Genomic DNA, 139,946 nt, shown 5'->3' on the forward strand with positions numbered 1-139,946 from the left:
AATGGAGCCACCTGCAGAGAGGGAAGAACCAAACTGCTCAGGGAGACAGATAGTGCTGTCACCAGATTTTTGTCCAAAACACGACTTTCTGGTCAGAAAGAGAAAAATGCCAAAAAAAAAAAAAGATGAGTTAAAATGTAGGCGGGTGCCTTGGAGGATTTTTCATGAACAGTGTGATTACAACCATGCTGACAGCTTCCTGGCATGGAGAGCTCCTGAAACTGATAACACATTCCCTTACAGGGCATGAGAAATGCTGCTACGCACGCAGGAGTTTCTGGCCACTAACTATCATGGCAAGCAAGTGTCTGAGTGTCCTTCAGTAGCAGGAGGAGCCAGGGATAAATGTGCTGGGGAGGGAGCTGAACACATGCCATGCCTTGGCAAGGTAAACTCTGCGGTGCTTCTCACACACGAGCAGCGCTGCAGGACTTCCACTGCGGCAGCAACAACTCAGAAGTTAGGAAGAGATGGACTGAAGTTGTATTTTATGCAAGATCCTCTCCTGCCCACCCTCCTTGTAAATAAGTAAGAAATCCCAAGCTTTAATGGCCTCATCACGCAGGCGTGGGGTTTGTACGCAATGTCCCTCATCCGGGGCTTGCCTGCAGCTCACCCGGCAGGCCACAGACTTTTAGCACTGCTGAAATCCTCTCCTGTGATCTCAGATGTGAATACCCAAGAAAAGAGGCACACTCGAGATGTATGAGCACCAGGGGAAGTCCCCCGGCCTTCTGCAGCAGGCTCCACACCAGGGACTGGTCCCCACGGGGTGCTCGTGTGCCTAAATCCCAGCCCATCTTTCTTTTTCCTGGTTCACGACCCCTGTCCTCACAAGGGTACAGCATTTTAAGGGCAAAGACACAGCAAATCTCAATGGGCAAGGTGCGAGCTGTCCTTGCTCAAGGCTCGGCACGTGGCCCCGTTCGGGTGGCCCTGTGTTTTCCAGGCAGGAGGACTCAGAGGGCACAAGCCCGGCACTAAGGCCCCCTCCCAGATTTGAAGCTCTGCTGCGAAGAGACCTGATGAAGAATGAGAGTGTCGCAAAGAAACGGTTGCCAGAATTCAGCATATTTTTGACAAGCTATGTTCTCAGGAGCAGATTAACCATTTTGGCTGAAACTCCCCAGAAAAATTTAGCTTGAGGCAGACAGCAGCATGGAAAATTTCATCTCAAACAATTAAAGTTTGGCAGAGCCGTGAGCAACTGAAAACACGGTTTTGTAATGTAATGTGTAGAATGGGATAAGCTTAGTAACCAGCCCTGCACCCAGTGCCCCATTTACTCATTTATTTCTGTAATTATTTGCTTAATCACAGAACACTTTTAATACTGTAAGCATAATTAATGCATTATTAAGAGCCATGCAGGCCATAAACCTCCTCATGTCATAAGCAGGATAATTTGCACTTGCACACATTTTTTCATCCAAAGATCTTAAAGCATTTTCCTGAAGTAGACATCATTAACCCCAGGTTACAGATGGTGAAACCGAGACCCGGCGGATGCAAAGCCAATTGCCTCTTTCATTGCTAATGTCCTCGTCTGGCAGATCGCTCAGACGGGCGCTGTGCACCCGCAGACACAGGCGGCAGCTCGCGCTGCCCTGGGCAGGATTTGGCCCATGAGGAGCTGAGCGGGTGCGGGGACAGAGGCCAGAGCCCTCTGTGGGTATGCACCTGTCGCACTGGCTTTGTGGCTATCCGTACTGTCGGGGAGGAACTGCTGTTATTTATTGCCCTGAGCAAAGCTCAGGAAGGAGAGGTAACAGGAGAGCACCGGCAGTCCCGGGGGAGGAGCGGAGATGTGTCCGGATGATGCCGTGTCCGGATGCTGTGCGGCTCGGTGGGCTCCGCATACCCACGGTGCTGGGACCCGGGAAGGCAGAGGTGGGCAGTGCTGGGAGGAGACCCACCCAATCCCTGCTGACAGCTGAGCACAGAGCCTCGGGAGCCCCCACAAAACCCCAGACCATATCCCCAGCATCCCAGTGCTTCTGCGCTACGGGGGGGGGGGGGGCGATGGATAACCCCCCTCAGAGCCAGGGCTAGGGGCGCATGGGGTCAGCGTTCACCTCTGCTTTGGGTGCCTTGCTGATGGACATCAGGGGATGAAATCAATTCTTTCCGTGTATGGAAGTGCTAGTTCGAAGAGCAAATATCACTGCCGGTGCATATTGCGATTCATTTCCTGAAGGAGCCCAGGCCGGAGTGATGAGTGGAGCAGCAGCCGTGGCCGCCCTGGTGCTGGAGCCCAGCTGAGTGCCGCAGGCAGGGGCTCATGCATGCCCTGCCCTCAGCACATCGCATCGACCCTGCAGCCCTGCAGCTGGCAGGAGCAGGGGCTGAGCACGACGCTGTGCCGACTCCTGGCTGGAGAAAGCCAAGACCTCCTGGGGGCTTGCTGGGGACACAGGAGAGACAAACCGAGAACCTTCAGGCACGCTCACTGCATCCTCGGCGATACGCAGTGAGCTCACGGAGGCTCAGCTCCCCGGTGCGCTCTGTTTCAGGATGGTTTTGCACAGCAGGCCAGGTGGGAGCAGCGCTCGCCCTGCGCCGTGGGCACCCTGCGGTCCCGAGCAGCACGGCCCCAGCCCAGCCGGTGCTGGCTCCTCCGCACCGCGCTGCCGGCTGTCACGGCTCTGGTTGTCTCCCTCAATCTGTCTGGTTTTGATCAGGCTTTCCATCCCAGAGCTGAGAGACTTTCCCCGATGACAGTTTCGTCAAAACGATTACATTTCGACACAAATCCTTGGTTTTGACAGCTCAACATTTTCTGACAAAAACCAAAACAAAACAACGCTCTCTTGGAAATTTCTCAACCAGCTGCAGCGTAATGCTGATGAGATTGTACATATTTGGGTGAGAAAAGGAATAGGAAACAACCGTAAGCTTTCCTAGTTTGGTTCCCGAGGATTGTATTTCAAAGCATGTGACAGACCTGACAAACCCGGGGCCCTTGCAAACAAGTCAAGCTGGGTGAAATACAGCTGCCGTCCATCACGTTAACATTGCACCAGAACCGCTTTGGACAGGAGGCAATGAAAATTGCAGTCGCAAGAATTTAGGGAGGGAAATAATCGGTTCTTTTCACTGGAGCTTGTCTCGGAGGCTTGCCGCGGGAGGAGTGACGGGGCTCCGGTTACCCGGCGCGGCGAGGAGGTGCTGACCAAAACAGCATGTTTCCATCAGCTCTCCCATCACCAGTGCCAACGCTCACTTTAATGGTAATTGCCTAAGAAGTGTCAGCTATTTGAACCCCTCTTTGCTTTTAATGTTTTTCCTGCCTAACAGCAACCTGCTTGCCCGAAATTTGAAGGTCCTCCAAGGCCAAGCTGTGTCAGCTCCGTGTTTCCGACCATCAGGTCCCTCTTCTTGATGGCTCCTCAGCTCCTCTCCTGGTGCCTTCCCTGCAGAAAGAGAGGGGACTGAAACACCCCAAACCTGGCAACGTTTAGGGATGGAGGTGGGCACGTTGTGCACAGCAGAAAACTGAGTCTCCACAACTTTCTCCTTTCCCTGTAAAAGGACTCTGCTCGGAGAACCTGCACTGATTGCTTTTGTGGGCGCTCAAGGCCAGTGCATTAAATAACTGGATTTTACTTACCCCAAGGAGAGATGTGGGACAACCTCATAGCAAATCCCCACCCTGGGAGATGGTTCCAGCGGGGTGCAGGGATCTGCAAGGACTCTGCCTGTCATGAAAACTGTGATGGTGGAGCAAGGTGCTAGCACTTTGCAATTCCCGTTTCCAGCAAAAGAAAAGGAAAAGTGGGCTGTCAACAAGGATTCCCAGCCTGGATTTGCCATCTTTTCTATGGGAGCGAGCCATCCTGGGCTGGGGTAACACCAAAAGCCCCACGCTGCTCTCGGACAGGATGGGGACACCCGGCTTCTTGGTGCTGGGGAACTGGAGCAGGAGGGGGAGGTTGATGTTAATTGGGAGCGATGTCTCAGAGATAGGAGAGTGTGAAAAATGAGGCCTCAAGCATGGCTGTGCCAGCTATTAGAGAGGCTGCTGAGGTGTGGAGAAGGAGGTGATTTAAAAAAAAAAAATCTTCTTGGACTCATTGGGTAATCCCAATTTACAAAACAGCTGAGTTTTAAAATGCTGAAATAATCTGCTCATTAGCTCTCACTGCAAACCAGCGCCTCTGGGTATTTCAAGTGGAAGGTGAGTTGGGTGGTGAGGAGATAATTGCTGCTCACACGCGGACCCCTCAGCGAGTGGCAGACTCCACCTCTGGTGAATTCCTTGGGGTGCACCCGACAGGGGGCCATGCTGTGCCGTGCCGTGCCGTGCCATGCAGGGCTGCAGTGTGCCTGGGAGGTAATAAGGAGAAGGGACACAAGCCATCAGAGTCTCTCCTCATAGGAGAGTTAGCATAGCAGTGCTGCAACCTGGCCTTTCTGAGCCTGCCAGCGGAATAAAACTCTTGAGCAGGTTTTCAACCCGAGGTCCAGGGCATGTCAGGCTCCAGGCCTCTTGTCTCATCCCACTGGAGGCTCCCCCAGCCCTGGGCCGGGGCCGTCGGTGCTTTTCCCCCTCTCCGCGAGGCCCCAGGAGGAAAGCCAGCAGGCTGCTGAGCTGCGGGTGGGTCTGCTGGCAGAAGCTTGTCAAAACTAAAGCGCTTTAATGAAATACTTCAGTTCTGATGAACTAGCATTTTCTGTTCAAGCGCGTCCCACCTGGTGCTGGCTGGAGAAGCCCAGAGCCGGGAGCCAGCGCCAGCTCCCCAAGCCCATCCCGTGAGCAGTGTGGGACTGGGAAGCTGCAGGGCCCGCAGCCCCTCCGGGCACACAGGATGCCGGCAGCGGACAGGAATGTGTGACCGACGGATTTCCAGCCGTCCAGGAGCTGAGCTTCTGACAAAAGCTCCTGTCGGCTCCCAAATCGTTTGATTTCTCAAGCCCTTTACACTGTGATATTCTAATAATGTTTCCAGCGGAGAATTTCATCCACACAAAAGCTACCTCCGGGCCCAGTTGCCCCTTGCTGCTTTCAAGTAATTCCCGTGCTGAAGGATTTTTGCTTTTTTTTTCCTGAGCCACATTCAGAGCAGGGTTTGTCCCGTGGTGCTGTGGCACCAGCGGGTCGCGGCAGCGTTTGCTGGGCCAGGGGCAGGGACGTGGCTGCCAGCATAGCACGAATCTGACCATCGAGGCTGGGACACAGCTCCTCTCCTCCCTCCCCGAGCCCCCTGCAAGGCAGCGAGGAACAAAGAGGGAAAACAAAGGAAGGCTTCTTTAAAAAAGCTGTTTCCATTTTCAATAGCATTGTTCAGTGGGTATGAAGCTGAGATATTTCCCCCGGGGTTTGCCCCAGCCCACAAACCGGCGTATAAGCTTTTACCATAAGTGGGTAAGGCTGCAGAGCCCCACGCCGTACCCGGGTCCCTGGCACGTGAAATCGGGAGGACTTTGCTGAGGTGCGGGTTGTCCCTTGTTGGGGACAGTCCCACAGTGTTTCCCATCACAGATTGTCTTCTGCACTGGCCTGGCCTGGTTCTGGCACCTCCTGTCCACCTCTGGTGTTGGCAGCCCCTGCCCCGTGAGGAGGAGAGGAAAGCCCCACCATGTTACCCCTGAGCACATCCCTCCTCCGTGCCTCCATCCCTCATTAGCTCAGCGCCCCTGCAAGACCCAGCACCGTCAGGAGCAGTGCTGCCTTTTGCTCCTTTTCATCTGCTCCGTGACATTCATGCTTCGGCATAAAGGGCAGGGAGGGATTTCCATTTTTAAGGACACCGATGGGACTCTGGGGACTCGCCATTAAAAAGAAGGTGAGGAGCGAGGGGAGAAGAAAAAAGCCTAACCCAGCCAGCTCCTCTCTTTCTTGTCCCTTTGTCCCCACATCAGGAGTCCCTAATTGCTCTGAGCCCTGCAGGCTCCCTCCTGTGCCGATGGCCCCGTGTGGCCCCGTGGGACTTGGGGACACTGCCCAAACGCTGCTGCTGCTGCTTGCGTGCCTGTGTGCGAGCGTGCTCCGTCCCCACGCGGCTGCGAGCCTTTCATCTCCCTCCGGTCCCAACAGGGACATTCATTTCTGCAAAGATGTGACAGAAGAGGTGGAATAAATAATTGCCAAGATCTGAAAAACGTTTTTGTGGTGGGAAATGCATTCAGGGGAATGGTGAAAAAAATAAATAGGAGGGAAAGGTTTTGAACTGATGAAGAAAACAGGGTCTCGTCAGAGCGTCCCAGAGAGACCCCATTTCCCATTAATGGAGAAAGCAAATTGGAGGCTAATTGCTGGATTTGTAGAGAGTTTTTTTATGTTGTATGAAACGGGATCTGTGTTATGATTCATGCGCTCGGTGGAGTACGCGAGCGACCCGGGGAGACAAGCTGCTTTAGCCATCAGGCGCTGCCGGGCTGCTAACGCCGAGGGTTTCTGGGGCGGCTCACGGCCACGGCACCAGCAGCGTGCCAGGGCCTGGTGGGAAAGGCACCAGCACCCCTCCTGCCACTATTCCTTACGTGGATAAAAAACATGCCCACCCAGCCCCTGGTGGCCCTGCGGCTCCTCTTGGCACCCCCAGCCCCTTCCCGGCTCCTTGGGCACTGGGTTCTGCCCCAGCGCCTCCTTGCTGCCCTGCAGACAGGAGCTTCCAGGAGGGCAGCGTGCTCCTGAATGCATTTGGACACCTGTGGCCCAAGGCTGACCAAATCCCCTCACCACCCTGCCCACCAGCCCCGCTCCTTGGAACCGGGGCTAATCGTGTGCTGGCTTCTCGCAGGAGGGGGATTGGAGGCGTAGGTAACGCCCCATCCCTGCAGCTGGTCTGCGGCAGCAGCCAGGGCAGGGTTACATGGTAACGGGAAAATATTTCATGCATAAAAAATAATATTTTGGCAAGATCGTTCATGTGCACTTGTTGGTGCTTTTCACCACGCGGATGCCGTAGCACTTTGGACTGAGATGCTTTTTGTTCTTTGTGCAGGGCCCAGTGCGACGAATGCACGGCCCGATGTGGGTGCTGCTGCAAAGCAAGAAATAAATACTGAAAGCTGAATAAATACCCTGTTCTCTGCGGCACCCACCAACAGAACTGTTTCTGTTCTTAAAATAATTGTATATATGTTAAATGCCGACTAATTAATGTGCACATATTTAGAGGAGGATTAACGGCAATGTAATCAATGCAGATCTATTATGGCTAATTATGTATGTGTATCTATTACATACCTCCTAATCTTCTCTAAATATGGTTTTTATAATCACTTCGTTAGCAGGTATCTAAAGTAATGCAAAGAATTTGCAATACAAGTTAGATCCTGGCTCCATTCCAGCGCAGGTAATTACACCCCAGCCTCACTCAGTCCCCCCGGGAATATATTTATTTTTAACCTTGCATCCAAAACCTCTAATAGCATCACTGGTAACCGTGTGCTGCACTGCACCCCAAAGGGCACTCCAGCATCGCAGCTGAGGACGGTACGAGTGATCTCTCCGGAGCAAACCTCAGAAAACGCTGTGTATGTTTAGTCCATCAAAAATTGAGATTAGGTTGTTATTGGTCCCCACAGTGTATCAGTAACAGCTTTCTAGTCCGGGGAAAAAGACGCCGTTAAATAATGTGAAGGATCTGAGCGGCTCTCTGGATTGAACCCATCAATCTCTCCATCCGGGCTCGCACACCGCACTCATCGCCGCCCTCCACAGCCGCTGCTTTCCCCTGGGGACCGAGGCTGGGACCCCGGTTAGGTTACAGCTTGTGCTGGGTCAGACCCGCCCCGACCCCGCAGCAGGGCATGCAGAGGGGAGGGCTTCGATGCCCCCGGGCCCCCGGGTCACGGGTGGCACTGGTGGGGCTGGGGACACCGGCAGGAGCACAGGAGCCGGTGGCTGCCTGGGAGCAGCTCCGTCCCACCCAGCTGCGGTGCCACTACTGGGATCTGCCAGCATCAGCCTCCCCAGCCTTTATTTTTATTTTTATTTTTTTTTCTGAGAGAGGAAATGGCCTTGGGAAGAACATGCTGGGGTGAGATCTGTCGTGTATGGTCAATGGTAAACGTCAAGGCTGTCCACAGGGCGCAGGAAGGAAAAGCCAACACGCACGTTTCACCACAAGCCCAATTACACCGGGGTTAAGTTTGGCACTTCAGTAGTCAAAACATCTTTCAAACGTCTCCTCAGGCTGGAACCCCCCTTCCATAGCCACAGAAAAAGGGCAACGTAACCCAATCTGCTGCTCCAGATTATTCAGTGTTCAAGCATGTAATTGAGATTAATCACTGCTTCCCGCGATGCCCAGAAACACCTTTCATGTCTGGAGCACTCTTCCCGGTTCTGAGGGACCTGAACTTTGGTGCCTGCGGGGTGATGGAAGTGGAGGGGAGAGGGCAAAGCGGGACCCTCTGCAGGGCAGGCGCACACACCACCAGAGCAAGCACTTGCCAAGGTTCCCATCCTGGCTCTTAAACGATGAGGGACCGCTCGTGCAGCAGCTTTGAGGAAGCAGCTTCCCTGTCCCCACCCCCTCACATTGCCTCTCCTTGTCCCAGAGATCCACATGGTGACAGAGATGGGGATTCCTCCCGAGCACAAGGCAGGGAGCTGAGGAAAGCGGGGCCATGGTGGTGCCCTCCATCCCTCCACCTGCCTCCGCTGCCTGCCTGGAGCACAGATGCCGTGGCTGTGCTCGTTCACAGCTCCACGGTGACCATTAGGAATGGGTGAAATGGCCTCTCGGTGCCCAGCCTTCCCCTCTGGGAGCTACTTTGCTGGCTAACTGGAAAATCCATCTCGTGAGCCTTGCAGGCGCTGTGGTAGCAGCAAGAGGCAGGGAGGAAGGGTGCTGCTCCCCTGGGCAGGGTGGGCTCGGCGCTGAGAAGTCCCAGCCGTGCAGGGAGTGTCCCCGCAGGGATAGGGGGCTGGTCCCAGGGGACAGGACTGGGGAAAGCAGCACGGCCACGGAGCTCGGGGTGCAACGAGGCTGGGGGTGCCTTGTGCTGCCGGCACAGGCGTGCGTGCAAGCTGCGCTTCTCCACTTTAACCTACAGATCCTAAAATATTGTGTTCCAGCTGACAACTAATAAAAGCTGTCGTGTCCTGTATCACAGCAAACATCTGCCAGCAGTATGGCTCCCAGGGGGATAAAAGCTCCAACAGGAGTTCAAGGTCCTTTAGGGGGCTGGCTGAGCAAGGGGTGTGTAAGCCAGGGCTTCTTCACCTCCAGGCAGAGGGGCTCGGGAGCAGATCGTGGCCGACCCTCTGTATGGGATGGAGATGGGTCAGACCCCGGAGAGATTGCCCAAAGGTCAGCAGCATCCCAGCCGTGGGAGATGTGGGACACCCGCTGCCTGAGTAACTCGAGAAGGAGTTAGCTAAGCTGCTGTAAGACAGAGATTTAACGGCGTTCCTTCCCCGGCTTTAGGTAGGCCACTCGGTGTTTATTGGTTCTGCTCTCAGGATGGGTTAAGCTTGCACATCGCTGGAGCTTGCACGGAGCTGCTGAGCCCCTTCTTGGCATTGGCAGCGCTTGGGCTTTTGTGTGCTTTAAAGCTGAGCATATGGGATTTTACGCGGGGAAACCTCACGGCAGGACCATAACGGATGCGAGCGAGGGAGGCAAGCCTCTGTTCAGACACGTCCCCTCGCAGTTTATAAAAGAACCGTGCTGAGGCAAATCCCTGCCCATCCCTCTGCCCCGGCTGACATTACACAGCCTTGGGGAGCACGCGGGCTGGCTGTGGGACTGGAGCATGGGGAAATGTCCAGCTGGAGCACTGGGAGAGCTCCCTGCTGCAGCTGCACATCAGCCCTCCCCAGGGCTCACAGTGGTGGTGGCACGATGGCTTTGGGGTGGGCACAGCCAGCACAGACCCCCCTGGCACGGCTGGGTGGTGGATGCCAGCGAGGGGCGGCGTGGTGCTGGGCAGTCAGGAGAACCCAGCCGGCAGCAGCGTGTGGCAGCACAGAAATTGTGCAAGAAGGAAATGAGTAAAGAGCCTACAGGACTCACTGATGGCTTCCACCGCCTGCCTCCTTACGAGGTCTTCACTGTGCTGGTTTGGACACATCCCATATCCCACAGACCCTCATTATCCTACTTGTGTTCACCGCAGTTCTCCATAAATATTTTATGAGCATCCTCTTTGCAAGCCTTTCGTTTGGATTTGCCCAGTGAAACCGTCTGCACTGAAAGGAGAAGAGAAGAGGGGAAGCGAATAACAAGAATGATCACGGAGAGGAGCGGGGGGAGTGGGCGGGTGGAGGAGAAAGGAAACCCCCATCGCTCCTCCGTAACAAGGCTGTCTCGTCTGCGCTGGCATCTGGCGATGGGAGCGCAGCTGCGGCCCTTAACCAGGGCTCCCGTGCCAGGGGCTTGCTTCCAGGAGTGCTCGGGTGCCCCCCTTCTCCTGCAGGGGGCACAGACCCCGTCACCCCACACCATCCCGGCCGGGGGAGCAGGATGGCGAGGGGAGGAGGCACAGCGCCTGCACCCAGCGCCGCTGGAAGGGAGCCCCCTTTCCGCACGCCTGCCCTTCTGCTCCACCAGCATCAGCCAGGGCTGTCAGAAAAGCAAGAATTCCGTTCAGAGAAAAATTTTTAAAAAATGACGTTTGGAAATTGGTTTTCATCATCGTTCCAAAGCGAAAGCAGGCTGCTGGTGACCACAAGGCGGGGGGGGAGCCGCTGACCCGCTCCCCCCTGCACAGCCGCCAGCCCCGCGGCCGGTCCCGCATCTCCAGCAGATGCAGGAGCTCAGGCTGATTGCGAGCAGTTCCTGGGCTCTCTCCAGAGAGCTTCTGTTATGGGCCCCATAAATCTTCCCAGCTGTCCAATCTCTCACATCCCCGGCCCGCTGCAGGCTGCCTGGCCGGACGGGGCGAGCCGGGGCTGCCAGCTTGGGGCACAGGGCAGGATCCGACCGCCGGGCCCTGCATCCACAGCCCCAAGCCCAAGGGCAGCCCTAAGATGCTTTTTGAGGCCTGTGTTTAAAAGCGAGGAGCTGGACTTCCACCCCTTGCTCTGCAAGATGCTCAGCAGCTCACAGAGCTGGCTGCGGGGGGATTTTGCAGCTGAGGTACATTCCTAAACAAATAAATAAAGCAGTTAAATAATTTCCTGCCCAATTGGCAAGAGGATGAAATAAGTGACCTGATCAGCCTCCTCTGTCTGTGATTCCTGCCTAGCTCTGATGTTATTTGCCCCAGCCTTGTAGCACAGTAAGCCCAGAGCGTGTGGTGGGGTTACCCCCGCTTACACCAGAGCGATCACAAGAAGCATCAGGCCGACCTAATCTCAGTTTCCTCAGCTCATTTTAATCCTATTAGACTTTGGACTTCACCTGGAGCAGCTGAGGCCATAAAGCATTTCCGAGCATCCTTCTCCCTGCGACGGCTGTCAGGAAAGAGGCCAGGCCGGAATTCTTGTAAAGGTGCCCACAGAGCTGCAGCAGGATCAGACTACCCCAGCAGCACTTGTCTCATGACCCGCCGCCGCCGGCTGCCAAACCACACGCTCGGAGTCCAGGCTGTGTAAGCCCGGAGAGAACCACCCCGAGATTTATTGCTGCTCCCACCGATGAAAGATGGCCAACACCCTCCGAAGGCTGGGCCGGGTCCCGTCGCCTGGTGGATCTCAGCAAGCGAGAGCAGGACTAGATTTCTGCCCCCCTAGGAAGGAATGAGGCACTTCACAACCCAAATCTGGCTGAGCTGAAATCTCCAGCCCTTGGTGCCCAGGCTGGGGCGCAGGGAGGAGCCCACGTCCACAGCAGAGGGACAGGGCCTGCTCTGAGCCTGGCCTCAGCGGGACAGATCCTGCCTGACGTCCCCAGCAGCTGGGGACAGCACACAGACCTGCTGCCCTGTGGTCAGGCAAATAAACGTGTGCCCTCCGCAGCTTCAGGCATTTTCAGGATCGTGTAACTTGGTGTAGAAGTTGACTTTCCCCATCCCAAAGGCCGGTGCTTGGGACAAGCCCCCCTTCCCCATGATGCTGCCGTGTTTCGTGGTTTCTTGGCTGAGGTTTGTAAGGGGGCTTTCTCTGCTAAGTACCAGCAATGATTTTGTGGTCTCTTTTTGCAGAACCCTCCAACTGGGGGAAGAACGACTGAGTATATGTGCAGAAGCAGCTTCAAAAATAAAGCAGACCTGAGCTGCTTGCCTTATGATCCGTGGGCCAGTGGCAGCCTGGCCAGAGCACAGATCCACACAAAAAATGCATACAATAAAGGGAGCAACGCGCAGGAAAATAAAACGGGCGCACTTCAAAGATAGAAATTTGTATTGCCTATAAATGAAAACAACCGTGAAGACATAGCACAAAGCTAGTGTGGGATTCTCTTCAAAGCAGGATAGGAAGGCCTTCAGCTTGAGGAGGGCTCAGAGGTACCGGGGACATTTTCTGCCACCTCCCTGCCCAGGCAGGGTTTGTCCGAGCCGCCTGAAGGCGAGGGCACGTTGCCTTGTCCGAGCTGAGGAGGCAGACAGGCAGAAATGGGCTCCCCGAGGGAACGGCAGGAAGCTGCTGAGGCTTCAGGCACCGAGCAGGGCCATGCCCCTTCCCCTGTGCCATCACCCCCCCAGCAGTGGGGCCTGCACCTTTTACCGTACAGTGTTTGCATATTAAAATCGTTTCTCAGTGCCATAGGAAGATGGTCTCATCTCTTCCTGCAGATGACAGCTTCTCACTCCTCTGCCTCTCTCTGTTGGATTATTTCCCTGAAATTTATCATCTGTTTTCCTTCCCTCAGTCCCATCTTTCTAATTACACATTCCTCTACCTTTCTAAATCATTCCCCTCCCTTCTTTTTGCTGACTCCCTTTAAGCTAGCTGAAGGTCAATGGCATTACACTTCTTGCTCTCCTGCCTCCACCACCCCAGCGTGCATCGGCCGTGTCCTTCCCCAGGGTGTGCCCCGCACTCCCGACACCGACTTCTCCTGGCTCCATGTCCCTTCATGGTCCTCCTGGCTGACAGGCATGGACCAAAAAGCCCCGAGATGAACAACTTGCCCATGCAGAGCTGAGGTTCCTCGGCAGTCACACCGGGGTGTTGCCCACAAACAGTCCCAGCAGGTGAGCACAGCTGCCGAACTGTCCAGATGGCCTTCCTCCCCCTGCTCCTCCTCCTCCTCTCCATGCAGCTCTCCCTGGGCTCTCTGCTCTCTGTACCTGGCCTCTCTCCCTTGCCCTGCACACACTCGTCAGCCAAACCCTTCTGCAGCTCCTGCTTTCTGCCGCGTGAGATCTGCCCGGCGTGCAAACCCCAGCAGGTCCGCCTGCCCGCGCAGCACAGCCCCTGCTCCATGCGGGAAGGATGCGTGCCATGGGACGCACTGCCTGGGTCGCAGCCCCTCGGAAATTTGTCAAGTTAATCCAATTCAGACATCTCGAACTTCTACATCCTCTCCCCACCGCTGCCCTTTCCCTCTTTCGGAGCCTCGTGCCGTGACTCCCCCAGACGGCTGCCTTATCTGCGTGCCGTTTGGTATTCGCTGCGCATCCACAGTCTGTTTGTTGCTGCATGAGACAGGAAAATAAAGTCAGCTCTGGCCTCGGGGGCCCCCGTGCTCTGACAGGAGAGGTGTACGGCAGAGAGAGGGCTCGGGAACAGCGATCGCTGGGGACTTTTTAACCACGGTTTGCATTGCCAGCTCATATCCCATGGATATCATGGGTGGAACAGGAGTGAGAGCAACTGGCGTGGGCCAGGGGCGTGGGGCAGGGCAGCTGCATGGGCAGGGGGGGCAGCCAGCACCCCACGATGCTTTGGCACACAGTGCACTCCAGGGAGTGCCCCCCCGTCTGGTCCTGCTGCTCGGGCTGCTTGTGAGTTTGTGTCTCTCCTGAAGATGAATTTCAGAGGAGGGACCATCCATCATACCTTATACATATATTTATTTTGGTTTGGTCTTTAAGCTTCTTTTGCTTTTGATGATGTGCTTTCTGCTGGGGAAAGATCAGAGGGGGCGAGATGCAGGGCCAGTCTGAGGGACCCATCCTGATGTTGCGTCAGGGCAGGCCACGAGGTATGGGGGGAAAGGGGGAGAGAAGGAAAATCCCCCAAGCGAGACGGGACAGTCAGCACTCAGAAAACCCTCTTCTTGCACAAAATAGGGGACAGGAATGCGACAACCCAATCCTCCTGGGAGCAAAGAGCTGAGGAGCCAGGCAGAGAGCACTGGGGACGCTGTGGGGCTGGGACCAGGAGAGGAGAGGGGGAGAGGGGGCACAGGGGGGAATCCTGGTGCTGCAGGGATGTGGTGGTTTGCCCAAGGCTGTTTGTGCCACGGAGGGGTGAGCGGACCTGCTGCTAGGCACCTCCATCCTGCTTGGTGCTTCCTTCAAGAGGCAGTGGCTTAGGGCAGCTGTTAGCATTAGCCTTAATAGGAGAAATTTAAGGACTAGCAATGGCTGCAAACTGGAAAGAAAATTCCATGAAAACAGGACAAGCCGCAAAGACAAAACAAGCAAGTCACATTTTCTTCTCTCTGAGAAGTTCACATTTTTTTCAACCCACAAAAATAAAGCAAACAAGTTTTGAGGCTTTTGTTTGTTCGAGTTTTGTTATGGCTTTTGTGTGCGTGTGAATGCGTCTGCCTATGTGCATGCGTGGAATCTCTCTCTCCTACTTTTTTCCCAAGGGAAGGCAAAGTAGGGAAATAAAACCTAAAGTGGTTTTTTATCGTTGCTGTTCAGAAACGAAACAATTTCAGCTATGCAAGGATCCTTACAGAAAAAGGTAATTATGATCATAGGGGCTTTTCACCACACAGACATTTCAATGAATATTTTCCAGTCCACTAATTCTAGGAACTTTAATATTTATTTATTTATTGATTGATTTATTTATTTATTTTAGATCTATGCAGCCAAAGAGCATCCCCGGAGCGGCGTTTGACGGCACCCGCTGCCTCCTGCCCCGGTGGCTGCGGTCCTGGCGGTGCCGCAGCCCCGTGGCCCCGCTGCGCTGGGGCTGACACCGGGACAAGCCGCAGCCAGAGAGGACGCATCAAAGCCTCTGAGCGAAGTGGCATCGTGTGGCTTTGTGATCCGACTGCCGGAGGAGAGAAAAAGAAAGCAAGCGTGGCCAAAAAGTGTAAATAAACAATGACATATGGTTCCCGGGACCCAGGCAGGGAAACCTCTAATCAGCTTCCATTTAACAAATTGTCTAAGTAACACTATGAGCTCATGCCTCAGAGACGTGGTAACCGGCTGCCACGGCCGGCCCGGCCCCAGAAGGCGGCTGAGGCACTAATGAAGGCACGGAGAGCCACGGGCGCCTTCGCAGCTGCTGGTGGCATCTCTCGCCAGGGCACTGGCAGGCACCCTGCCAGGGAGCACAGCCCCGCGGTGCCCAGGCACGGGTCCGTACAGCCCCCCCCCGGCACCTGCCTTCCTCCTGGTGCTCGGCCCTGCATTGCTGGGTGCCTGGAGCCAGCCCTGTGGCAGAGGGGCCGAGCCCCTCCATGCCCCTCCATGCCATCCCTCTCCCCACGCTTCTTACGCGTCCTGCTTACACCTGGGGCAGGACCGCAGACGGCCACATGATGGGGAGAGATAAGGCTCCTCTCATGTTACCCGGAGCTGCCTTTCTGCCACTCGATAGCATTAATTATGACTTATTCTAATAGAAAAGAAACCCTTCAGAAGTTTTCCCCTGCTCTGCCCCTATCCCCATGTCCATCACAAACACCCCTGCGCCCCCCAGGGTTCCCCTTCCCTAAGCCCACAGGACTTCCCAGTTTTCAGCAATATGAGATACAGGAGTGTCTTTGAAAAGGCTGCACGCTGGCAACTTTCCCACCAAAGTTTCAAATCTCACTGGATAATATTCTCCATATTCCTTTATGGAAACCAGAAATTCTGGCTTTTCTGTGTGCTTGACATGGCGCTGCACCCCGAGGCACAGCATCACTGCGCGTACAAGCAAGCCGGGCGAAGGCGGCCTCGGCAGCGGGCACAGCCAGCGGGCGAGGAAGCACCTGGTAACACCAGGCGAAACTTTCCTGACAAGCAGTTTGTTTGACAAAAAGTGCAGTTTCAGGTCAACCAAGATGATTCATTAAATGGCAAATAGTATTGTATCAACGAAAGAAAAAAAAAAATCACGGAGGTTGAAACGTCTTGTTGTAATGGTTTTGCAGGGAAACTTTTTGAATCTTTTTTGTTTTGCTCTAAAATGATGTTTTCAGACAAAATTTGCCTATGTTTAATTCAAACCCACTTAAGAAACTTCAAAAAAAAAAAAAAACAATGCTTGCGAAACCAAATGGACTGTTTGTTTTACGATTGAACAAAACATTTTCATTGACTTGAAACAGGTTTTGGAGGGGGATTTTTTATTTTGGTTTGTCTTTTCTTCTTTTTCTTTTTCTTTTCTTTTTTTTTTTTTTTCATTTTGCTGAGTGCAAGCTTGTTTTTGTCAATGTCTCCAAAGCTTCCTATTACCCCTGTGGAAAGATGGGCTGCTGAGGGCTGTTAAAGCCACATGCCTCAGCGCTGGGATGGTTATTAAAATCATACAGTCCTTAGAATGGCCATGTGCCTGCAACTAATAAGGCGAGTTCTCCAGCTCTCAGGAATTTCCAGCCTAAGCAGTAAGGGATTATCCGGAGAGGATGTGGAGCTCGGAAGGGGTCTTGTGGGCAGGAAGGGAGTGCTCCAGGGTGCTCCAGTTGTGGGATCGGCAACCTGGACTTCTGGGGAAATCCGTCACAAATGGATGTAAATGGGATTTTCACCCAGGATACCAGTAGGAAAATAGCACAAATGTGATCTAAGCTGGTGCCACTGGCTGCAACCCCAAGCATCTGCCCAAGGTTTTAGGGAGCAGAAAGGGGCTCCCACAGCCCTTCTGCTGCAGGACCAGTGGTGCTCCCTGACCTGCAGGATGTCCCGCGGTGGCTTGCCCTCTCTTTGTCCCTGCTTCGGCCACTTCCAGCCTGCCCTGGGACTGGGACGCCCAGCACTTGCTGAAGCCAAGCACAGGGAGAAGGAACAGCCTCTATGTCAGCGGGGAGCGGGTGTCCTGGCCTCCAGACCTTTCCTCCAAGAAGAGGGAAAGCCACATTTGTCCCTTAATGGAGCAGCTCGAGGCTGTGCTGCAGCTTTATGAACCAGCAATCCAAGTGAGACGGTGGAGGAGGACTGCCGCCCGGCTGAGCATGGCGCCCCGTCTTTCCTTCCCGTGTCACCTATAAACGGGGCACGCGTGCACAACGGGGGGAGATAGCTTGTCTCTCGCTGCGGGCAGGGGTGGGCAGGGGTTGTCCCGAGGGGAAAAGGGGGTGCTTTGGGGATCGCAGGAGAGGAACGGAGCTGAGCGCAGGGGCAGCAAGAGGGCAGCATGCCCTATAACATGAGCTCATCCCCAGGGCTGGCTCCAGCTGGGCTGGATGAGAGCTGTCCCAGCCCAGCAGCAGGGACCGGCTGGAGGGGAGGGAAAGGGAGCTGCACGGCACGGCAGGGACAGTGAATTTCCCTAAAGAGCCCCTAAAACCCTTCAAACCATCACTGCATCAGTCTGACTCATGCACAAGCATCTCTGGAGCAGCCAAAATGGGAGCTGGGGCTGGAAGCACCCTGCTCGAGGACCAAAAGGGGGGCACAGCCCTGGGGACGGAGGGATGCGGCCCCCCGATGGGGCGCGTGAAACAGGTGCGTGCAAAGCTAATGTCAACTCAGCTAAATGGAAATGTTCCCTCCCAGCCCTCTGAAGTGTAACTGCCAGGCTCCCCGCTGCTCTTAATCTATATCACATTGAGTAGCTAAATATATTCACAGTATAATACAGCAGGGCCTTACTAATCTGCCCTTCATCATTTGGACACACCAAAATGGCTCTCTCCACATCTCAGCACAGGTTTAATAGCGGAGCCATCACACTCAAGGTCTCCTATTACCAAGACTTCATCGTTTTGGCAAGGGTGACTAGAGCATGCTCACGAGGACATCACAGAGGATGCACATCAGTAATTGAAACAAAACTGCAGTTGTCAAAATGAATGAGCGAAGTATGTTTCCTGCTGTCCTAACCTTGCCCTTTTCGGATTGTGTTTGTTTGGCAAACAAATTGCATTTGTTAATTCACAAAACAATTCTCCCAGTCATTAGTGTGACTCAGGACCTAATCCCTGGGGTATTTTTGCTGCGGTGAACTCGAGTAAGGGAGATGGGGCTGAATCCCCATCCCCATCCCGACGGCCCTGGCTCCTTCCACGTGGGGTCGGGAAAGTTTGGGGAGCGGTGCCAAAGGCCCTCCCTCGGGCTGGGTCTTCAGAGCCGACGGTGGGACAGCACTGCTGTGAAACGCTCTCCTTCGTCGAGGCTGGGAGCCTGCCCTTCAATCTCTCGTCATCTAGCGCCGGCCTCGTGAGCAAGCCCTGGCAGCAGGTCCCGGGGGAGTGGTGCTTTGTGCTCTGTGACCTGTGGCCAGCCAGCCCCCTCTCCCACCTCCTGCCTCTGCATTAGCATTCCCCAAATCCTTTTAATGCAGGGAATCTGATAAGGGATCTGTCTGTATTGGATTTTTTTTTCCATTTGACACATAACCCAGCTGGCTGGGTGGCAGTTCAGGGAGGAATCAAACACTCGGTAACAAATGAGTAAATCAAGTTACCATTTTACATCTCTTTAAGTTGTTTCCCTCTAAGAGCTCCCCAGATTTTATCTCAGGTAGCTTTAATTTGAACAGGACAGAGCAGGCTTCTCAGTTCCTCAGGCTTACCAGGGGCAGGGCAGCCCCCAGCAGGTAGAAGCAAGCTTTGCTGGGGACAGCCGGCAGAGGGGAAGGGTATAAAAGATGATTTATTGTGTCCTGTGGGAAGGTCCGGTAAACAGCCAGCACTCTCGGAGTCCCAGGGACAGCGGGGGAGGCAGCTGGCAGCATTTCAGCCCAACTGCTGCTCGGGGGGAGCTGAGCCTCCCTAACCCCAAAAGTCTTAATAATAGGGATTTGTGCCGTGGAAGCAAAAGGTTGTTCATGCAGGCGAGAGCTGAGCCACTGCTGTTGTTAACCAAGCACCTGAGGGCACCCGGCCCTTCCTGGTGCCTTGTCTACGGCTGCTCCATGCCCGTCCTCACCGTGGGTCCTCCAAGGCCGGGCCAGCAGCTCTGCTTGCAGGCAATGCTTTGCCATTTTCTTCTCCTGAAGTCTTTTTGTGTAGAAATACACCAAGATTTCCCTAATCTAAGAGATAATAACCTGAGGAATTTCTAGTCAGGCTTCATTGGCCATGGCATTTCACTGCTCTTTCAAAAATCCCTGATGTCTTCCTATCCAAAAACACAGCAGAAACAGAAAACAAATCAATCCACATAACAACAGCATGATTGGCTTTTCTCTAGCTCCGGAGAGGGGAAGAGAGAAAGGGAGGAGAGGAGAGATGGAGCGATAGGGAGAGAAGGGAGAGAAAGTGCAGGGATGAGGAGGGGCAGCATTTATGGACTCGTTGGAAACCATCAATCACTGTTAGTGCAATAGGCTATTTAGAGCTGGTGAGTATTAAATTCCAGCAGAATTTGATGAATAACAGGAGGAAAAACATTCCCACTGTAGAAGAATAAAAACAAGAGTTCCCTCCTCGCCCGTGCCACAACCCTGAGCCAAACATTCCCAACCTGGGAGAAAGCGCCCTGGGAAAGGCTGGGCTGGGAGCGCGGTGGGGAGCGGAGGTGGGGGCCAGCAGCTCCTCGTGGGCCTCAAGGACCTCGTCTTCCCATCTCCATCTGGGGGAGAGGGATGAAGGGGCCCATGGGGGGACGACGACTCATTTTGCCTTAATATTCATCTGGCCTCTTGCTAATTATTAGTGATTGGAGCGAGGCTGCTCAGATAAGATAAGGCTCCACGTGGCTGTGAGCATGGGCTGGGGCTGCCTGGAGACCCCAACCCGGCAGGGACCCAAAAGCACAGACCTTCCTGCCGTGTGACGGAGATTGGCATTTGTTGCTTTCCCACTGTCGCTCACCAAAAGCAGTCAGCAACAGCATCTCTCCTTAATTAGACAGGCTGGTAATGAGAGCTGAGGGCCCCAGAGGCTCATCTGACATCACCAGGTATTGCTGTCAAGCAGACACAGAAAAATGCACCGAGATTCAGCAAGAACATCCCCAGAATTAAGGAATTTCTCCTTAAAATGCACGGACTGACGCTTTCTCCTTGGTGCCTCTCGATGACAGAGAGAGTGATGCAAGGAGGAAGGGAGGCATCTTAAACCAGGCTTATTCAGAAAACATCAGACAACTGCAATGGGGGTCATTTGGTTTTATGACAAAGAACTAATTTGGCATGAGCATAAATGTGAAAGGGGAAGGCTGGTACAGCCCAGGTGACCTTTTCCCGGAGCCGCGCGGGCTGTCACGATGACGGATGGGACACCTGAGCGCTGGCACGACGGGGCGTCACCAGAAGGTCGCCTCGGTTTGCTCAACAAGCAGGCGGCTGCCCGGCGGGGAGGTGCAGGGGAAGGACCGGGGCTGCCCTGCCTCTGGGTTGCTCCCTTCCCCAAGCAATGCATGGGAGGGAAAGCCCCAAACCAAGGGTCTGGAGGACTCGTCCATTGTCTGTCCCTTGTGCCTGTGCCCCCTCCTGTCTCCAGAGCTGGGTTTGTGGCTCTGGGAAAAAGGATGGCCAACGGCAAGCTTCTCCTGGAGGCCCCGTCCCGCCAGGGCCTTGGCTGAGCATGATGAGAGGCTGAAATGGGGTCCTGCGTCCCCCGGGGCGGGGAGGCAGCATGCGCCGCGTGTCCCTGCCATGTGGCAGCCGGCCCGAGGACCGCTCCGGTGGGAGAATGACTCACAGGGACTCCGCTGCGGGTGTGTTTCCTATTAGGGCCGTTAAAATCTCCACAATTAGGAATGTAACTCAACCAGAGTGTGAATCCCTAATAGGAAACATCCCCCCGATGCAGATGAGAGGGCCCTGAGGAAGATGCCAGCCCTCGGGACGGGCTCTCCGGCTTGTGTGCGAGAGCCGCCGGGATGGCTCCCACATGAGGCGGCATCAAAGGCAGCGGCTGCAGTCCCGGGGTCTCGTTGGCCACTTCTGCCAACTTTGATCAGGGCTTGTCTTCTGACTCCGAAACATTTTTTTCACACTTGTTTCCCAAGTGTGAAGAGCCTGAAGCCATGCTGGAAACTCTGAGACAATTTCGGATTCCTTTGCAACAAAGCCAAGGCCAGGACAATGGGACTTTGATGTTATTGACATATTGGTTCAGAGTTTCCTTGTTTCCATTTCCCAGCATTAGGACAGAGCATAGGGCTGCTTCTTTGCTCTGTTTAATTAGTTAATGTTTGTACAGTGCTTGGAGAATATAAAGTGCTCAGTAAGTGGAAAGCGTTATCCTTATTATTATGCCTTCCCATATCCACTGGCTGCATTCAGTGGAGCTGCAAAAGCTTTAGAAGGAAAAATAATAATAATAAAAAAAAAAGGTCAAGCTAGTTTATTTTATTTTATTTAAATTTAAAATAAAATTTCACTGCTGAGTAGAAGTAATGGACTGGCAGCCCCGGGGAGGAAAAGGCCCTGATCATTGCTGGTGCAGGGACAGCACAGACTCCACCGAGCCAAGCATCCCTCCTGCTGTCCCCCAGTGCCCATCGCCGTGTGTCCCAGCCTGACGCGGACAGACCCCTCCTCGGAGGCAGCAGGACCCTGCCAAGCCCCTGGCATCCCTTCTGGGTGGGTTCATGGGTGCCCATCACCCAGGACTCTCGTTTGCCATGAGGACATCCCTTGGCTATGGATGGGCCTGGACCACTTCCACGCACAGACCACCCCACCAGGCCCGGGGGACCTCAGTCGGCCACCTGGGAGCTGGGCTGGAGCCCGACCTCCAGCACCCACCACATCCACCCAGCCCATGGCACGGCACCCCTCCCGGGGCGGTCCGCAGCCCTGCAGGCTGGGCCAGCCTCCCGCCCTGCCTTTTTCCGTCTGCTCCTCGCTGCCTGGCCCTGAGGAGCTGCGGGAGCCCCGGCGGTGCTGTGGCAGGAGGGTGCTGGGCGCCCCACGGGCGGCCCCGTGCCTGGCAGGTCGGTGTGCGGGCACCGCACCGAGCGCTGCGCTGTCTGGGGCTCGTCTGGCTGCTGCTCCTCTCCTTCCCCTGAGTGAGATTCCCCCTCATTGCCATTCCTCTCCGTGCCGGCGATAAAACGCCTGATGAGCTGCACTAAAGGCCCAGACTCCAGCAGCCCACACCAACCCTCCCGCCCCAGTCTCTCCCCCGCCAAATATGTTTGTATTTTTAACATTTTAGGCAACAATCTTAAACCAAAACAGATGTGACAATGAATATTTATCTGCAGCATCTCAGTATGGGATTTTCTCTTAAACTCGATAAAATAAACTGCTCATGATACAGAACAACATTTCTCCTAATATACAATACACAAGGGGCAGGAGGGGAATTAGCAGATGAACTCAGCATTAAAGCCATTTAAAATCAAAAGAGCAGCAACATTTACATGCGAGGGGAACAGTTGGTTGCTTTCAGTGAGATCCTGGTGTGTCTTTTTTTAATTCCTTGAGGCATGCACAGCGCACAGAAAGGTTACTGAGTGCCGAGCAGGGCAGGGAAGAAGGGGATCTCCTGCAGGTGGGGAGGAGGAGAGCAGAGACCTGGGTGCCCAGGGGAGCAGGAGGAGAACAGCAAGGCTGAGGGGAGGGAGGCCATGCTGGAGCCACAGCCTTGTGGCTTCCCCTGGGCTCTGCCATTCCTCCCGTGTCCCCAACAGGGCAGCTTCACCCTCGTGCACCCACCTCGCTGGGCTTTGTCTCCATTCTCCGTTGCCGAAGCTGGGCTGTGCCTCGTGGGACGGATGCACGCAGCAAGCCTCGGGCTCCCTGTGTCTGGGACCTGCCTTCGCTCAGCCCTTCGGTGTCACCCCTCGGGCTGCAGGCTCTGCTCTGCCTCGGGGTTTACACCCCGGTTTTGGGTCTGGATGCTGTGGGTGATGGGGTGAGGGCTGGGCAGTGCGAGGTGCTGCTGGCGGCACCCGCAGCCCAGGAGCTGGGGCCATTCCCAGCCTTGGCACGTTCCGCGCAGAGCCAGGTGCCTTTCTTCAACCTGCTGCCTCTGACGCAAATCCCAAACAATATGCAGATTAAAAATAACAACAACAAGAAGGCACAGCTACCAAAACAAAGCACTGCGCTGCACACGTCGGCTCCCCTGAGGACGATGCAAGGGAGCGGGCAGCAAGTGGTGGGCGTTCGCCCGGCTCTTGGCACGCTGCAGGAGGGCAGGGGAAGCACCCAGGGGTTGGTCCCATCCCATCGCTGGGGCTGAGAGGCCAAGGAAGCTCCTCGTGTTCCTTTCCTGCTCTGCCACTCTGCAAAGGGAGCGATTCTGGGTGACCAGGGAGAGCTGTGCAGTGCTGGTTGCTCTTTGCAAGCTGCCAAAGAGCCCCAGTGGAGATCTGCAAGCAGGGTCTGCATGGAGTGCATGGTCTGCTATAGGAAGCATCGCCTGGCTCCTCCGCTGTGCTTTGGTACAGATGCAGGACAGCGAAGGGTGCCGAGGAGTGCTGTGGTTTGGGACATTGTGTCTTCAGGGGCTGCGCTTTCTGGGCACAGCTTGGGCAGGACGCGGGAAAATGCCTGTGGTCCTCGGGGCCACCCAGCTGGGCTGGCAGAGAACACCAAGCTGCTCCAGCGCCTGGGGCACCCAGCCCTCCCCGAGCACCAGCATGGAGAAGAGCTCAGCCACCACCCCGAGCAGGGCCACGTCCCACCCGCGTCGAGGCTCTCAGGGAATGTGGTGAGCAGCTAGGAAGCACAGAGGCATGCCCTATCTGTCATCAGCGAGAGGCCGCCGGGAGGAGGAGCGGGACCAAGCCCAAGGTTTGTGCTCCGCGGGTCCCCAAGTGACCCCAGCAAGCGGCGGCAGCACCACGGGCTGAAACGCCTCGTTCCTCCTCGTTCTGGGACCGTCTGCCCTCCTCCTCCTCTCCCAGACAAGGACGTGTGCTTCTGGGAGGTATCTGCCATGCTCATGAGGGACTCCTTAAAAACAAGTCAAAAAGACAAGTCAAAAAGACAAGCTCTTTGGTCTGCGGAGACTGCAGATGGGAGCCAGAAAATCTGCCGAGCAAAAGAGGCCAGGAGAGAGGGGGATGGCCATCGCTGGGGCAGTTGCGCAGTGCCAGAAATAGGGGACGGACTGCTGGGGTCCTGCAGGGACAGGGTTTGCTTTGCTGGCAGAGCAAGCACAGCCCTAACTCCTGCAGGAGCAGCCGCCCATCGCCCTTGCCCTTGGGTAGGGCACAGGGAGCAGAGAGGTTTGCATGGCCCTGGGCTTCCCGCACAGCAGCGGGGCACAAAGCGGCACCCAGCGCCTTGCAGGATGCCCCTGCCCGACTCAGGACCCCGTGGTCCTGCTGCTCTGGGCTCCCTGCCCACCACACCAGCACCTGCCCCAGGCACCACTGCAGCTCCCCGTTGGCTTCAGGCCCGAAGTGCTGACGAGGCTCTCCAGGGTGTGAGGAGGAGGAGGAGGAGGAGGAGGAGGAGGAGGAGGATGCTGTGCTCAGCCTCGGCACAGCGCCCGAGCCACCCCAGGCAGCGCCGCGGGGAGCCCAGTGACGTTACCCGCCCCGAGCTGCCCAGCATCTCGAGATAAGTTCGCTTCATTCCCCAAACTACATAAAAGTTGCCTGATGTTATGCCGCAGCCGCATAGCATTCCTTTGTAAGGAAATAAAGTGTCAGTGCCACAGCTGTGAAATATATGCGGAGCTCGCCCTGATTCAGTAGCATGCACTGGGCAGAGAGAAGCAGCGGGTTCCTGTTTAGGTTTTCGGTTACTGTGTTTGTAAAATATTTATTTTTCTTGGTGTTTCTACCCTGGCCTTTTTAGAATCTAAATATTTGGACGATGGAGGGGCTGCGGCCGGATTCGGCGCTCTGGCCGGGGCGTTGCACTGCTGGCTGAGTCGCGGCGTGTGTCGGGCATGCTGATGGTCCTCCTGCAGCCGCCTCCCCGCCAGCGCTTCGCTTCTTGCCTAAAGATCAGACTATTGAAATGCAGTCTCCAGGGGTGGAGAGGGTGGTATGAGGCACTGAGAGGCCTTTTCAAAGAAAAGGGAAAAAAAAGCAAAGCAGCAGCATATAAATGAATAAATAATAGTAATAAAAAAAGATCATTGGGAAGCTAAGACATTCTTTACGGTGCATTAATGTGTTTTCTCAGCTGCTCTCCTGACTCTCCACCAGTTCTCTCGGTTCCTGTCCTCGGGACAGTTTCTATTGCAAGTGGTGGGTGGGTGCAGGAAGGTCTGTGCTCACTGCTCTGCCCGCGCCCCCTCTCCCCCTGTCCCCGGCAGCTCCCGTCACACCCCGCTTGCACTGTGGTGGCAGAGGGAGATCAGCTCTGGTGGCAGGCACAGACCCCCGCCTCCTTCTCCCCTTCTTGCCCACCTCGAGGAGGGCTTTGTGCACCACTCAGCTAGAAACGGGTCCTGCTGCTGCAGCTGTGGCGTGGGCATGGGACCAAGAGGGATGTGGTGAGGGACTTGCCTTCATGGACAGGCACCACAGCTGCACCCAAAGTCCTGGGGAAACGTGGTGCTGATGGTACCGCATGGCTCTCTGTGCTTCCTGCAAACCTCTGCATGTCCCCAGCCCCTCCGTGTCTCCATCTACCCACAAAACAGAGGTGCCAGGACCAGCTTTGCCCCTTGGGACAACCTGCCTTTTGCACCAGAAGAGGCCCTGGGGCGGGAAGTGCCCTCCTCGCTGGGATGTCCCCGCTGCTGTCTCCTTCAGGCTCCTCGCGCTGCTGCTTTGTTCCTCCCCGCATCGCCGCCAGCCTCGTGGGGAAGGCAGTGGGACATCAATCGTACCGGGAACCGCTTATCTGTCTGCCGACAGCACTGTCATCACGCTGTGATGAGTGACGTGGATGCTGTCCCACCTGCTCCCAGCACTGATCACTGGGTGCTGCTGCTGCTATAGAAACACCCCAGCTCTTACATCCACCTCCTGTTTTCTTTCTTTGTCGTTTTTCCTTTAAACCCTCAAAAAGCACTTCTGAATTCACTTACCTTTTTCAAACCAGGAGCCAGCGGGCTCTTCACCATAGTTATGCTATTGCCAAAGCACCGTGTCCTGCCGCTGTGACCAGGTGTGGTGACACATCCACACCTTACGGAGGGGAAGCTCCCGAGAAACGTGCCTTCTGGGGGCCGAAGCCCCTCCTGCTCATGGCAAAGGGAGCAGGATTTGTCTCCCAGTGCTTGCGGTGCTCCGCAAGCACATCAGCTGCTCCAGCAAAGCAAGACAAAACACTCCGGTGATTTTGGTTTGCTGGCTGCTCATCACCCATCTGCTTATTTTCTTGAGATTTTCTTCTGCTAACCCACTTTGACACCTGCAACTCTGCTGATGAATCGACTTAAAAACTGCGCTAACTTTGCAAATCTCTTTTATGCATGACCGTGGGGAGAGCAGATGCTTCTCACTTCACCGTGGCTGCCGGGTCCCACACCAGGAGGGCAGAGCCTTCTCGTTTCTCTTTGGCAAAGCAGAGATACAGACACACAAGAAAAATGCGTCCTCGGGTCTCAGGAGCCTGGCTTCTCCCAGCAGCATCATGATAGATGAACACTCAAGCTGCTCCAGCAGGGTGCCCTGCGAGGGAGGTGGCAAAGCTGGCAGGGGTCCCTCTGTCTCAGCCGCAGCCGGTTACGATCCCTTTGCCTCTCCGTTTCTCTGTAAGCCACAGCGGAGCCTGCAGGGTACAGATTATCCTGGCCCAGCCCTGTGTCCATGCCCAGCCCAAGGCACGGACCAGGACCTGTGGCATGTTGGCTGAGGCCATCCAACTCATGTCACAGGTGCCCTGCTTTGTGCTGCATCCAAGCGGCCGGACATGAAATGCTGATGCGAGGGCCCTCAAATGTTATTGCAAACACGAGCCTGGCAACTCACTTGCAGGTTCAGGGACATCTCAACCCACACCTGGATGCCATCAAAGAATTCGATTGCCACTTAAATGTCCAGGCAGGCTGGGATGATGCAGCTGAATCCCTGCACAATTTCAGCAAAGGCTCATCCCCAAGACCTGACTTTCCAACACCCTCCAGTTGCATGTCACGGACCTCCCAGGCCCACCGCCAGCTTTCTGAGCCAGCTGGGGAGGGAGAGCAGGATCCAGAGCCAGGGACTGGAGGATGGGTACTCGTGTTGGTGGTGGTCACAGAGCCAGGACATCAGCTTGGGGGCAGGATTGGGAATTTTTCCCCTTTCTGATCCCTTCCTTCCAGGGCCTAACTGTAAAAATTTTCAGAGTATGGGACCACGAAGCCTCCCCAGAGTGCTGGAGCGGTGCCTGCCCCGGGGCAGCAGATTTCACCCCAGCACTGCTGTTTGCAAGGACCAAGCTGCTGCCAGCAGTGAGCAAAGTGCCCACAAAAGCCCCCGCTGCTGCCCCAGCCAGCCCCTACCACCCAGTGCCCTTCACTGATGGGGGCTTTTTTTCTTTTTTTGCTTTGCTCTAAGTAGTCCTCTGTGCCCATTCTGCAAATCAAATCAGCTCAGTGTAAGAACCAAGGAAAGGTTTATTAATGGGATTTGAACTGAAATTCAACCCTGTCTCAGAAAAAAAAAAATTATACATGTTCCCTCAAATCAAGAAGTTCTAAACAAACCTGACTCAAGAGTCATTCAATACCGCCAGCTTCCCTTCCCGCTGCTGCCGGGCTCCCAGCGCCGTGCCCCCAGCACAGGCCCCTGCCCGGCGGTCAGAGCCCCGCACTCCTCCCTCACCCTCCGGAAAGGTGCGAACAGCCCCCGAGCAGCAGATGCCACGGCTGCTGACCCAAAAGCATCATCCCAGAGCCCAGCTCTGCCCCAGACGTCGGTCAGACACCAGACCACGTCATCTCCCAGTTCCCTCGCTCTGATTCCCTTTTCCCGTCCTGGCTGTGCCGCATTTCGGGGGCACACAGAGGAGGTCCTGGGGTGCCTGCTCTGGGGAACGAACACTTGCAGTGTTGCACAACCGAGCAGAACAAATTTTCCTGCTTTCAGATTTGTCAGGGCCGGGCTGTCTCGACTCTCGGTGTCTCTCCTGCCCTACAGTTCACGAGCACCCCTCGAGCCACCCTTCTCTGCTGTAATCTCCCTGCGTGCCGAGCAGGGACCCATCCCAAAGGCTCCTGAGCCTCACTGCGCTCTCCACGCAATTTTGGCGAAACCAAAATGCAGAAGTCCAGTTAGGAACCACGCTCAGAGCCAGCTGTTTACCCCCGCGGGGTGTCTCAGCCCCCTCCTCCCCGCACAGGGCTGCCTCCAGCCATCTCCCGGTGACTCAGTCGCTACGGTTTGGGAGCTGAGTGATGACACGCACCCAGCGCTCAGCCTGAATGCGCTTTCTGTAGCAAATCCCCGTTCTCAGGCCTCTGCTGCCACTGAGGCAGCACAGGAAAGCACCAAGTGGGACGGGTTTCTGGGAATGCTGGCTGTCTCCAGGTCTCTCTGCGGCTTCGCTTCTCCTTTCCTGCCTGTTGCCTCCTCTTCCTGCTGGTCCCAAGGAAATAGGGGAGGGAAGGGGGGGAAATCTCCTCAGTCCTGTAATTCTTTTACACCTTCAGCAAATGCATTTGTACTGGGGGTCTGGCTGGCAGAGGGCCCCCCTGGCTTTCCCTAGCACCCTCTGGGAGCACACCGGGCATTTCCCTGTGCCGCTCGGGTCACGTACAGCAGCTGGGTTTTGGCTCGGGCAGGAAGCCTTACGGATTTGGGGAGGGGGAGGTCGATTCTGCGTGTGCTTTAGCCTGAAAACAGGGTACTATAGTGCTGCCTCTAGGACGAGCCATTCGCCTTCCCTTCCCTCCCCTCCCCACCTTCTCTTCCCCACCCCGCCCCTCCCCACCCCACAGCCAGGTCTCCTTAGCCTCGATCTACCCCTAGCGGCCGCCGGCGGCCACGGAGCGGCTCCTGCGGGCTCGTCCGCCCCGGCTTCTCCTGGAGCTCTGTTGGAGATGTCAGGCTGCCTGAGCTCTGCGGTGGGAAGGCTGGTGGGAAAGCCTCCAACCGCCCGCTGAAACGTTTGCGTTTCTCCAGGCTCGGAGAGCCACCACGGAGCCCTGTAGCAGCACCGCCGAGCAGCCCCCGACGGCTCCCACCTTTCACAGCAATGCTGCTGCGAGGCTCTCAGAGATATCCGGCTGGAGGTGTGCACGACACCCTGCTGTCCATAGCAGGAGCTGGCAGACCTCCCCGTTCCTCACAACGTGAGCAATTCAAGCAGCTTCTTGCCTGGAGCCTCATCCCACCCCACCGCATCCCTGCGCTGGGACAAAGGGGGGACAGCAGAGGTGGCTGGAGACCGGGGCCCCGGAGAGGATCGGAGAGCAGGGAATAACCCTGTAACCCACAGCTAGCATCACCAAAAAGAAATTTCCTGCTTCAGCTGAGCTGCTCACTTTAGCCATAGCACTGGCTAAAGGAAATGGAAAGGAGAATTAAAAAAACTGCTTTGAATGATGGAAAATACCCCAGCAATGTTTGCTTTCAAGCCTTATTTTGCTATTCAGGAGCTTGAAAGACACCTAACTCCCAAACCCTTATAGAGCAAGCATAGATTTCACATCATAAAACATAAATAACCTGGTTTTGCTGCTCGGTCCAAGCCATTGAAATCTCCTGTTTTCTCTCTGCAGCGATTTGTTACGAACAGCCCATAACACACAACTTAATAAACCCTGGACTCCAGAAGAAAGGAGGTGAGGCTGTGGGTCCCAGGTGCTTGGCCAGCAGGAGATGAGGAGATGGGAAGCAACGGGGAGCAGCTGCAGCTCGAGTCCCCCTCTCCTCCTCATTACCACCTGCGCAGGGCAGCGAAGAGGCACGCGGACACTGATGGGCCATGCCTGGGCAGCCCAGCGCTCCCCCACACCCCACTGCTGCTCACTAAATAGCTGGGGAAATGCCCCAAAGCTCCCGCAGTTTCATGAATTTGTGGCTGGATGATTTTCGCAGGAGGAAGGAGGAAGCGCAGTGGCTGCTGTGCGATGTTCACCTGGTTTCTGGTGCTCCCGTTCCCTGCCAGGGCACAGGAGCGAAGTCAGGCGGCCAGGTAAGCACTCGTGTTCCTGGACCAGGTGTTGTGTGGGACCAGAATGAAGCACTGGTTGCAAGGAGCGATTTGCAGTGGCTGGGACCAGTATCCAACCGGCCTTCCTGCAATGACTGCTGCCCCAAAACAGCAGGGATTTCACCCATTGGGCTTCCACGGATTTGCACAACATCAGACTCCAGGTCTCTACCTGCACTCGGAGACTGTCACACACCTTGGTGGCAGCGTTTGGCTGCCCTGTCCCTTTGTACAGGCTCTAGTACACGGTTCTGGGCTGTGTAACACAGGGCAGTCAGGTTCTTGCATCAGTAATACCTGAGTGTTTGGGTCAAACGCAATGCGGAGATTAACAGAGAAAAAAAAAAAAAAGGAAGAAGAAGAAGAAAAGGAAAGAGAAAATCCACAGCAGCACGGATGCCTGTGCCCAGGAGCAGCCCAGGGAACAGTCCGTGCTGCTGAGCAAGGTGCATGAGAGTCACCGTGAAGTAGGACAGGCAGAAGCACTGTTACTATATTAGGAACTCAGCTAGAAGATTTTTCTCCATTTTTTGAGAGTCCACATTTCCCTCAGCATCACCGGAAAGCAGCAGGGGCCCTGCAGGGCTCGAGGCTGCCCGGGCCATGCCGCGGTTCCTGCTGGCACCTTGGGGCCCTGTCCCCAGCAGGTCGCGGTGCCGCAGGGCAGATGCCAGGGCTGTGTGTCGGTGCTCTGCGGCTGGCACTGCTGGTGTTGGTCTTTGGGACAGCCAGAGAAGTGGCAAACACAGCCCTTAGCAGGGCTGCAGGGAGCACTGGCAGGATGAAGATGCCAGAGGTGGTTTGGGGGGAAAGGAGGGAAGGGCAAAGTGAAGCAGCGCAGGCCCTCCCCTGATGCGTTTCAGTAGGAAACAGCCTTGTCTTTTTATTTCCCAGACCCTGTTTTCCATTTTAAATCTGCCCTGGCACTTTGGTTACATTTATTTTAATAAGCCAGGTTTGTTCATTAAAGCTCATTCCTCCCAGCCATCGCAACCTATCTGAAAGCAAAACAGCATCTGGTGGCGGGGGGGGTGGGGGGGAGGAAGCCCCGGTGCCCGCGTGCAGATGGGGCAGCAGGAGCACACCCAGCCACGGCCGGCTGGCAGGGAAATGTGAGCCCCGGGAGGGATGCGCAGCTCAGGGCTCCTCTCCACCACCTCTGCTGTCCTGCTGAGGGCCTCGGGATGGAGCAAAGCTCATCGCCACAGCCGGGGACCATCGCTGCGAGCCAGTGCCACTTGCAACTGGCAAAGGGCGCGGGGAAGCGGCGTGGGTGCGGGTGCCTCCAGCCTCCCTCGCTCCTCCCCGCTGCCCCCCGGCCCCGGGGGAGCAGAGCTGGCGAGCCAACGCGCGGTGCTGGGCCCTGCCAGGGGATTTCCAGCTCCTCCTGCCTGACGCCAGCACCAAGTCCCCCCGGCACTGTTGGGAGAGGCTCCCCAGATGCTGCCCGAGGGGGTCAGCAGCCGGCTCTGCCTGTGCCCAGCTCTCGCCCCTCCGTCCCCCCGGGGATGGAAACGCAGGGGGAGCAGATGGGGAGAGGAGAGGAGAAAGGGTACGGGAGGGTAAAGCACCACTCCCCGGTGATGGGCTAAATCTGGAAGAGAAAGCATCTTGGAGGAAGAAAGTAACAACCAGAAACAGTAGAAAAAGGATGAAATGTGACAGAAAACTTGGCCTGAGGGAAATAACGGCAGCTAAAAATAAGCATCCAAAGCCTGCGATGGGAGAGAGAAAGAGAAGTGTCAATCAGAAGAAATGGGGTTGCATTACAGCCCTCCACCCTGCGCTGCTGGGCCCTGGCTGGGGGGAGAGGGGGGGGCCTGGGTTTGGGGCTGTGGCAGGGGCAGGATCGGGGCGTCAAAGCTCGGCTGCTGCCGGGGGCAGGCGAGGAGGAGCTCAGGGAACCACCACCACACACAGCTCGGGGCATGGAGCATGCGGCCTTGGGGACAAGCTCTCCCCAGGACTGAGCACGGGTGCAGAAGGCTGGTGGCACGTTGCAGAGGGCACCGTCGTGCCCACCCTGGGCAGATGAGAGGAGCCCCATGGAAATGCCCGTGCACGCCTGTCTGGGTGAAATCAGCCCCTGGGCCTGTCGGGCTGTGCACAGGGACCAACACACCCGTCCTGCACCCCACTGCTGCCGCGTCTCACCCCACAGCCCCCAGAGGCTGCCTCAGCCCCTACAGCTCAGCAGGGGCAGGCGGCGCGAGTGCGGGGCTGACACCGCAGAGCTCCCTGCCCACGCGTGCCGGCGAGCCCGTCTCCGTGATTACATTTCTCTGTTTCCTTCCCAACTCGAGCACAGAAAGCCTCTTTGCCATTCATTTACCCTGGGACTTCATTGGTATTTAATAAACTCGATTAAGCAGCCGCCTTAATTTGCTTTTGTAATGAAAACATAATTGTTTCTGCAGTTACAATGCGGGGACTCTCCACTGCAAGTGGCGGGTGCTAGGGAGCAGAGTACGGCACAGAAGAGCCCAGAACTCGGGAAGTTATTTGTCCTTCCCCTCTGGCAACAAGCTTGCTCTCTCTCATACAGTGGGCATCCCACATAGGGTGTGTGCATCCCGTGCTCTGTGACCCCATGTAGGCATGCACGTGAAAACAGAGCACACCTCGGTGCGCCTCACGTGCACCAGTGTGCATCCATGCACACACACACAGCCCCGGCCACGGGCGGCTTGCGATGCTGTGCATGGACGCACACACAACCGTTGGCACTCGCTGGGTCAAAACAGAGCCGTGCACATCGGCGCCCAGGAGCACCTCACAGCAGCCCTGGTACAAACAGCTGGGGAAAGAAGCTGCTTTGCAAACAGAGGGTGCAATGGAGCCCCCAGACTGGGAAACAAACTCTCCTCCGTGCTGTTTGCATATTGTATGAGGTCTCTATAGAGACCAAAGAGAGAAAGGCTGCTCATTTTACAGTGTTTGGGTCGAGATACTCTCCGCTGTTGACGACAGAAATAGTTCAGCCCCCACAAAGACAGGAGAGCTGCCCTGCATGGCCGGGAGCAGGGCGGGGAGCCCCGCACCCACGGGTGCTTCCCAAGGGAGGGGACCCAGCCCTTGCACCCAGCCACAGCTCGCATCGTGCAGGGAGGAAAGGCAGGGGAGCAGAACAGACAGATGGCCCCGCTTTATACAAAAAGGCAGAGAGGGAAGATGTAACTTGGTAATCTCCCCAGAACAAACCATCTGTGAGATGTAAGGCCTGTGTTGCTGCTGGTACAGCAAGGCAGCCAAAATACTGAGGCAGCAAGGGATGTGTTGCGTGGTAAGAAACAGAACCGCGTTTCATTGCTTCCTCCTCCTCGTGTGTGACTTGGAGGTCACAGGTAGCAAAAGCAAAAAAATCTTTTTTTCTCTTCTACTTTTTTTTCCTCTCTCCCTCCCCCCCTTTTTTTTTTTTTGTTATGTTTATGTTTGCTAAAATATGTTTATATTTTCCCTACCCCTGTCTGGTGCTAAACAGGATATCTAGGAACTCTTGCGAGCCCAAGGTGGCTCCATCCCCAGATGTAAGGAACCCAAATAAATCAGTGTTGTGGACAAACGATTTAAAATATTAGAAAGCAGAAATCAGTCAGGAATCTCACGAGCCAGACAATGGTTCCCACAGGAGCTGCAGTGGTCACTTTGGGAGTTTCTGGCACCGAAGTGCAAAGTCCTGAAGAGAAGCCAGTGCCCAGCGCCCTCTCCTTCCCCTGCAGGATCAGCTGCCGGGGGGGTCCTGCCCTGTTCTGCCCCGTCCTGCCCCAGCCAAGGCTCCGCAGCACTCCCACGGTGCCCTGGCTGCTGCTGGAGCTGAGGTCTGGCACGAGGGAAGCTCTTGGGCTGTGACACCACCCCGAAGTGCATCCCGCCAGTGATGTCCCTGCAGCTGCTGGTGCTCAGCACGGTGCCCATGGCCCAGCACCAGCCGTCCCCCTGGTGCACGGGGAGGGCAAACCAGAGCACCCGTCCTCGTGCAGGGACCATCCTGCTTGGCTTCCCCAAAGCACCTTCCCCGCAGATGGTTCCCAATGCTGACAGACAAACGGGGGCATAAATCTGGGCAGGTCACGGCCCAGCCAAGCCCACCCCTGCGCAGGAATGCAAACCGGAGCGGCGGTGGAGGGGAGGACCTGCTGGTGGCATGCTGGCTGCCTCGCCGTGGGTAGTGCCCACTTGTTTGATGTCACCGCTGTTTCATTAATCAAGCTGTAAAGCGGACAGGCCCCGGCGCTCATTCGGCACGGTGAGGTGCCAGGTCCCTCCGTGCGGGTGTGCCAGGCTGCTGGCACCGAGGGGCTGTGTCCCTCGGGGGCTGGGGGGGGCGAGCAGCATGGTGCCCATGCAGATAATGCTGCACAGAGGCACTCGAGGCAGGGCTCTGCTTTGTGGGGTGGTGGGGTGGGCAGGAGGGAGACTGAAAGAAGGTAGGAAAATAAAAGAGACCACCCCTACAAATCACTGCTATTAAAGCAGCGTGAAAGGGCTGGGGTCTTCAGGCTCAAATAAGCTCCGGGTGGGAGTGCAGGAGGCACCACCGGCCCAGCCATTCAACTCTGCAAATATACATCAGGTCTTCCTGACACATCGTTATTAGCTTTCCTACGCTGAATTGCACAGGGATAAACTTGGGGCTGGGAGAAAAACCACAGAGATTATTGTCAGCCCCAGCACCGCCACGCGCTGTGTTTTTTCTCCTACCCCCCTGCCTTTTGCAAGCAGCAACACAAAGGAAATTCGTGGCATTTCTACAGCTAATGCTGCAGGAAGCATTGGTGGGCTTGAAAGAGGAGAAAGAATTAGAGGGCTCATCCAGACAGCGGGATGTGGGGGGCGAGGGAGAGCCGGCCGGGGGGAGCGGAGAGGGAGGCGTAAGATGAGGCTGGGAGCAGCTGATCTGAGTAAAATGATAGCTTGATGCATTGGTCGGGGGGAAAGAAAGGAACTTCAATAAAACAAATTGAATTTAAATCCTTCGGCAAAGCCGGTTCCCAGCGAGTGAGAGCGGGGAAGGGCAGGTTTGTGTTACACTTCGCAGCCTCGTGGCCTGGAGCCGCAGCCGGCTGGCCAGGCGCTGTGCGGGGCTCCCCCTGCCTCGACCCACCCTCACGGGCTCTGGATCCACACCCGTGCCCCTTTGTCTTCCCCACACCTCAGAGGAATTCTGAAAAGCTGTTGGGCACAGATGGTCCTTCCTGAGGCCCCTGCCCAAGCCCCACATGGGTCTTGCCCCCCTCTGCCTCACCGCCAGCCTCCAACAAACCTCCTGGACGAGACCCCAGCTCTATCCTGAGCAAAACTCTGTGCATCTCCCCAGTTTCAGTTCATCCCAAGTCCCTGCCCCTGGGGCTGTTTTGCAAGGCCCAGCCCTGCCAGAGCAACTCGCAGTGCCATGCCATGACCCTCCGGAGCAGCCTCCCACCAGCGGAGCTGTCTCAGGGGACCCGTCCTCCCCCCGGGCACCAGAGCCATCCGTGCCCCAGGCCGCTGCGTGGCGATCCATGGAGGTCAATGGATGACGAGGAGGAAGCACCAGGCTCGCTTTCACTTGCCATAAATAGGGTTTGATGTCAGGTCTCCGGAGAGGTGAAAGCCTCCTGCATTAACTCCACTGCTGCCAAGTTAACTACCCGTAACATTAAAGATCCAATCAGCAATAAACCCTAAAAATAGCCCAAAGCAATTGTCAGCAGTGTAAATAAAGATTGCTGAGCGCTGTGGAGCGGGGATAAATACGGAAGATTCATGGTTCATCTGTCTCCCATGGGCAGATGATCTGGCCCACGGGGGGTTATCCAGGAGCACTCGTGACATTGGAGAGGTGTCCGGAGACCTCGTGCGGTGCTGGGAGGGCACAAGTGGCATTCCTGCAGCAGCTCACAGCTTCTGGGAACAACCAGGCACTTGGAGCCAGTAGTGACTTATTAAAGCACGGCTCCATGCTAGTCTGGGCCCATGCAAAGACTAACTAATCTCTGGCAGGTCATCTCCCAGCTGCCTCCGAGCACTCTGAGCAGGGAACACTTCCCTGGGCAGCAGGGTGAGAGCATGCACTGTAGGTGGGCGGTGGGAAGGGTTAAAGGTCTCCGTTGAGAGTGGATTGCCCTGGGAAGAGGTTGCTTCCCACCCTGCATCCATTTGCTGTACTTTGCTATATAACGAGGCAAATCGACACTGTCACAGCACCTCCCAGCCCGGGCTGTGGAAAGGGCTCTGGGAAATGGCGCTGGTGGTGCTTGGGTCACTTCTCATCTCGGTGTCTCCACGATGCTGGAAGCACAAGAGACCCTGCGGTAACTCTCGTGCGTGAGGGTTGCTCTTCTTCCTGGACCCAGCAGGCCCCAGCCGTGCGGGGCAGCACCGCATTTTGGGGATGCTCAGTGAGGCAGGAGGATCCCCGGGACCCTCTGAAGGCAGTGTGCGTGCAGCACCCCTCTCCTCCCTCCCGCAGCGCTGCGCCGCTGGATTCTCGTGGCATGGGGAGAAATCTGGAAGCTATTGCGCTGGTGCGTTTCTCCAGCAGGAATGCCATGCCCAGTTCATTTCCTTTAAGGAAACACAACCCGAGGGGATAATTAGAGCTTCTTTGCGTACACAATCCCATACTGTTTATCCAACACAAATTAAAAAACGTGGTCCTCAGGAACACGGAGCTCGGGAGATAAAGAAGTGATCGGCTCCCAGACGGGTTTCATTACTGCCTGACGCACCGGGCCCCAAACTGCTTTGTATGTCAGTGCGGTGGCAGAAAAGCCAGGGCCTTCTGAGCACCCGGGGATGTGCTAGGTTTTAATGATGCACCCGGAGTGTTGTAGATAAATATGTGATGGAAAATCAGATGAAGCTTTGCACTGGCATGCCTCTCTCCCGAGCTCCTGTGCCTCTCAGGTCCCGTGTTCAGGCCTTGGCCACACGCAAGCCACCTGAAAGCCTTGTTGTGGATGGGAAAATGCTGAGGACTTGGCCGTGGTCCCAGAAATGCTGAGGGCCGAGCTGACGGCGTGCTTTGTGCTCACACCTCTGCTCTCCAGTGGGTAGGGGCACAGCAGATAGCGGGGATATGCAGCGCAAAACTTTTGCCCTGACTTGCAATCCGCTTTGAAACAAACTATTTTGGGGGGACAGAGGCTGCTTTGCCCTGCAGGGACACGGTGGCCATGTGAGACACCAAGGCACCTGGGGACAGGTGGCAGCTGCCGTGCCGTGACCAGGCGGTGGGGCAGGGGACATGGGCAGGGGACATGGGCAACCACAGGGCACAGCCCTCGGCCCGTCCCCAGCACACATGGCAGCGGTGGCATCCTGTTTTAATCACCCCTCCTCCCGCCCGAAGCCGGAGCTCATTACGGGCAATGCTGTTTGTTTGTTTTGTTAATCGACACCAAGAGGCCCCGTCTGGGCTCGCTCTGCTCAGCGCTGCTCTTCGGAGCCCGGCTCCGTCCCTGACAGCAAGTAATTCGAAGCGAATTTTCCAGTGTGGTTTCTGTGGCCTGGAAATGTATTTCGGGATCCTCTTTTGGAGACCTCGATCAAGCCCCCATGGCCCTCCTTGCTCTCCATCACTTCTCCCCCTGCCCTGCTCGTGACCAAGCTGCCCTCCTTGGGCCAGCACCTCCTGTGGGGACCCTGCCACCGGGGGAGGGTGGAGAGCACTCGGGGAACCCGCAGTGGCACCCCCTGGCTGGCACCCAGCCTCCCTGTCCGTCCCTGGCATGAGCACCCACGGGAGGTGCCAACCAGAGCCGTGCTGCTGCTCGCCTTCCTGCCAGCCCTGGCTCTGATGAGGCAAAACCCTGCTTCTTGGGAGCACAGAGCAAAACCCCCTGTCCCCTGTCCCGGTGGTCCACATCCCACCTGGGCAATAGGGCAACTGAACGATGGACGTTCCCCAGCCCCACAGCAGTTACCTTCCAGAGGTCTCCTGCAGGGATCGGTGGGCGAAGCCGTGTTGAGGATATCCTACCGGTGACTTTCCAGCCTTCTTTGCGCACTGTGGACCCATCGGACCTCTGTTGATGAGGTGGGGTGGACAAAGCAGAAAGCACTGTCCTGCAGCAGAAGCCCCCCGGAGGCAATGTGTGGGCTGGGACACGGGCAGGGGCTGTCCCGTGGGCAGTCGGCACGCTGGGGGCTGGGAGCGGACGTGACGAGAAGCCAAGGCAGAACTGAGCGAGCTGTGCCAGCATAGGGCAGCAGGGCTGTGCAGAGCAGCAGGGCTGCTCCCATCTCCAGCCCACCCCCATTACACCTCCTTCCTCATGCCCACAGAAATGTTTTTGTAGCCATGCAATGAAAAGACATGGCTGGGAAAGAGTGTTTTAAACAAAAGCCAGTGAATCCATCAGGTGAGAAGGATGGATGAGAATGGTAAGGATTTGGAGGATGAGAATGGTAAGAAAAGGCTTTTCTCTGCCTCCCCCCAGCTCCCTCCGCACACACTGCCCCAGAAGCATCTGTCCTGCTCCAGCTGGGTGAGACGGGAAAAGCAACGTGCCACACGGAGGAGGGCAAGGCTCTGCCAGGTCGATCAGTGCTTCCTCTCCGATTTTGACTGGGGGAATTGGAAGCACGGGCAGAGGCCACGGGCTCCAGCTCTGGCCGCTCACCCAGGCTTGTCGGCACCCTCCGGTGACCACGGCTGGCTGGCAGCAGGGACACCCCGCAGCCCCCAGCTGTGTGCCCTGCCCCTGGCAGGTGGAGAAATGTCCCCGCGGGTCTGGGAGGCTGCAGCTCACCCCCGCTCCCAGAGCCCGGCATGCATTTCAGCCTGGCCTAGGGCTCAGCACCGCCAGCGCTCAGCTCTCCCCTTCCCGGTCTCCCAGCTCAGAACATGTGTCTAGCAGATTTTTATTAACTGTGTAGCCTTCCCTTGCTCACTTTCCGTCTGTCTTTTTTTCTTTCTCTCTGCTTGCTTGACAGAATTTAGATTAGACAAAACATGAGATCATTTCTGCCTACAAAAAAAAATAAAAAGGGAACCAGGAGAGAAGTAGAAATTGCCTCTTCTCTGCACCCCCTTTCTACCCACCCCCGCCATCACACCCCCGGCCATCTCCCCCAGCAGGCAGCTTTTCGGCTTTCTGGACATGACAAACATTAAGAGCAGCGAGGCTGCTCAGCACCACCTCATCCCCAAACCATCCGGCGCCACGTGCCCGAGCCCTTGCTCAGCCCCCTGCTGCGGGATGGCCTGGCAGCGAGACACAAACTGGGACGCACTGGATGCAGCGGCACAAACCCTGTGGTGCTCATGGGGTGAAGGTGGCAGCCTGCCACCTGCCTGGAGGGTCCTCTGCCCCAGGGACCCCCGGACATCACTGGGGGGGTGTCCCCCTCCCTCTCCAATCTCGGTGCTCACTGGAGGAGCTTCTTCTGCCCTTCCCCACAAGCACGGGGAGGGGGCACCGCGGCGGCTTCGGGTTTCCTCCTCGCCACTGCTCCCCTCTCCGTGGAGGAATCTGCGGCTGGTTTTACGGACACCTGGAGGTGCTGGAAAAATGATCTAACGTCTCCGAGGGATTTGCAGAGATGGAGGGAGTTGTGAGAGAGGGGGAGGAAAGGCAGCTCTGCAGCCACGAGCCGGGCGGGCAGCTGGGAGGTGGGAGGATTTCCCCCTCTTCCCTGGTTTCCAGAGAAACTTGTCTTTTGGGTGGGTGGAAGCAGGGTCTGTGGCTCCAGTTTGCATCAAAGTCCAAATGCTGGGGAACACCCAGATCTCGGTGTGCTGCGTGCTTGGAAAGGCTGAGCCCAGCCCTGTGGGCCCTCTGTGCTGTCCCCCAGGGGTGCCCCCTGCCTCCAGACCCACTTACAGCCTGCAGCCCAGCTCACCTGGGGTGCGTACGCCCAGTGCTGGGCACAGGTGGGTGAGGAAGGCAGCCCGCCTGCCCTGCACACCCCGTGGCGAGGGACCCGGCTTTCTTTAGCCAAGCAAAACCCACCTTTAAAACCTCCCAGCAGCTGAGGCTGGTGCGCTGCCTGCCTCCTGCAGCTCCTGTCTGCCAGCCTCAGGAGGGGTTTGCAGCCAGGCTGTAACATTTTGTCTCAAATCCCTAACAAAGGCAAGACAACAGCCACGTTTTGCCCTCAGCAGCACCAGGAGCTCTTTGCGGCTGCAGAAGCAGACGGCACATGGACTCCTCTGGCCCCAAGTTCAAGTTCCTAGTGAAAGAGTCCGTCCTGTTTGTACCCAGAGAGCTTTACTGTCCTTTAAAGTGTTGGCCATGGTCTGGTCAGCACACATGCACGTGCTCGCACACGCACCACGTCCCCTCATCCTGCGGTGACGACGAGAAGTGTGTTTGCATCCCCGAGCACGGCAAAGGATGCATCTGTATCTCACAGACTCACTTTTGTTTCTCTTCCATTTCCTTTCCTCTCCCTGACCTTCCTCTTGGACGGGACACCTGTGTGACTAACTGGAACTTAACAAAGGCACTTGGATAAATAAACACGGGCCCATCTTGCTGGGCTGACATCAGGCCGTGACGTGGCGGTGCCTCCAAGCTCTGCGGGCTGCATACGAGTGCTGTGCGTGTGCCAGGAGAAGGAAAAGGCCGTGCAGGTTTACTAATTGAGATGTCCACAAATTTAGTGGCGCTGAAGTTTGCTGAGAAACGTCTGACTCACTGGCGGGTCCTATTTCCAGCACAGGTGACCTCAGAAAGAGGAAATCAAAGTTTGGCCCAGCCCTCACGAGCACTGCTGAGGAAGCGGGGAGGTTTGGTTGGGGTTAAATGTTATTTAATAACACCACAGTGACAGCCCCACTATTTCAGAAGTCAAGGCCAACCTGAAAACAATTTGAAAGAAATCTTAACTTGCACCTCATGAGGCCGAGCCAGAATGATGCTTTTCCCTCCCTTACCTCCCAGACCGTTTTGGGGAAACCCTGACCCCATTTCTCAGGTTTTCTTTCCCCATGATCATGATGAGGTTTTTAAATGACAGGCTTCATTTCAGGCCCCGGCTTTGTCCCCAGCTTTAAGAAGCAAAGCAAAGCCTGTGAACTATCCCAAGGCGTTATGTGATGACAGTTACTGTCCTTCAGAACTGCTTCTGTGCTTCTTGGCGGCTCCATACACGGCACAGGAGGTGGCACATCGGTTCTGTGAGCCCAGCCTGGGCAAGCAGAGGCTGCGCTAAGCCCCCAGTTCCTATCTAAAAGTTGCCACGTGTTTCTGGCCCACTTGCCATCCTGCAAGTGAGAAGCATCCTCACCCCGGGGATGAGCTGTGGGGCGGGTGGGATGTGCAGCTCAGGTCACACGTGGAAGCTCGGCTCCATGAGTTATGTCCCATCGTGATGTCAGAGCACGGAGCAGTGCCAGGAGCCTGGTACATCATCGCACCAATATAGCAGCATGCGCTGTTCACAACAAGAGCAGAACATCTTGAATCCTGAAGTTCCCGATACGTTCCAATTCTTTGCGAGCCCAGCAAAATGTCATCTGCTCCCTCGCGATACAGTGGGACATCACTGAACGAAAGCCAGCCCGAGCCCTGGTGAAAGCTGGTAGATCCTCCCCACAGCTGGTACTGGGAGGATGTCACAGCGTTGGTAGGTGTTTTGTCAAGAAGCGGCATGTGTTAACATGTGGGCTTGGTGGAAGAGGGAAGCAATCCCAGCAATTTTCACAGCGCTGCTCCAGCTGGAAGAGAAGCGCAGCACCCCACCCAAGGGTGCCCCTTCCAGTGCCGCTGTGGGCGGTGGCCGGGCGCAGAGCTGGCAGCGGCACGGTGCCACCGCGGTGCCGTGGCAGTGGGGAGGAGCTGCCACCAGCCCGGCTCTCCTGCAGCCAGGCACGTGCAGAGACAAGAGCACCCAGAGCTTTTACTGGGGACTTTACTTCCTCCTCCTCCCTGCTGCGCTCCCGTGCTGGAAGGAAGAGAAATCTCCCCTTGCCCAACAAACCCAGTCCCTCGTGGCGCCGTGGCCATCTCGCTAAAGTTGAGGCCCAGTTTTCCACACTTACACTTCCTGGAGGCCTTTCAGCTTGGCAGAGCCCTGGTGCCCGATCCCTCCTGCTGCTCTTTCTCCCATGTCCCATGTACGCTGCCTGGGTCCCATCCTGCCCCAGCCTCCCGGGGCGGGGAGCCCCCGCACAGCCGCGCGCCGCGACGGCACGCTCAGCGGCACACAAGTCTCCTATTATAGCTTATTAGAGGGCTATTATGGACTCACTCATTTAGAGAATTACTCATTTTTTAGGCCTTTCAGGAACTTTAATGAGTTGTTTTAAACACATGCAGCAGCAGCAGCAGATGTGGCCTTGGGATGAGCTCTTTCAAACCCTCCCTCCCCCAGCTATTGAGGCAGCAGCGAGCAAGCAGCCGCGACAGCTCCACGCTCGGGAGGGAGGGATGGAGAGGGGCTGGCGATGCCTTTGGGGGGCTCCTTGCCTGCAGAGCATCTCCAGCCCCTCACCTCTGCACCATGCTGCTCCTGCACTGGCTGCTCCTGGCTTTGCTGGATGGAGAAATCCCAGAGCAGGCAGAAGGGGTGAAAATAGGAGGCAAAACAAGCAGAGGACAGGAGTGTTTGGGCTGCTTGGGGCAGCTAAAGCCTTTCACCTCCCAGGGGTTCTGCCCTATGGGACCTTCTTTCAGGAAGGGAAACGTGTCCACTCCTGTGTTAGGACCAAGCACCCAACACCGCTGCAGAAAAGCCAGGATGGCTCAGCAACACCCAGCAGTTTGGCATGCCAGCTGGCTGATGATGGGTGCAGAAAGCTCACATGGCTTCCTATTCCCACCCCTCTCCCTTCCCAACCTCACCCCTTCCCAAAGCCACCACAAAGGATTAAGCTGCAATTTGCTGAGCTGGTGGATGATGCAAGGCACTGCCCCGTGAGAAAAGGAGCCTCCGACAGCATGCAGATACTCAGCTCCAGCCTTTGCCTCCTCCCAGAAATTGCCTTGGCTTTTTTGTTCCTTTTTTCTCTTTTGGATATTCAACAATGTATTCGGAAAACCTGGACCAAATTATAGCCCATTACCCAATCCAGCTCATTCCAAATCCCCTGCATTACTGCAATCAATAAAGGGAAGCCAGCTCATATCACAGCCGAGACCACGAGCCAAGCGCGCCGTTCCCAGCCCCGCGCAGGTTCCCCTGTGCGCTCTCGCTCCTCGTCCCTGCTCCAGGACGCGGCGGCTCTGCCAGCCCCAGCCTGCACAAAGCAGCTCGGGCTCTAATGGGGGGGAAGGAAGGAGGAAGCAAGGGGAAACCAAAGGCTGTGGGTGCAGGGGAAATCTTCAGGCCGCGCTGGAATGAAGGCTCTGTTTAGAGCTAGAATTCGTGTAACCTCCCCGGATTACAGGTTACGCATGCACAGCGACTGCACATGCAGGGGGTGACCCCCACGAGACGCGGGACGGGGCAGCAGGCACCGTGCTGCTGCTGGGGCGGCTGGGTTGGAGGGGACACAGCACAGCACCCCCTCCCCAGCCACCACCGGGTCTCCCAAACGTCTCTCATCACCGGGCCTGCAGACTTCAGCTGCTCGCAAAGACAGCCACATGCAACCGCTCACGGTGATGGCTGTGTGCTCTTTGTTTCTCCCTATTTTTGTAGCGTGCCGCTGGAGCTGAGGAAGCATTTAATCACTCCTACCAACCGCTGCGAGACGGGATCTGGGGAGACACAGCACGAGGATCAAACCGGAATGCACGAGTGCGGAGTGCTGGGAACGAAGGTGTCAGTTTAAATTGCACCGACAAGAAGTTGCTTCTGGTGCTCCCTTGCTGAACCTGCTTTGGTTCAGACGCAAGCCAGCAAGCGTGGAAGTGACTGGGTAATAGAATTAAGTGATTCCATCCACCCGAGGGGGTGGGAGCTTCACCTGCAGGAGCTCTCGTGCAGTGTGCTCACGGCAGCAGCAGCGGACAGAGGCAGGAGCTGAACAAGGCCCAGCAGCGAGCCCAGCTGCGGGCAGGAGGCTGGCCACGGGGCAGGGCAGAGGGGGCTCCCTGCACGCCAGCCGAGGGCATCGCCGCTTTCTGCAATCACAACGTCCCATGTCTTTGCACCGAGCTGCCGTGACCTGGCCAAACGTGCCCCTCCGTGCCTTTTCCTCAGTTTCTCCTGTTGCTTTTTTCTATACCCAGAGGAGGTTCTGCTCCTCCCGCCCTGGGAGCCCAGGGACAGGGCAGGGATTAGCAAAAGGGGCCGAGCAAGAAAGCAATCAGCAACGTCCCGAGAGCGTGGAGCCTCTAAAGGGGGCCCTGCACCCATCTGCCCCCAGGATCTTCCCCGCACAGGGCTCCACGTGCTGATGGAGAGACAAGGGTTGTGCAGGGAATCTCGTGTGAGGGAGAGCCCTGCTTCACCTCTCTTTGTGGCCCTCAGGTTAAGCAGCAGCCGCGGCACGGCTCTGGCCAGGCAGCTCCAAAACCCCCGGCCCCGTTAAGGAGCTGCGTGGCGGTGGTCGGAGGGGGCTGCGCTTCGCCTCTGCTCCCCCGGCAGCAGCGCGCTGCCACCGGCTCCTGCTCCCCCTCCCCAGGAGCACTCGCACCGAAAATGCACAGCGCTCTGGGACGTCTGCCAGGAAAACATAACAAAATGTAAACCAAAGCTTGCTCCCTAAAAGCGCAGCTTAGCCTGGTTTCTCTTACGTTTCTCCTTCTGCGCTGTCTTTCCCTCGATTTTTCTCCGTTCCCAGGGCTCAGGTATTGCTGCTGGAGCCCTGCTGCCTGCGGTGCTCTCCTGGCGCTGACGCCGCTCCCACTTCCCACCTCATGTCCGGCTGCAGGGTTATTTCTCCCCCATTTCCCTTCCCATTTCTTAGGGCTGGGGACTTGCACCAAGTAGGAACCGACCCAGCTTGGCTTGGCCCGGCCCAAACCTGTGAAATATCTCTGGTGGCTTTCAGAGCAAAGCAAACTGCTCCTTTGGCACTTGTAAACATCTCCTGGGCTCTCCGGGTTGCAGCACAGGGCCGGGGGGATCTGTCCCTCGTGCCCGCTGTGTCCTGAGGCCCAAGGGAGGGGACAGGGACTCCAGGCCTGGGGCACTTTAAAGCATGGCCCAAAACAGAGCCATTTGTCCCTGATGTCGGCCCAGCCCCGCGGCTCTCCCGGTGCCAAGCAACAGAGAAATGACTTCCAGGAGGGAGCGATCTCTGCGGCGGGGGCGAGGCAAGGCTGCCCCCGCTCTGCACCCCACATGTGCATTTTTCCAGAGCCCCCACTTAGGCGGGGGCTCCTTTCAAACGCCACAGCTTGTCAGAGCTCGTAAAGCGAGACAAAGGAGCGGCGGGGAGACGTAATGCAAGCTGAAGGGTGGCCGGGAGCAGCGGGGCTGGAAGGAGTTGGCGGTGAGGAGGGGGCACCGGCGGCCGGCGCGCTCTGCACCGCACAGCCCGCGCCGTGCCGGGGGTGTCTGGAGCTGAGCACAGCCCAACTGAGCTCAGGTTAAGTTACATACCTTGCTCCAGCAAGGCTCTGAAACGCTCAGCTGATTAGCAGCGTTTTCCATCGGCCCCTGGGAGCTGAGTTCAAGTTCCCAACAAGAGCGGAGACATAAGGCTGTGGGTGTTTTTCCTCCTTCCCCCCGTGCAGAGCTGGCAGCTCTCCTGCCTCTCTTATCTTTCACCAAACACAGCACAGAATGTTTTTTTTCCAGCATGCGAGTTGCAGCTGGAGGCCTGTGTGTAAATAATAAATGCATAAACAGCGAAGGAGCAAAGCGTGAGGCCATGGAAGAAACCTCCACGTAATTGGAAGGATGGTGTTCAGCGAGCGGGAGGGAGCGTGGCATTTTAAGTAGAATACAAATACATAAAGTAATACAAATAGCTAAAGTGGTCTCATCATTTGCTTATCCTGGGGAATGAAATTCTCCTCATGAGGTTCGCAGCCGAACTCAGAAGCAATTTGCCTTCAGTGCGGGGCACTGCAGGGCTGCTGGGCGTGCTGGGGAATCGCTCCGTGTTCCCTCGGCGCCCTGGTGCTGTCTGCTGCCAGGACACGGCCCCTGATTTGTGGCACTGCTCGGGTTCAGGGGGACTTCGTTCGCTGGCTCTCGCTTCCAGGGGATGAGGCATTCGGTGGTAGCAGGGAGTCTTGGTTTATACCAGTGACTGCACAGATATCTTCCTTTCTTAATGGAATAAACTAATAAAAGTTGACAATAGCATCTGTTCCCAGGGTTTGATCTGCATATAGATCAGGAATGCAGTGATTCCAGTAGGAGGAAACAAGATTTTGATGAAAGAAGATAAGACGGGGAAAAAAATGCCATCCGGAAAATAAAGGAAGGAAAGGTTGTAGCCGTGACAGCAATGGCAGATTTAAAAAAATTACATCCTTTAAATCATATTGATCTGGGAGAGCACCTGGGCTCTGTGCCCGCCGCACAGAACACAAAGCGTTTGCTCCTGCTGTTTGGCAGGGGGCTCCCCGTCCTGCCCCCGCCTGCGTTAGCCTGTGATCTCCCATTACCTCTGGTAGGGGAATGCCAGGCAGGGGGAGAGGCCGCTCTGTTTTGTGCTTTGTGTTTTTCCTCCTCCTGAGCAGCAAGTTCAAGGTGAGATGCAATATCGGACAGCCTGCCCGGTACTCGCCATGGGGGCTCACTCCAAAAAGCAGCTTGTTACAGCGCTGCTGCGCAGCAAGGAGCAGAGCGGGCCGGGCACGAGAGCTCTGCACCAGAAACCAAGGCAGGAACCAGCCTGTGGGTACTGGAAGACACAGAGCTGCTTTGTAGCTCAGATGGTCTCTTTGCACCGGGCAATTTCGTACAGACATTTCTGTACTTCTTGTTCAGTCCTAGAACGGTTTGGGTCCTGGAGAGGCGAGGTAGGCGTTTGCCCAGGCAGTCCTTCCCCTCTCCTTCCCTCCTCGCGCAGGGCCTGATCTCCCTCTGCTCCTCCGTGCCGGGGTTCCCGCAGGAAGCCTGGCAGGATCGGTGCTGCGGGTGGTGCCGATGCTCCTGCTGCAGTTTGTGCCCCCGTTATGGCTCCTGCAGCTCCCTGGGGTGGGCAGGGGGGGAAAGCCCCTGGTGGGCAGCAGGAGCGGGATGCCTGGAGGTGGCCAGGAAGGGAAGGAGCTGTGGGTCCATGGGTGAGCCAGCAGCCTGCCCTGCTCCGTGGCCACAGCCCTCTGACATCAGAAGCGTGCCCCCGACACCAACTGCATCATCGCGCAGAGGGAATGACCTCACAGGGAGGCAGCAGAAGAAACCCAGACACCAGGTGAGAGCTTCAGAAATATTGCGAGCATTTTCATGCAAATCTCCTTGGTGGTAAAGAATGAGGGGGGAGAGGAAAACATGGAAAAGTGATGTGTCGACAGAATTGTTTCTATGCAGAATATTTTTCAAAGACTTCAATAAGGGAGTATGCACAAAGAAAACACAGCTGCATCTTCATTCATGAAAGGAAGGAGGCTGGGCTTGTGGCTATCAATCTGTGCTGGGCGTGGGGTGAAACATCAGGGACAGATTGGGGCAGATAATATAAGTATTTTTCCGCAAATATTTGACTGTTCAGATTAGTTTGCTTTAGCTGCTTCTTCCCCCTTTTGTGTTCCCGCTCCACAAACATTAGCACTATCAACTTCTACTGGCAAGAGTGCTCTCAGTGGGAGACTTCAACAGCTGATTCATTGAGGGTTTGCAGGAAAGAGACTTTTGAAGGGAAAATTTGCATCGTGAGTGCTTTCCACGTTCAGCTAGCCGAGGAGCACAGACAACACCACAGGACTTTGGCGGCCAGTTGCAGCGTAGCTCCGAGAGTGGCGATGGAGCACAGGCTCGGGAAGCCCTGGCAGCCCCTGACCATGCAGAGGGGCAGGCACGGTAGTGGCAGTGCCGTGGCCCCCCCACGGCCCCTCCATGGGGGCCACTTTGGGGCTGGCCTGCCCAAACTAGTGGGGTGGTGCTGCCAAGAGGAGCACCGCGAGGTCTCGCAGTGCGGGGAGCTGGAGCTTGCCCGTGTCCTACAAGCAGACACCGCTGCAGCAGGGGCTTTAGAAACAGCCTGGCTTTGAGGAAGTGCTGACTAGAGATGAGACAAACATTTTCAGAGAAGCTTCCAGCAGTTCAGATGGCTATCTTGAACCCTTTTTGATCTTGAAATCACTCCAAAACCATGGCACAGAAGTTCTCCCATGACGTGTGCGCCCCATCGTGATTTTGCTGGAGTTGCAGACCCCAAGAATTGTTCCTGGCTTCCCAGCTCAGTGCTTTCATTTCTCATTCTGGGCAAAGCCTGGAGGAACAAAGAGGCCTGGGGGAAGAATATTAAATAGGATCTGCAGGCTTCTAAAAATGTCCTCGAGTGGAGGTTCATGACCCAAGCAATGGCTCAAGCTGTGGCCTGGGGAGGACGTTCAGACTCTGACTTTAACTTTCCATCCTTTTTGCTTTACTTTCAGCATCACATTGCTATTTGGGGAAAAAGCCTGTAATATTTTGCATCCAGCAGTTCTGGGATGCCTTCCTGGGCTTGCCTCACGTGCTGTTTGAGCACAGCAGGACACGGCACAGCCAGGCATGGCGCCAGCTCCGCGGCACCCCGCGAGGGGATGAGCAGCTCCCGTGGGGCAGGAGCAGGGCCGGTGCCATGGGGCCGATGCCCAACGCCTGGGCAGGAGGGAACGCACAAGGCGAGAGGGGTGTGCTGCTCCCGTTCATCCTCCCAAGTCTTTCTTGCGTCTTCTGTTTTTCTGCTCCTACTGTGCTTCCTTTGCCTTCCTTTATTCGCCCCAAACTTTTCTTCTTCGGAGCTATTTAAGACAGAGTTCCAAGGGGTCTGTACCATTTCTTTCAATTAACCTTCATATCAAAGAGATTGCTCTGTGTTCAGCAAGTGTTTTTTGGAGTAAATGCTAAAAAAAACCACTATCCCGATTTTTCTTTCTTTTTCTGTTATGCCTGGTGGCATCAACACATGCCTGTCACAGCTCTTTCATTCCTAGAGCAGCTCCATATCTAACACATATTCCTTTTCTTTTTTTTCTAATTTTAATTTTATTGTGCAGCCACTTATGTTTTTCTGCCTCCTTGTTCTGATTTCTTCAAAATGTTTTCTCTTTCTAAATTCCTACCCAATGGCAGCAGGAATCTGCCTGCGCTCAGGGGAAACTCTATTGAATTCTTGTCCGTTACTCGGAGAGCAATGTACTCTCTTTGAAGCCACAACAAAACTCCTGCTATAAACTGTGAAATATTCTCCTCTCCGAGTGCCCTCAGTGCCGAGCTCCTTAGCACCCCCGCAGCAGCACGGAGCCCACCCGCAGCCCCTCGCTGCTGGGGGATGCGGCAGCACACGAGGACGATGCCCAGGGAGCGGGGAAATGCCCCGCAGCAAGTCCCGGGACGCATCCGTCGCTGCGGGGAGCCCGCCGGCCATGCCGGAGCGTTATCCGAGCGGTGGCAGCTCCAGGCTCGTTAGGATACATAACATCGATCGTATTATTTATTTATTTGTAGTAAGGAAGCTGGCTCAGCCACTCGATGAGGAGCTGCTGAGCACTTTGGGGAGCCTGGCCGCAGCTCTGGGCACTGAATGACCCCCGCAGATCCCAACCACAGAAATCTGGCCCCGTGCACCCCAAAGTGTCCAGTCCAAGGGACCTCAGTTCCCATTTTGCTCCTGCAAAAGGTAGAAAGGGGTCCTGCCAAGGTAGAAAGGGGATAGAGGTCCTCCAAATCCTGTGGCATTGAACTCTGGCCAGCTCGCAGCCAGCAGCTCCTTGCTGCTGTCCCTCCACCTGGGACTGAAGCCAGCAGTTGAGGCAGAAAACGCACAATTTGGGCAATGAGATTGGAGCTGTTTCTTTCAGGTTAGGAGGTGAGTTCGGCACATCGCTGGACACAAACCCTCCTGACGAGGGAACACTGCATGGCTGTGCTTGGCAGCCCACAAGAGCTAAGGCCCCCGCTGTGACCGGGAGGAGCAGCCCGTCTCTGCTGCAGTCTTGGAAGTGCAGACAGGGAGAGCAGACGGAGGGGGTCACATCAGCACCCCCCAGCTTCAGGAGGTGGCCGAGGAGCCAGACTGACCCTTGCCGGCTCTCTGGGCAAGGCAGCCTCGCCTCGTGGCCGATGGAGATGACCCTGTCCTGGCTGAGCTCTCACGTACCTCACTGCACAGGGGCTTGGGCTGCAGACAGAGGCCGTTTTCATTTGTGGCGCTTCTTCACAGAGAGAGCCCTGCACGGGGCCAAGTAGCAATAATTACTTCTCTTCAAAGGCCTAGGTCTCTGGGCAATCTACCGTGGCAAAATTTTTGGTGTTTTTAATTAAAAGTTTCAGAAAGTTGGGCCTGTTAGGTCAAAGGAATTCTCTATTGCTCTGGCCCATCCTCTGCTTGGAAATTGTTTACCTGGGTATATTTTTCCCCTTTTTAATTAAAGCCGAGTTAAAACACAGGTTATTTGGAAGTGGAGATAATGACCATAAAACCCCATTTGCATTTTGTGTTCATTAGGGCTGAACTCTGTACCCTGTGCCGTGGGGCTGAGCCTGGCTCGCGGCAGCTCCGCACCAGCAGGGCAGGGGGACGGACGCGATGTCCCCACGGGGTCCTGTCCCCTCCTGGTGCCATGCCGGCTGCTCACACCAGGTCCTGGTGCAGAGGAGGAGGAGGTGCTCTCCCTGCCCCTGCACGGCATTTCTGTATGGGATATGGGCAGGGCCGAGGCAGAGCAAGCCGCACATCTTAAAAGCACAGAGCAGCACCATGTGCGTGGGGATGCAGGAACGTTTCCAGCTTTGTTCATCTGTTGGAGAGGCAGACTCCACGGCTCTGACATGGAGCATTTGTGCTCAGTCCCGGACTGCTCCCAAGAAACTGCTGCCACATTCATGAGAAAAAGAAAGAAAAATATAAAAAAGCTCCCTGCTAAGCTGCCCAGGCCCAAGCAGGTTTAAAAACAACAAGCTTTGAAACAAGGTTTGCCAGCACACACAGGACAGTGGCAGGAAGCCCCAGCCGGGTCCGTGCCCCACCACAGCCCCGTGGGAGCCACCGCGCTACGTGCCCGTGGTGCCACGGCGGCTGCGTGGGAACCGTGGCCGGGAGTGCGGGGTCCTGGCGGCTCTGCCCCCAGCTGCAGCCCCTGGCGAACCCACCCTGGAGTTCTGCTAACGATGTGGGATCGCAGGCAGCTTTGTGAAAGTAATTACTTTATTTGGGGTAAAAGGCGCATGTGAAAAAAAAAATAAAAAAATCCTACAGGCACAGAAAGCATTTCCGTTCGACTCGTGGAGCATCTCCCCGAATGCAGAACACATCGGCGGCTGCTTTTATTTGCAGTTCTGATCCCGGCGCTTGTGGGAATTAATGGCTGTAGGTTTTGAAATGCAATTATAGGCTTTGCAGTGGTAATTTTGTTTTTATTTCCCACTGCGTTTGCTGTTGCTCTGTGGAGAGGAGAGGCTTTAGTTAAAACTCATGTAGCACAAGCATACCTACAATTTGTTTGCTTTTTCTAGAAACTTTTTCCTTTCCCTTTGTGGGCTGCAGGTCCATGGGATGTTTTATTTCCGTCTCAACACAAATAAATGTCCGGGACCTCGATGGTTCGGCCTGGTAACAGGATACAGAAGCTTTCACCTCGAGGTCATTTCTTAAATCCGAATCAGGTCAGTAAAGACCGAAGGCTGCTGAACTCCATCAGAGGCCAGCCCCGGCACGGCATGGTTTGGGCGGCTCAGCACAGACGGGTGCTGCATGCCCACACAGAGCATTGCTGTGCCGGGCTGAGCAGGGCTGCTCGTGCCCTCTGGGGACTTTTGCTGCATGCCCCGAGCCCTGGGGCTGTGCCACGGGCGCTTGCATCCAGCAGCACCGGTGTGCGTGGCCAGGGGCTGTGCCTCCAGCTGGGAGGGAAAGGGGAAAGGCATCAGTTGCTCACAGTCACCTTTCTCCAGGAAGCTGATTGAATTGTTTGATTTCTGGAGAAAATTGATCAAAGCAACAACTGTCTGGAAATATTTTTTTTATTTGCAGATTTTTCACAAAGAGAAAAACATAAAGACTCAACACGAAAAATGCTAGAAAAAAAAAAGAACAGAGTATTGTGACAAAACAGAAGTGGAAAGCTGCCATTCCTGAATGGTCTGAAGACCTATTGAGATGGTTTGTTTTGAGAAATTGAAGAAACAGTTGTTTCAGGTCCAAGAAACAGTTTGGGAACTATTAGGTACAAACTTGGTGGTTGGTTAAGATTTCCACTTTTTCATCCCACTTAAGGATGGGAAATATCTTCAACATTTTCCTCAAAACATGGCCACAGTTAAGTAACCCTTGACTGCCCACACTGGCATCTGTGAAAGGAAGAGTCTTTAGTGACCACCATCAGCCGGTGTCTGCAGGGCACCTGGACCGAGCCCTGAGGTCCAGCAGTGACGGTCTTTGTGTAGCACCAGCGTGGCCCCAGCCCAAAAGAGCCATCAGAAATAACCAGTGGAATGGAGCAGACCAAAAGCTGAAAGCTGTTGGCTCGGAGGTTTTGCTCACACGTAGGCAGCAGGCTCAGCGTGGCCCGTCACTCAGGGGGGGATCACTTCCGCCCGGTATGTTTCTGTGCAATGGTTCTCACAGTCCCGCCAACCCAGAAAAAAACCATGCTGGAAACGTGCCCCAGGAAAGCCCTCTACTCACTAGTACCCTGCTATAAGGCAAGAAAACAGAAATCAGGATGGCCCGTGAGCCCTGCGGCCTCCCCGTCCCACGTTCCTCTCCCTAGGGACAGCGGTGGCCCCGTCCCCACAGCTGGTCACAACCCTGGTGCTGCGGGGTCGGGACCGTCCCCTCGTTACCGGAGCACGCTAACTGCTGGCAGCGCGCTGCGCGGCGCCCGCCGCCTGGCAGGTACTTTGTGCTGGATTAATCATGCATTACCCAAGCAGTAATTTGTGATGGTATTGAACATGTCACAGCCCTGGGAGGCACCGAGAGCTCAGCAACTTCATTATGTACCTCGCCAAGCGACACGTGCTGAATGAGCAAACGTCTCCACATCCGTGAGCATCGCCGCTCCCTTGCAGGGAGGAGGAGAGACAGGAGAGGGAGGGAGCACGACAGGGCTCCAACATGAGGGAAACAGCAACAACAACTAAACACCACGAAGGGAGGGGAACAGATGAAGAATGAGCCAGGAGTGGGAGGCAGGTGGGGTGGGCAGGGCTCTGCAGCTCCCTTGCTCGTTCAGTAGGTGCTCAAGGGCTGCGTGTTCCCAGACAAGCTCCTAGGCTGAAGTTCTCAGCACCGCGCTCATTAAGCGGACCCTGCGGTGCACTTCCCGTAATAGCTGAACAAAGTACAGCAGCACTACTCACTGCTGTTAGGAAAAGTCTCTCAAAAACGGGCTTTTGAGGAGCAGAGGGGGTGGATGCCCAGGCAGCCCGTGCCCTGCAGCCGAGCAGCTCTGTGGCTCTCAGCGTTGACGGGCAGCGTGCCGCCTCTGCAGCAATGCTAACTGCATCGCCTGAAGGACCACGTGCACCTCACACCTCTTGGTGCTGTTCCAGCAGTCAAGCTGAACGCAAGAGAAAGGAATTAAAGAATGAAAAGTGGGAGGCAGGGAGAGGGAGCGATGCAGGTTCTTGGCACTTAGTGTAGCGTGCACAGGGACAGCCAGCGCAGAGCCGTCTCCAGCCGTTTGCTCAGGGTGCATCGGCACGCTGCGAGGGGAACATCCTGATGTGGGTGTGATGCTGGAATTCCTCCTGGGTGAGGTTCAACCCGAGCACCACGCTCAGCCTGGCCGGCCGGTGGCTACCACCTTGTCAGACACGTCCACCTGCCACCCAGAGGGCTTTAAAAACAGCCGAGGCAGAGGCTTTGGGGCAGGTGAAGCCCTGTTCCCCTCCTCTGCATTGCTTACTGTGCTCCTCCCCGGCGCTGTCTCCCAGCATTTTCATGCCTGTCTGTCCCGGCGTCCTATCGCCCAGTGCAGGCAGCTCCCCGCTGCAGGCAGCCTGCAGTGCGGGCACCGCTACCTGGCCCTGCTCCCGCTGCCCCAGCCTTTACAGACATTATTCATATTTTTTTATTGTTTTCTTGTGCTGTCCTAGCAGTGGCAGCATGCAGTGGCTGTTCAATGGTCAATAATTCAAAAAAATAAATAAAATAAAAAAATATAGATCATTCATTGTCAAGACAACACCAATGAGACAATATTTAGTTTTTATGCATGAGACAAAATGATAATATTTAGTTTTTATATACCAGAAAACTAAAAATAAGCGGTTTTCATACAGGACCCTGTAGCACCCTCCTGCCAGCCCTCTCGCGCGCTCAGCCTGAGCTGCTGCATGTCTGTGAGCTCGGGGCAGCGGGTGCAGCCCCCACCGAGAGACAGAGCATGTGCATGGGAGCAGGAGGGACCCTGCAGCACGGCTAAGCATGAGTAAAAAAAATAGATATTTATGGAAAGTTGTGGCAGCACTTAGTGAGTTGCAGTATTTTACAATAGGTTATGAAATGTAACAAATATATGCACATACACACACACTCCAATGCTTAAACCCCTGGGGGAAGTGTGTGCCTTGGTGTGCCGGGGCTGCAGCCCTGGCTGGGGTGTCGCAGGCTACCCCGAGGCTCGAGGACCCGCAGGGGACACGCAGCAGAGCCACCGAAAGCTTCAGCAGGTAATGGCCTCCTCTGTTTTCCAGCTCACAACTAAATAGTCTTGTCTTGTTAGCACTGTCCTGGTAATGAAAAACCAATACTGTCCTTGTTTCGTGCATTGCTGCTCTCCAACCTCGGGCGCCGTGCCGTGCCTGCCACCTCTGCTGAGCATTTCTGCGCGCAGCCCGCGGGTAAGGGCAGCGCAGGCAGGGGCAGGGGCAGGGGCAGGGGGCTCCCGAGCCTGCCGGGGGGCTCGGCACCTCCCGGTGGGTCTGCGGGGACCTGCTCCTGGCTGGAGGGCAGAAATGACAAATGCACACTTCTCCAGCCGGTGTGCTGCCTTCAACTGGTGGGTTTTTAAGGTTCAAAGGCTGTTTCTTTTCTCCTCTGCTGCTTAAAATAACAGGGTCAATGTATACACACTCCTCATAATAATGATAATGGGGGCTGCTGGAGAAACGCAGCCTCCAGATGAACTCAAGACACAGACAATCAACTGGAACTCAGGGGTAATTTCGGTTTCTGATCAATCTAAAATCATTTTGACCCAAGGTATAATTTAAAATGTTCCTACCTCGGTTATTATAGCCCCAGGGCACTGTTGGTTGTTTTCGCTCACTCGCCTGCTTGTTCTCTCTCTCTCTGCTTATAAGATCCAAGGAACAGTTTAATGAAAAATGAGTGTGTGGCTGGAGGGGTCAATGGTTAGTCATTCTGGATCCTTTTAAAAAAATCGGGTAGGATTTAGTCGTGTTCTTTAAACAGGGGTTTTCACACTGGAGCAGACTTGCAGAAAGAGAAAAGTGTTTATTCACCAGGCAGCTCTCCTGGCCTTCTTCATCGCTTCTTGTGTCCCAGTTTTCTCTCTGTCACCCCACAGCATCGTGCCCTTGGCCCTGAGGAGGGATCTCCTGGAGGTGCCCACGGTCACTGGCCTGACACCGCCGGTGGCAGCGGAGGTGGCAGCTCCGAGCCACCCCCCTCCAAGCCCAGAGACCGCTGGATTTCCAGGGAATGCACCAAAAATAAAATCCGGCTGAGTGCGGATAAGAGCCAGCCAGGGTGGGACCCCCTCCCCCAGAGCTTCCAGGCATTCCCGCAGGGACAGCAGCCCCCTTTTGGGCCCGGGAGGGATGTTTTGAAGTTGTGGTTTCTCTGCGCCTTGTCCTCTTTCAGCAGCAACAGGGTGAAATCTTTTCTGAGAAATAATCAAACCCCTGGGGCTGTGCCAGAGGACCAGCTGCTCCTCCTGTCCCCCTCCTGCCCCCGCCGGCCCAGACTTTGCGGGGCTGCCTCCCTCCTGACGGAAGGCGCAGCTCGGTGGGAAACGCCAAGGCAAGGTAACGAGGATGTGGCTAACGAGGGAGCCAATAAAGTGAATCAGCACAAAGCGCGCCGGCGGGCTGGAGCTGGGGCGCAGCGGATGCTCGGTGGAGGCACGGAGGGTTTAAGGATGTCAGAGCGAGCGGTTGGCAGGATAATTATTGCAGGCAGAAAACAAAAGAGAGTGACAATTTTCCTGTGGATGGATTCAGCCCTCATGCTTCTTAATTCCCATTGAACAAAGAGCTATAATTGTTCTCAATAGCGAGGAGGGGAAGAACCTAATTTCCAATGTGAGTCAGAGAAGCTTTCAAGCAGAGGGTGGGTGGAAACTATTTATAAAGGACCATTAGGGAAAATCTGATTTCGACGCACAGTAAACAGAACACAGAAAAAAAAAAAAAACTATTTATATTTGAGTCTGGAAAGCATGTCCCCTGCCGCACAATGTAACGGCGTCCACGATGCAGCCCCTGAATGCTAACACTGAGGGTTCGCCCCTCGGCGCTGCTGAAGGTTGTGGTGTATTTCTGTCCTTCACAGAGCTGGCAGAACAATGCCTTCCTCCCAGGCATGCATTTCAAACAGCAAACAAACAAAACGTGAATTTGCTCTGTCCTTTCTGTGTTGCCTTCAGAGAGAAAAAAAAAAAAAAAAAACCAATTGGTTTTGTTTGGCCAAAATTTGCAGAAAGCAAACACCCAAGTGAAGTGCCAAAGTAACTGCAGGACTTGTGCTCCCAGTTCACTCCACATTTGTTTGCACAGATAAACCTGCATCCTTCTGCAGTCAGATTTCATGCAATACCCGCCATTCTCTATTCCCAGCATAGACACACACACACAAACCCCTCTAAAAATAGACTGAAGAAGAGTTAGAATCCAGCCATTGGCTCGTGAGGGCATAGGGTTGTAATTCAGAAGGCTTTCCTTGGAATTAACTGATTCCTGGGGGTCACAGACCTGGATCACGGTGTGCTGGGAGCCCTCTGCTCCTTCAGGGACACCTCCAGCTGACGGCCAGGTGCCACAGTGGCCGCCTAGCACCCTGGAGGCACTAGGGCAGGGTGGTGGGATGTGTGATATATAACTCCAGATATTCTCTCCTAGTGTAACATGTGTCTTCCAGCCAGCGGGAAGCACTTCAGACCCGGGATATTTCTCCATGAAGTCACCCTGCTGAGCCTGGCTAACCCTGCATGCACATTTCTGGGCTGGAAGGGAAAGACGTCACTGCGTAACGTGCTACCAGGAACCGGGATGTGGGCAGCAAAAGTCCTGCTGTCCCAGGTGAGTAAAGCAGCCTCCCTGCTCTCGGTGCCTCAGAGCAGGAATGGGCTTCGTGGGCACAAACCAAGGCTGAGCAAAGTCGGGAAGGGCTTGGCCAGGATAGCAGGGACACAAAATGAGCCGAATGATAATCTACTGATTAGTCCTGGCTAAGCACAATCTGCTAGATATCAACTTAACAGCTATCTGGCACGTTTCCTCTGCTGCTTTCAGAGCACTTAACCAACAGCTTTAGTGGATTTATTCCTGTTTTATGGGTCGGCCGATGGAAACCAGCGAGCAGAAGTGACCACAGCTCTCCTGCGAGCCTGTCTCCGTGCCAGCAGCCCTTTCTGCCCGCCGCCCTGTCCTCGGTTCTGCCTCTCCCCGTGCTGGTGCTGATGACTGGATGACACGGGCCCCGTCTGCGGAGCAAACCGCAGCTGATGGGATGTCTGCCTCCCCGCCGGCTGGTGCTCCCCCGGCCCGGGCCATGAAAGAGAGAGCTGTTCCCCGCGCGATGTACTTTGTGTGCGTGCAGACCTGATTTATATCTCTTCCAACAAGCTGTTCGTTGCTATCATGAGCCAACAGGACCCATAGGGTGTTACAAGACATATTACATGCAGCCAAGAGCTTTAATCCCCCTGGGGGAGTGATTACAAACAACTACACACGTCCCAGAGTTGCTTAATCACTGTTAAGAAATTTCTTTATAATCTGAGTAAATTACTTTAATTACTTGCAACTACCAATTAGCGTTTGAATGCTTCCACTGAGAAGTTTGCAGGCATTAATCTGCTCCCTTGGAATGTTAAATCACCGGCTGGAAGATGGCTTTCGTCTCGGCAGCAGGCAGCAGGCTGCCGGCCGGAGCGGAGCAGCCAGCCCCTACCCGGCAGGCCCCTCTGCGTTATTTATTTAGTGGCTGGGAAGGGGAGCGCAGCCCTGCCCGAGCCGCAGCAGCTGCAGGAATTTGCCAGGTCGCCTGTGCTGGGAGCAGGAGGCGCCGCGTGGCCCGCGCTGCCCGCGGGGCTATGCTGGGCAGCACGGAGCTCGCTGCCCGCACGCAGCCCTGGCTCTGACTTAGAGCAACCCTCAGACCTGGAGAAGTCAGCATCTCGGTCTGAGCTTGCTTGTCTGACCGCTTTCTCAACTTCACTGCTATGGAACAGATTCAAACCACTTTTTTTCTTTGATATTTAGTCCCGGGGTGGCCGCGCTCGTCCTCTTTCTCCCTGCTCATTGCTAGGAGCGTGCTGGTGTGAGGAGCGCGGGCAGGAAACCAAAACGCCCTCCGTGGCACTCCGGAGGCACGGCTGAGGAGCAGCTGCCGCGGCAGCGGGGGGCAGGCGGCCTGGCATCGGCTGAGCGCCGGACCAAGGCTCCCAGGGTCAGGATGCTCCCCGAGCTGCGGGGAGGAGAGGTCGAGGCAAGGGGAGGCTGCAGCCCTGAGGCAGCTGGGGAAGGGCGTCGAGAAGCAAGACGTCACGTTGGGAAAGGCTCCTGCACGGTCAGAGGGCTGAGCGGCAGGAGGGAGGATGGCACAGACTCTGTTTGCCTTCACCTTCTCGTGGGCTGTGCTCTCCTCTGGAAGATGTCGATGAGATCAGGTTCTCCTCACAATGTGAAGCCCACTGAGTCAAACATGTCAGCTCTACAGAGCATCGGAGACCTTGATAACTGCATAAAGGCAGTTTCTGTAATTTATGTTAAGAAAGAAAGAAAGAAAGAAAGAAAGAAAGAAAGAAAGAAAGAAAGAAAGAAAGAAAGAAAGAAAGAAAGAAAGAAAGAAAGAAAGAAAGAAAGAAAGAAAGAAAGAAAAAGAAAGAAAGAAAGAAAGAAAGAAAGAAAGAAAGAAAGAAAGAAAGAAAGAAAGAAAGAAGGAAAGAAAGAAAGAAAGAAAGGAAAGAAAGAAAGAAAGAAAGAAAGAAAGAAAGAAAGAAAGAAAGAAAGAAAGAAAGAAAGAAAGAAAGAAAGAAAGAAAGAAAGAAAGAAAGAAAGAAAGAAAGAAAGAAAGAAAGAAAGAAAGAAAGAAAGAAAGAAAGAAAGAAAGAAAGAAAGAAAAAGATCACAATGTCTGTGACACTGGTACGCACCAGCCCTGCTACCAAGGTGAAGTTTTGGCTTCCCCCATTTGAAATGGCACACCCGACACTGACAGGAAATATTTAAGTCCACTGGAGCTGACAAAGACTGATTTCCTGCAGTCCTGAGTTCTGTCATCATTTTTTTGGGATTGGCCAATAGCTTCCCAAATTGCTGGGGAAAGGAACAGGGTGGGAGGCCATAGATGATATCAAGGCAGACAGCGTGATTGCCTAAGCCCTCTTTTCATGGGAACCCAGACTAAAAGTGGAGTTCAGTGCCTAGGGAAGGGGACTAGGAGTCAAAACTGTTTTTTTCTGCTTCCATTTAGCATGACTCATGGTATGTTTTGAGGACAGCTTTCTCGTTTGTGCATTTCAGTTTCCCCATATATACACTAGCCATGTCATCTCCCCATTTTATGAACCACTTTAAGTGCTGGTTCTGGAAGTGGCACCACCAAAGCTACGGGCTTTGTCCACTTGTGTGGCCCATGCCAAGCGCTCCCGTTCTGCAGAGACCAGCTTCTCTTTCAGAAGATGCTTTTCCTCCCCCCGCCCCCACGCAGAGACATGCATACACATACGTCCCAAATGTATGCATTTCGTAGGTGATAAATAAGCGCTGCCAGCCCTGAGTAGGGAGGGCTGTTTTGCTTGTTTGGATTTAAATAAGACTTTGCAGGAGTGATCCATCTGCAAGAGCTTCATGCAAATTCCTTTCTGAGACAGTCCCCAGGCTGAATCACCGATCCCCTGGGCATTTACTGCAGGGGCTCCATCCTGCCCCTGGGACCGGCCGCACTGCCTGGCCAGCCCCGCTCCGGCCGGGTCCTGTGGGCGCTGCTGACACCCCTGCAATCCTTCCCGTGGCTTCCCCCTCCTGCCCTGTCGGAGGCGTGTGGAAAACGTCTTGTGGTTGACCAGACGGGGATTTTCGTACACAGCTCGTAAGGTCAGGAGGGTTCTTCCCATGCCCTGAAGGACACGAGCTCTTGCAGGAGGTTTTCCGTTCAACTCCAAACCCTACTCGTCCATCATCTGTGTCCGCGGGCACCTTGCTCAGCTCCCCGAAGGCATTTCTCACCCAAGTGCCGAGTCTGCGCCCTGGGCACTGCTGAGGACCTCCGGATGCACCACGCCGTGTCACCGGCAAGTCAGCGAGCACAGGGCTCTGCATGCTCAGGTACCTTGGGCTGGGTGCTCGCATGTGCCTTTGCAGGGTAGCAGTGGCAGTCCGTGACCAGGAGCACAGCTGCGTGCTGTGTTGTGAAACACCGCCAGGCATTACAGGAAAGTTCAGGTCGCCAGACGGATCCATGTCACTGCAACCAGGGAAGCTCATGGTCAAACTGGAGGAGGCAGCGCCTGATCTTACAGCACACAGCAATGGCAAACTAGCTTCAGTGCTTGGAGCCTTCTTTGTTGCGTCTCTAAGAATGAATATTTTGGATTTTTTGATGATTTTTTTTCCTTTTTCTTGGAGAGAGACAACTATTTGTTTTTTGACATTGAGGAGGGAGCAGCAGTGGCTAGCAGCACGTCAGCCTGACAAGCAGTGTGATCCTCGCTGGAGGATCTGCATGCCAGGCCCCTCAGTTCCTCTTTATGACTCTCAAACCCGTATCACTCAGAGAATGATATTCTTACTTCTTCAAATACACCCCTCAGGGCAGATGTCACCTTCGTATCAGCGTGTGAAGCTGGGGGTGCAGGCACGGAGGCTCACCCACGGCACGCTGCTGTCTCTGACACACCTACACACACACGGAGCTAAATTTACCCCTCGCATATTCCTGAGAAAGACTGAAAGGTCTCAGATGCTATCAAATATAATTCCCTTGCGTGCCCAGGCAGCACACGCACACGTGCACACTTACGCATAACACAGACTTGTGCACTTCTAGACGAACATTTGTGTCGGGGGGGCAGGTCCAAGCCCCCTGCCTGCCCCTGGAAAACTTTCTGCCAGGGGAAAGCATGAATTAGAGGATCTGGGAAGAGCAGGAGCGTGGCCAAGTCCAGGGCCAGGTCTGGAGCTGGCGCCGAGAAGCCCTCTGTGGCCGTCCTCCCTGCGAGCCGGGGCTGCTCAGGCAGGAGCTGGGCTGGGCTGCCCGGTGGCTCGGACTTCAGAGCCCTCGCCCAGGCTGTGTTTATCCGTTGTGATACTTTCACATGAGAAACAAATAAAGGCTGATGATATCTCCTGCAAGAAAAAACCAAGGTTACTCCCCTGACCTGATTAATGCAAATAAACTGAATGGAGTCCTGTCGCCCGGGGCTTGCAAATTTAATATCTGTTAAACTGATTCATTTCATGCTGTTTTAGCCTCTCGCCCTGTGACTGCAATTACCTCTGATGGTCTCTCCAGGCTCCCGGTGCCTGCTCCCCCCAAGCCTCACGTGAAGCACTTTGGGTTGGGTTGGGTTGGGTTGGGTTGCTGTTTGGATTTTTTTCTACTTGTGGTTTAATTTCCTTTGAGTTTATTAATTATGGCTGGGGGCGGGGGGCAGGCAAGTTTAGATAATGCTTCCTCTTTGCACAGAGTGGTACTTCAGCCCTGCGATTCCCCAGTTGTTGGCAGCCCCAGGATGGGCTGGAGGTAGTGGGGCCAGCTGGGGCGGTGGGAGAAGGATGGGGATGGGGATGGGGATGGGGATGGGGACGGGGACGGGGATGGGGATGGGGATGGGGATGGGGATGGGGATGGGGATGGGGATGGGGATGGGGATGGGGATGGGGATGGGGATGGGGATGGGGATGGGGATGGGGATGGGGATGGGGATGGGGACCCCTTCCTTCCCTGTCCTGCCTGGGAGCTCATCTCCTCTGCATCACTCTCATGGGTTTGCCCTGCATTTCCTGGCTGGCTTCACCTACACAAAGCAACTGCTCGGCAGGAGGCTCAGCAAACGTCTCAAACCATTTGGTCAGAACAGGGGCCTGGGTGCGTGGTGCTGCTCTCATGTGAGATGCTCTGAACCCAGGACCCGGTGCTACCAGCAGTACCCCGCACAAGGCGAGGATCACGCTTTATTCCAACCCCAACCCCAACAAGTAGGATCTGCTTTCATATCTTAGTTGAGCAGCAAAAGCCTGGTGAGAGTAGCAGGTTGGTTTGTTCGGTGGAGGCAGGATTTCTTCCCCCAGCAGCTCTTCAGGAGCTCTAAACCCGCGGGTGAATCCCCAGCCTGGCAGCACTTCTGGCAGTGCAGGGGAGCGGAGGACCGGGGCCGCGTGCGGGTGCATGAGGGTTAAAAGTGGAAGGGAGCAAGCGTGAAAGCGAGCGCGGTGTGAGCATGAAAGATAAATGAGGCTGAGGACGTCAGTCGGGTTTCACTTCACTTTTCATCTAACTCACCAGTGAGGGAGCACTCAGTGAGATTAAAAGGGAGCCCCCTCAGGCGGGCGGGGGGCCGGGTGCGTTCACAGCCCGCCGGCAGCGCACCGCCGCGGGGTGTCACCTCGGCAAGGACTGCGCCGCACGAGGTGCTCCGAGGACCAAAGGCACTGCAGGGCTGGGCCTGCCCAAGCTCTCAATGCCCTGTGTGCCCATTCCCATGGGACAGGGCGGCAGGAGGCCCTGCCTGGCCCCCCAGCCCGGCGTGGAGCCCCACGGCTCTGGGCACAGCCGGCTGCCGCAGCCCCGGTGTGGGCACAGAAAGGTGATTTCGGTGCTCGGCATCCCTGGAGTTTTTCTGAGACGTGTCGCTCCCCGGGAGATGAAAGATGGCCAGATAGCTCCACTTCTCTCTTTCCACCCCTAGGAAGCATTTAGGCTGTGAAAGTACAGATAAAAGCTGAAATACCAAGTGCGCTCTCTCAGGGCTGGCAAGCCGGAATGCGAAGCAAATGAACTGATTTACCTCCTTAAACAAGTAAGAACAACTTCATTGCCAAGCCACTGCCATAGCAGCCTCGTTGGGGATGCTGGTGCTGAGCAGCACCACATTTCCCCAGGCCTCCTGCTGTCTCTTTGCTGCCTGCTGCAGGGCCGGGCAGGCTGCTCCCTGTGCCCCGTGTCCCCAGCACCTCGCGCCCAGTGGAGCTGAGCCGGGCACCGCTGCAGGAGGGCATCCACAGCCCCCTGCGTGTGCCCAACCTGTGCCGAGGGTAAGCAGGGCTCCCACCCGCCCCGCTGCCAGCCTGCCTTTCAGCGGTGCAAAACGCATTTTAAAGAGAAGAAAAGCGCACCCGTGAATGGCCCTTTATAATTCATGAGCGGGGCTCCCAACGACAGCTTGCACCCTCTCTGTTTGCTTACATCTTACTTTAAGTCTAGAGCTGTCAAGGGAAGTGAGAAGAGAAGGATGCTGACTTCCCGAGCGTGCACACGCACACACACGTGCATGCTCACACACCCCGTCGCACACCCTTCGGTTTATTTTGCAGTCCTTGTTTAGTTTCAGACACTGGAGCTGCCAATCTCGCTGTGTTTTTAGTGCCTCTGTGCTGAGTCTGTCATGATGCCTTAATGGCTGTATCACCTTGTGAGGCTCTCAGACATCCTTAGCTCCTTTCATCAGCTGTGGGAAACCTGCCAGCCTCTGACAGGTTCTTCCAAACAAATCACAGAGCGATTTCAAGCGGGAGATGTGACCGGCGATCTGGCGAGCGGCCAGGCGCTGGGGCACGCACATCCAGCGGCGCTGGGCACTGAGCACCCCCAGGACACGCAGCAGCCTCCTGCGGCCTCTCCCCGGGGCCGGGCTGCATTTGCCAGGGGCCGTGGTCCCGGAGCCCCAGCTCCATGGTCCCAGAGCCCTGTCTGCTGTGGGCTCGGGAGCTGTGGTGAGCCCGCTGGAGTGCTTCTGGAAACAGCGACGGACACGGTATTTCATCATTTTGGGGCCCAGACTGTCTCTCCTGCACCAACAAGGGAACTATTTGTGTGGTTCAAAGACTTATTCATTCTGTTGTGCTTTTTTTTTTTTTTTTTTTTTTTCCAAACCACCCACTTCAAGTTTTGGGTGAAGGTTCAATTTCATTTTTCTTATTCCCAGCTCATTTGCCCATCCCTAAAACAAACATATTAGAGCAAGCACAGGGGGAGAGGGTATATTAATCAAACCAGAGGGTAGGTGAACTTAATGCAAACAGAGAATGACAATGCACGGAGTATTTGCATAATCCAGTGAGAAAGCTTTCTTCCTGAAAATGCCAAAGCTACTGGCATAGAGAAGTATGGGTCTGAACAGGAACTCTGGTCCTGAGCAATTGCAGACTTTGGGGGTAATAAATCAGGGATCTGGGTAAAAAATGTAGTGGTTCCAGCATGCTTTCCAAAGTTTGCATTTTGTTTGCTTTGATAGAGGGCCCTATCCTGCCTGCTTTGAAGTTAATGGCCAAGCTCCCTTTGATTGCAGCAGAAACAAGCCCGGGCCTGAAGAACAGGTGCTCGAGTCGGAGTCGCAGCGGAGACCAGGCTCATCAGCAATCAGCGCTGGTTTTATGCAAATGCTGCCAAATGAGGAGAATTGTCTTGCCAGCTGATACAACCAGAACAAAGCCCCAAGCACCAGCAGAGGGTAACGTATGCAATTTCAGGGCTAAGAAGTCCAGGGAGAGATTTAATAGCAGTTGGCATTTTACAAAGGAAATAGCTATTCCTGCACAGGGATGATTAGAGGTATATATTAAAGCGCGGTTTTTTAGGAGCGCGCTGGCTGGCACTCCCCACTTCTGGGTGACCTTGGTCAAGTTGTTTCACCTTGCTCCTGCTTGGTTTTCTGCTGAGCTCCTTCCTCAGCGGGATAATTCTCCCTGCTTCACAGATGGGAAGTGGCTGCATTTGTTGATATTTGTGGGCAGTTTGACTTTCCCTAAGACAATATATTAGAGGAAGGGGAGGAAAATAGAGGTCCAAAGGGGATCCTGGCCTGGCAGGGGATGCAGGACATGTAAGGCTGTGTCCACCTGTGCCAGTTGCTGCTAGGGTGAGGAGGATGCAGAAAATGTCAAGGAGGAAGCAGCAGGAGTCACGCACAATTGGTGCTGAAGGATTTGGGTCTGTTTAGTCTGGGGAGGTCTGAGACAACGGTCTTTAAATACATAAAATGAGTCTGAAGAAGAGAGGGAGTAGATTGTCCTATCCGTCAGGGACCTGTAAATAATGGACTTGGGTGACAGCAAGGGAAAGTCAGGTTAGACACTGGAAAAAGCCTTGTAACGGGGGTGCTAGCACAGCCCAGGGAGGACAGGTCTGCACCCGGGGATGAGCCAGGAGGAGGGAATCAGACGGCATTAAACCAGGCTGGGCCTGCGGCTCCGCAGCCACCGGGGCTGTGTCCCGGGGACGGCGCAGGGCAGCGGAGGAGCTCCGCTGGCGTGCGATGGATGGATGGAGCCAAACCCGAGCCCGGCTCCCAGCACTGCCCCCGTTTTCTGCGTGCAGACCGAAGGCAGGGCTCACGCGGGAGCCGCGGCACATGCCTGAGCACAGGGCTGGAGGCAGCTGCCCGTCCGGCCCACAGTAAGGCACAAGTGGGTAATACCATATGTTTCCTTCCCCTGTAATTTTATGGCTGAAGGTATTTGATCAGACCGGTTGTTCACTAACCATCTGTCCCCTGCACAAATACAGCTGATTCTTGTTATAACTCTCTGATGGCGAATGCCCTTCTCCGGCGCGGCAGGAGCGCGCTCAGGTTAACTGCGTCCCAGCCATTTCGGAAAATGCTTCTCGTTTTAAGAGCCGGGGCTGTCACGCGTGCACATGAATGGCAGCCGATGTCTGTGCTGATTACAGTGGGAGGATATTTAAAGCCCATTCTGCAAATCAGTGCCTTGGATACTAATATAAGTAACTTAAAAAAAAAAAAAAAAAAAAAACAGAAAGAAAGGAAAGCGAGGAGATAAAAACCCCGTCATTTACATTTCTAAGGAATATGAAATTGTGCTTTTGAAAAAAAGCAATTTGTAAACTTTAGATAGCAGCAAATTCCTTGTTTTTTGGATACAATACCAGCTTTGCATATGCACTGAAAGAAAGAGGGAGAGAAAATAACCCTGAAGCATCCTGCCCACTGCATTAGCTTTTAAAATAAAACCCATTTATATATAAATGTTGGCTTTTTTCCCAGTCTCTGTAGAAAAGCTTTTCTATATTAAATGCTACAATGAATTAAATTAACCATAATGATTTCTTTGTGAATGGAAACCCTTTTTCCTGTGTGACATGTTTTTGATCATTTTTTTTTCCCGGTTACAACAAGCCGTACTCCTATCAAGCCGAGGATTTTGTTTGTTCTGCTATTTGCACAATGCAATACAATTATTATTTGCACTTTTTGTTCTTAAGAAAAATAAATCACAGCTCCTCGGCAGGCCGTCTCCGCGCAGAGCCCTTTGCCAGAGCCACTCTGGCCGGTCGGTGGCGGGGCCGGGACAGGTCCCTCAGCCCCAGGATTCAGAAGCTGAGAAGGAGCCGCCTGAGGGAGGGGGAGATCACCGCCTTCTTGTTCCCCCTCTGCACCCCAACAGCAGAAACCGTTCACCTGCAGCTCCCGGCCGCTTCTTCCCCCCTGTTCTCCTTGCAGGCCCTCGGCACAGCTCCAGCTTCTATTTCTGCTGTGACGCTGTGCTGCCCTGCGGCACGGGGCTGTGCTCCCCCCGTCCCTCACCACCCCTGCTCGTGGGGCACCCCACGGCCGTGTGCCCGTGCTGGGCAGGCAGGGGGGGCCGGCACGTCGCTGGGACGGGAAATTAGGTCACGGTTCTGGTTGGAGTGTGCTGGACGGCGTCCCATTTATTCAGGACTTCTCCTAACAAGTGACTGGCTTGTATGTTCCCCCCACCTCATTTGGCTGTCTTTTTTTATTAGTATTTTTAATCATTTCTCCTTTCACCCACCTCTTTTTCCTCGAAAAACGAGGGGCGGGGGGCAGGCCCAGGGAAAGCTGGAGAAGTCTCCCTGTGCTCGGCCAAGGCTGATACGGGAAAGCTTGGCCATCCCACGGGCTGCTCTGTTGCAATCATCTGAGCAGGGCAAAGGGCTTCAAAAGTCAGTTCAGAGCAGCAAAAGAAAGGAAAGTCCCCTTCCGTGTCCATCTGCCCATTCATCCCAGTCAAAGCCATCTCGTGCCCCCTCTGGCAGATCCGTGGAGTTAGCACGAAGCCAGCCAGTGATCTGCAGTTTCCCTTGCTGGATCTTAGCTGCGGTGTCCAGAGCCCCAAACCCCAACCAGCAAAGCCTGGAAGATGTTAGGATCATGGCCCATCTGGGGGCTGCTGGGCTCCACCACCCCGTGCCTGGGGGGAGCAGCAGGCAGCACGGGCACGGCGTCTCCCCGCTCTAACCAGGTGCTCCTGCAAAACTGCCCCCTTTTGCAGCCTGTGCACGGTCTGCATCCAGCTCGGGTCAGAAACAATTTCAGCTCAGCAAGGATCACTGGAAGGATTCGTTTTCCCTGACACCCAGCCCTGATTTACTTGTGCTGGATTTGGTCCCACCACCCCGCCCCAAGCCCCTTGAGCAACCCCTCTCCTCTCCCGCTGTGTCCTCGGATGTTCTCGGGCAGCGACAGAGCCCCGTCCCCTGAGCCGCCCTCCACCCAGCCACAGGGGCTGGCCTGACAAATAAAGCAAAAATCAGCCAAAGCTGGAGGCATTTCCAATTGTTTGCTTTGTGATCTGGCACCCAGTGTGGAAGTGTCTCTTACTTGGGAAGGGCAGAAGGAATTGGGTGCAGAGGTGCTGCCGTCCCCCCGCGTGCTGCTTGTGCGCCGCTGCTCCGCTGAAACACCGAGCTCGAACAAATGATATGTCACTGCAAAATCCGGGTTTCCTAGGTAATATTTTATCTCTCATCTGAGTGATCAGCATAATGAATGTTTTTGTTCTTGCATAAATGGCACCTGAAAGAAACCCCATTTAGCAGAGAATTACCAAATTCAGAGAAAATGCCTGACACTGAGAATCCCCTCAGGACTTTCCCTGCGGATGGGATTGGCCAACGTTCCTGGAAGGACAGACTTTCCAGCTCGTGCTGGAGTAATAAGGTAATTGTGGAATGAGTAAGAAACGGTTGCATCAGTTCCCTGGGGAAGCTGTGCATAGATGGGAATATTTTCGGTCTGGGGTCAGCGTTTCTGCTGCCATTCACAAAATCAGCGTGAACGTGCAGAGGTGGGTACGGATCCTCCCTCAGAGGGGGGAAGAGGAGGGAAATAGGCTCTCCTGGATTTCAAATACATTTAAGGGAGGGATAGATCTGACATGAGCTGCAGGTCCTTAAAATTATTTCTCACCTCACTGCCAGAAGCGAAAACCCAGGCAGGGGCTTGCTGGCCGTGGTTCCCAGGGCAGGGCAGACCGTCCTAGTGCTGTGCCTGCGGGGGACCCGGGCAGGGCTCACCGCACCTCTGCCCCCCTGCCCACCTGGTGGAGCCGTGTGGGGAGCGAGCATACGTGCACCAGCCACTGGGTGGTTACAGCGAGGGTGGTCACCCTTCCGTGGACAAAAGCAGGCCAAATTTGCCGTGAGAAATAAATAAAAAGTAAATACATAAAAATAAATAATTAAATAAAGCTCTCTCGCACTCACTGGAGCTTGGGAAATGCTTTGCAGGGAGACAGGCAGGCAGGGGAAATATCTTGCCATGGCAAACAGGGTTGCATCACCAGGCTGGAGGGGGAAGGCAGACCGTGCCCACGTGTCCTGGGGCTGGCCCTGGGCCTGGGGCAGCTTGGAGGACCAAACACGCCCTGCTTCACACACACTTGTCACTCCGGCCACCACCGACCTGGACTTTCCGTGAACCCAGCCGCAGCGTGCAATGTTACAGGAGATTTCTGCAGCTCCCCCAAACCTGCTCGTGCCCTGAGCTAAGGCAGAAGTAGGTCCCTGCCTAAATTCAGCAGCAGGGCTGCGAAAAAAACAGTGAGATTATGGCTATTTGCTATGAGACTGCGGCACTGCACTGTCCTCAGAGCTTTAATTTAGATGATTTAGGGTCCTTTTATTTAGGTTTAGCCCATTTACAATTGTAAAGAGGCTGTGAACCAAGTCGCTGGTCTTTGAACGTATCGACAGAGCTGATCAATTGCCTACTTCGAGGGGCATGATGTGGTTAGGCAGGAAAAAAACATCTTTTTTCCATCCTAATTAGGTGCTCCATTCGGCTCTGCAGGCACACGTGTTTCCAGCGGCAGGGGTGACATTTCCAGCTCACCAGGGCGACGCCGAGGGAAGCAGAGCACACTGAGAGCTGGGGGGCGGGCACGGGACCTGAACACAGCCCCATTGCTGTCGCATCCCACACGGGTAAATGCAGCACCCCGTTAAGCTGGGTGCTCACACCAGCAAACCCCAGCCCGCGTTTCACCTGGCTGCAGCTGCACGAAGCAGCACGAGGCCGGGCAGTGCTGCCAACAAGGGGGCTCCGCGCCCCGCACAGCCCCAGCCATGCCTGCCCTGCTGCGGGGGGCAGCTGGGGATGGGGACGGGGAGATGAAAGCACAGGGAAGGGGCTGGGAGCTCCCGTGTGCGCTGGGACCTGACCTGGAAAGCGGCAGGAAGGAATTGGTGCATCAGCAAACAGCCAAAAATAATCACGCACCCGAGGAACGCCTGAGCAGCGAGAATGCAAAGCGCTTCACATGCGAAGACTGGAGGCAAAAATACCCACATTAGCAAATCAGGGCCATTATTCTCCCCCTCTCCCTCCCCCCAGCCTGTCTTCACATCGCCTTTAATTAATTCGGCTGCTGTTAGAAGCGGGCCACGGAGACCCCCTGGCCTGCCAGGCTGTGTGAGCAGCCCGCAGGCAGCAGCAGGCGGCAGAGGTGCGGTGTGGGCACCTCGGGGCAGCTTTCGGCTGCTCCAGCCACCGCTGCCAGGGTCACGGTGCAGACCCAGCACTTTTGGCACCCTTGGTGCTGTCAGCCTGGGAGCCAGACACACACCTGGGAGAGTTTCATCCGTTCCTCCTTCTGATCAGTCTTAAATATGAAATGTTGATCTGAGCTGAGTGCTAACAGCCTTCCCACTGCTAGTCAGGAGCAACCAGAGTCCTGCTCCCAGCTGGACAGATTTCAGGGATCTGTCTTCATCTGCTCTGCAATCCCACTGCCCAGAGCTCCCAGTGTTTTACCATGGGAGAAAACAAAACCTTTAGCAGAGTGGTCCCCCAGACACCCCCACACTCTGGGGATCAGAACTCACATGCCAGTGAGAGCCCCTAGATTGCAGCCTGGGCAGAGGCAGGCAGAAGAGGAGGTGGTTTTGTGGGGCTGGGATCAGATGTTGCACAGGCTTTGGGATTTAGAAATTTTCAGAAATATTTTCCAGGCCTCCAGGTGTGATCCTGCAGCCACCGATATCGGTGAGAGCTTTCGCTGGGCAGCCAGGGCCTGAGAAGAAGACCTCAGTCCATACACTTACTGCAGCATGGCAGGCTCTGTGACGGAGCCCGGTCACCCAAGTGCACAAAGGAACTGGCTTGCAGAGCAACCAGGCAGCACGGCAACGAAGAGCGCACACTTCTGCCCATGCTACGTGGCAGGGAGACTACTAATCCCTTCCAGCTCCAGCCCTGGGACAGCTGAGAGACCTGATTCCAACCGGGGCAGGTTAACCCGGGGAAGGTGCTGTCCTGAGGACACGGGTGTCTGAGCACCCCAGGAGCTGCCTGCTCACGGACCGAGTTTCCGGCATCCTCCTCCTCTGGGACCCAGCTACTTCAGTGCTGTGTTCCACAAATCAAGGGACACGATGGGAGCTGGAGGCTCTGCTGGCTTCGGCCACCCCTCAGGAAGCTGTCCTCGCAGGTAAAACTCGGTGGCTGTGACCAAGCGTGGCACAGCTAGGAAAGTTAACGATGGGAAGTGTTGGAGTCAGCAGAGGTTCTCGGTGCTATCTGTCTTGTCCTGAAAGCTCCCCGGCGATTATTCTGCCTTCACACAATAACAGGAGCTTTCTGTTAAGCAGTACCAAATGCACCAGGTTCTCGCAGGCTCGCTGCTGCTGCTGTCAGCCCGGCTTCTGGCAGCCGCGTGGGGAGACCCGTGGGGTCGAGGCGAGGAGCACCATCATCTCCTGACTGCGAGCCAGCAGTGAGATACGCTGAAAGGTAGCGCACAAGAAGCTGCTGGTGTTGTTGTTCTTGGTTTCCTCTGTGTTTTTTTTTCTTCTTACCATCTTCCAGATGCTGCAGAATCCCCAGATGCAGCCACAACAAAGTTCTTGCATTTTTAACTTTAAAAAACATAATTGGGTAACTGAGAATAATGACTAAACAATGCAATAAATCATGTCTACACCTGGCTTGGAAATGGGGGGAGGGCAGTTCAGGGAGAAGTGCTTCTTCCCTCATTAAGGAACAGAGCTGAAACACGGACACAAAATGCTCCCAGAGTCAGCAAATCTGTTCCAGGCTCCGCCAGGCAGCCCCTCATGTCTCTGTGCACCCGCCCCGGGGGGCCACAGCCACCGGCCCTGGGGCCAGAGCCCCCGGAGCTGTTCCTCAGGCTGGGGCACAACGGCAAACATGAAGTGAAATGTCACTGCTTTAGTAGCTGAAGACATTTTTATGTCCCGGCAATAATTTTTGACTGCGCAGTGCCACTCACCTTCTCTGCTGTATAAACATTGCAAATAACAATTGCCACGCTGCCGCGCTTAAAATGGGGCAATTATCTAGGACAGGAAACTGCGATAACTGCGCACAAGTTGTTAATGTTCATTTTATTTGCTCATTTATACGGCTAGCAAGACCTGCAAACCTGCCTCCAGCGCAGAAATCCCTGCCAGCCACTGTGGGGCCGGTGGAGGCGGTCGTGCCGGGGCCGTGCCAGGGCTGGGGCTGCTCTCCCCAAGGACAGCAAGACTTGGGCTCTGGCTGAAGCTACTAGTGAGCATTTCGTATATCTCGGTGCTTCCTCCTCCTGCCCAGCTTGCCCCGATGCTGCAGATCAGCAGGTGTTGCTCTCCCCTTTACGGAGCCCCGTATGACTGCACAGACCTGAGCAGAGCGAGTCGGCGTGGAGCTTGTTGGAGGTGCCTGGGACTCTGCCCCCGCTTTGTGCGGGACTAAAAGGGATGCCCGCAGCCATCCTGGTGGCTCAGGGAGCCCCGGGAGCACTGTGACTTGCAGGGCAGCAGCAGCACACTATAGCAGCATCACACGGGGCTGTCAGAGCCTCCAGCAGCTCCTTTTGGCCACCCCGGCCCCGTGCCTGGCGCAGAGGCTGAGGATGTTCCCGGTGGGCATCGCACGCGGGGCAGGTCGTTCGCTTGGCACCAGGCTGCAGCACCAATCCTGCCCAAGGTGAGTAACTGGGAAGGCGCAGGGGATGCTGATTCTTTTACCTCTGCCCTTGTTGTGCTTCCCCCATTTTGGTCAGGGTTTGGGAAGATAGCTTACACCGTTCTTCTGTGCGGGACAGCCCCTGCACACCTCTCCAAAGAGACATCAGCGCACCCAGGCTCAGGGCTGTGCCTGCCCCCATGTGCTAGTGATGTGCTCTTCCCAGCACGTATGTTTATCTGCTAGTTCAAGGCGAGATGCTTATCTGTTTGAGCCTCTTCAAGCTGATAGATGCTCTTATCTCTGCTGCTCTCTGAGTGCTGCACAGGCTGGGAAGTTTGTAGCAAAAACACTAGGAAAAAGTTGTGGGTTTGGAAGCCTGAGGTTGCTCTCTGGGTCTTTCTCTCCCGTTCGTCACTGCTCAAACTCCCCTGGGCAGCCCTGAGCCCCCACAGAACTCCTGGCCATTGCTGTGCTGGGCATGGGAGCAGATCCCTTCCTCCCGCAGCCTCTTCCCACCCCAGAGCACATGGAGCCACCTCCACACCACGGCAGGGCGGTGGCAGGCAGGCACAGCAAGGCCCTAAGGCCATCGGCACAGCCAGACCCATTAGGAACTGCACTGAAAGCTCCAAGTTTGACTGATGGTTGCATAAAGGCCCCGTCACCCACCTTTGCAATTAAACGTTTCATTCTCTGGCTGCTCTGATCCTCCTGGCTCATCCTAAGCTCTCCAACTTGTGCGGCTTTGTCTCCCGACCTTCTCCGTCCTGGTGCAAGGAGCAGCGGGTGCTGGGCAGGCCGAGCACCCGCGGGCAGTTCCTGAAAGTGGCAAAGAAAACATAAACATAATTGAAAAAAATAATTGAAACTTAGAACAGCGTTGATGAGAGACTTTTCTCCTTGGCCTGCCATTAATCGCCAGGAAATAAATACCTTTACGGCCTCTGTAATTACGGCCTAAATACAACGGAGAGACATTTTCTATCATTAAACGTCTCCTTAACGATCTCAGCTTCCACCTGCTTCCCTCTGAGCACCGCTTTCCCAGACTTTGCCCACCCCGCAGCCTCAGAACCGCTTTCCAAGGCACAGGGGTCACCCTAACCTCAGACAAGGGGAAACTTTCCAGGTTCCTCCGCAGAGCCTTGCCCCGTTGACTCAGCCTCGCGCCACTGTGCGGCCCCAAAGCAGGCTCCGTGTCGGGGCAGGCCGCAGCCCCGCTCTGCCCAGTGGGACCAGTACAACCAGTCGGCCTCTGCCAGCTGCTGGAGCCGGGAACGTGCCCCGTGTTTGGGCAGGTGTTGCAAGACGACCGCTCCTCCTAGGGCAGCAAGAGGTGGGACTGGAGTCTGAGACACGGATCCCGAGCCCCAGGTGGGGATTTCAGGGCTGGGCAGGAAGCGTCTGTGCCGTGTGCCCCGAACATCGCGCCTCGGCTCCCGCAGCCGTGGTGAGAGCCAGAGCTAATCCGACATGTCCTGAAGTGGCTTGAGACCCTTCGGCAACAGAGCCCTCGGAGAGCAAAGCGTTGCTGCATCCATTGTATTTATAAGCTTGTTAGTTGATTAACCACACTCGAATGCTGGCAGACCGACGGTTTCGCTGAGTGGCTTCAATAAGAGCCTGGAACAATAAGATACACACAGACAAAGGTTTTAATGGATAATTAATTGTTCCAGCGTGTAAAGTTTCTGTGCAAAGATCCCAGTGAATCAGAGTTTCCGATTTCCACCCCCTCGTCCAAAGTGACAGAACAGAAACAGAGAAAGCCCGGCCCCGATGGGAAATGCTTGAGCAGGGGCAGAGGTGGAGGAAGATGAGTTCTGAAGGCACGGAGCTGGGCACGAGAACACCGGACCTCCCGGTTACTTTTTCTGTGCTGGGAGCGGAGGAGCACCTTTTCCAATGCTTATCTCCCCTGAGTCCTTCCCCCCAGCTGGTTTGCCCTTCTCAACGAGCTTCTCCAACCATTAAAAACCAGTGGCAAAGCAAGCAGATCGGTGCCTGCCCCACAGCAGCAGCGGAGGCTCTAATTCCCGCCTGGCAATGGGCTCCTCGCAGAAGCTAGGAGCTGATATCACGGCATCGTCTGAGCTGTCTGGAAGCAGCGCTGGGAATGTAATTGACCCCATAAGCCCATTTGGTGTGGGGTGCCTTGGTGTGAGCCACTGCCGCTCTGTAATCACCTCTTAATCCAGAAGCAGGCTCAGGGCATCCTGCACGCTCAGAGAAGGTGCTTCTTCAGGAAGATTAACAAAGAAAGCTGAGAGAAAGCGAAGGGACAGTCAGGGCTGTCCATCCCCGCAGGTGGCATTGTGAAGTGCCCAAGGGGCGGCCACCTCTCCATCCCCCCGAGCTGCTGCTGGCCACCAGCACGGACCAGGCCCAGGAGCATGCCCTGCCCGCAAGCCCCTGGGGCCAGCAGGCAGCGTGCCTCCCAGGCGGCTCGGGGAGCCAGAGGCTGCCTGAAACCACCACAAACCGCGCTCACGAGCCTCGAACCCGCTGGCATGCGTCACACACGTCATGCTCACGCCCAGCCGTGTGTCCCCGGAGCCCCGGCTGCCAAAATGCAGGGCCCGTGTCTGCCCCCTTCCATCCGTGTCTGCCCCCGTCCATCCCCGTCTGCCTGAGGTGCACTTTGACGCCTCGCAGCCGAGCACAACGCCCCGTGCAGCACGGCACGGGCACACCGCCCCGAGCGGCCGCTGCGAGTGCACATGCTCGCACATACATTAGCGGCAGCCACATGCTAAGCACACACGCATGCATATTAATCACTTTGTTCTGTCTGTCTCCCTCGCTCCCTTTTCTAAGCTGTGCTTAAAGCCAGAGAGATTAGCTGATCACAGCCAAATGCATGCTACAAAGCAGACTTCAATGGAGTCCGAGTATAATGGCAGATTACATTAGAGAGAACAGACAGACGTGTCCTTGTCATCCCAGGTTAATATGACTATAGATTAATGCTGTAGCTGTTGATTGTTATGGAAATCCCTCCATTTAGCTCGTTCCTAAGCATTGACAGTTCTAGCCTTGAATTCGGAGCAGGGGTGGAACTTGTTAATGGATTTCATTTTCCTGCAGGAAGCCAAAGCATTTAAAGGGAGAGGGAGTGCAAATTTGCTGACTTTCTGGAAGTGTTCCAGTGTGCATTGAGTCACTGTGGACATTTAATCCCTTGTTCAGATGCAAAGCAATGCAAAGAGCCACGTTGGTCTTGCCTGTCTAGGAAAAAGGAGGAATTGAGGTTTGGGGAAGTGAGCGTCTATGGGTTGTCTCCTCTTAAAGCCTCTCCTGACCCAGGACCAAGTGTCTCGGGCACATCCCTGCACCCTACGGGCAGACACGCACGTCGCTGCACCTGCAGCAGGGATGTTCCTGCTAGGCCTGGTTGATTGATACCAGCTTGGGACTGCGGCTGCTGCTACCCCTCTGCTTTGTTGTCAACTTGTAGTTACTGTGTTTGTTTGCTTGCTTTCCCCTCGCCGGGTGGGAACACTCCAAATCCCAGCAGTGTGGCTCAGCCGCGATGCTTTTTCCCTTTATCACGTTCCTCTTTCATCACTTTGTCGCTGTACCCCTGAGCAACGGGAACATTTCCAGCAGCCCCTGCACAAACCCACCATTTCTCCATAGATCCCCGCCCCGATGAATTATTTAGGTTTCAAGCAGAGAGCCGAGTGGCAGCAGAAGCTGCGGGATGAAGGCTCTTCCACGGGCACGCGGGGAGCAGAGGGATCGCCGGGCAGAGCCACCCTGAGTGACGGTTTGCTCTAGTGCGATTTCTGCTGTGTTTAATAGCAGGGTCCCCCCCCCGCTCCCACTCTCCAGCAGAGATCATTAGTCCTTCCTTGCACGACCATCTGAGGAGCAGAAAGCTGCTCTTTGGCTCCCTCAGCATCTTTTACTGCCTGCTGGGGAAGCTCAGGGATATTTCGTGACCATCCAAAAGGTCGCCCGTACCTGCGGGAAGTGACGAGATCCCACCGTGTCCCTTCCCGGTCCTGCGCTTCTCAGCAGCAAAACGACCCAAATCACAACAAAGCCCCAGGAGGTGCCACGGGGTTTTATGGTGCTCACGGTCAGGCTGGGACATGTCCATACAGCTGGGGGGCTGCAGCAGCCGGGGGAGGTGGCTGGGAGTCCCCAGCAGCAATGACAAATAACCGGGTACCTCCCCTTTCTGAACCACTCCGTCTTTTGGGGGAGCCTGATGTAAAACTGAGTTTGCAGAAGCAAGGACCGTGTTTTACAGTAATTTTACACCTGCCCAGCATATGGGACACCTGGACTCGATGGGAGCATTGCAGCACTACTGCAGCTCATGCAGCGCACAGTACCAATGCTAATGAACTGCCTCGTCCCTAATTGGCCCCGGTCCTGGGGGTGTCACGTACTCACTGTCCCCGGGGGCTGTCAGGAGGGCTCCTCCATCAGTGCTCCTCTGCTGTGGGGATGCCCGGGGTGTCCCACACCGGCTTCAGGTGGAGGAATAAGCAGCAGGAAGGGACCAGAGCCCCAGGAACAAAGCTGCCCTCTTGTCATGCAAATGTCTCTGGTGGTGCCGGAACGCGAGGGAGGGAAACATGGGGGCTCCGCGATCCGATAGAGATGCTGCATTGTTTCTAATTAATTAGCATGTTTGTCAAAGCTTTCCACGAGGCGTCAGCAGCTTTCTAAGGGCATTTTGCCAAAGAGCATTTAAATGGAAATCCCCCTGAGACGCAGCGTACTCCTCGCGGGGTCTCACTGGAAGGGGGATTCTTCCCAGGGGAAAGCAGCCCCCAGCTCCTGCCCCATGTGTGGGCACTTTCAGACCTCGGACCCAGGGACTGCGGGGCGAGCGTCGTGGGCAGCCCTCTGCTGCACACCGATGGTGTGGTGCCATCCTCAGAGGGGTCGTCCTGGGGCGGCCGCGCTGGGTGCTCGGCGTCGGGTTAAGACAGCTCCGCAGTCTGGCTCTGCCCTTGCCACTTTCTTCCCCGACCGCGTGGCAATTCAAACGTTCCTTTCCCAAAAAGATTATAACGCTCCAAGCCAAAGGTCTCGGTGACGTGCCTGGAGCCAAATTGCTGGATCTGACTTGAGCACACACATTTCCCTGTACAGAGGAAGTTGCAATTGTGCTGCTTTCACCAAGGACATGGAATTTCACATCGGCTTATTGCGCGGGCATGCATTTGTAAGATTTTCATGGCCCTGTGATTTATGCTGGGGCCTGAGTTATAACTCACATTTCTGTTTAAAAGCTAAACACTCTAATAGTGGTGGCTATTACTGTCATCACGTACCAGCCGCACTTCTGAGATTCAATCTAGCCAAAGCTGGCCTACGTGATATTATCTGTGTGTTTGTCTGCCTGATGGAGCTGCCTTTATTTCTTCTCTTTCATATATTGCTGTCTCAAGGACTGTTTTCCAAGCAACAATTCATGTCTCCTTCAGTCATCAGTGAAAACAATCAAGCTCAATTTTATTTTTGGCAGAAATCAAATGCTAAATGAGATCATGGAATCATAAACAAGAAAGACGTAGACAAATTGGAGGGAATTTGGAGAATGGCATAGATGATGAAGCGGCAGGAGGGACCGGCTGATGGGGAAAGATTAAAAGCGGTAAATACTTAAAGGTAGGCTCAGAAAAGACTAACAGGGGATGTAATATCTCTCTAGGAATATCCGAAGGGTGCAAACACCGAAGAGGAAGAAACATTGTTCAGAACGGACCCACACCAGGGCAGCTCAGGATGAAGGTGATGCAACCTGACGGAGGGGAACGCGGGCTGAGCACCAGCATAGATTTCCTCTCTCTGCTGATAGGCAGTGCCATGGACTTTCCAAAGGAAAGCAGGAGAAACATTTGCTCGAGTGCTCTGAGCCTGCCGAGAAGCACATCCCTTAAATAAATAATTGGCAGTGGAACATTTTCAGCTTTATGCTATCTTTCCTGGTAACTCGTCTAGATGAATGAATAATCCATGATGGATAGCTTACTCACAGAATGTTGCCGCTGACATTGCTCACAGTTTGCCAGTGAACAGATCACATTTTCCTTCGATTCATCTATTACTTCAGGTTATCTGATTCTTTTTTTTTTTTGGACTGCCTGCCTGCAGGAAGCTGCGAGTGCGTGGGGTGCAGCCCAGGAGCGGTGCTGGACGTGGGAATTGCTCCTGCCCGAGCCCAGGCGAGCACAACCCTGCTGCTCAGGAGCACTGGGCAGAGGCCACCAGAGGTTTGGCTCTGCCACGAAGAGCAGGCGAGTGGAAACGGAGTCTTTCACAAATTGAAAAACCTCTTCCTTCTGGGCGATGCCGACCTTACCGGGAGAAGGGGAAAGGAAAAACAAGCACAGCTATTGCTTAAAGAAGCCGAGTTGCATCATTTCTCCTGGCATTCGCAGGAAGCCGCACGGTTCATGCTCTGTGGCATGTACGGCTGCTTCCTGCTCTGACTTGTGCAAACGGGCTCGACAAGGAGCCTGATGCTTGTCCTCCTTTGTTGGGAAGTAACACCCACCTACACGGGCTGCATGTGATGGCCCATCATTTTCTAAGTCACTGGAACCGAATAATTGGATGTCAGCACTGTTTTCATCCTCGGGCCTGACCAGGCTCTTGGGTCCCCTCCTGCCTTGCTGGCTCAGTTCCCTGCTCGGAGAGTGGAAGCGAGTCTTGGAGCAATATTGTACCTGAGCTCGATGAATCAGTGTCCCATAAAAGTACCAGCTACTTTGATTGCCTAATAAAACATGCAGGGTGGATAAAAATAATCGCAACGGCAAGAGGTAGAGAAGCAGGGCTGGCCTGCAGAAGTGCTTGGGCCCAGCCGCTGTCTCCTGCACGGCTCCTGCTTTCCAAAAGCGTCTCTCCTGGTGCACAACAGGAAGCAAAGCTGGACCGAGCAGATTAAAGTTTAAATTCAGCTACAGCCTCGCAGATTTTTCCTCTCAGGCTTCGGTTGGTGCAGCTAATTAAACTGCAGGCACACGGGCTGCTGAGCTCTTACCGCACGCTTCCCGAGCACGGCTAAGGAGCAGCGCATCTCCTGCACGCAGCCCCTGGGGTAAACCTGCTGCTTCGAGACAGGTGCTAAAAAAACATGAAGAAATGCTTGTCTGGGACATTTCATCCCACCGTTTGAAAGGAAGCTGTGAGCTGCTGAGCTGTGGAAAGGCACTGCTTTGAGAGGACAGGTCGTGATCTACCCTCAGCTGTAAATCCGGGTGCCTCGGAGCGCAGCTCACTGGGATTTACCGCGGCATGACGGCGAGCAGGGCGCTGCCTGGCACTCGCTGAGCTCAGCTCGCAGGGGCAGCCCACACTTGGCCAAACGAGGGGATTGTCAGCAAAGCTGCCAGCAGAGGAGGTGTCCTGAAAGATGGGAAACATCCCCTGTCCTCTGCAGGGCCGCTCCCAGGACACAGGGAGGCAAGGGGAGGTTCGTCTCCCCCAGGAAGGTCAGTGCCTGCCCCGGCTCACCTTGTGTCAGGAGCTGCGGGATGTAAGGGCTGCGTGGGATGTTCAGCCCATCAGCAAAGTGACAGCTGTTTGGATTACTTAAGAACTGAGAAATGGGCTGTTAACCTGGCACTGCTGGCTAGCAGACAGCCAAAAACCGTGCGTCAAATAAACACCAGCCTGCATCCATCTGGAGCTCCGCTGAGATGTGCAGAGACCTTTCAGACCAGTTGCTCCAGACAGTAACACAAGCAGGTCTCTGCTCCGAGCTGGGATGCTGTAATCCCCCCTGTGGGCTTTGTGAAGGAGATTCTTCGCCCCACTTCGTGCTCCTCACCCATTCCTTCCCTTTCCTTTCTCCCACCTGCATTAACCTTCCCATTGCCAGGGTGGCCAGGTTTGACCTTCAGCACTTTTTGGATCCGTCCCTGCCTGCACAGGCACTGCTACACCACTGCTTGTCTGCCCTGCCGGGAACAAAGGGGCAGAAGAGCTGCTTCACCTTCCCAGCCACCTCGGGCTCCCCTTTTCACAGGCTTTTCTTCCCGAGCCAGCAGCCGCTGGTCTCAGCCTCAGCTGCTTTGGAGGCGCAGTGCTGCCATGCCGCAGGGCAGGACCCAGCCCTGCGCCCGGGTAAGGGTCGGCACCGGCTTGTGCCAGCTCACCCGCTGCCCTCAGCACTGCTTCTGCTGCCAGAAAGGGTGAGCTGCAGCTTTTGGGGGAAGGAATAACTCACTGCCAATAACAAACATTAAAACTGCCGGGCCGTGATTTGGCCAAACAAACATCGGTGCAACAAGGAGCAGGAGGGGGGGACTCGGGGCACGATGCTGCTGCTGCCCGGCCCCTGTGCGGGGGGCTCGCCCCGGCTGCTCCGGCACCACGTGGAGACCGAGCAGCACAAATAGGAAACACATTGGGGATTACTGGGAGAGATAATAGCAACAGACGGGGCCCTGCCTGGCCTTGATTACGGCGAAATCACGGCGATCGCTGCTGTTTATAATTCCAGCAGAAGTCTCTCTTGTTTTTTTATTGTATTCGCTTGATTGTGTTTTGGGCTCGTACCCCCTCTATTGTGAAGTTAAAGGGACCCTGACAAGTAGTTCGGGATCAAAACTGGACCTGACGGGGAATCGCCGTAATCTGATTACACGGGAATGTCCCCCAGACCTGAAGCAAGTAAACACTTTAATTGCATCTGACCTGTCCTAAAACATTATTCCTACATTTTTATTAAACGAACAGATATATTTCAGTCTAATATGTCTAGGGTTGTTATTAGCGAAATCAGGGCCTTGGTCCTGCTGTTGCACTGCAAGCGTCTCCTAACCTGAGGGCACTGGGATAGCAGCAATTTATCCCGGGGTACCCACAGGTGGACAATTTGGGCAGTAAAAGCAGCAGGGTGACATCTGAGCCCCGGGCAGAGACACGGGGCACCTCCTCAGCTCAGCAAGGCGCTCAGGACCCCCCCATTCGGTGAGCTGGCCCAGCACCACTGCCGGGCTGGGGGACCAAACATACCCGAGCATCACGGGACAGCGAGGGGAGGTGGTCGCACCACGTTAGTCACCGGATAGCTGTTTTCATCGGAAGGTACGGAGGAGGAGTGCTGCCCTCCCAGAAGAAGCAGCCATGAATTTTGCACGGGGATCAGGCTGGCGAGCGAGGCGCCCCTGCTGTCTGCGCAGGAATTCGGCCCAGGGAGCAGCTCCACTCCTCACCGCCTCTCCAAACGCCCCCTTTGTCCGCCTTGATCCATTTTGTTTTTCTGTTCATTTGTCTCTACAGCCATCCCTCTCCCCCTCCCTGCCTGTCAAATTTCACTCTCCTTTCGTACCTGGAAAGCCTGAATTAGAGGGTTTTGAAAACCACTTTAAAAGACAGCCATCACCCATTGTTTTTCCAATGGCATATGGTGATAATAACAGTGCAGCAGCCCCAGACCTCCTGGCTTCAATTACTTTACAGGATCAGCTAATCCCAGTTAAAATTACCTATGTAACTGAAGAATAATTGTAAACCGGGGTCTCTCCTGGACTCTGGCTTTCTGAAAAATCGTTACTGAGGTGCTCCCTGTGCCAAGGCTGCGGAGGATCAGCGGATGAGTAACAGGTTCTGGGAGATGCTGTCCGAGGAGACTGCTTTCTTTTGCTTTTCAAAGCAAACTCCAAACAGATGGCCACTTTTTTTCCTGCGGCTCCGTGGAGTGCGTGGGATTGAAGCAACGGGGAGAAAAAGAGATTTCAGGAGTTTCTTTAGCCGGGTGGAGCTCAAAGGGCTGAACCTCTCCCAGGACTGTCCCAGCCCGACAGAGCAGTACCGAGGCGGCCGACGGGGGCTCGGTTTGGGAGATCTCTGCCGCAGCGGGGCAGGTGCAGGTCCGGGGCGAGCCAAAGCAGGGCCCCGAGCCCAGGTGAATGCGAGGCTCGAGGCAGGGAGCGTTGCTTGTGCCAGTCGTCAGCGCCATCGCTCTTCGCTGCCCTCAGCTGCGACAGGGACGGGGAGACATTAACAGGACCTTATTTATGGAGACAGCGTGATCCTGCCCACGGCATGAAGAGGGCCGGCTCTGGCACCCCCTGACATCTCGTCTTTTGCCGGGGCTCCCTGGGCCTTGTACCTGCCTTGCAGTCTCAGGACATCTCTGCGGTACTTCCGTGGAGTAACTCTGCCTGTTACTGTGACAAGGCGTGATTTTTCTCTGGATGGGCGATAAAACCCTCCTGAACCACAGAGCTGTGTTTTGATTGCTTCTATACGTATGGAAACTTCCATGACAGTTTTTCTGCAAAATGTTCCTTTTAAATCTAAAATTCCCTGGATTTAGCCCAGTTCTTGATGAGGTCACCTCCCCATTACCGTTCCCACTGCCAGCTTTGCCCAGGTATTTGGCACCCTGCGTTATTCCACCAGCTGCCTCTAACTAGCAAATGTATTTTCCCTGGCAGTTTTGTTGCAGGCCTTGATGAAGGATCAGACAGACACTGACAGCTCAAAGACTCCATAAACTTTATGAACTCCGTGACAGGCTGCCCAACACGCTCCGTGCAAGACTCCCCTGTAGCCCAGGGTCTCAGACCCCACCTGGTGCATCCGGCAGTGTGCCCTGGTCCTGACATTGTTTGGCAAAACCTGTCAACAACTGTAGATCGGATCTCTATAAAAAAAATAGAGTCAGGTGTATTCCAAGAGATATCATCTGCTCAGGTACGGCCAAGAACAGCACACATTTCACCCAAAGCGCTGCACATCATTCTTCCAGCCTGCTGCGGCCGGTGCTCGTTGCTCCCAGACTGCGAGCTGCCGTGGGGCTGTGTCACCCCTGTCAAGCAGACGCTATCGAAGGCTGCCCCTTAGCTTCCCAGCCCAGGGACTGGGAACATCTCCCCATGCCTGAACGTGCCGTCACCTCCACGGATGGCTACGGCATTGTGCCAGACATCAGCCCTGCCAGCCGGCCTCGCGGTACGGGCACAGCTGCAAAGCTGAAGATTGCTCCTAGAAGCGGTGCTGGGGCTGACAATTTGTCGGTGCAGGGACAGGAGGGGGGCTGCCCGTGTGATTTACTTAATTAAAACGAGATTATCTCTAAATAGCGCACTAAGTAAGCACACTTGAAACATAAAAAGCAACAATACAATGTTTAGCATCTAATTGCACTGTGGCTTAAGTGAAGGTTTATATTGTCTGGAGCTTGCTGAACACTTTCGCAAAGAAAGACAAAAATGGGAAAACAGTGGCATGATCAATGTTGCTATTTGGTCCTCCTCAAATTGTTTTTCTTCTGTAAGTGTAGCCCAGCGCTTCTGTTACCATTATTACTCTCCCCTATTTTTCAGTCTGGTTTATGAAAGCTATTGATCCATCAGATGCTCGAAGATCCTGCTTCCCTGGCCGGGATGTCTCATCTGAAGCTATTATAGACTCTGCACACTGCAGTGGTTTAGGATCAATACCGCCATACGCGCTCACACGCTAGCCGAAGTGTAACTTAATTGATATGTTGGTTAGGAGATACTCAGGGATACTCGCGGTGCCACGAGTGTATCCGAGGGAAAGGGGAGCGTCCGCGCTGCTTCGTATCGCGTTGCAGAGAAGTGCAGTTCTGACAGCCAGCATCCGGCTCTTTGCTGCTAGGCTTGCCTTAATGATATTTGATTTGCCTCTTACCAGCAGGTAAATAATTGCATAAGACCAGGAGCTTGCTCAGAGGAAGGATGAGGGGGAAGACAGAGTCATTTTCTGATTTCCAGTTGCAAACTTGTGGTGTTCTTCTGGGAGGAGAGTGTCTTTGCTGGGGACGGGCTGACTTCAGCCAGTCAGCCTCTTCTTCCTCAGCACGTGCCACCCAGCATCCGAGATGTGTTGACCACTGTTAGGGGGACATAGGGGGCTAGAAGGCATTCACAACCTTGGATTTACTCAACCTGCCCCAGCCACACACTCCCACCCGCCTGGGGACACCCCTTGTCCCCGTGAAGCCAGCCCCACAACACCCTAAGCATTTACCCCGCAGGGGCTGGCTCTCCACCTGGCCAGGGCCAGGTCCCTCTCCTGGAGCAGGAATTACTTTGCACATGTGGAACAATTTATCATGAGCCGGCGCAGGGCTCCTCTCCAGGTCCTGGGCCATTGTTGTGCCAGACGAACAGCACTTCTCTCTTCCCGCTTGCCTTCAGGTGTTCGGGGCTCCTTGTTGTTTTTACAGACATTTCCTGTGAACATCTCTGTATTTTAAATTGAAAAAAATAAATGACTTATGCGGTCTCCCTTCCTGCCATCAGCAGGCACGTGCTCTTGGCCCCAACTTTGGGACAATCAAAGCAGCATTTACCCAGAAAATAGATCTCAGGTTTTCGTTTGGTCTGTCTGCACTGGGATGGGAGGGTGCGAGGTGCTTTGCTTCAGATGGAGATTGATAGCCTAATCTGAGTCCATGTGAGTAGCAAAGTGGATGGCAATCTACATTCATTTTGGAATTAATATTAATTCCAAGCAGATGAGGCCAAGCAAGCCACACACCAGGGCTATTTGCACAGCAGATTGAAGGCTCAGTGACATGGAGACACTGTTGAGCTTTAATTCCCTCTGCTGTGCTGCTGCAGAAGGCGGCGTTGTCACGGGTGGGGTCAAATGGAGGCAAGATAAACCTGTGGCATGGTCACACTTTCGGCATCTGGGAGAGCTGAGCAGCATCTTGGGAAGGGCAGGGAGATGGGGACAGCGTTGCCTGGCAGATGTGAAGAGCTCAGAGGGGAAGGCGTCTCCCTGCAGGACGTAGGAAGCTGGTGGCGTTTCCAACATAAATGGTCCCTCATCTGCTGCGCCATGCCGGGGCTCAGAGGAGCACAGTGTAAATAGGAAGGCAGAGAGCTGGAGTAACATCTCAAGACCTCAGTAACTCCTTGCTGGCATTAGGGAGCTAATGTGGTTTTTGCCTGTGGACTGGCAACACTTTATTCACTGCTGGGGATTTCTAATGGGGTCCCCCTCAGCTCTGCTCCCAGCCTTTCAATCCAAGTGTCCTTTGTGTGCAGGAACAGGCCAGCAGCTCTGCAGAGGACGCACTTCTGTAAGGGCTTTTACCATCCTCTTGTGTGTGTTCAGGGAGCCAGCTGGACAAGTTGAAGAGCTTACAGAACTGAAAAGGGCACGCGCTAGCTGTGGCACCTCGTTTAGTCCTTCTGCCCAGAGGAAAGGTGCGGGGGGCAAGGCAGGGACCTCCTCTGGAAGTCATTTGAGGTCTTGCTGGGTTTGGAGCAAGAGAAAAGGACAGACCAGTCTTCACTGCAGACCAGCTCGGCAGGCATGTCATTGCTGCTAGGGGCAAGCAGCGGTATTAGCATGCTCGTCAGCAGACAGAGAAAGGAAAACAGAGCTCAGGAAGGGAGCTGGAACTCCCAGCTCTATTTCCTTCAGCTTTAGGGGCTGATGGCACAGGGAGCCCCACGCGGGCAGTACGTTTTGATGCCAAATGTATTTCCTTTCCCTCTTCCACTCACAGACACGCTGATGTGAGGTCGGCAGGTATGCGCACGCACAGCTCCCCTCTGCGCCTGGCTGCACGGCGCCCGCAGCAGCCGCCCCGCGCTGGATGGGGACAGGCTGCTGGGAGGTTCGGGCTGGCTTTGTGTTGTTCTTTCAAATATCCTCGGTTTTGTGATGCTTAATAAGAATATTCAAAGCCAAACCAAAGGTCTAATGTATTTTTGGCTGCAGCAGAAATAATTATCCCCTGTTCAGCCCGGCTTCTGAAGTCAGTAGCTTGTAACAGCTGCCTGAGGAATTAGTTCCAAATGCAGGGAGCTGTACGGGGAGAGAATGGAGATTTCGCTCACCCAAACCACGATGCTATCCACCCACCGGAGGAGCAGGAGCAGCCTCTTCTGCATAGCGAGGGTGTCCTGGCACGGGATCAGGCTGGCAGCAGCCCAGCTCAGAAGCATCTATTAGCAGGGCTTGAACTTATGTCAGCCAGGGGCTGGGCTAATTCCACTTTCTGAGACCTCTCTGGGTTTCTGCCCAAAATCCCTACCTAAGATAATCTGAAATGAATGTCAGGCTTTATCTGCAAATATAATAGCATTCTTGCGGAAAGCATAACTTGATTTCATTATTGAAAAAAAAAAAAAGGGGGGGGGGGGGGAGTGGGGAAAAAAGCCTTCTAAAGCATGGACAGCCCTGCAGGAGAGTGCAGGCAGGTCACCACAGCAAGCCCCCAGGGGGTGATGCTGGCACAGGCGGGGGTAGCAGACTCCACAGGCTGTGTGCCCAGGCACCACCACCACCAATACAACCAGCATTCGGCATTCGTCCTGCTCAGGACACGGAACAAGGTATTTTTTATTCTATGGTCTGAATTACATCACAAAAATTGAAAGCTGTTCGTAGGCTATTTTCAATCTGAAACCAAGTAGAATTATTCTATTAAACAGGTTACTATGAATAATTCACTCGGACTCTGGAGGTGAAGGTGGCACCCGTTACAAGTACAGAAGGGCTTTGCTGAAGAGGTGAAAGTTTGGGCTGTGCTGGGAGCAGGCTGCCCGGAGTGCCAGACCTGGGGCTGCTGCTGGTGTCAGAGGCAAAATGCTCGTCCCAAACTGCTGGTGGATGTCAAGGTGCACGGCAGCCGCCCCCCTGCCACCCACATCCCCCTGCCACCCGCGCTGCCCCGCGGTGAGACGGCGACCTTGTCCCCACACCACCACCTCTGGTCGGGCAGCCAGGCTCAGCCAGCCCGGGAGAGCCTCATTTCACAAGGTGGCAATTAAAATTTTATGCTCTGAGTTTTCCCTGAATGATTTTAAAACATCTTTTCTGATGACTTCCTAGTAGCGAGTTGAGTAAATTAGAATCGGAGCGCAATCAACATCCTTAATTCAGATGCCAGCCCGGGATCCGCCGGGGAGGCTGCATCTGAGCAAGCTCTGCCTCCCTGAGAAGGTCAAGGACTGGGCGTCCTCGGGGGCTGCGCCCTTGGAGCATTGTCAGGAGGAGAAGAAGCACCAGAAAGTAGGACATGGTCCCCCAAGTAGCACAAAAATCCTGCCCCGCTCAGCACACTTTACTTCTTTCCTTCACACGCATGTTTTCTGTCACATCTGAGGAGATGTGACTTTGATGATATATGAATAAAGGCGCCTCGCTGGCAGCTGTGAGGAGCTCAGCCCGCTCCCCTCCACATGCCCCAGGGAGCAGGGCGCAGGAGCGATGCCCACCACGTGCCTGCCACGAGCTCCTTCCCCCTGGAGCCGGCCCCAGCAATGCTTTGGCTTTGGAGGCAGCTCCTCAGCTCTGCTCAGTCCTGCACCCACCTCGGCACGTAGCGAGGTGCCCGCTGGCCCTGCTGCCCCGTGCTGCCCGCAGCCAGTGCTGCACATTGCACGGGAAGGTGCAGCCGGGGCCATCGCTCTCCAGAAGCTCCGCACTAACCCTGCGCACCCCAGGGAAGCACTTCACAGGGCCCTGGTCCTGGGTTTTGTACAGTGGGTTTGGAAGACAGCACAGACCTGGAGAAGGATGTGTCCGTGGGCACGGGACCAGCAGAGGACAGCGGCTCTGGTGTGCGCTGTGTCGGTGCGCACACAGATGTGCAGTGCTGGGGGGGCTGCGCCCCGGCACCTTCCCAAACACAGAGCGGTTGTGAAACTCCCTGCAGTGCAGCCCCAAGATGAAACCCTTGGGCAGAGCAGCCCCTCTTAGAGGAGAAGGCTGGGAGAGCTTCTCTTTCCAATTAAAAGCTCGGCAGCTCTGATATGCTGCAGCTGGGTTGCTCGCCCCGTCCCTGGGGTGCACAGGCAGGGCCGGGTGGGCCCAGCCCTTAACAAACCGCAGAGCAAACGGCACGCAGGGGTCAGGCTCTCAGCACCCTGCGCTCCTCAGAACGAGCTCAGGCACATCATTGGAAAAACATTGTGTTACAACCTACGGTGCTGGGTGCTAACGGGGACCGGGCAGGCACCAGCATGGAGCAGGGAGCAGGACCTGGAGCACCCCGGGGCCCCCGCAGGAGCAGCTTGGCCCCCTGGGGCGATGGGTGCTGGGTGCAGGGACAGGAGGGACACCGCCGTCCAGCTCGTGGCCAGGCTGCTGCGGCTCCCCGCTGCCCCCACTGAATGAAAGCTGTTTTTGTTTCGCCTCCTGCCTGAGAGCGGAGGTGTGTAAACAGGAAGAGGCACTCCCCGTGCACCCGGCGAGCGGAGAACGAGGTGTTGAAAAGATGACAGCCGGCTCTGCCAGAGCCTTCACCTTGCTGAGGACAGGGGGAGGCCGGGAGGCCGGGGAGGGGGGGCTGCAGAAGGGGAGATGCTTGGAAAATTTCATCTTTTATTTCAGGAGGAGAAAATATTCTCCACCGCTTCCTGCCATCAAAGGTTTCTTGCTTTCTTCCACCCTGAAAAAATAAAGCCAGGGCCGTCGGGCCGCTGAGAGACGGAGGGGCAGCGGCGGAGCCGGGCGGGCAGGAGGACGGGCAGGATGTACCGTATGAAAAGCGCTCTATGCGGCTCAACTCTCCCGTGGGCAATAAGGGCTGCTGAAAAGCCCAGAAAGGCGCTTTATCACGGAGTGTTTATCGCTGAGGTCATTTCTGCCCTTCCCCTCTTCCAGCCTCCTCCTCCCTCCCTGTCTGGGGACCAGGTGCGGGGTTTCCGAGGACAGAGCCTGCGATGCCCCAGGTCCTCCCGGTGTCCCCCCAGTGCCACCCAGGCATCCAGTGGGTGCCTGTTTGGGGACAGCCTCGTTTAGCGCACTGTTATGTCAATGAGCAGCGAGCAGTCAGCCCCAGCAGTGCTCATGCAATGCCCTTTTTCTCCATGGCCCCTCATCCATCCCACGCCAGCAGCTACGTTTGGTGGCAGGATGAGACATCTCCATCCTTCGAACCGTCCCCACACCATGCAGTAAGGCAGGGGACCCCGTCCCCGCTGCCCCTGGATGCCCACGTCCCCACACAGCGCCTGTCCTCTCCCCGGTGCGGGGCCGGGTGGCGTTAGGGGACAGCCAGCTCGTGGTGCCGGAGCGGAGATGCAGGCTGTAACCACCTGGTGGCACCAACTAAAGTTGTCTGAGCAGGAACTAATTACTGCCAGTTGCAGCCCTTGGCTTGGGAATTGCAGTGCAGTTTTTAGTATCTCTGTGGTTCGCCGTGTGGTTGTTAAACACCAAGTCATGTTTTATAGCTGCAGGGTTAATGGTTGTGGGCTGGAGTCGCGCAGCAGGGGATGGGTTTAGGCTCAGTCTGTGCAGCAAAAATAAGAGGTGAGGTAGTGCCCAAAGAGAGGGGCCGAGCTCCGCATCCCACACCGCTGCCTGCCGCAGCTTGGGCTGGTTTGTGCTCCTCTGCTGGGACAGGGCCCAGGAACAGGAGCTGTGCAGGGGGCAGGGGCCGGCCCCATGAGTGGGGACAAGGGGGTGGCAGTTTGGGGCTGCACAGGGGGGCTGAGCGCTCACAGCCCTGGTCTGCAGCACTGTGATGGAGAGAAATCCCCGTCCAGCCCCAGGTGGGACCCTGCGCAGTGCAGGAGGACCGAGGTGCTCTGGGCACCCTGTCCCACCCCAGGCATCCCCCAGGCTGCAGACAGATGGAGCCCGGGGGCTCCCAGCAGCTCCTGGTGCTGACATTCCCAAGCCCTCCTTGGAAAAAGATGCCACAGTACACCAGGGGACCTGGGGACACGCTGATGGCACGGTGGAGATGTAAGTGCCCCGTGTGCGGTGGGTCCTGTCTGCAGCCAGCAAGGCGGATGGGTGCTGGGTGACATTTTTCTCCGGGTCAGTAGGAAATGGATCCGTCCCCACTCCAGCGCCGCCCTCAGCCCGGAGGAGGCAGCAGAGGTGAGGCGATGCTGAGGCAGGATGCCTCCCGCCCGCTCCCGGAGCCTCCTCCCCAGCTGCCCTGCTCCACGGCACCATCCCGCTGCTCTGACACCTCCAGCAGCCATTTATTCACCCATTTTCCCCCAAAAGAAGCAGCTGCGTTTCATTTGGGATGCCCGGAGGTGTCCTGGCCAGAAGTCACCCTGCCGTGAGCGCTGTTTGCACATGCCTCTGGTGGGGGCACGTGGGGGCACCGCGGGCTCTGCGCCAGCTCCTGGCGTGGGACTGCCCCAGCATCAAGGCCCAGGGCAGCACCGAGGGCTGCGGTCCCTGCTGCCCCGCGGCTGTCACCAGCAGAGCACCAGGCCCCAGGGTGGGTGGGAAAACCCCCCAGAAAAGCCCCCGGTCAGGAGGGAGGCTGCAGGACCCCGCAGGTTGGGCCTCCGGGACGAGAAGTCCCTGCGGTGGCTGTGCTGGCCGCTTGTTGATAGCAGCTGGCTCTCGTGGGGCCTCAAAGCAACCCTTAAACTGTCCAAACAAACACTGATCTCACAGTTTTCCCAGCCAGCGTGTAATCTGTCACTGGCTCTGCTTTATCGCGGGGTGGAGCAGCGCCCAGCTGCGGCGCTCCCTCTGCTCCAGGGCAGACCCTGCTCTGAGCACCAGGAGCAGCAGTGGCCAGGGCACGGCCAAGGGGCAGAGGGCTCGAGCTGTCCCGTGTCACAGCATCACTCTTCTGTCCCTGATAAAGCATCCTACGTCCTCTGGGGAATGGCACAGACAAGCACCAGGGCAGGCTGAGGGTGGGATGGTGTCCGATGGAGCTGAGACGAGAGGAAAGTGTCTGACCCCGTGAGCAGGGATGGAGCAGGACTCGCTGTGAACTGCACCATGCCCGTCCCAGCCCTGCACAAGTCTGCAGAAGCCTCCTCCATCCTTCATTTCCCCATGATATCGCTAAGCAGGACCTAAATTGACGGCAGGACATCTGATGAAAGAGAGCATAATTGCTTCAGGTTTCCTTCAAAAAGCATAGCTTGAATAAAGTTTGGGGGTGGGAGGTAGCAGCTCCTGATAGCTCCAGAGATTTATGTAGCTCAGCTGCTCCTGATCAGCCCCGACCACCTCCAGCTCCCCATCGTGTTTTCCACCCTTCCAGTGTCGTCCTGCGTGTTGAAATGTTTGGGTGTCTCCGGAGGACTGAGCCTTGGCCCCCATTAATCCCCCCTCACTAACCCGACAACAGGGAGGAAATTGGCTTCAATTAAATGTGTAAGGTTTCATTTCCCTTTGAAGTGCGGAGCAGCACAAGAGGCTGCTCCGGGAGGTCTGGAGAATAACCAGATAAACTGGGCCCAAAGTCTTAGAAGCGGGGACTTGCAAACTGGAGATGGGGCTCATCGCCAGGACCAGACCCCAGCCCGGCGGTGGTTCCTCGTCCCTGGGGAGTGCCCCCATTCCCAGGAACGGATGGAAAGACAACAGGAGGAGCAGAGTGTTGGTGCCAGCGTGGGCAGGGCAGGGCCTGGCCATGACAATCATGTGCAGAAAGGTCCCTTCGGGGCAGCCTGAGCTTCCCCAACCCATTTCAGCCACCCTTCAGGGCAGGAGAAGCATCCTCTGCCTGGGGTCATGCTGGGCTGGGCTCGCTCCTTTCACAGATGTGGAGGTGGCACCTGGGCACGGGGATAGGGTCAGGGTTAGGGTCCGGGCACAGGTGCAGCATCCTTGTAGGCCAGTGGGGACACACATCCCCGCTCTGCTGCCCCTGTCCTGGGGACCGCGCACTTCTGAGTGCAGGGAAGGCTTCACCCAGCCTGGAGACACCACTGTGTGCTTAGTGAAATGAGGTCTCAAAACACCCAACCACATTTTCTGCATCTTCTGGCGCACTGTGGGAATAACAGATCACCAGCTACTGCCTGTCATCCATCCTGCTTATTTCCTGCGCAGGACCTGATTTATGCCTGCATCTCCTTCCTTTATGCCATCAGTGCATACTGATAGATGGCCCCTCTCTCTGCTCTTGCTGTCCCCTTGTGCTACATCAAACCATTAATTCTTTGCCAATGTAAACCTGTCTTGCCTTCAAGACTTTAATTTTGCAAAAGCATAAACACCTTATAATCTGCCTGTCTTTACCTAGCCGGCTCTGGAGCTTTCGCTCCCCTTCCCCTGGCCTTAGGTTATCTGGGGTGACAGCAGGGCTGCAGGTGAGGACAGCAGGGAACACGGCCTCCCAGCTCAGCTGCCCCGGCCAGCTGGGCAGGAAGAGATGCTCACCGTCCTCCGAGCTCCTCCGACACAGCCAGCAGCCTGGGTGCTCTCCTGGAGAGCTGGGGAAGGCTCGGTGAGGCCCAACAAGCTGTTACGTCCAAGGGTCCCGTGCTCGGCAGGCCAGCTAGGGGTCTGAGCCCAACTGAGGCCTCTGGATAATGTCCAGACCTCCTGTGCTGGGAGAGTTCCATCCTGACCGAGCAGACTGGCATTTTATGGGGTTTCAGTCCTGGTGAGAGACTGAAAGTGGGGCTTTGGGGTGACCTGGGAAGCAGACACGTGCTTGCTGCCCGCTGCTGCTCTGCTCCCAGCCTGGCTCCTGCGCACGGTGCCAAGCTCACGAACGGCCTGGGGATGCCAGCTGGGGCACCTCCGGCAGGACTCATCCCCACCTCCTGGGGTTGCTCCAGGCTAAACGAAAGTGCCCTGGTGCAGAGCACGGCTGATAAGCCAGCCTCTAACGGGGAGGTGAGAACACATCGGCCCCAGCTCGGGGCACCCCCAGCAGCTCGGGAGCAATGCCAGCCCAGCGGTGGGATGTCCCAGCAGGGTGCTAGCCTCGGTGAAGCCTGGCACGCTGACCAGCACCCGCACCACCCAGCCGTCACAGAGCCCCCAGCGAGCCCCTGCAGAGCTTTGTCCTTCCTCTCCTAACTTTTCTCTCTCCTCTTTTTGATCCTTATTTGAATCATTTGTCCTGATCTTTGGCAATTCCTACAGCATATAAAAATATGTGCCATTTCTCCCTTTGGGGAACGACATGAATTCGGTTTCATGGCTGTAATCCATTTAGTGCCAGGTTATTAAAATGAAGATATCTTTCAGCACTACAGACCTGTTAATCAGGGGAATGGCTTCAGAGGGCTTTTGTGGGCTCTGTTAATTTGTGCTGCATTGAGCCACGTAGAGCTGAGAGGAGCATTAGGGACGGGAGTGAAGGGAATAAATCAATAAAGTGGATTGAAGAGTGCTCGGCTGGCTTGCTATTCTGCGGCTGCTGTGTTCTGACTTAAACGCTTTACATCCATCACAGCCCGCAGATGTAACTCTGACTCGCAGGCAACAGGTCTTGTCCTCACCGGCGCAGTGCAGGTTCACCAGCACGTCCAGCTGCCCGGACGCCGCAGCATCGCCCTCCCAGCCTGCACTCACAGCTCAGCCCTGCTAAACAGAGGACTTGCGTCCTCCCACCTTTCTGCTCGGCGTTTAGAAAATTAAAAGCTCGAACGCACTCCGAGAGAACCTCTTTGCCGCAAGGAACGAGGAGACAAGCTCTCATCTTTCCACCGGGGTGCCCCAGCACCACGCCGGGGCTGCCCGCAGCTGGGCTGCTTTCTGCGCCAGCGTCCCGCCGAGAAATGCAGCGGGGGGCGAGGGCCGGGCGGCGCCACGCCGCGCAGCGGGTGAAGCCGATGGATGTGCTGGGAAGAAAAGTCCCTGCTCCCACCTTCCATCCGGGCAGCTCCTCCCAGCAAGCGTCTTTGATGCAAGCGCAGGGAGGGAGCGGTAAATCAAAATAATCAATAATTAGCACTGCTCCCCCTCCAAGCCCGTGCCAATAGGTTGACTTTTAGAAATTCATGACTTCTACTAATTAGGATTTTCCTTTTATAATAATGGTATTCTGGCAAACAGAAATGCATAATGCCACCTCCACACTGCCTGCCTATCTGCTTCCAGTGGGAGAATCTCCAGAGCTCCAGTAAATACGACGGGATTACACAAAACCCTCTCTGCAGAAGGACAGCTAGTGTTCTGCCTTTTGGCAGGTCTGATCGTTTGTAGCTAATCTGGGGCACGTGTCCTTCTCCATCCTCCTTCTGGCTAGGAGGGAGCTCTTGTTTCTGAAGGAAATACTGCATTTTCATTAGGTTTAATTCTTTAGGCAAAAAAATCATTCATGTCTTCTGCCATTGAAACCTAGAAGCCTTATCATCTTGCTGTTAAAAATGATATTTTTCCTGAAATATTACAGAGCCGCAGCTTTCAAGCCTTCAGTATGGTCAGATAATGGAAAGATGGCATCAGGTCCATGCCTGTGGGTAGCTGTAAGGGAATTTTAGGGAGGTAGATGCTGGAAGTTAAGCACCAACGACGTGTATTAGGATTGTTATCAAGCCAATGGTGTTGCTTAGAATAAAACAAACATAGAAGTACGACCAGCCTTAGGTTTTCCTGCACAGTGGCGAGGTGGGGAGCAAAGGCACCAGGTTAGGTGCAGGAAAAGGGGTGGCTGTAGAGACCCCGCAGCGAGCGCAGGTGGCAGGGAGAAGAAACCCAGCTGGCTTTAAGTACAGGGCAGCACGCAGAGAACTAGCCCCTAAAACTGCACGCTCCATTGACACCTGCTGGAGTTTGCCAGTCTCAAAGTTTCGCAACAGTAATCTGTAATTAACAATTTCATTTCCCTAAAATTTACTCATTGGCACTTGCTCACGCTGAGAATAACTGAAACACATTTTCAGTGCCCAGACTGAGCTGGCTGAGCTGCAGCACTCCAAAATCATATTACCAGACTTTTCCCAGCGCAACAAATCTCTCAGCTTTCAGACCCCAAAACCTCCAGGTTGTCTTTATCTACTTAACCTCAAACTTTGAAGCAAAAATAGCCCAGCTGGAGGACACGGCCGAGATATTCCAGGCTGGACGTGCGCCTGCCGAGGCTGTCGGGAGGGTGTGCCGGGCTGCTCACGCAGGGACCTCAGCTCCTGCTGCTGCCAGGAGGCAGCGGGGCCGCTCCACCAGCTGTGAGGGGCCAGCTCAGAAACCTGCCTCGCTCGTGGCAGCTCGGAGGAAGAATGGAGTTATTGGCCAAAATACGTGGACAGCTCAGGGCACAGCTGCCTGCTCTAGAGCCTTTGACCAGCTGCGGCTTTGCAAGCGTTCACCTTGGGGACACACACACGTGGTGACTGCGGAGGAAAGGGCAGTGGGTAGCAGGAAGGGAAGACCCCAGCCGCCTCCAGGGCCAAGCCTGGCTGCGGGCATACCCCAAAAAGCCCCCACAGGAGGGAGGACGAGGAGGTGCCAGCCTGGGGGGGGCCACGGGTCAGCCCCTCCCGGGGGGTCTGGCTTTGTTCTCCGTATGACTGAGGAGGCGAGGGGAGAACCTATGAAATCTGATTTGGGGTTTTAAGCGGCGAAGAAAGCTTGTGGCGCCTTTGGAAAAGACATCAATAGCTGGCATGCCTGCAGCCTGCCCTCCGCCTCCCTTCCCCCCGGCCGCAAGAGAGAGCGCAGGCACGAAGCTCTGGAGCTGAGGTTGCGGAAAACGCTCTTTGTCAGAGGAGGAGAAGAGATTTTCATGCATTCTGTGTACATTCCTTCTGGGCTGGCTCCGGCTTTGTATTTAAAAATCTCCTGGTAACTCTCATTTTCTGCACTCTGTCTGCCTCTCAGCTTTCTTTTTTTTTTCCTTTTCTTTTTTTCTCCAGGTTAGTTTATCTCATCTGGTCTCGGTCCCCCTCCATGCCCACTCCTCGTGCTCCCCGTCGTGCCAGGGCTGTCACCGGCTGCTCCAGGGGCTCTCGCGCACAGCTCACCCAAGAAAATGAGATCTCTGCTCACAAGCGACCACACACACTCCGGAGTGACAGAAGGTGGCAAAAATCCCCTTGATTCAGTTCCCTGGGGAGGACGTGATGCGGATCCTCCACCAGAGCAGCCTGCTGGGGCTGGGCGGCCGCGCAGCAGGAGCCTGGCCCGCGGTGCCTGCCGTGGGCACGGAGGTGAGGCTGCGTGGCACCCAGGGCACGAGCGATGCGATTAATGCCACGTGGCAGGACAGCGACTGAAAACCGAGCAGAACATCGCGGTCCTTAACACAAGGCTGAAGCGCCTCCTCTGCAGCCATAAATCCTCTGTCACAGCTGCAGGACCCCGCAGGCCGCGCCGGGTGACTCTGCTGACGTGCAGGCAGTCAGGAATCCCACGCAGTGTGCTTCTTATCTCATTCTGAACTCGGCTTGACAAATATTTTGAAGTTAAGAGCCATCAAGGGATTAAAAACATCAACATGCTCCGTTCCAGCCAGGTTACCAAAATGTTTCTTTCTTCCAAAGGAAACTTAACTGGAGGTAACTTCTTCCTGTGGAAAGGCCTGTTTTCAGTGAGGCAGTGCTGGCACGGCAATATAAAACCTTATCGACCCACTCCGTTTGGGAATCGTTGGAGAAACACTTGGGAATCACTGGAGACACTCTGCGGCTGGGGCCTGCCCCAGGCTCGGCGCCGTGCCCGCGATCCAAGGCGCTGGGGTCCGTCATCCTGCCGACCCCACGTGTCCCTCGCTGTCCCCTCCATCCCAGCACCACCACGGTCGGGGCCTGGTGGCAGAATCCAGCCCCGTGTGATGCCCTTACCACCACAAAGGTTCCCAGGCTGGGCTGACGAAGAAATGCTTGGGCTTCCCTCCACCTCGTAGGATTTTGTACATTTGTCTTGTGGGCCCTCGCCTCAGCCTCATCCATCCAAATTCTGCCGCGTTATTTTCTTTAGCAAATTCTCCTCACATACATGATAAATGCCACCCAAGACTTGGCCATTCTCTTCATGCCATTCAACAGACCGTAACACCAGGCTTGAACTGCAAAATCCTCTCTGGGTGGCAACCTAAAATTAGCCATGATGTATGAGGGTCTCCAAAGAGAGATACTGAAAGATAAGTTGCTTAAGAGGTTTAAAAAATGAACTGGGAGGATTCGGGGCAAAGAACAAGCCAGTGTCTGCCAGAAGGGAGGCAAAACCCACGCTGGTTTTAAGAAAGCCCTCCTCATTCAGCCTCTTGCTTCAGCAACATTAGTCTTAATGTCTGCACAGCTCTGAAAAGGAATTGAGACCAATTTGTGCCTCCTTTATGACTGCACAGAGTGCACTTAATTTGTAGGTCCTATGCAAATAGCAACCACTGTTTATCTGTTTTTAAATTCTTATCAACTGTGATACATTGTTTGTTTTTAAACAAAGAAAGGCTAGCATTTGAGTGATATTTCTCACTAATTAGAAGTTATTGTGTGGGACAGAGCAGAAAGGGCAGGTTGCCTTTTAGCTGAGACCATGTGTAAGAGCGCTCTCATTTTAATAAAGCTGAGTGCCGCTCACTGCCAGCTCCTAATCTGAAAAAGCAAAGTAAATATTTCAGCATTTAACAGCCACTTTTCCATGCTTCAAAGCTTTGGGGGAAGAATACATTTTCATAATTGTACTTCTTAGCAATGAATTTGAATATATCTGGGGGAAAGGCAGAGAAGCCGGCCCTAGCACAGGCATGGAGCTGACGTGGCCCCGTGGGGGCAGAAGGAACGTGCCAGTGGGCAAGCTGTCCCTGCGTGCCAGGACAACCTCCCATCTCCGTGCCTGGCCTGGGAGGCACCAGGACAGGGCTCCAGCATGGGGAGGTGACCTGCTCGCTGCCCGGACACTCCTAAAGCAGGACCAGCAGCTGATCTGAGGACAGAAAGGTCACCCTCTCTGTCCTGGGGCACAGCAGGAGCGGGGACGTGGTCTCCACCAGGTTGACATGGGCCCCTTGTCACGCACGTGTCACCTCAGCTGCCTTTCCCAGGGAGCTGGAGCTGTGTGACCATCTCTAGACCTCAAACCATTTCATTATTTTATTTTTTTTCCCGCAGAAAACTTCATTCTAAAGCTAATTCTTCCAGTCAGCGTAGTGAGCCCAGTTCTATTGACTTGTAGGCCTTTGTGAAGCTCATTAGTTTTCTGCGGTCTTTGCCTTAAACTTTGAGGCCAAGGGAGTAGTCCCATTAAATAAGACGGCATAATCTCAGCACACAAGTTTTGCGGTAGATACCAATTAACAAATTTGATGATGCTTTTAGCTTTTTTTGTGTGGCCCCGAGACAGTGGGACAGGCATAGGCTGGAGAGGCTTGTATGCATTTATAAAGGGCAGGTTAATAGCTAGGATAGCTGCTTCGATATCGGAAGGATTTTGAAGACCCTGGGAAGCTGTGAATGCGGAGGAGTGTGGGTATGATGGAGGACATCCTGCAGAGAAAAAGGGAGCGCTGGTCTGCAGGATATCCTGGGAGAGGGAAGAGCGAAGCAGATTGGCTGTCTGATGGCCTCTGTTGGAAATTATCATAAAATCTTTAAAGCAAATAAAGTTCCCTTAAATTGAAAAGGTATTATTTGAATGCTTTCTGAAAGAAGAGGCTTGAACAGCATGATCTATTCTGTCTCTGAAATGTCACGAAGCATTTATACAGCTGCTCAGCTGGCATTAAAATCTAGGTCTTCTGCGGGAACGTGGCAAACAGCCGCAGGTCACCGGGATAAGCCCGAGACCTCAGGCAAGGCGTGGCTGGGCCCGGCGGCCGGCAGCGGGATGCTGTGGGTGCTGCGGGATGCTGTGGGATGATGTGGGAGCTGCGGGATGATGTGGGAGCTGCGGGATGATGTGGGAGCTGCGGGATGATGTGGGAGCTGCGGGATGCTGTGGGAGCTGCGGGATGCTGTGGGATGATGTGGGTGCTGCGGGATGCTGCGGGCGCTGTGGGGAGCCACAGGCAGCACCCTGCAGGCACCTGCCGGAGGTCAGCAAGGTTTCCAGGCTGGAAAGCAATTTCCCCACTTAACGCCAAGGACTGCCTCAGGAAAACGTCAGCAAGCAGTTTTGGGAGGGCTGGGTACGCCAGCAGAAGTGTGGACGCTTCTCCTGCTGATTATCTCCTCTCTCCCCTGGTCCTCTTCCTCGCAGCCTGCCGCCTTTCTTCCATCTCGCTGCCCTCTCCTCGCCTCCTGCACATCCCAACTCCCGACGTGCTGAGCCTTGCTGCCAGGCGCTCACAGCCCACCTCTGCCTGCTGCTGGGCTCCTCGTGCCCAGAGGCAGTGGTAGGCACCTTTGCCATCTCAATAACAACTGAGAGGAGGTGTCTGGAGATGCGAGGGTGATGGGACATGTTCACGGCTTCCGTCCCCGCAGGGGCTGCCCTGAGCACCCCATAACACCCCACCGCTTGCTGCCAGCACAGAGTTTTCCTCCAGCCCGAGCGCTAGTGGCTTATGGTGAGCACCTCGCCTTTGATCCTTTCTCATGGCTGTGGTTCCCTGTTTACACAGACAACCACAGATCTTTGTATTTGCATTCATTAACTCTTCTGAAGCATTTTTTGATCGCCGTGATAAGGCTCCCAGTGTCTAAGCAGGGACCGAGCCCACATCCCAGCATTTCCTACCTTGCCCCAACAGATCCCTCTGAGGTTCTCACAAGCGATGCGGGTTTGTTGATCGTGGCAGCCATCCCAGACAAACCCACGGGAGGGTGGATGTCTCCTCCCTGGGCAAGCACGCCTTTTGTTCCCGAGAAGGCCGAGGCACGGGGAGACCCACCTCGTGAAGGCCAGCCACGGGCGAGGACCCTTCAGGTAGCAGGGAGGACACGCCTCACTGACAGAGCTTCTCCTTTACGTGCATTAGGGATTTATTTTTTTTTTTGGTCGCTTTTATCCTCCTAGCCTTTCTGGCAGGCTTTTGAACGTACATAATGACTTGGAAGGTACAGTAAAGGTTCTGGCATCTGCGCAGTGCGGCGGGAGCGGAGCCAAGACACTGGCCCGCACAGTGGTTTCATCCCATTTGCAAACTATAAGGCTGCCTTTGAGCAGAGGGGGGCAGTGCGAAAGAACATGTGCTAAACATCATGTTGGGAAGCTTAGCGCATTAAGGGGAACAGCGTGCTGGCTACGGACAAATGGAAACGGTTTGCGATTTGTTATAGGAAAAGGAGAGGCAAGGAACAGTCTCTTTTGATTTAGGTTTAGTGCACGGTCTGTCAGGGCAGGTATGATGGTCTTCTCTAGGTATTTTAGCCAAGCAAGCGTCAGAGTGGCATAAATCAGTTTAACCCGAGTCTGTCAAACCTTTGAGAAGAACTCCTCGGTATTTGAGAGTTCACACATACAGAGGTGTACAGACACAAGGTAACGAGACGGAAAGAGAGTCTTTGGGAAAATAGAAACCCAGACACCGGCCCGCAACATGTGCTTCGAGCTCGGGCCCCGAGAAGCTTCTCTCAGCCACCTGGGCTGGCACGGAGCTGAGCTGCTCCTGCTCAGCCCTGCCATGACCTTTACAACCTCACATGCAAGGGTGACTGCTGCCTCTGACAGCTCCAGAGATAACGAGAGGCCGGCTCGTTAGGCATCAGCTCACCCACAGTATCTGCACAGCTCCCTTCTTACCACAGCACGCAGTGCCCCACGGCAGACCTCGGGTGACCAGGCTGCTCTCAGAACCCAAATACCTGCACAGCGGACAGACGTCGTCCATCCCCGTGCTGCCTGGGACGGCGGCATGGACGAAGAGCAAACCTCAGCGCTGGCGTTGTGGCTGCTGACTGACGGGATCGGGTGGGTCAGGTGCCCTGGGATTTGGGAAAAGGTTCAAAGCTACAGGCAAAAACTGAAATCTCTCCTTCAAAGAAATCCCGATCTGTCCCTGACTTTCCCCAGCCCGAGCCTGCAGGAGGCTGTTTGGTCAATGCAGGGACAGCGGGCAGGGGGCTGCAGCCAGCCGAGAAGCCCAGGGTCCTACAGAAACAGAAGGGCTTTTCCAGACCTTTTTAAACTCAGCATCCACAAAGCAGTGCCCACGTATCAGTTTGGGGACATAAAAGGGTTCACAGAAGAAGCCAGCTGACAGTCTCCCAGCAAGCCACCTTTCCCGAGACCTCGGCAGCCCCTCGGCTCTTGTCCCTCCCTGGCCCTGTTCCCACTCACAGCCGCACCTGGCACGGTTCCGAGGGTCCTCGCCGCTCCCCGCCGGGCGCAGCAGCCACCACGGTGCGGCACGGCTCGGCTCGGCTCGGCTCGGCTCGGCACGGCTCGGCACGGCTCGGCTTTGCACGGCTCGGCTTTGCACGGCTCGGCTCGGCACGGCTCGGCACGGCTCGGCACGGCTCGGCTCGGCACGGCTCGGCTTTGCACGGCTCGGCTCGGCTTTGCACGGCTCGGCTCGGCTCAGCACGGCTCGGCTCGGCTCGGCTCGGCTTTGCACGGCTCGGCTCGGCTCAGCACGGCACGGCTCGGCACGGCTCGGCTTTGCACGGCTCGGCTTTGCACGGCTCGGCTTTGCACGGCACGGCTCGGCACGGCTCGGCACGGCTCGGCTCGGCACGGCTCGGCTTTGCACGGCTCGGCTCGGCTTTGCACGGCTCGGCTCGGCTCAGCACGGCTCGGCTCGGCTCAGCACGGCTCGGCTCGGCTCGGCTCGGCTTTGCACGGCTCGGCACGGCTCGGCACGGCTCGGCTCTGCTCGGCACGGCTCAGCGCGGCTCGGCTCGGCTTTGCACGGCTCGGCTCGGCTTTGCACGGCTCGGCACGGCTCGGCACGGCTCAGCACGGCTCGGCTCGGCTTTGCACGGCTCGGCTCGGCTCGGCTCGGCTCGGCACGGCTCGGCTCGGCTCGGCACGGCTCGGCTCGGCTCGGCACGGCTCGGCTCGGCTCGGCACGGCTCGGCTCGGCTTTGCACGGCTCGGCTTTGCACGGCTCGGCTCGGCACGGCTCGGCACGGCTCGGCACGGCTCGGCTCGGCACGGCTCGGCTTTGCACGGCTCGGCTCGGCTTTGCACGGCTCGGCTCGGCTCAGCACGGCTCGGCTCGGCTCGGCTCGGCTTTGCACGGCTCGGCTCGGCTCAGCACGGCACGGCTCGGCACGGCTCGGCTTTGCACGGCTCGGCTTTGCACGGCTCGGCTTTGCACGGCACGGCTCGGCACGGCTCGGCACGGCTCGGCTCGGCACGGCTCGGCTTTGCACGGCTCGGCTCGGCTTTGCACGGCTCGGCTCGGCTCAGCACGGCTCGGCTCGGCTCAGCACGGCTCGGCTCGGCTCGGCTCGGCTTTGCACGGCTCGGCACGGCTCGGCACGGCTCGGCTCTGCTCGGCACGGCTCAGCGCGGCTCGGCTCGGCTTTGCACGGCTCGGCTCGGCTTTGCACGGCTCGGCACGGCTCGGCACGGCTCAGCACGGCTCGGCTCGGCTTTGCACGGCTCGGCTCGGCTCGGCTCGGCTCGGCACGGCTCGGCTCGGCTCGGCACGGCTCGGCTCGGCTCGGCACGGCTCGGCTCGGCTCGGCACGGCTCGGCTCGGCTTTGCACGGCTCGGCTCGGCTCGGCACGGCTTTGCACGGCTCGGCTCGGCTCGGCTGCCCACGGCCACGTGTGCGCCCGGCGGCTGCTGCGGCCCGGCCGCGTGGTGCCAGCACATCGCCCCGAGGCGCGGCCGCCCCGTTGCCGGCAGCCGCGCTGCAGCCCCGCGTCTTTAACGAGCACCGCCCCGGCGGGGCCGGGCGCGCAGCGCGGCACGAGGCACGCGGCGGCCTTCTCCTGAGCGGGGGGAGGCCTCGTGCCCCCGCATCGCTCCCGGTTTAACGGACGGATCAAATCAGTCGCACCCGACAAGTATAAAAACGGCACGGCCCCGCCGTGGTCTCGCTGGGAGGCCGGAGCCGTGGGTCTGACACCACAGCTCGTGAACTCCATCCTGCATCACCCGGCGCGCTGCACCCGCTGGGCTGCGTGGCAGGAGCCCCCGGCCAGTCCCCCTACGCCCCCTTCCCACCAGCAGCCCCAACGCTCTGCTCCTCCAGTGCCCCCCCTCTTTTTCCATTTGTTTGTTCATTCTTTCTTTATTCTCTGCAATTGTCCTTAATGGAAACAGCATCTCAGCAGAAGTCACCCTGCAGGAAAGCTATAGCACAGAGGGATTTTTGTAGATGGCTTTAATAAAAACATTGAAGGTCTGTTGTTGTTACAGTGCTGTGTGATCCATTAAGTCTATTAAATACAACACAGAGAAACTGTGAAAAAAGCCAGAGGAGGCCATGATGTCACAAAAACAAATGAGCCAAGGCTGCTTTCCTGGTCTGCTTCAGGCGGGTGGTGCCACAGCTCTGCCCTGCGCTTTGCCACCCGTGCCAAAGGAGCATCGCACCCGCGTTCGCCTGCCACGTGAGCAGGCGTGTTCTCCCATAAACGTGGAGTTTCCAGATATTAAATCCAGAGGATATTAAAGCCGAGGGCCCCAGGAGATCTGCTCTTCCCTCTACAGCACACGTGTGCTGGGTAATTGCTAGCTTGTGTGCGGGCGCGCACAGGTGTCTTCGGGTATCCGCGCGCCGCCGGGTCTGGGTGGCCCACAGCAGGAGCAGGGACCGGGTGCGCGCTCTCCTCTTCATAAAACACTCATCAGCTGCAGGCGGGGATGGACCTGACCAGGCGTGCTGCTCCTCCGCCTGCCAAGGCTCGGCTCCTGGGGCCTCACCGAGGCTGAAGCCCGGCCGTAACCCCAGGACAGGCTTCCCGTGCTGCCCGGGGCACCGCGGCGGCAGGCAGAAGGAAGGTGGGGACCCCTGCCCTGGCACCCAGCAGGGCGCTGCCCCGCCACCTTGGGGCTGGCTGGGACGGAGTTAACGTTCCCTGCAGCGCCGTGCACCTGTAGGTAGAACAGCCTTGGTAACACACCGGTGTTGTGGCTACCGCAGAGCAATGTTGGCACAGCCCCGGGACTGCCCCAGCCCCCAGAGGCAGCAGGCGGGGGTGGGCAAGGGGTGAGGAAGGGGCATCGCCGGGGCAGCTGGCCTAACCCGACCAAGGGGATATTCCATGCCGTGGTGTCACACGGCAATAACAGGTGGAAAAGAAGGAGAGGGGACGGGTGGGTTCCCGTTGGGAAAACGTCTGTCCTCCCCAACAGCGGCTATGTGCGCTGAGGTCCTGCTTCGGGGACGTGGCCAGGCATCGCTCCTCGGTGGGAAGCAGAGAGGAATTTCTGTCCTCTGTGCTTCCACATGGCCTTTACATTTTTATTTTTTTCCCCTTTTACCTTTACCTTTTCTCTTTAGTTACATTATTTAATTAATAATAACTTTCCTTTAATAATTATTTTTCCTTTAATTAAATTGTCCTTATCTCGACCCGTGAGTTGTTTCCTTCTTTCTTCTTCCCCTCCTCTTCTGTCTGGGAAGCACTTGGAGATGCTGTGCTGGAAGGGTACATGGATTGTATTTGTGCTTGGGTCTCTTTGTGGAGAAGGGATGTGGCGGGAGCCACGAGGCGAGGCTGGAGGTCGCCTTATGCTCCCGGCCCACAAAGCAGGTGGGAGAAGATGCCTGTGGGCGCGTCCATGACGTGAAGGGTGGAAACATTCCCAAGTGCTTCAGCATGTAGCCAGCACATGCAGCCAGACCACAGCCTGGGAAAATGATCCGGAGGCAATTTCCCCGGTCCGGAGGCAGATTGCTCAGCACCCAAGGCAAGGAGCAGGAAAAGGAGCGCGGGCCCCAGCCGTGCCGCAGAGCGCCTGCAGCAGGCAGGCATTCCAGCAATTCCCTGCGCAAACAGCCTGCGATAATCCATCTATTCTGTTTATTTGCACAATATATTTTTTTTTGTTGACATTCAAGACCCTTTTCCCTCTATCCCCCCTGCCCTCATGTTGCCGTAAGACATTAACCCCGCTCTCACAGCAGCACACCAGAGCCCTGGAGGCTGGTGAGACACGGCCAGGCAACACCCAGGAGCCCCACAGATGTGCCCACGCCGTGCCTCGAGCCCAGGCTTGGGGTGGAGAGCACGGGGACCTCTGCTCCTGTCCCCAGCCAGGCACAGATCTCGGCCGCTCCTGTCCCCACCCCGCTGCAGTGACATCCCGGTCCTGGTGCTGCTCTCCCAAGTCTCTGCCTCCTCCTGGGCTGCTCTTGTGGCTGCTGGACAAAAATCCTGGGCCTGGCCGCAGTACACGGGGTGCAAGGTGCTGCTCCCAGCCCCGGCCATGTGCAGTTTCCCAAGGAAGAGCACAAGAAAGAATTCCTGTAGGGAGTGACTGTATCCCATGTGTGTCCTCCCACGTTCTGCCAGGCTGGGGCTTACACTTCTGGAGTTGCTTAATACCCCCTGTTGGGCCTGCCTTCAAAGAAGTCATCTAATCCCATCCTGAAACCTTTTAATACCATTGGCTACTTCCCTATTTTGTGGCTAAGAATTGCTACGCAACTGGCCGGTCCTTTCCTACCACCAGGCTTTCTGGCCATCTACAGTCCATGACAAGTTAAAATGGGTGTATGGACTTTAAATTAAAGCCTCCAAACCATTATCCTGTTCCTATCTCTAGCTATTATAATTATAAATAGCAGCTGTGGCACTCGGGAGGCTAGAGACAATACCTGGGAACAAAGATAGCAGCAGAGAAGAAGGTCTCTGTACGCAGGCTCCAGCGCAGAAACAATTTGTAATTCTTCCGCCATTATTGTCCCGGTACACAAGGGAAGCATCACTTTCGTAGGAAGTTGTGCCGCAATGTATTCAGAAACATCAGCTCTGGCTTTTCAAGTAAATAGAAGTAAAACTCGATCTTTGACAACAATAGCTGCTCAAAACCTGCAATGCAAGCTTGGAAGCCTAGTGATCAGATTATGATTTTAAATACCCGAACACGAGGAATTAGACAAAGGGCCCCTTCCCGTGTTTATCGGTTGTGCCTTTAAGCTTGTTTTTCTCCTGAGGAGGGCTTTTCCAGTAGTCACGCTCTCCTTGGTACGGCGGCAGGCCGTGAGGGGCGGGATGCGCAGCATGGCTTGCTGCTGTTAGCACGAGGCACTCCAAGAATCTAAACTTACTTCCCGACTTTTTAGGACTTTGGCTCTTAATCAGAGCAGTAAATGGGTGCCAGTGTTTTTATTTGAACATGGCACAGAAAGCTTTCCTGGCTCTCCAGGCCTGGCTGCACGATAGCTGCAGACAGATACATCACTCACGGACTGAGCACTTCAAGGAACTGCTGGCCAGTCTGCTTTCGCTCGGAAAAGCAAAGGGCTGTGGTGTCAGATTTGGGGCTGGATGCGGTGCTGAGCAGAGCACGGGGACACAGGGGCAGCCGCCCGGACCAGCAGCCACGGGGTGCTCGTGGCCAAGAGCACAGGCAGAGGAGAGAGCAGGGAAGGGACACAAAGCCCACGCTTCTTGTCTTTCTTCTGAGGGGAGAAGCTCCAGAGCAGCGCCCAGGAACCGGCCATCAGGGGCAGCCCCCTGAGAACCCCTTTGCTGCAGAAATACTGCTATTTCCTTTTTATTTCTGATCCTAGCCACAGAACATGTATGGCTGCTTGGCCGGTTCCTAATCCACAGGTCAGGGCTTCTTAAACCACCAGGCTTTTTCTTCTTCTTAAGCTAACTGCAGCGGAGTAAATGCAGGTCTCTGTGCTCCAGCCTAACTCAAGCAGGAGACTTCCTTGATTGCAAAGGAGTATTGCCAGAATTGGGTCAGAATAAAGGAGTCTGGTCTTGGAATAACAATATTCACAGCAATAGACTGTATTATATAATGTACTATAATAAAAGATATTACGGTATTACCAAGGGACGGGAATGCGGAGGGAAGGAAGGAACAGACGTGACAATGATAAATAAATCTGGAGAAGAAATACCAAGTGCAATATACTTTTTGTCTCCTTTTGTTTGAGACTGTGATAGATGTTTCCTGGTTCAAATAATAGAGCTCACAGGAACATACTCCTGCTCCTACTCTCCTACTTACGCATTAAGCTGATTTTATTAAACCACTCCGTAAACAATCATTGCAATGTATCTTCCCAATTTCCCCCTGACATTTCTCTGGCAGCTGTTATACAGATGTCCACCGTTGTTGAACAGGAGTTGCTGCACTTAGAGGTAAGATAATTCAGCTTAAAATTGCTCTTGATGAACATAATGTGGGACTTAAGGAAGCCGGTAATAAAATTGGTTTAAAAATAGTCAATTAGGGAGCAAATGGCGAGCGGGGCACAAGGAGGCAGGGGCTGCGGGGCAGGGGGCTGCGAGCACCCCCCGGAGCAGAGCACGGCCTGCCTGGGCCATCCCTGGCTGGGATGGGATGGCTGCAAGGGAATTTGACTTCTGAGGTCCCCCTTCAGCGAGGGGCTTAATCACCTGTCTAATCTCAAACGTTTAAGTAAGCCCATTGACTTCAATGATTTTCTTCAAAGGAACAGCCCAGATATTTAAAGTGGCAAGCCCTGCTGAATCAGGGCCTTGGCTCTCTTCCCAGGTCTTCTCAGTTGGTCTTCAAACTGACCAGTCCCTTTTATGTAGGGTGTTCCCCCCCCAACTTTTTTTTTATCTTTGATGCTGTTAATTTACTTTTCTTATGACTTTTAACCAGAGGGTACAAGGGCACTGCAAGGTTTTTGTTTTGTTTTGTTTTGTTTTTTTGTGTGTGTTTTTTTTTTTTCAGCTGTGGAAATTAGGGTGGAAAATGGTGACCTGTGACTTCATCACAAGGCATTAGGTTGTCATCTCCCATAACGTCTCCCAGAGTTTCACTCCGTCTGCCATGCTGCTCTGGCAGGCATTTTAATATCAGTGCTTCGGAAAAGACGGGATAACTTCCAGGGGTTTGGAGAGCTTTTTTAAGTAACATTCATCCAGCATTACTGACGTATTCCAGGTGGATTTTCGGCTTCCTCGCAGTGTTTCAGGGCACAGCCTGACACTCAGCGTGGGCAGCCTGCCTGCCCACCCCTGTGCCTCCTCCTCCATCCTGCAGCTGCACATTTGGGGACAGCTGAAGGATGGAACCTGGCTCAGATGGCGAGGACAAGCCAGCACAGACAGCCCTCATCTCTGCGATGGCCCCTGACCCCTGAGAGCTGTGATGAGTAATTGTGATTAACAGCCAAGGGAAGATGACTTCAATGGGCTTCGGCTCTTCTGTTTCCTTATTTATCTTTATCAAAAAAGCAACATTTATTCCTCTTTTTTTTTTTCTTCCCCATCTCCCTTCTCCTCTGCTCTTTCCTCTTCCTCTCCTCCTCATCCTGTCTCCATCATGACTTTCCCTCCCTGTCACCTCCACGCATGCCCCCCATATTTTATCTCTGGCTACAAAAGGAGATTAGACTTTCTTTAATTACATATCTGTTTGTTGGTCGTGTCTCTAAGCTTTGCCTAAAAGCCGCGCTGGCTCAGATGTTATTGCGTGCAGGCTTTCTGCTTGGTTACACTTGTTTATTACTCGTTCATTAGCTTTTTTACATTGCTGGAGATCTGAGACACTCACATGGCAAAGGAGGCTCGAGCTGACAGCAGAAAAAGCCTCTGCTAGTGAGATTATAGCTGCTTGCTGGCTCGGGTGGGAGAGCTGGAGAGGGCAAGAGGAGCGGCTGCCTTTGTGCGCAGCTGAAAGGCCTGTCAGTGGGCGGCAGGCAGCCTCCTGGAAACAAGGAGCTTCCCAGCCCCAGGGCCGGGTATGTTAACCCCTTCCCTGGCTGCTGCCTCCCCAGGGGCCGTGGGCAGAACAGCTCCCTCCTGTCCTTGTGGCACTGGCTCCCCCTCCCCGCTTGCTGCAGGTTCACGCAGGGCATCCAGCGCTGCGGGCTCCTCGGCAGTGGCTCCAGACGCCACCTGCTCCGCACTCCTGCAGTCATCCGGCATGGCCACTCGATTCTCTCCTGCCCTCATTCCTCTGAGAGCCGCAAGGTGAAGGGGCTGAATGGTCCCAGTCAGAGAAACTACCTGCAGATGGGCCGAGGACAGCCAGCCGCTGTGCGCAGCAACAGCATCCACCATGGAGAGGCACAGCCGTGCTGCTGCGCGCTGAATGCAGCCACTGACACCACGGTGAGCCTCTATAGGAGCCCCCTGAGCCCCTGAGGGCTGCCCCAGCTCCCAGCCAGTGCTGCGAGCTCCTGGTGAGCATCAGCAGCGGCCGTGGGAGCTCAGCCTGCTCCGTCTGCCCTTCTAGTCACGGGCACCGCTGGCTGAGCATCGCCCACAAACCCCCACCCACATTAATTCAAAATTAACGTTTGATACTGGAATGCTGTGAAACTGGCCAGTTCTCGTGGCACAGACAGTTTGTTCTGGAAGTGAGGATACTGGAGAGTCCGCGAGGAGGGGGAGCAGCAAAAAGGCTGAGGTTTCAGGCAGCAGCAGAGACGTCGGATGTGGTCCCGGCAGGCAGGAGGAAAAGGGAGTCTGATCCTGGAGCATGCAGATCAAAACAAATTGTGTCAAATCGTGCACAGGATGGTAAACACCGCAGACATTAGCCAAAGCTTATCTTCCCTGGGTGGCTGTGGTCGGGAGGCAGAGCAGGAGCACCGCGGTCAGAGCAGGCGTGTTAGTGGGAACCCCCCGGGGACACCTCCAGCCCCAGCTGGGGCCGCCTGGGGGACAGCAGTCCCACCACAGGCAGAAGCTGCAGCACCACAGGACGGTCACCTGCAAGCAAACAGATGTCCCTTCATGCACACAGCAAGACACAAACGCTCTGCACCTGATCCAGCCTTTCCCAAAATGTTATCAGCACCTGCAAGGGCTGGATGAAGCCAAGCCCGGCGGGTGCACCCAGCTAGGAAGGTGCAGCTGGTCCACACACCCTGGGCAAGGTCTGGTCACCTCTGTAGCAGAAAGCCGCCTCTACCAGAATGTTCCTCATCCCTCCCCAGCTCACTCTTCTTGGCATTTGCTTTGGAAATGGAGGCTACCTCTGCTAGCTTTCTGCCGACATCCAAGGTCAAGCCAAAACCATATATATACGTGCATTGATATATGTGCGGGCGGTTGGCTCAGGGATGTCCTTGCCACCAGGACACCGGGCGTGAGGGGCAGCGTCAGCAGCAGCCAGCGTGGGCTTTGTCTGGGTGCCACGTGCCGTGGCATGGTCCCGCGTGGTGCAGCATGGTCCCTCCCATGTGGCACGGCACGGCTCAGTCCCACCGGCACGGCGTGGTGCCTGTGCTGTGGGGTGGCACAGTGCCACAAGCCACAGCGCAGACAGGAGCAGCACCATCACAACAAGCTCCCTGCTTGCTGCCAGCACCATGACCTCCCCCAGTGCATGCCCACACTGGTCGGGTCGGCAGCACTGGGATGGCCGCGGCCACGCAGGGGCTGCCATTACCCAGCGCACTGCCACAGCCCCTGCTGCTCCCAGTGACAAGCCCTCTGCAAAAAGCCAGACGAGCTGGCAGACTTCCCTGTGCCCCATCTCGGAGGCCAAGGAAATTCCCCTCGAGTGAAAGAATAAATAGCTGAGGAGCCCAAGAAGACAGGCTCTGACACTGCGCTTTCTGCAGGAGCGTTTTGTGCCGCCTGTCGCGGGCTCGGCGCCTCCCGCCCAGCCCTTCCCCGGCAGCAACAGCTGTAATGAACCAACCTGCTAATGGGCTCAAGGGTTTTAATTGCTTCCCCACCAACCCCACCGCCACTGGAGTCAGAGCTCCAGGGCGCACAAGTGAGAAAGGTTTCCTTTCACAATTTGCATTGTTCCGAAGGAAGCACATTTTTTCCCAACTCCTAATGAATATTGCAAATTCCAAGGGCTTGAGGAGATAAATACTGCCAGGCCGGATCGTGCTCTGCAGAAACACTTTGTCACTAGCTGTTCCCATCATGTGCTCTTTAAAAGCCTGATAAAGTCTAACTCATGATTATGGACAGCTAATGTCTTCAAAGCCCGCGCCGACAGAGTCTCTAGTTTCAGGTCATGGAAATGCCACTGTCACTTCAATGTCTGAATGTCCCAAACACATTGTCAATAGGGATGTAAAATGCCCTGAGTCAACTGAAAGGAGGACAAAGGGAAGAGGGGCAGGCAGCGGCTTCACCCCGAAACGCAGCGGGCAGAGCCTTGTCTGCTCTCACTGGAGCGCGGTTTCCCTTCCCTGCAACCTGAAAGTTGAGAGAGTCACTCGGGCACCCGATCCAACGCTGCCAAAAAAAAAAAAAAGCCTTCAGAAATGTCAGCTTTGCTTTAACCCCTTCCTGCTGCCCCCACAGGTTCGTTCTGTGGGGTGCTGGCCTCGGTGCCGCGCCTCCCGCTCCCCCGCAGCAGAGCCTGACCTTTCCTGCTGCGCGCCTGGGCAGCAGGAGGTGAGGGGCTGCTTCGCTTCGGGGCCTGATGCACATAAAAATGACAGGAAAACGAGAAATTCCAGTGTAAGACATTTTTTCTCACACCTGAGTGATTTCATTTTGTTTTCCTCCACTGCCCCGTGGTGCCCACACAAGGCGGGGTGCTGCGCAGCCAGGCCGGATCACGCTCTGCAGAAACACTTTGTCACTAGCTGTTCCCATCACGCGCTCTTTAAAAGCCTGATAAAGTCCAGCCCGTGGTTACGGACAGCTAACGCCCTCACAGCCCGCACCGCAGGTGGGCACAGCCCGGGGGAGCCAGCCCCAGCGCCCCTCGTTGTGTGGCACCAGCGTGGGTCACGCCGTCCAAACGCAGGACGAGATGCAAAGGTGGCTTCTCCCTCGTGAGCTTCTCCCTCGTGAGCACACTGCCACGGTTCAGCTGCATTTTTGGAAATTTTTCTGTGCCCCCGTCTGAGCAGGGACAGTCAGGAGCCAGGGTGATGGCAGCCGCTTAACCTTCACGGGCACAGGCACGCTGATGGCACGGGGGGGATGCACAGGCACACACAGGGGACGAGCGCGTTGGAAATACTGGTGATAATGATGATAAGTTTAGAACTGGAAGAACAATTTCTACCCAAGTTAATGTGATTTTAAGGAAAGCCAAAATGACTTGACAGCGCAGCAGAGTCCTTTAAATTAATCGCTATCTGACTTTGCTCCCTCTTTTTTAGCTGAGCTAAATAATAATATCTCTTAATCTCCAGAGGTGAAATGCTTCTCCAAGGAGCAGAGAAGCAGGGGACAAAGCCCATTGTACCTTGCTTAAAGGTCAGGATTTGTATTAACAGAGCGGGGGGGCCCGGGCTGCTGCCGGCCATACAAAGCACGACTGGCTGGTGAAAAGGGAGCGGGGTGGCGTGGTGCCCGCCGGGGTTAACCGTGCGGAAATGGTCCCACGTGAGGAAGGAGCCCCGTTCCCAAGGTACGGGGTGCTGCTGAGCGGCTGGTCTGGGAAGGGGGTGCCAGGCAGCGCCAGGCTCGCTCCGAAACACAGCTTTGGGCTCGGCACCTGTGGTGTCCTGTCCCGGGACAGGCAGCCACGTGTGCGCGGCAGGAGCCGGTGCAGCGGGATGTTTAGATAACGCTGAGAGCACTTGGGTAGTATTTACTGATAATGCTCAGATAATGATTCTCTCTTTCATCGTGTCAAGTTGTCACATTTTATGATAAACCATTATAATATTTGCTGTGAACTTATTACTTGTTGTAGTTGATTCATTTAAAATTCAATGTATCCACGGTTATCAACTGAGCATTAAAGTACCTGGTAACACATCTCACGTCGTCGGAGGATGCTCACAAGGTGCCACTGATATTTACTGATGGTATCCGGAGATACTAAAGCAAGTAAGTAAAACCTTGGCCCATCGAACCAAAACGTTTTGCCACGGCAGAACCAAAGACAGAAGCATCAATGAGCTGTTGAATGTGAGCACCTCTCCTTCAGGGGGGAGGGCAAAAAAGCAGGTGTGAAATTCGGCATCATTGTTCACTAGCAAAAATTATTACATCCTCCCCAGGGTGGCAGGAGGGAAGAATTAAATTCTCCCAGGACTCGGCTAGTGGACGAGGAGCTGCCAGCAGGGCTCCGGCTGCCCTACACATCTCCTCTACCATCAGCTCTCTGGAAACGTGAACACTGCAGCCCTGCTCCTCCATGTGCTCCCCCCGCCGCCTTTCAGGCTCTGCATGAAACAAACACCGTGATTAACGCTCAGTTTTAATCCCGGGTATTTTTGGTAGTGCTTTCGCACCGCTGTTTCTTATTTCTCCTATACATTTCATGATAATTGCATCTCAGATAGTGTAAACACTTTCATTTTGGAAATGCTCTCCCAGGGAAACAGGAGATAGACAAGTCATTTGAAAACTCTCAGCGTTACTCACTTCCTGATTTTATTTAATTTTTTTTTTGTTTTGTTTTTAAAACTGTCAGTGCAAAATGAGCTGTGGAGGGAAGCAGCTATAGCGGTGAGAGGTAAACAATTACAAACAAAAAACAGAAATCCACATTTTGCAGAGCCAGCTTCTCCCATCCCCGGGCGGGCACCCTGCGCCCGGCCCCAGCGCGCCAGGGAGATGCCAGAGCAGCAGCCTGCCCGGGCACGCACCGCCAGCAGCCAGCTCGCATTGCTTCCACGCAAAAGGAAAATATTTCAAATAGAAAACTGTTCATGGACAGAAATTTTGAGGCAGTTTCTCTTTGCAGGGACAGCCAGGCACCATGGCCACAGCGTCTCCACGATGGCCAGAGCTGCAGCGTGCCGGACCTGCGGGCAGGTCCCTGACAAGTGTTTGTCTGACCATCTGAAAGCATTTCTTTGAGGCATTCCAATTTTGTTAAGGGGGATTTGTAGCAAAATCTTTCATTCGAATTCCAAAATCAAATCTGAAGGAAGAAACAGGAATACTGGTTTTCTGGTTTGTAATATAAAATTATATGAGGAACAACCATACATAGCCTCATAGTAAAAAAATGCTTCAAGCCAATTCCCTTCAACTGAAATTAAACCAAATCTGGTTGGGTTCGTACAGCAGAGGGCATGCAGAGGGGCAGCGCTGGAGCTGCTTTGTTGGAAAAAGTCCATGCAGGTTCCCAGCATTAGAGGTGCCTGCACCTCATCCCGTGTTTGTCACAGGAAACGATGTTGTGTTTTCATTCCCTTCTCATGTGTAGATTAAGTAGCCAGGAGCACAAACGGATCCCACTTTGATCATAAAAAATACTTGCCATCCCTCCACTGTCTGGCAGCATTAGACATTGTTCTCCACGAGACTGCAGGCAGCACTGGAATAAAAATGAATAATAATAGTTATTATTGGAAGGGGCAAGTAAATGCGAAGAGAACGTGTTTGTTTTGTTGTGCTCGATGTAATTATTTCTAGTGGTCTGGAGACCGATGGGTGAGACTAACGATATCTAAAGGGATTTATCGTCACGATGTGGGGATGCTGCTGTGGCTTCCCCTGGGGCCGAGCGCTGCTCCAGACGGCCCCGTGGCTGCGGGGCGTGGAGGCACGCGGCTGGTCCCAGCCCCTCGGTGCAGCACGCAGGGCCCCTTTCAGCAGAAACTGGGTCAGTGGCACGGTCCTGTCCCACGTGTCCACGGGGATGTGATGGGACCAGCAGTGACGAGGTCACTCCTGCACCACCCCGCTCCCACCAAAGCCACCGCTCGCTCCGTACCGGGCCCCGTGCCGGTGGCATCGCCTGGCCGGGGCTGCTCTGTGTGGCAGCTGCCAGCATCTCATCCACGGCTTCAGCTCGTTACCGCTCCCAATCAGCCGGCGTGTGCTCTGGAGGGGGTATGTGGCTCAGTGGGTTTTGCAAACTTTTCCTAGAGGGGCCCCACCAAATGTGTAGTGTTCGTGTGGGACTGGCCACCCTGTCCCATGCCTGGCTTCCTGTGGCTTCACAAGGGCCTCACAAGGACACAGCCGTGTCCCACAAAGTCCTTGGGAGAGAGTGGGCAGAGGGATCTGAGGGGTAGACAGAGCCAGGATGCTGGAAGTCTCCTCCTGTTTTCTTTTGCACAAGACAGAATATTTTTTCTGGCTTCGTACATCGTCCCTGATCTTAAAAATAGCTGGGTTCCTTCCTGGTGGAGCGGAGCAGTTTGCTTTTTCTAGATTTATCATTCCGATTTCTCATTCCCCTCACACCCAGTAATTGCTCCTGGAGACAGCGGGGCTCGGGGAGCTTTCTGCGCACAGCTCTGCCTGTCCCCGCACACGCAGCACAACTGCACTCCTGCGAGCCAGCAAGACTGCCCGTGCACAAACGGTGTGCCGGCACACAAACAAACCCTTCCAGGAACGGGGCTGCTGGTGCAGCAGGTTTGGGCATGTCAGTGTTTGCAGCCTTCGCCGGGCTCAGTTCGTGATGGGAAGTTCGGAGGGGCAGCCGCGCGTGGTCCGGCACGCTGCCCGCTGCCGAGGCTGCCCGCAGCTCATCGCCTCTCCCGGGTGGAAACGAGGCCCCACGGAGGGACACACCTGATGGCACCTGATGGGACACGCTGCTCATAAAGCGGGGAAAGGCGCAGCACTCGCTTGTTAAAAATAAGTGGAGCTCTGTCTGCTGAAGTTTGGTCGATTCTCCTGGTATATCCCATTCTCCTTGACTTGCAAATCAGGCTGGGATTTCAGGAGAAGAGTCCTCCAGCTGACATCTCAGGTATTTCCAGGAGCCATCTGTACTGCTACGCTCCTCTGAATATTTCTCTCTGCTGTCACCGAGAAGCAGAGGAACTGAACTCTTTGCAGCCACAGCCACAGCACTTCAGGTCGGGTCCTTGTGCTGATGATTTAAAGCGCTCTGGAGCATCTCCTCGCCGAAGCAGCAGCCGTGGAGAAGTGGGCTTCTCCTCCCCGCCTGTTAGATCGCTTGCACTGCTGCCTGACACAGCCTCAGGATGGCACTTGCCCTAATTGCTCAGCACTGGAATGATTTCGGCTTTGCAGACAGATTAAGTTTGAGCCTGAGAGCTGAGGGCCAGGCGAGCTGCTTGAAGAAAGCACAATTCCCTTCCCCTGCCTCCTCTCCTGTCTTAGGGAGGTCACTGCTATTTGCTAGCACTCCCATGGCAATCTCACCAGAGGCACCATGAGGAACAAGCACAGTTACAGGCACAAATTCTCCCTTTCCTGCTTCCATGCGAGTGTTATGGACGGGAGCAGAACAGGGGGAAATGAAACACGGAGCCCTGGGCTAGGGGAGCAGCACTGTCACTACCAGGCCAGCTTTTTCCCATTTTCTGCACCTGTATTCCCAGCATCTCTGCTGCCTCGCTTCTTCACTCGGACAGGGACGTGTTCACGGGGGACAACCAAGCAGCAGTGGCCAGCCCCACGCTACACGTGGGGCACCGGTGTACGCGTGCGGCTGCCCTTCGGCTGGTGGCACGGCCAGGTCTGTCCCCCAGGAAAACACCAGGGCGGGCAGCAGGGCATTTTGCGGTTTGAAGGCCTTCCTGCGGCGCACAGGATGCAGGGCACCTGGTCCCAGGCTGCCGGGTGCGAGCAGCGCGTTGTGAGAGCTGTTTTAGCGCACCTAGCCAGTACTGCAGCGTGCTTCGGGCCTGGCCCCACAGCTCCCCGTGGCCGTCCCTGGGGATCACCCCCTGCTCCCCAGCCCTGCCGCTGTGGGAAGGAGAGGCTGGTGGAGGCCCTTGTGGGGACGCAGGATTTGTCCCTGCAGCCGCCCCAGCCTGGGAGCAGAGGGGCACAGGGCAGCCCACCTGGGGGGCATCACTGCCGGGGCTCCCACACGCCCTCCCTGTGCACCCCACGGCCCTGAGCCCCCCGCCGGCCCCCTTTTCCCCTCCTCCCCGGGGAGCTCTCGCTCTCGCAGGGCTGGAGCACTAAACAAACGCCAGCCGGGGCCCCTCTTGTTTCGGGGCTGCTGCGGGGGGCTCCCCGCGCGGCTCTGCCGAGATCCCTGTGCTCGCCGCGCGCCGCTGAGCTTCTCCCCCCGCCGCCCGGGCCCAGCTGAGCAGCTACCAGATACTGCGAGCCGTGAAGGTTGATAAACAAAAGTGAGATAGGACATGGCACCAGAAAGACCTCGGCTAATGGAATTTTTAAGCTACTTAATTTGGGGGCTTGTCAACCTTGACAGCAGCCCTTTAATAAATGATGCGCCGCCGCGCCCCCCCCCGCGCTGGGGGGCTGCAGGGGACCCCCCGGTGCCTCCGGGGGGGGGTGGGGGCAGAGCAGGGGCCGGACCCCGGGGGCTCCCCGCGGGGCGAGGCTCGGCCTCCTTCGGCCCGGCCTCCCCCCGCCGCGCCCCCCCTCTCCCGGCGCTGCCCCTCGCTCCGCCCGGTGCCGGTGCCGGGGGGGGGCCGCCGGTGCCGCCCCCGGCCCGCAGAGGCGTGCGAGTGCCCCCCAGCGCCGGCCGCCGCTCCGCCGCTGCTTGTCCCGTTTATCCCGGCTAAAGCGGGGGGGGGCAGCAGGAGACCCCCCCCGGCAGTGCCCCCCGGCCACCACCGGGGTGTCGGGGCTGCCCCGGCGGGGACGAGGGGGGGCTCCAGGGGCTGCGGGCAGAGCGAAGGAGCATCCCCACGGCCGGGGTGCGGGGAAGGGCGGAGCCCCGCTGCTTTCAGGGTCAGAAATCTGGGGTAGAGCCGGGTGGTGCCAGGAGCTGGACTCGGTGATCCTTGTGGGTCCCTTCCGACTCGGGATATTCTAGGATTCTGTGGTTCTATGATCCTCTGGAGCACGGACACGGCTGGGCAGGGGCACTGGGCGCCCAGGGCAGCATCCTGAGGGAGCACAGCCGGGGCCCGGGGTGCTGGGCTGGCCTCCCGCTGCCGCCCCGGGTTAGAGCATCGCCTGGGGGGGAGCTGCCCTTCCCCGCGTGTCCTTCGCCTTGGTGCTCTGTCAGGACACAGCAGTGCCTCCCCCAGGGGTTCTGCAGCAGCTCCCGGCCTTCTGAGCCCTTCTGCAGGAGGCTCCGCTCCCGGCAGGATGCAGGCAGGGCACGTAGTTAGCGGCATGCGTTTAGCAGAGGGCTTAATGGGTTGTGGCCTGTTCCTCATCAATTCATTGTGGCACATGCTTCAAGCAAGTGACTGAAAATTAGTTTCAGAGTTGCTCTAATCCACATCTTGGCTGCATCCAGCCCTGGAAGCCCTTTCCCTCTGTCATGGCTGGATCCATCAGGCTGCGTGCTGCGTTAGCTCAGGGTTTCTATGATTTCTCTCTGCTTCATCGCCTCTGCGAGGTGGGCTCTGACTCAGGGCTGCCGCGCACAACTGCCCGTCCTCCGGGCGCCGCGGCCCCGCTGAAGCAGGCTGGGCAGCGAGGGAAGAGCAGCAGCACAACCTCACCACGCTGCAACACCCATCGCTTCCCAAACCTGTCGGCTCTTGGCAAATCTCACTCTCGCTTGGGTCCTAGAGGCTGTCTCCAGCTCTGTTCCGTGGGGGGAAATGACCCAGGACAGCTCAGTTTACTGAGGGTGAAGGATCAGTGGGTAAAGCGGGAGGAGGCGGTGCAGCACACCCCTGGGCATTCCCTGCGGGTTTCCAGGGCAAGGATGCTGTGGCGGCGTTTCAGGCAGAAAGCACAGAGGGGCAGAAACCAGCACTTGCCCCTTGTGAAGGGCAGCCAAGAGCGCTGCCCTGGCAGGCGTGCAGACGAGCCCGTGACCGCTGGTGATTTGGAGACGGCAGCAGAAGCCAGGCCTCTGCATGCGCCGAGGTCTCTGAACCCAGTCAAGAAAAGTCATTAGGAAGAAAGCTTCCAGGCTGGGAAAGAGCCAGATGGCAGAGGTGGCGGGGAAGCAGATGGGAGATGTAAAACCTCCTGCGCATCTGAGCGTGCCGAGCCCTGAGCTGCTGCGGCTGCGCGGAGCCCCGGGGGCACGGCCCTGCAGCCCCCAGGGCCGGGCGTGTGGGGCCGTGGGGCCGGGATGGGGTGGGATATGGGGCCGAGGCAACATGCCCAGCACAGCCTGGCAGCTCCAGGCTCCTGCCAGCACCGCCACCTCCAGCAGCCATCCCGCCCTGCCTGCCCTTCTGCCAGCGGCCGGCTGCCTTTGGCAAGCCCCTTCCCCCTGAAAGCCCCTTCCCGTCTCCCTGGTGGCTTCGGGACAGAGATCCAATGGTGCTGTGCAATGCAGCAGGAGCACACAGGCTGGCCACGGCACTGCAGTCTCGCAAACTGCAGGGGACAGCGCTGCCACCAGCTGCCTCCACCTCCCCACGCCGCGGGTCCCACGCGTGGCCGAGCGCATCGATCGGTGCCCCGGGGGCTGAGCTGAGGCATCGGGAAAAGAGCCTGGGTCTGTGCCAGGGGAAGGTGTTGAATGCACGTGCGCAGAGGTGGTGGTAGGAGGAACACGAGCAAGAGGGGGATAGACCCAAACAGGCACTGTAAAGCATTTAACTGCTAGGGCTTGTGAGGATTTGGCCTTGTCCCACCAAAACTCAGCCATCACCTTGCTCTCCCACATGACACAAAGGAAGGGCTGGAGAAAGGGTCTCTTGTACCCCGGGGAATGCCCCACACCCTGAGCCTTGGGCTCCAGGATGCAAAGCCACCAACTTCCCACGGTCGTTCTGTGCCTCTAACCCCAAAGTGAAAAATTCTCCAGCTAGAACTATCCAACAAAATTAACTGAAAATCCTGAATAGGTGTGAGACGGCTGAACTCACATTTTGAAACAAATTTCTCATTTGCCAAATGACTCCTTCCTGCCTCTAGAAGCATGCGCAGGAGGCCCCCGGGACGAGGGAGCTGGTGAGGAGCCAGAGGACGGGGCCGGACCGGCAGCGCTGGGGCCGCGGCGCTGGGGCTTGTGCCGGGCCAGATGTCTCCAAACGCCTCGCGGTCACACAGCACCGTGGTAGATCCTGCCCGAAGCCGGGGCAGCCAGCTGAGCCGAGCACTGAATCGCCCTCTCCGGAGCTTTATAGCCAGTGAAATTAATTTTTTTAAAGCCCCTGTATGATCTCTGGTGTCTAGCGTTTGGCTGAGATGTCAGTGGTCTCCAGCCACTCATCCCCACATCCAGATGGCAGGGTAAAGAACGGGGGGAGGCAGGGCCCCCCAGCCAGAGGGACGGGGTGTGGGGGCCCCAAGGAGCAGGGCTGGCCCCAAACCCCCTTGAGGACAGCCCAGAGCCTGCTCTGCCCTCAGCTCCTCTTCTTCTCAGCTGCCTGGATGTGGATCAGTCCCCTCCTTGCTCCATTCCCACGGCTTCACTTCCACCCCATGCTTGGGGAAGAAGACACCCTGGGAGGTGTGCGGGGCTGGGGGTGCACAGCACTGGCAGCGCTGGGTCCCCCCAGAGCTCATGGGGGCTGCCGGATTTCCCTGCTTGCCTCCTGAGCCAAACCTCCCCCCGGCACCGAGGCGAGCTGGTCGGTGGGGCAGGCGCCCGTCGGCAGGCTGGATGGCACGGCGGGGCTCTCCGTGCCCGGGCGCTGGCTCTGTACTCAGAGCAGAAACCCAAGGCCCTTGTTACCAGCTGCCTCCAGCAGCCGATTAGGCATCTGCAAATACTCGGGACTCAGGTAGCTTAATTAGCATTTCTCTTGGTTGCGAGGCACAGGCACCCAGATGGCACAGCGCACGCCCACGGGTTCCTCTCGGTGTTTTCTTTTGGAGCCTCACCACCTGGGGATGGGGTTGGCGAGCCGAAGCTTCTTGTCTCCTCTTCAAGCAGTTTGTCATAAACCTTCTGGGGACGTGAGCTCGGCACTTTCCATCTACATGTGGGTGCTCACAGAGGTGTGGGGCTGCCCCAGATGCGGACAGCGGGCAGCGTGCACGCCCGGCACGGCCAGCCCGATGGGAAGCACCCGCCTCTGCTTTTCCAGCCACGGCGGGTCCGAGCACTGGGGGAGCAAAGCTTCACCGGTCCAGGCAATTACTCAGGGATTTATCATTCAAAACTGAAAACCAAGCCTATAAATAACCAGGATCTCTGTCTTAATGGCTGCATTTCAGCGTATTTTTAATTATCATTTTATGAATGGGTGCATTAGAGTATATTTAAATACCAACTTAGCCGTGCTGTTAATGAGGCAGGATTGTTATAGGCCAGGTCTGGCTATATATTACGTTGGTATATACATATGCTTCGACATCACATTTAAAAATTAGCTATTTCAAGCGTAAAATTATAATTGGTTTGTCTAATAAAAGGATAAATAAATATCTATTTAACTTCATTACTGTCAAAGGCAGGAGGCTTTTCTCCATTGTCTCCTTAGGGCTTTATGGCAGAAAAGCTAATTAGCTGTAATTGGGTGGATCCGAGGCGAATGAGGCCGGCGCAGCAGCGGCGCTGGCTGGGAATGGGGCACCGGGGCCTTTCCCGGGCTGGTGCCCCCACCTCGAATATCGCTGCGCACCCACCGCACGAGCAGCCGGGGGGGGGCCCTGCCTGGCGCTGCTTCGGGGCTGGGGGCAGCTCCGCGGGGTCAACCAGGAGCACTGGCCTCAGCGGGGCTGCTCCAGCCCCAGCCCCTCGCCGTCAGCCCATGCACGAACCCTGACCCCAAGGAGGGTTTGCCATGGCCCTAATGAGCCCCATCACCACCCAGGCTGCGCTCCCCACCCCATGCCTGATGCTCCCTCTCCTTTCGTTTCCCTTCTCTTCCACAGCTCCCCACCAGACACCTCCCTCCTGGCAGCCCCGGGATGTGCGAGAGCCTTGGCGGATGGCAGGGAGCTGCCGCGCAGAGCTGCCTGTGTGCATGTGTATAAATTTCCTTTGCATATGTTATTTGACACGAGGGGAGAGAGAGGAGCAGGCCTGACACCCGTAGCAAATCACCAAGCTGCCAACAAAATCTTTCCTTTTTATTTTTTCATGAAAAGGAGAAAGATGGAATTTTAATAATTGCCCGTTCTCCCCTAATGATGAGCGCCGGGCCGGGGGGAGCACGCCTGCGCGGGGGGGCATTAGCATGGAGGACGCTGTCTGGGTTTTGCTTATCAGTTCTGCTTGTTGAGCGTGTTCCAGGGATGGAAGAAACTCCGACAGACAGCGTGGAAAATTAATTTTTAATGCCTTTTATTAGCGCTTAAGCCATTCTGAGAGGATGAAATAATCCCTGTTTAGGTGGAGTGGCAAAGGTCTGGGAGGGCTGTCAGGAGGCTGAGTCACTCCAGAGGCCAAAATTAACAAAATCCATCTTCCTGCTCCTTCGGCTGGGGCTGGGACCTCGGGGGCACGCTGCCCACCCACCCCAGGGCTGTGCTGCTTTGACACGTGTCCGGCTTCACCGCCTGGGGCAGGGAGGAAGGGTCCTTGTCCTGGCCTCCCCGGCCTCCATCACTCAGCGTGGCACCAGGAACAGCCCTTGGTGGGCATGGGAAACAGCTGCATCGAGGCACGAGAAAGGGGAGGTTCCCCCACCTGGGCTCAAACTCCCTTTCCATAGGAAAATTTCTGCCAAAATAGTCCAGCCATTTCCCACAGTGACAGAGAAACCTTTTTACTTTTTTTCCCCCACGTTAATAACCGTCCTATTGCTTCACGGAGGAATTAATATGCCTCGTGCTTGAGAGCTGAACGCTGCCCTGGCAGAGGGCTGCTCCGGTGTCAGAGCTGCGATCCTGTGGGAAGGCCAGCATGGGTTCGTGTAATTAAAAACTGTATCATGACACATGCTCACAAGAGGGCTGATTTAGACTTGTACAAATGACCCCTTTTGTTCTTGTAATGTATTCTTTTCTTCCAGCTACTTTCCTTTCAGGGCATGTACCAAGCACCGGTAATGTATTCTCTGCCCGCTTTCAATGAATTTTCTCTCTCACCCACACACGTGTGCACACATGGACACACACGAGCGTACCTCCATGCCTGCACACGCGTGGACACAGCACTGCCGAGCGCCCCACCTGGGCAGGAGATCCAGCCACAGCAGCTCGGTGGCCACCATGGGGCTGAGGTCCTGGGGACGGTGCTGTGTGCCCCATCCCAGCCTGGATGTCCCCAGATCTCCGCTGTGGGGTGAGCGCTGTGCATGCCCACCTTCACCAGCACCCCCTCGCTCTGGTGTTCACCCAGGGATGCCGGTGCCCTCTCCCCAGGGGGAAGGAAGCTCCAGAGAGCCTCTTCATGTGACGAATTTTAATGTTTCTCTCCACATTCAGCCCAAGTGAAAATCCCTTCAAAGCACGAGCCCAGCGCAGCAGAACTAATTTGAAATGTCACTGAGGTCAAGCCCGGCTTCCCCAGCCATTAACCTGCTTCTCAAGCTGCACACTTCATATTTATTTACATAGCCACATATTTATTTAAGCCTCAGATCCCAGATCCAGGGAGGGACACGGGGGTCTGCAGAGGCGAGGAAGCCCCGAGCTGCTTCCACTGGACAGAGAGGGGGAACTCTTCTGGGGGGCTTCATCCCCAGAGTGACCCAGGGAGGACAAGGAGGGACTTTGGAGAATTGGGTGCTCCAGCCCAGCTCTTCTGGTTTAGGTTTTCTTCATCTGCCCCTGCCCAGGAACAGCAGCTTTCCCTTTCTAGGATCTTTCACTGGCATAACTCGGAGCAGATTTACCCCAGCCAACAACGCTGATTCGCAGCAGCTTTGAGCCCCTTACGTTTTCAGCCTTTGCTTCTGTTCCCTGATAGATGACAAAGTGCAGGGACAGCGGGAAGGTTTCTGTGCATGCACTTTCTTCCAAAGTTCGGTCATTTGCCCGTTTTGTGTCCCACCTCTCAGCCTGGTGGACCACAACGCTTGGAGAAGGCCTGGGCCCAAGCTCCACCAGCTGCCACCCCATCGTGGTTCCAGTCCCCCGATGGCTACCTTTGGTGTTGCTGCAGCTCTGCACTGCCCGCAGATAACACAGGAGGCCCCGTTGCCCCCCTCTCCGCTGCCTTGCCCCTCGCAGCCCAGCCCTTGTGCCCTGGTGGAGCAGCCCCCCCGGCACAAGAGGGGACAGCCCGGTCCACGCTGCACCAGGGGCACGTTCCCCATCGTGAGCTGCTCTGGGGGAGAAGGCTCTCCTGAGAGCACCAACATCTTACTAAATGCTTTTCCATTAGGATGTGCCAATTAGGAGATTAAAACCTCCTGCTGAGACATGCCTGGGCCCAGCTGGGACTGCTTATGTGTGAGTGGGTGCAGAGCAGGGCCCTGGGAAAAGGGGGAGCCGGGCAGAGGCTGTGCAGGAGGGGTGGGGAGGGCCCAGCAGCAGTGTGTCTTCAGTCCTGGGGGCCTTGTGCATCCCCTGGTCTGCCTCGTGTCTGCAGGCCCTCTGCTGGGGATGTAGGATGGGATTCTCACCCTTCATACCCGGTGTGGTCCCATGTCCTGGCTGCCCCCTAGACCCAGGGGAGGTGTGGGGAGCCCTGTGTGGATGGGGGGGGAGCTGCAGCAGCCGGGGCTGTCTCCCCATCTTCCTTCCTGCTGGGCAGGAGCTTGTGTAGCAGGGCCTGACCTTTATTTTTCTTTTTTTAGTTTTGTTCTCGTTGCTCACTTACATGTTAATTCAAGGCTGTGGAGCTGGCTAGCCTGTGGTTTAAAAAAAATAAAAATCAAGAGCTCTGGCAGGGTATTAAAAGAGTTCATAGTAACTTGAAATTAGTAGGATGATCTGAGACAGATGTGAAAGAGGGAAGAGGAACTTGCTTGCTGTGTATCCTCTCTGCTGCTGTTTGAAAGACACTAATTTGATTTTTTTTTTTTCTTCAAAAGCAGACACCTCTCAGTTTGGTAATGAAAACCCATTTCTCTTATGATATTCCAGCACCTTCTTCTCTTGCTTTCTTCTCCTTCCAGTGTGCCCTGATGACCTGCAGGGCTGTGGGCAGCCAGTTATGGCACTGGCTCAGCTCCACCATGGCAATCGCTGTGCCCAGGGGACGTGTCCTGGCCCCCAGAGCTCTTGGTGTCACGGTGAGTTTGTGGCTGGCCCCATCCCCTGCAAGGCTCTGGGGTCAGCTGGGCTTCCGTGGGCCGGCAGGAGGATGCCACTTGCCCGGGAAGGCTGTTGTGTGCTGAGCTGGTGGCAGCAGGGTGTCTGCCCCTGCCTCGGCTCTCCCAGCTGCTCGGTCCCTTTCCCCACGGGACTGGATCCTGGCCACCGCGTGCAGGAGAGCATGGCAGGAGGCACAGAGCAGGCCTGCGGTGCTGCACCGCTGCCCGGAGGTGCTCCTGGGCTGGGTGCCCCGGCGGGAGTGGGAGGCAGACAAGGCTGAGCCTCCTCCTGCTCTGAGCCTCCTCCTGCTAACACCGTGTGTTATTGAGTCAAGCGGAGCTGGAGAGCACCCAGGGTCACCGGCTGGAAATGTGCAGGAGATAATCCAAAAAGGCAAGTGTCTGCCAGCCGCTCAGGTGTTAGCAGAAGTTAATGAGAGTCTCGGTGTCTGATCTCTTGCAATCAATTCCACTTCCTATCACTCGGCGAGAGGTGAACATCCATGCCGCTGTGATGCTGCTAGCTCTGGGTGATGTGCCTGCTTTCAGCCTTGATGCCGAAGGAAATTGCTGGATAACATTGCTGTGCTGCTGGAGGCAGGGCTTGGGGAGCAGGATTGTTCTCCTGGATGGCCCAGCTCAATGGGAAGACTTCTGTTCAAGGTAAAATCACCCACAAAAACTGCTCCCTGTCCTCCACAATATCAAATCTCGGTTAGGAGAAAATGTGCAAAGACACCAGCAAAGATGGATGCAGTGCAGGGGGGCAGCACGGCACACACCAAGCTTGCTGTTTGTTCACTCCCAGCAGAAGACCTGCCAATTTTTGTTCTCCGAGTGTGGACTTTTTTGCAGAGTACTAATGCAGTGAGAGGGGTCCTTAAACCGGTGCTGCGCAGTGGTGCGGGGTGGGCGTCTGGGGGATGCTCCCACCTGCCAAAGTGCAGGCAGAAGGGACCTGTTCTGGGGCACCAAGGCCTTCAGAAATCCTCCCTGATGGAGGAAGCAGCAGAACAAGGAGACACATCTCTAAGATCGTGCTTTGATTATTTTCCTTTGCTAAAAGCAGCTCTGCGATGGATTTTCACTGCTCAGGATCGGTTACTGTTTTGCCAGCCTTGACATGGGGCCTGCAGGTCCTGCAATAAATGGGATCAGTGCCACGTTTCGTCTGGTCCCCGTCACCTGCTCGGAGACCTACCCTGAGAGGTAAATCACCGGGGCCTCGCTGCAGCATGAGGCTCACGCTCTGAAAGGAGGAGCGTTGGTGGCCTGTCCCCAGCCACTCTCATTACCTGAGTTACCATCTTCTGACCCAGCCAGGTTTTAGCTCTTTTTCTTTCCACACCAAATGTGGGATTGCTGCTGTCAGTGGGGGGATCCTAAAGGTGGGGCTGGGAGGTGGAGAGGGGACAAAAGGACACTCGTGTGCAGGCAGGGGGCTCTGAAAGATGCCCTTGGTTGTCTCCACTGGCATCTGCAAAGGTGGCCTCTCACATGGCATCAGAAGCAATTGATGTGCCCATGAACGCTGCCTTGTTTTTCACTTGGAAAAGTAAAATTGCTGCCTCTGGAGCCAGAGGTCCCGAAGGTATCAGGAGTGCAGACTTCTTTGCTCCCAACTGGCACGAGCTATTTTCCAGATAGCTTCAAAACCATGATGGCAGACAGCCCTTACTGCTCCCAGGGGGCCATTAGTGCTGGCTCTCACTTACCCTGCGCATCTGGTGGCAGCAGCAAAGATGCCACAGGCAAGAAAAGAGAGGATAGCCCCAGGGAAATGCCACGCTTTGGCGCTTTCAGAAACCTCTTCTTGCCGATCCCACCCCACGGGATGGGGAAGAGGCAGAGGCAGTGATCAGGGCCCTTCCCGGGGCCGCGGAGCAGGAGGAAGCAGCTGCAGCACAGCCTGAGCCTTCAGATGCTTTGGGCGGTGCTTCCAAGGCCCTTGTTTTCTATTGCTGCCCCAAACCTGTCTGTCTGTCAGGCTGTTGCCCAGCCTCCCCTCGTGCCCGTGGAAGTGGCAGGCCAGTCTCCTGCGAGCATTGCATCCCTGTCTTGCTGAGGGCAGTAAGGAGGGAAACTGCTCAGTTTGTGCCAGCCTCCTAGGAGCATGGCTTCCTGCTTTGCTTTTCTAAACCGTGCAGGGTCATCTTCCTCTCCTCGGTGCTCATCGCATAAGCTGCCTCGGGTGCTCTCACCTCTTGTGTTGGGAGCAGCGAGGCCGGGTTTGAGATGCGTGGCAGCAAGTTTACCTGGCACTCGCTGCTGTTGGGGCATCTGTTCCAGCAGCCACCGCAGCCCCGCACCTGGGCTGGGCAGCACGAGGCGCTGTGAAATCCTCCCCTTCCTCCCCTGACCTCTCTCAGATGGGCTCTGCGGAGCCCTGTCTGCCTCCCAGCACCCTGCCATCAGCGCCGGATGGCCCCAGATCGCTCACTCTTGCTGGCTGAGTGCTTTAATGGAAACCCAGCCAAGATCATTTTTCTCTAGCCACAGGGTACGCGGCACGACCTTAGATGGCACATTTAGTTTCTGCAGGATCCAACGAAGCCAAACAGCCCTCTGTCAGCTTTAGGAATTTATGAGACCTTTTCATGCCTTGGGGAGCCCAGGGCCAAGCCAACATGAGATCAAGGGCCAGTGGATATAAATTACCATTAGCTCCACTGGCTCTGTATCACCGGAGGAGAAACCAGCCCCTCACCTCTGCTCTCTCTCTGTCCACAGCTGGACACTGTGCTGTCCCCAGGGCTCGTGTCCTGGGCCCATACTGGGCTATAAAGGCTGGGAATTGGCTGGGAGAGGGGGAAAAGTCTCTACACGGGTATGCTACATAAACATATACGTGTGTGTGTTCGCAAAAATGTTTAGCGGAAGCCAGTACTTGATCCAGTGCAACCTGCAAGTGTTAATCATAATAAATGGGAAAGGGAAATAATTGCTGTTAATAAGGGGGAGGTGTTGCTGCACTGGTGGGCTGCGGGTGGCCCCTGGCTCAGCCCTGCCTCACACCTCGGTCTCCACTCCCTCCCAAACCTGGGGCCACACGGGAGTAAGGGGACAGCATGCTTGGCACACCGGCCTGGGCTGTGCTGTCCCTGCACGCCGCCTCCCCACATCCGTGCAGGGCGGTCAGAGGAGGAGGGCACGGCCAAGCACCGCCGGAGAGGGCTTACCCATCTCGGTAATTGCCCGAGCTCCCTGAAGCCCCCGCTCTCTTGAACTCTAGCCGTTACCCGACGATTCATAAAGACTCTTTGGGGACTCGGAGAGGACCACTCAGCCGTAATTACCTTGGCTGCCTGCCACCGCCGGCCCGCCGCTGGGTGCCAGGGGACCGCAGCCACCGCTCCAATTAAGCGCCGGGGACGTGCGCGGCTCCCCCTGCACCGAGGTGGGGAGGGAAACGTGGCCGTGCCGTGGGGAGAGGGGCACGGGGCAGGGACACTGCTCGGTCAGCAGGGACCGGGCGTGAGTGGTACAGCAAGGAGAGCCCTTTGCTTTCTCCCATTTTGGGGCTCTGAAACAGGTGCAGGAGTTATTTGGCTGCGCCCAGGTTATGGGAGCCGAGAGCAGGGAGAAGAAAGGGTGCCTGGCGCGGTGATAGAGAGAGGTGTAATTTTATCGCACATTGCAGCATCTTGCCCTGGCAGCTTGTCACCAGCTGGGCTGTTAAAATCCCCTTGAAAAATGAGGGATCTGTGGCAAATTACTGATTATAGGATAGGAAAGGTAATCTTGCTACATGTGATTGATCACTTTGATACTGCAGCGTCAGGTGCTCCAGAAAACCCCAGTGAGAGCCGTAGAGACAGTGCTGTGCCATGCTAACTGCAGACAGCAGCGCTGGCACCGGCACTGGGGGCACTCAGAGGTGACAGCCCGAGCACAGACACGCTGCGTCCCCGAGAGATGGAAGGACGGGCAGGAGCTGATGGTTTGTAAGGGAGCACCAGGAGTCCTCGTCGTGTTCGTGTTTGGAGCGTGAATCACACGGCGAGCTCGCCGGCTGCTGCGTCTCGTGCTGCTGGGATGTCCTCGGGCTGTCCTCACTCCTGCTCGGGAAGGGGGCAAGGATGGGGAAGGGATGGGGAGGCTCCGACCGCCTGTGCCACAGGTCCCTGGTGCTCAAGCACCCACTGCTGGCAGAAGCCCTGCGTTGGGCCTGCCCTTTCCCCAGACCCTTGTTTTGGGGGCAGCAGGGGGTGGGAGGCAGGAGCTGCAGGGACTTTGCATTGCTTCACATCCCTGCCCACCAATAACGAGGGGCAGTTGCTATAGCCAAATAAAATGGCTTCAAAAGGAAGAGCGGACCTCTTGGAAATGTTAAAATAAGTCAGGAACAAAAGGCACTTGTGGAAATTCAATGTGCCATTTCATATATTTGACCACACCAATTCTCAACAAAAGAAAACCCAGGCTCATTACATAGAAACATCAAACCAGCCAAGATAATTATCTCTAATTAGTGCTAATTTAAAAGTGAGGTCTTTTCTATAGCTGAATTGTTGCATATTTCATTAGTTCATTAGATGCTGAGCAGACAATGCAGATAAGAGAATCGGTTCACTGGGATGATACAAATTCCATTCTCACTTCACCAGGAACAGCTTGGGGGTCCGTCCTCACAGCACCAATTGTGTGCCGGGCCACATCGCCCGAACAGACAAACCCGGCTGACTCAATGGTTCATCCTCTGGGGAAAGTTCCCTGCATACTGTGTTAACTTTGCGGAAATAAAAGAGAGAGAGAGAGAGAGAGAAGCGAGCAATCCGTCCGTCAATGTTATTATCTCGCTGTCTCTGCAAATATCAGTCAATGAATCCTAGGTCTCGCTCGGTGCCTGGGTGGGGAGGAAAGATGCAGCGTGCCTGGGATTCACCCCCGTGAAAGCGAAAAGGCACCAAACTGGGGAGCAGGCTCCAGACGCAGCCGTGCGTTGGGCCGATCTGAATCCTGCTGCAGGCTTGGAGGAGGCGCAGCCACAGCCTCTGCCTGCCCCAGCCTTGTGGCAGCTCAGCTGTGGCGCTGGAGGAGAGGAGCTCAGGATTTCACCCATGCACGCACCATGGCCACGCACCCACCCTGCGCAGCCAGCCGGCTCAGTGGAAGTGCCAAAGGAGGAGCAGGCGACAAGGCAGAGCTCCAGCTCGTAGGGCTGGCCTCCCACAGGCCGGAGCTCTGCCTTTATAACAGCCACCAGCACCAGCTCTGCCTTTACAACAGCCACCACCACCAGCTCTGCCCAGCACAGCCCGGCGGAGGCAGCACAGCGATGTCGACGTGCCGCACCACAGCCCTGGCAGCTCCTGCTGCAGAAGTCACCAGATTGCCTCTCCCGGCCCCAAAACACCTCCCGCAGCACTGCCAGGCCCAGGCACGCGGTGCCTTGGGAGACAAGGAGCAAAACGCGGCGCTTAAGTGATGGTGTGTGAGGAGGATAAAAGTGTTAGGCTTTCAGACCCACCTCAAGATTGCAGGAAAATAACCCTTTGCACTCGTATACCATACATCAGCTAGCATCCTTGCAATGCAATAAAATGCCCCTCTTCTTCACCCGGCAGGTTTTTAACCAGATTAACCCAACTTTACAAAAACTTTCAGCTGCAACCACTGCTGGAGCGAGGGCCTGGCTCAGCGCAAGACACTGTCAGGCAAAAGGCAGAGGAACTTTTAATCATCGAGAAATTACTGAGCAGGGATACAGTAATAGAAGAAAGTTACCACGGGTGTTTGAAGCTATTATTAATCTTCGAGAAAGGGGAGAAAGCTTCAAGCTGAAGGAGCAAACTTCAGAGCTTTGAAACATTTGAGAAGAGTAAATTGAGCGGGGAGGAACCACGCAAGAGAAGTGCCATCCCAGCACCAACATGCGGCGAGGTTCCTGATGCTGAAATACTGTTTATTTCCAGAATTGTCACTGGAGAGGCTAAATAAGACACGGCTAACATGTACGTACAAGGCAGGAAACCTGAGAAAGCCAGTGTTTCACTGCAAGCAGCACCAGAAAGGAGCCAGGTACAGCACCCAGAAGAATCAATTAGTTAACAGCTGCCATTACAAACAGCCAAGAGTTGTGGTAATTTAATGAACAGTAATTGAACTCATTGATTAATCGGAAAGCTTTCCACTCCACTAACGCTCACCTCGCTAAGCAGACGTCCCCACCCCGACTGATGCTGGGGCTGGGCACAGGAGCTGCGGCACCGCCACCGCGGCTGGGGCACCCCGAGCACCGTCCCCTGCCCACGGTCCCTCTGCCCCGAGGCCCCACTTCCCAGCACTGCCCAGGGGCTGCTGCCTCCTGCACAGGGTCTCCTTACAGCGCTGCCCAGCCTTGTACAAGGCCTTGCCTTTGCCCGCACACCCGGGAGCCTCCCAGGAGCCCAGAGAGCAGGGCGCTGCGCACACCTTCCCACCTTCACCCTACTTGCACCAAAGCACTTCTGAGTTTGCAGCCCTAATGTAAAAAAGATAACTGGAGATGCGGATCTGGCTGATGCTGCTCCCAAAGACGCCCCCAGCTCCCTGCCTGCCCTGTCCCCATGCCCCTGCCCTCCCCGGGTACAGGACAGGCCCCCCCAAGCCCGTTATCCCTCTCCATCAGCTGTCACCAGACACCAGAATTAATGTTTAGATTTCATGCTCAATATTCTTGATGAAAATCCAACATCAAAACCTCAGCGGGGTGCCCGAGAAAACCTAAGTGTGAATATCAGAGGAAGCTGTTTCTACAAAGCAAAAGAAATCAACAAAGGCTGGTTGTGGCAGTGATGTTTTTTCATCCTGGAGCATAAGTACATAATAAGTTTAGACTTCTCTATTATTATTATTATCACCCCTCTTGATATCTATCTCTGCTTTCCATTACAATAAATACTGATTTGTGCTGTCAGACAGCGACTTCTGCTCTGCTTATCTCTCCCGGGCACAGCGCGGGGATGGGGGAGGTGGGATTGACCCCCCCGTCCCGCGGCAGCACCCAGGACCCCAGCGGGACATCTGGGTGCTGCCGGCGGGAGGAGGAGGAGGTGAAGGCATTCAGAGCCAGGTGTCACCCAGCGGTGGGTTTGGTGCCTTCTGCCTTGGCTAGGGAGGAGGGAGAGCTGGGAGCTTTATTTTATTATTTTTTTGGCAGCCCAAAGATTTCCAGTGCTCGCCTGGCATGAGAAAAGCATTTGCCCTCAAATCTCAGAACCTCCCGACTTTGCCACAAGTGCAGCCAAAATCATTTTCATGTGATATCAACAAGATCTACATGAATACGGTATAACAATGTTTTCTTAGAACCCAGGGAGTTGTTTTAAAGCCGGAGCCTCCACTCAGAGCACCTGCCAGCCTCAGAGCAAACCACAGGCAATTTCTGCCAGGGAAAGAACAACAATCCTGCTTGTTTCATTATCTGCCTTTGCCCTTAGGCACTCTCAGGCTACACCTGCGCCCGGGGGGCTGTAGGGAGGAGGGAGAACAATTGTGCTGCGTTAAAAAAGTGATTCTTTTTCAGAAAGCTCCTTTTGTATATCAGTTTTATTAAAGTGCCATCTTCCAGAGTCACGGGGTTGTGAGTTAATCTGAGTTTTCAGTTAACTAAAAATATACATTTCTCACTGCCAGAGCTGAGAAAGCAGCAGCAAAGAGGAGAGCTCCACGAGGCTTTCTGCTTTGGGGGCAGCTTGCTGGCAGCCAGGGAAGCTGCAGGCCGAGGACATTTCGGCTGCTGCCTTTGGGTCCCCAGAAAGCTTTCGGCTGCGGGGGGCACTTGTCCTGCGTGCCCCAGCCAGCCACCTCCATGGCCTGTGTGCCCGCACATCTCCCTGACCCCATGCATCTCCCTGACGACATGCATCTCCCTGACCCCACAAATCTCCCTGTCCTCCAGCTGATCCCATCCAGGGTGCACACAGAATTTCCCCGCAGCCTGTCCAGGGAGGGCCAGGCTGATAAAGGAGTTAATTGGAAGAGTTTGCCCCCGACAGGACGCTGTGCTGATAGGAACAAGCACACACTCCCTTAGGGAGCACAGCCCTGGCCTGGCCCCGCAGACGGGCACGCAGCCGAGCCCCCTGCCCTCCCGGCCGGCGGGAGCAGGATTTGTAAGCTGTTGACACGGACATCCTGCGCAGGCGATGGGGGCTTTTCTATCGGAGAGCAGACACCTCCAGCAGACGCTTTCACTAACAGATTTATTATTGCTGGTGAGGAAAACGAAACCATGTGGAGCCTGCGCGCAGAGCCCAAGAAAGAAGCTGGCCACTTGGAGGCAGACGGGAATTTCCTGAAAGGTGAATATGGCAGAGCATTAAAAGACAAATAAATAAAAAAGCCATGCTTTATTCCTCTGTCTCAGCCATGCTTCAACTTGCCTCAAAGCCCAGATAATATAGGAGCCTAAGAACTGCCATAAAGGGCCAGAGCAGAGCTGCATTTAGCCTAAGCACCTATCCCTCCCCGCACCCGCTACCAGATGCTGCAGGAAAGGCCCGAGACAGCCCATAAAGAGCACTGATGGGGCAACCCGCACAGACGAGATATTTCTGCCCAGCCCCAGGGAGCCGGGGGATGCTTTAGGAGCTGAGGCAGGGAGGTTTATCTCCCCCATATTTTTCTCTTGTTTGCCTATCTGGCAGCAATACGACTGTTCCTGGGGAATCCATAACACCGCTGTCTGTGAGCCCCGGTACAATTTTTTATCTCTGAAGCATTTTGTCTGGGAAGCTGGCTCTCGCCTCAGCTCACCCCCTGCGGCAGAAGGTGCTGGAGATGCCCGCGGGACCCTTTTTGAGGGCACCATATTGCTCCATCCTTCCACCCCCGGGTGGCTTGGGAGTGCTCTGCGTCCCTGCCCTCTGTGTCACGTCCCAGCAGCAGGGACATCACCGCCCGCTGCCCTCCTGAGGCCGGGGGGCTGCAAAGTGGGGGCCGGGCACTGCCTGGTGGATTCTCCGTGGTGACTGTGTTTTTCCTGCGCATATTTCTCTGCGTGATCATCTCTGCTCTCGCTGCCTCTTCCCTGCCTGCCACATTGAGCCCAGATGTCTCCTTTAAAGGGGAACTGCAAAGTTTTGTTTAAAATAACACTATTTAAAAAAAAAAAAAACAACCCTTCCAAGATCCCTAGCAATTAATCAACCCTACGTGCAGGCTCCAAACTTGCAAACACATTTGAAAGCAAACTACTTGAAGTTTAGCTTCCCCCACGCTCACCTGCCAAGCCCCAGCACTAGGATTTCACGTGTGCCCTGCCAGAGGCTGACCTTCCCCCTGCAGAAAGCAGGGAGTCAGGTCCCGGTGTCCTAACGCAGGCAGCGCTCCAAGCAGATGCAGAGGGAGGCTGAGGAGACGGGGCCGGTCTGATCCTGCTGCTTCCACGGGGCGTTAGGTGTTTAATTGAGGAAGCGGGGAGAGGAGCATCGGGAGTGGCCTACACCAGAGCCCTGCTTGCAGATTGGCGCTATGCTTGGCTGCAGGAGAGATTTGAGGTCCAAACAGTGAGACTCGGGTGTATTTATTTCCCTTATGCATCCCTAAGTCTGAAGAGGTCCGGCCAGGACACGATGGGCAGCAGCACGCTGACCCACCATCCCAATTTAGCTGGCAGCTCGGCCCTTGCAGTAGCATTACTCTGGGGACTTGCACAGCCCTGGCTGTCGGGGGATCACCATGTGCCTGCCCCTCCTGTGTCCCCACCAAAGCCAGCCCTGCAGGCACGGGGCTGTGTGGGACGGCCCCGAGCCCCGCCAGGCAGCACGCCGTCCCTCCTCATCCTGCACCCCGGGATCCCGGCTGCGGCCCCGTCCCAGCCCAGGACAGCTTCTCGAGCACCGAGCCTCTAAACAAGTCCCCTCTCCCCTGACCTGCTCCCCGTCCCCTGCCCTGCGTTTTAATTTATCAGGAGAATTATTAAAACAGTCATTTCTCAGCTGTCTAACGTTTCAAACCCCTGCTCTCATTCATCTGATAAATATTTACAGAGCTTGACATTGTCTTCAGCTCATTCGCTTTTGCGCCAAACAATTCCAAACACTCACTTCCCCTCTCCCACCGCCCCGCAGCCCCCGCCCGCAGCCCCCCGCCCGCACCCCGCTGCTCCCCGCTCCCGGGGCTCTCCCGCAGCCCGAGGCACGGGGCCGTCGGTGCTGCTGGCTCTGGGAGGTGGGCACGAGCCTACCAGGCTTTGCTCCCCAAAGCAGAGCCCACCACGGGGTGTTTTTCCAGGCTTTTTTTTATTCTTCCACTCCGTGCATCTCAGGCAGAGGTTGGGCACGAGGTCTGTGCCTCAGGGGCAGCCACCCGGAGCGTGGAGCAGCAGGGAGCATCCTCAAAAACACGAGAGGAGGTTCCCTGCTCTGCTTTCTCCCTGCGCAGCTGCCCTGGCACCCCCTGCTCCTGTGCCGGCAGCTTTCAGCCCAGTGCCCCGCACAAGCACGTCCCCTGCAGAGCGAGCCCCGACCACTCCGACCCCGTCAAACCGAGTCAGTGTCACCAGCTTCACGCCACCCATCCGCCCCCCCCGGAACCAAACACTCCAGCTCGCTCCTGCCACGTCCCCTAATGTGGAGAGATGGGCTGGGTGCCGCTCAGCACCACCAGCCCCGGGGGGTCACATTTGCTCGTCCCAGTGCTCCCTGAGAGCCGGCTCCCCGTGGAGCACAGAGCACGGTGAGCGCGGAGCGCACACGCTGACACCACGCACGCCGGTGCACGCGCTTCAAGCACGCTGAGGTTTTGCTTGCGTGCTTCAGAGCTGCCCCGGCTGCTCACGCAGCAAAGCCGGAGCACAACAGCAGCTGTCACCTGCGTGCTCCCATGGGATATTTCATCTCATTTTATCAGCATTCAGAAGTCTGCCTTGGAAAGCAGCAGTTTGTGGGAACTCGGGCCCAGAGGGCAAGGAGACGCCTCCCGGGGAGCGCTGGAACCTGCTTGCAGCGGGATGCGCACACGAGGCTCCTGCCCGGCTGCTGGTGGCACCGGGCGGTGCTGGCACACGGGGCTCCAGGCACCGTAACCCCACACCCACTGGTGTCCGTGCTGGTGTGGCCGTGGGCAGGGAGCTGCCCTCCCAGCCACCCTAACAGAAGGGAACCAAAGCCACCCCTTCACCCAGAAGCCCATCAGGGTAAGGCGTCACGCTCCTGCTCTTCTGCAGCGTGCCAGTCACCTCCGCAGTGCTGGAGAAGCCAGGATAGACTGGATGGAGCCTTTCTTCCCCAAGTCTAATTTTGTCTAAATACAGTATTTCATCAGAAGAGAACTCTTGTGGAGATGCATTGATTTCAATGCCATTTTCAGCAGGTTAGGTCAAGGACTCTGCGGTCACTTCAGCACGGAGAGAGAGGCAGATGCTCACAAATCAAAACCCCAATTCTTCTGATTTGGAAATGGATGTTTCAACACCATCCCATTTTGCAAGGCCTTACAGGAGGTCAGATTTTGTTCCCAGCAGAAAAACAATCAATTTCAAGCTCTTGAAATTGTTGAACAGCAGAATTGCCATCGCCTGCCAGTTTGATCATAAGACAATAATTCCTTTCCACGTAGTTTTGGGGTTAGAGAGATGAAGTCTGTTCTGCTGCTGCTGCTGCTACTGCTGCTGCTGCTGCTGCTGCTGCTCTTTGAAATATTTCCATGGGGCAGCATCCCAGCTGGGCAGCGTGGAGCAGTTACTCAAGGAGCCCGAGGTTGCTGCAGAGGCCAGCAGCTGGGGAGCAGCAGTTCCCCCCTCCCTGATCCACCAAGGTTCGGGTACCCCCACGAGACCACCGCAGGCTGGGAGCTCTCCCGGCGGAAGCCGGAGCAGTGTTCGGAGACCTGGGGGACTTCTCCTTCAAGCCACACCGTGTATATCTCTAGCAGGCCCAACAGTAGGGCTTATCAAGATCAGCCCTACTACTGCCCTCCAAGCACCTACCAAAGCAAGCAGCTGGTTTTCAGAAGTGCTGCCATTGTTTAGAGACAGGTTTTTGTGTTTGTCTTTTTGGGATGTTTTTCTTTTTGCAAACAAGGTTGCTGAAATCCCCCTCCCTTCATTGCTGGGACTGCGCGGTGAGGTCTCTGTGGAATTAGCAATAAATCACATTGAGCACTGACAAATGGATGTGCCAGCATGGAACGGGCCCGGGCTGGGACCTGCCAGCTGCCGGCACAGCGACCGCTCCCTAGCACAAGGCCAGCGGAGCCACGGGCGCCCCACAGACATTGTTTGAGCTCTGCATTTGCAGGCCCAGCTGAGGGAGACCAGAGGAGTAGGGAGAAGTGCTTCCTCGCTTACGAGGCCCTCTGCAAACCTTTGGTGTGGCTGCTGCAGCCAGGCACGTGCACACTGAGCGCATGCGGCTGTCTTCAGCTGTGCAGCCACCAGCTCACCCACAGCATCCTCCCTCAGCTCACCCACAGCATCCTCCATCAGCTCACCCGTAGCTCATCCATCTATTGAGGGGGTTAGGGAGAAGGAGGTCCCACTTCTGAGGAAGTCGATGCCACGAGCACACTTTAAGCCACGTTTCGTGCAGGCATTGCTCTGGGCTGGTGCCTGGGTGTTTCTGGGGGGCCCACAGACCTCAGCAAACCTCCCTGACCTGTGAGCTCCATGGGGATGAACTACGTGGGGATGAACCCGTGGGGTTTGCCTGCCTTCGCCTCCACGCTGCTCCGTGCCGCACTGCTTCCAGCTGCAGTCATGGGGACACCAGGGCTGGCACTTGGCTCAGCACAGACGAGCCCAAAGAGGCGTCTTGGTGGCCACATCCAGAGAAACCTGGGGTCTCCAGGCTTAGGGAAGGAAAACTCTCATCTGGAGGTGCTTTGCCACGCAGGGAGGAGCACATGCGCCAGTGACACGGCACATGTGGCCCTGACATCCATCTCCCAGACCTCCAGTGCTCCACCAGACGGAGGGATGGTGTGTGTCTGACCCAGCTGTGCTTCCTCATGCACCACGACACACCCCACCCGCACGAGGCCCGTCGTAGGCATCGATGACGAACGAAACTCTGCTTAGATTGTAATTCATCTCAGAACCTAAACCCTGTCCGTGCCTATTGCAGACTCTCTGCTGATGAATCAGGCTGGTTCCTGTGTCCTACAGGACTCCTGCTCAGGAGTGTGCCTCGCTGCCCGGCCCGCGGAGCTGCAGTTCACAGCCGCGGAGGTGCAGTGGGGAGCCCTGCCCGCGCGGTGCGAGCAGCCCCGTCCCTGCCCAGCTGAGCACCAGCCATGGCTCGCTCCTGGACTACAGCCTCCAGACTTCTGAGCAGGAAGCTGGATTTTTTTTTTCCAATCGTTCATTCATGGTGAATTGTTCGCAGCAAACCTTAAATTCTCTGCCTTCCCTTACAATAGCTAAATAAATGCCACATGCAGGCAGTTCCCCACAGCCGGGCATTAAATGTGTATTTGTTATAGATTATCCAGTGCTTCGAAGTCACTGAAAGATGGGGAAAGTCGAGGAAACCGACGATGTTTCAGCGAACATGAGGAAAATTTTTTCACGGAAAAGGCTTTCCATCTGGGGGCAGCCGTGGCCGAGCGCTGCTGCAGGGGAAGTTTGCTGCGGCTCGCCCACGAGCCCCCTGTGCTCCCCAGATGCAGGGCTCCTCTCAGCTCCTCTTGCACCCCACGCTCTCTGCCTCACAGGCTGTGCTGCCTTTCATCCCACGGACGATTTTCCAGGCTGAATTCCGCCCCCTGCATGCCTTCCCCTTCTCAGTGCACCCTGCACCCAGCCTGCAGGAGGCAGGATTGAAGGGGAGGTGGGTGCACTGCTGGGAGCGGGGCTGCGGGCAGGGGGAACGGGCTGGGTGTGGGGGGACAGGGCAGCACGGCCCTGACACAGCCCAGCCCCACTGCCCCACTCCCCTCCATTCAAGCAGTTGTGCTCCCCCCAAGGCCCCCCATGGGATGCCCACCCCGGCACCCAGCAGCCGGAGGGCAGTGGGGCACCGAACCCCTCTGCACCACGCTGCCGCCTTCCTGCCTCGCCTCCACAGGCCTCTGTCCGTCCCCAGCACCGTCAGCACCCCAAGCACTTAGTCACGCAGTGCCAAAGCTTCCCCAGCAGCCAATACATCGCTGTCGCTGCTCTCCACGTGCTCCTTCCCCTCCCAGAGCCCATCGGCAGCACGGGGCTTTCACACCCGCACACCTAGCTTTGCCGCCCGATGCCTCACTGCCTTGGCAGGCGAGGGAGCACGCAAGGGAAGCTGCAGGACCCATCCATGAAGCTTCACGCAGAAGCCACAGCCCACAAGATTTACCTGCCCAGCTCCCAGTCCCTCCCTGTGCCTTTGCTCAGCCCGGCCGGGCCACCACGGAGCCGCACGCGGGGCAGGGTCCCCGTCCCTGGCCAGCCCCGGTGCCACACGGGTGTGCAGAGCTGCCCCTCGCGACGCCCTGTCCTGCACCAGCTCCTGCCCTTCTCCCTCCGTAATTAACTCCACGTAACACACAACCAGCTCAGTTACTCTTACATCCCTCACACTTACGTCTCCCTGCCTGAAAGGCTCGCTTAGCCGCGTGATTGACGTGTAACAAGACAACTGTGGAAACAAAGCCATCAATTGACACACACAGTTTTTAACTGCAGATTGGTATTTGCAGCACTAAAGTGACGTCTCATTACTTTGCTGTAGTGATATTGTTAAATGCCAATTTAAACTCTGATCGCAAAAGCGTGGAGCTCAAGATTCCAGCCCGAGGAGCAATATATTGCAGGAAAGAGAAATGTGAAGCCTGCCCCGTAGTTCCTCGCTGCAATGCCACAGAGAGAAATGAAAAAGGCCGTTTTATCTTCTCCCCTATCCTCCGTGGACCAATACAGGCCTCTGCATTAACCCCCAGGGCTTCTCTCAGTCTAAATTTAAATGGCTCAGGGTTTCCATCGCTCCCTTAGGATACTGCTCTGCAGCCTATGGAGCTGCTCTGCTCTGTGAAGTTTCCCTGGGAGTCAGCCTAAATACTTAATTTCTTCCCCCTTTG

At 55.7% G+C, this 139,946-nt stretch overlaps 7 long non-coding RNA genes across 10 annotated transcripts; 4 read left to right on the forward strand and 3 right to left on the reverse strand.

The window, feature by feature from the left end:
- Nucleotides 1–27,904: 27,904 nt before the first annotated feature.
- LOC310880979 lies at nucleotides 27,905–29,716 on the reverse strand. Of its 2 annotated transcripts, none has more exons than XR_014572026.1 (2): nucleotides 29,584–29,716; nucleotides 27,905–28,494 (listed from the first exon to the last, which is right to left on the reverse strand). It is a non-coding gene; the product is annotated as an uncharacterized lncRNA (long non-coding RNA). The 2 variants fall into 2 exon arrangements; XR_014572027.1 differs by having other exon boundaries at nucleotides 27,905–28,491; nucleotides 29,584–29,711.
- LOC310880980 lies at nucleotides 28,509–31,478 on the forward strand. The gene is made up of 2 exons (XR_014572028.1): nucleotides 28,509–29,207; nucleotides 29,637–31,478. It is a non-coding gene; the product is annotated as an uncharacterized lncRNA (long non-coding RNA).
- Nucleotides 31,479–46,878: 15,400 nt separating this feature from the next.
- On the forward strand, nucleotides 46,879–54,407 carry LOC310880739. The gene is made up of 3 exons (XR_014571875.1): nucleotides 46,879–51,362; nucleotides 51,540–51,658; nucleotides 52,026–54,407. It is a non-coding gene; the product is annotated as an uncharacterized lncRNA (long non-coding RNA).
- A 146-nt stretch (nucleotides 54,408–54,553) lies between these two features.
- On the forward strand, nucleotides 54,554–61,622 carry LOC310880700. 3 transcript variants are annotated; one of them, XR_014571856.1, is made up of 4 exons: nucleotides 54,559–54,670; nucleotides 55,827–55,990; nucleotides 57,102–57,262; nucleotides 57,476–61,622. It is a non-coding gene; the product is annotated as an uncharacterized lncRNA (long non-coding RNA). The 3 variants fall into 3 exon arrangements; XR_014571854.1 differs by lacking the exon at nucleotides 55,827–55,990 and having other exon boundaries at nucleotides 54,554–54,670; XR_014571855.1 differs by lacking the exon at nucleotides 55,827–55,990 and having other exon boundaries at nucleotides 54,555–54,670; nucleotides 57,083–57,262.
- A 7,607-nt stretch (nucleotides 61,623–69,229) lies between these two features.
- Nucleotides 69,230–101,541, reverse strand: LOC310880701. Its single transcript, XR_014571857.1, has 3 exons — nucleotides 100,908–101,541; nucleotides 73,685–74,202; nucleotides 69,230–73,398 (listed from the first exon to the last, which is right to left on the reverse strand). It is a non-coding gene; the product is annotated as an uncharacterized lncRNA (long non-coding RNA).
- Nucleotides 79,442–88,525, reverse strand: LOC310880702. The gene is made up of 2 exons (XR_014571858.1): nucleotides 88,059–88,525; nucleotides 79,442–86,352 (listed from the first exon to the last, which is right to left on the reverse strand). It is a non-coding gene; the product is annotated as an uncharacterized lncRNA (long non-coding RNA).
- Nucleotides 101,542–124,232: 22,691 nt separating the features above from the next.
- LOC310880953 lies at nucleotides 124,233–127,107 on the forward strand. The gene is made up of 2 exons (XR_014572014.1): nucleotides 124,233–124,346; nucleotides 124,830–127,107. It is a non-coding gene; the product is annotated as an uncharacterized lncRNA (long non-coding RNA).
- The last annotated feature ends 12,839 nt before the right edge of the window (nucleotides 127,108–139,946 follow it).

This window comes from Anser anser (genome assembly GCF_964211835.1).
Source record: "Anser anser genome assembly, chromosome: 13".
NCBI lineage: Eukaryota > Metazoa > Chordata > Aves > Anseriformes > Anatidae > Anser > Anser anser.